At 47.8% G+C, this 138245-nt stretch overlaps 2 protein-coding genes and 1 non-coding gene across 3 annotated transcripts; 2 read left to right on the top strand and 1 right to left on the bottom strand.

Annotated features, from left to right (window-relative positions):
- Window positions 1-38312: 38312 nt before the first annotated feature.
- SRD5A1 (steroid 5 alpha-reductase 1) lies at window positions 38313-78599 on the bottom strand. Its single transcript, XM_065905755.1, has 5 exons — window positions 78218-78599; window positions 56241-56407; window positions 51607-51708; window positions 49615-49765; window positions 38313-43985 (listed from the first exon to the last, which is right to left on the bottom strand). Exons 1-5 carry the CDS (start codon window positions 78502-78504, stop codon window positions 43919-43921), a joined length of 774 nt encoding a protein of 257 aa, XP_065761827.1. The 5' UTR covers window positions 78505-78599; the 3' UTR covers window positions 38313-43918.
- Window positions 78600-79184: 585 nt separating this feature from the next.
- NSUN2 (NOP2/Sun RNA methyltransferase 2) lies at window positions 79185-111276 on the top strand. The gene is made up of 19 exons (XM_065905754.1): window positions 79185-79343; window positions 79441-79598; window positions 80908-81012; window positions 86479-86584; window positions 89763-89834; window positions 90596-90680; window positions 92418-92610; window positions 94422-94496; window positions 97383-97513; window positions 100405-100478; window positions 101127-101257; window positions 101576-101672; window positions 104679-104863; window positions 105164-105256; window positions 105988-106123; window positions 107049-107129; window positions 107369-107507; window positions 108618-108657; window positions 110334-111276. The coding sequence occupies exons 1-19, from the start codon at window positions 79254-79256 to the stop codon at window positions 110641-110643; spliced, it is 2301 nt and encodes a 766-aa protein (XP_065761826.1). The 5' UTR covers window positions 79185-79253; the 3' UTR covers window positions 110644-111276.
- LOC136146785 (small nucleolar RNA SNORA70) lies at window positions 95576-95710 on the top strand. Its single transcript, XR_010659070.1, has one exon. It is a non-coding gene; the product is annotated as a small nucleolar RNA SNORA70 (small nucleolar RNA).
- Window positions 111277-138245: the final 26969 nt, after the last annotated feature.

The raw sequence follows: 138245 nt of genomic DNA, 5'->3' as shown, positions 1-138245 counted from the left end.
TACTCTTGCCTGGAGAATCCCGTGGACAGAGGAGCCTGGTGGGCTACAGTCCATGGGGTCACAAAGAGTCGGACACGACTGAGTGCACACACACACACACACACACACACACACACACACCACAGGTCGATGGTTAGAGCCCCACCATGAGCATCAGCGACAGCAGAAAGCAGACAGTAGCTGGGAGAAACACAAGGATGTCATGATCTCCAAAGCACAGGGCAGCCCCCCCGGGAGTGACCGAGCGATCGAGAGGGAACCTGTTTCTGAAACTTCAAGCCAGTACCTGATGCCACAGGGCTTCCTTAACAGACCGCTGTTTTGTGATTAAGATGTGGGTGTTACCGCCAGCAAAGAAAAGATGAAAGCTTTCACTTTCCCTTGGCATTTGAAGGGAATGGGTTCAGTTCAGTTCAGTCGCTCAGTCGTGTCCGACTCTTTGCAACTCCATGGACTGAAGCACGCCAGGCCTCCCTGTCCATCACCAGCTCCCAGAGTTTACTCAAACTCATGTCCATTGAGTCGGTGATGCCATCCAACCATCTCATCCTCTCTCGTCCCCTTCTCCTCCCACCTTCAATCTTTCCCAGCATCAGGGTCTTTTCAAATGAATCAGCTCTTTGCATCAGGTGGCCAAAGTATTGGAGTTTCAGCTTCAGCATCAGTCCTTCCAATGAATATTCAGGACTGATTTCCTTTAGATTGGACTGGTTGGATCTCCGTGCAGTCCAAGGGACTCTCAAGAGTCTTCTGAGTAGGTGGGGTCAGCAAATCCCCCTGTAGGAAGGGGCTGGAAGGAGGGTGCTCCTGGGGGGCTCTGTATGCTGCATTTGCCTGTCCTGGCCCAGATGCCTTGCAGGAGACAGAAGTAGAGACAGGCCAGAAGCACCGAGACCACATCAGCCTTCCTGCCAGGGAAGGCGTGGGCATTGTGTTTCAAAGAACACGCTTGCCTAACACACGCTTCCTTTGGCCTACTCTGTGTAGTTTAACAGTTTAAAATACAAATTGCAAGAACTCCCTGGCAGTCCAGTGGTTAGGACTCTGAGCTCTCACTGCCTGGGCCCAGGGTTCAATCCCTGGTCAGGGAACTAAGATCCCACAAGTCGAGCAGCATGGCCAAAAACTGAACTAAATTAAAATTTAAAATTGCTTCATTAGTCAGCTTTGCTCATATATGCTGCAGTAACAACCCAGGGTCCCATTTCAACAGCTTCTAGGAATAACATGGGCAATACCTCCCCTGCACTATCTGCATCACGCTTTCGCCATTCAGGGCCCCTCACAAGAGAAGCAGCCCCTCTCAGCCCCATGGCGAGGGAAAAGGCAGACCTAGCCAAGCCACAGGTGGCCCTCAGGGTTCTGCCCGGGTGAGGCGATGCGATATACAGTCGCATTCTGCCGGCTGAAGCCATGCCTGAGGGAGAAGATGTGACAGGTGGACCTCTGATAGAAGACGGAGAGCAACCAGGAGGAATGATGCTCCAATAATCAGCTCCTGCAACACCTCTGGATGAGGGATGCTACCTTGCAGGTGCCGAGTCTCACCAGCGATCCACCCACTCACAGACGATGCCGCTGTGGTCCAAGCTGCTTCTGGGATTTGCAGGCTCTGGGCTAGTAAAGCGAAGGCTGTGTGTTGCCTCAATCTGGCTAAGTTTAAAAACAGCCATTAACAAGTCCATTTCTTTGTATCTGAAAAATATTTAAGACCCATGGATGTTCTGACCTCAGGATGTCTGGAGATAAGAAGCCACTTCAAACAGTGAAGATTTTGCTTTGTCTTCGTGGTTGTGTCTTTCTCGGTTCTTCTGTAAATAAATTCATGCCCTTGCACGTTCATGATGCAATTACTGCACAAACCTATGTGGAGTCCCTCCCACATGTCAGGTGCAGGATGGACAGCAGGGAACACTTTAGGGACCGTCTGCGTGACTGCTCCCATCAGAAAGTCAGAATGAGGGATTGGGTTCAAACGCCTACCTCAGTCCCAGGGAAGGTCCTGCCCCCATGAGCAAAAGGTCAAGGCTTGGAAGCAGGTGCTAAAAGTTCTGGGCAGAAAGTCTCCATGGGACCAACCATGGGCCATGAACAATGAGCCAGCTCAGAGTGAGGTGACCTTGGTGACGTCCCCGTCTCCTGCCCCGGGCTGGGACAGGGAGACTGCCAACCTTCCCACCCTTCAACAGAGCTCAACAGGGTGTCCCGTACAGAGTTGTTCACTGACTAAAAGAGTCGACATTCAAGATCCTCCCAAACTGGACCTCAGTCTCCAGACCAGCCTTCCCCCAAACCACTCCCCCACTTGCTGGGGCCCGGGGTCTCAGAGTTCTTTGCTCACAGCCTCTGAGCCAAGCGAGCTACCAGCTTTCTTGTCTCTCTGACCTGCGTTCAGGGTTTGTCGAGTATCTGAAAGTTTCTCTCCACCTCGTCTTTGCCTCTCCCAGTGTAACCCGAACCTCCCAGACCCGGGTGCAGCCAAAATCTTCGCAGGACTTTTCCTGGCCACAGTGTGATGGAACTGGGAAGTGGAGACTGACAGTCATTCTGAACATCACCCAAGTAACTTGAAAAGGAGCGGTGTGCTTCTCCCATTGCCTGGAATGAAGTGACTCTGGTATCACTTGAGTATGACCCTTTTACTAGGTGCTCCAGGTGGACCACAGGATTCATCACAGCAGGAATCTCAGCTCCTGAGACGCTGAGCCCCGCACCGGCCCCAGCTCCGCAGCTGGCCGGCAGGAGGCGCTCAATGCACGCGGGTGTGGCGTCTTTCCAGCGGCTCCTCCCCTTTATCCTGATTGACAGGGAGAGCACGGGGCCGTCTCACAGGGGCCAGAGATCACGCAGCATCTCAGGGGAGGAAACATCCCTAAATGCAACTGGGTCCAGATGTTTTAAAAGAACCACAGAAGTTTCAAACAAGCAGCAGACATGACATGGTTCATCTCCTGCTGCAGGCAGCAGAAAAAGGAATCTGAAGACAAGAAACACATTTGAATCTGTAAATATTTAAAAAGCAACCACCCCACGCCAGGGTGCCAGGCTCTGAACTGCCGCTATCCAGAAGAACTCAACTTAGGGGACAAGAGAGAAACTTTTCCACGCTGGTTTGAAAACATAAGTCCTCACCACGTAAAAGAGCTTCCCCAGTGGCTCAGCAGTAAAGAATCTGCCCTCAATGCAGGAGACTTATAGGAGACGCGTGTTTGACCCCTGGGTGGGGAAGATCCCCTGGAGAAGGAAATGGAAACCCACTCCAGTATTCTTGTCTGGAGAAGCCCATGGACAGAGGAGCCTGGTGGGCTGTCCATGGGGTCACAGAGAGACACGACTAAGCAAAGGAACAAAAAAAAGTAAAAACCGTAAGACTGAACTGGGTTACTTGATCCGTCAAGTGATGTTCAGTGAATTTAACACAATTGCTGACATGGATTATCTGGTGCTAAAAGTTCCCCAAAATGTCACTTAGAGGAAAAGTGAAGTGAAATTCACCCAGTCGTGTCTGACTCTTTGCAACCCCATGAACTAGCCCATGGCATTCTCCAGGCCACAATACTGGAGTGGGTAGCCTTTCTCTTCTCCAGGTGAACTTCCCAACCCAGGGATCCAACCCAGGTCTCCCTCATTGCAGGTGGATTCTTTACCAGCTGAGCCACAGAGGGAGCCCAAGAATACTAGAGTAGGTTCAGTTCATTTCAGTTCAGTCGCTCAGTCATGCCCGAATCTTTGTGACCCCATGAACCGCAGCACGCCAGGCCTCCCTGTCCATCACCAGCTCCCGGAGTCCACCCAAACCCATGTCCATCGAGTTGATGATGCCATCCAACCATCTCATCTGTCGTCCCCTTCTCCTCCTACCCTCAATCTTTCCCAGCATCAGGGTCTTTTCCAATGAGTCAGCTCTTTGCATCAGGTGGCTGAAGTACTGGAGTTTCAGCTTCAACATCAGTCCTTCCAATGAACACCCAGGACTGATCTTTAGGATGGACTGGTTGGACTAGAGTGGGTAGCCTATCCCTTCTGCAGGGGATTTTCCTGACTCAGGGATGAAACTGGGGTCTCCTGCATTGCAGGTGGATTCTTTACCAGATGAGCTATCAGGGAAGCCCAAAAGGAGATGTTCAATTTATTTTGTCTTTATCTTTGGCTCAATCAAATAATATTCCTAAAACTCACTTCCAGAAGGGAATGATATCAGTTGTATGTGGAATCCAAAGGAAAAGTCAACCCTGAATATTCATTGGAAGGACTTATGCTGACGCTGAAGCTCCAGTACTTTGGCCACCTGATGCAAAGAGCTGACTCATTGGAAAAGACCCTGATGCTGGGAAAGATTGAAGGCAGGAGGAGAAGGGGGTGACCGAGGATGAGATGGTTGGATGACATCACTGACTCAATGGACACGAATTTGAGCAGACTCTGGGAGATAGTGAAGGATGGGGAAGCCTGGTGTGCTGCAGTCCACGGGGTCACAAAGAGTGGGACACAACTGAGCGATTGAACAACAACAGCAACAACAAAAGACAAAAAGGAACTTATTTCCAAAGCAGAAGGAGACTCAGGGACACAAAAACAAATTTATGGTTCCCAAAGGGGAAACGGGGGAGGATCAGTTAGGAGATAGGGATTAACAGATACACACTATCATATATCAGACAGGTAACCAACAGGGACCTACTGTAAGGCGCAGGGGACTCTGCTCAGTATCTTGTAATAACCTATAAGGGGAAGGAATCTGAAGGTACGTATGGATAATTGAATCACTTTGCTGCGTACCCAAACCAACACCACATTGTAAATCAACTACACTTCAATAAAAACTTTAAAAAATTATTTCCCTTCCTTTTGAAATGGTGGTTTAGTCACTAAGTCATGTCCAACTCTTGCGATCCCATGGACCGCACCCGCCATGGGAACTCCTCTGTCCGTGGGATTTTCCAGGCAAGAGTACTGGAGTGGGTTGCATGTGCTTTACAATGAAATCCTGCATTTTATCCTGCAGTTCGCATGGGATCTTGGCTAAATTGTTTCCCTAAGAACTGGCTCTTTCTCAGGACAATGGGCTAGGCTTGTTTCAGAGGCACAGATCACAGCGTGTGCTCTCCCCCAGACACACAGCTGTTGGAGGGGAGTGAGAGAAACTTTCACCTTCTTTCTTAACCACTAACCTCTAAGAATGAGTTTGTAAAATTAGAAGTGCCATAGGAAATATATGCAGAAATCTCTGCAATTAGGTCATTACTTAACAAAGGCTTGTCTAGTAGCAGGTAGATGAATTCATTTCATTTCTAAACAATAAAATGACAAAACATTCCCCCGCTCCCCTGGGGAGTTAGAAAGTTTTGTTTCAAAAGCATCTTGTTTGCAAAATGTCTAAAGCAAAACAAACAGGCTGTGGAGGCAAAGGCATTTCCAGAATGCAAGCATTTAAAGTAGCTGTGAACAATTACTGCCCACACTGGCGCACCATTTATAGTTGTTAGTTAAAATTTCTGAAAGCTAGACATGTTTAAATTCAAGTCGAGACCACTCAGGACCCAGTCTCCTAGTGTCTAAAAGGTGATGTGTAATTTCATGGCATAAAAAATACTCATGGTAAACTTAGGCCCAATACTGGAAAATATCCTCCACATTATGATTTTTGTGTGTGTGAGAAAATAATTCCAGAGAAGAACATGTATACTGTTTTCAACTGGTGGATCATGAAACATGAAACAACATTTCATTGGGTTAGTATAATATTTTGAGAGTAATGATCAACCACAGTGAAGGCATGAACTATTCATAGAATACTTTTTTCTGACTGTGAGTCACACTTAGACATCCCTCAATCAGTTGAATACATGTGTTTATTTCCACCATATAGGTCTGCTTTATATTATGCATCTACAGTGGAAATAAGTATATGCGTTTATATCTCAAATTTAAAACAATGCATTTTGGGACTTCCCTGGTGGTTCAGTGGTTGAGAATCTGCCTTCCAATGCTGGGGATGCAAGTTCCCTCCCTGATCTGAAAACTAGGATCTCACATGCCAAGGGGCAACTAAATCCCTGGGTCACAACTGCTGCGCCCCCCGCGCCGAAGCTGAGACCTGATGCAGTCAAATAAAAAACAAAAAACCTTAATGCATTTGACTTGATTGTATGTAAACTGGGAGATAGGAAATCTGATTTAGTTTTTCCAAATAATTAGCCATCCAGTCCAATGTTTCTCTGACTATTGTGATGTATGTTTCTAAAGTTTCTTTCTGTTCTGTTCATTACTCTGTCCATTCTTCAACCAGAAAAATACCACTTTAATTATTAGATTGTAAATTGGCATGTTTAATGCCCTATAAGGTGGGGGGGGTGGGGCGGTGGATTCCTCTCCTAAATGTTAAGTTATTTTACAAGAAACAAATTATCTTGGATATTTCAGTAAAGTATTTATTGTTCCAGGTAAATCTTAGAATAACTTTGTCAAGGTCAAGAAAGACCCAATGGGATTCCATAAATTTAAATGTATTAAATTATATTACATTTTTAGATTTTATAAACTAATTCTATTAAATTGTATTAATATAAGAATTAATCTAAATATTTCTACCTAGGAGAATGTTATGTCTATTCACTTATTCAAGAACTTCATGGCTTGAAGTAAAGTGCTAATAGTGACTTCACAGTGACTCTGCACATTTTTATTTTTCAGCTACGTGACTTGCAAGGTCTTCGTTCTCTGGTCAGGGACTGAACCCAGGCCATGGCAGTGGAAGTGCTAGCCACTGGACCACCAGGAAACTTTCTGAGCATTTACTTATTTGTTTCTGGGGCTTTTTGCCTTTTTAATTTATTTTTTAAATTTTTTTCCCAGTTATTTTTATTAGTTGGAGGCTAATTACTTTACAATATTGTAGTGGTTTTTGCCATACATTGACATGAATCAGCCATGGATTTACATGTGTCCCCCATACTGATCCCCCCTCCCACCTCCCTCCCCATCCCATCCCTCTGGGTCCTCCCAGTGCACCAGCCCTGAGCACTTGTCTCATGCATCCAACCTGGGCTGGTGATCTGTTTCACCCTTGATAGTATACACGTTTCAGTGCTGTTCTCTCAGATCATCCCACCCTCGCCTTCTCCCATAGAGTCCAAAAGTCTGTTCTATACATCCGTGTCTCTTTTTCCGTCTTGCATATAGGGTTATTGTTACCATCTTTCTAAATTCCATATACATGCATTAGTATCCTGTATTGGTGTTTTTCTTTCTGGCTTACTTCACTCTGTATAATGGGCTCCAGTTTCATCCATCTCATTAGAACTGATTCAAATGTATTCTTTTTAATGGCTGAGCAATATTCCATTGTGTATATGTACCACAGCTTTCTTATCCATTCGTCTGCTGATGGGCATCTAGGCCTCCCAGAATATTATTTGTTTTTAAAATTTACTTACTTGACTGCACCAGGTCTTCGTTGCAGCATTTGAAGTCTAAGCTGTGATGTGGGATCTAGTTCCCTGACCAGGAATTGAACCCAGCACCTTGCGTTGGGACCACAGAGTCGTAGCCACTGGACCACTAGGGAAGTCCTTGCACTTTTGTGTTATATTTCTTGCTAGTATTTTTGTTTTTCAACTGAAATTATGTGATGGTTTTTTAAGTTTACTGCTATTGCTGCGATGTCAGAAAGATATTGATCTTTGTATTGCTAACCAACCACTCAATTTGAGTTTGTTGTTAATTAAAATATTTTTGTAAGTTGATTTCCTTGGGCTTTTCGGGCAGACAATCAAATTCCCTGTAAAAACAGAAAGTATTGTCTCCTACTTTGCAGGATGCAGCCTCATGGTTTTTTCACTTTACTTCATTGTCTAAAATTTTCAAGTCAGTGATTAACCATACCAGTGATTGTAGGCACTTTTCTGATTTTTTATTTTAATGGGAGTGCCATATTTTTCATTGCTAAATATACTTTACCTGCTTATTTCCAATAAGTTGTTAGACTTTTAAGAAAATGGCATTCTATTTCTAGTTCTAGAAGCATTTTTAAAAAAATTAGAAATGAATGTTATCAAACACCTTTTTGATGTTTATCAAAAAATCAGAAAACCTTTCTACTTTGACCTATTTATTCATTCAAGAATTATGGAACAGTTTCATTTATATTAAATCATCCTTACATTTCAGCAATAAAATATACATAGACATTGTGGATTATTACTAGAATAGACCACTAAACAATAGATGCTAATATTTTATTAAAGTTTCGGCATCTGTGAGACTTACATGATTTAAATATGGTGACATTGGCTCCTTAAAGACTTCAGGATAATGATTTGTAAAATTATCTTGCAATGTTATTGACAGATTTTTGATAACTTTTAATATTTCAAGAATTATTTCCTGGTATTCTAATTCTCATCAAATCCATTTGAGTTATTTGCATCTTTCTAGCAAAACATCAACTGCTTTCATATTTATATAGCCTAAAGTTGTGTTTCTATCAACCTATTTTTGTATTTCTAAATAGTTGTGGCCTTGTTTTTAAAGCTCTGTTGTTAATGAAAAGTCATTACAGTTACAGATTCATTCTGAACTGTATAATCTCACAATACAAAATAACTTCCCCGGCTCTGTTCAACCCTCTTCTTCTCATTGGTGAGTCAGCATTCTATCAGAAAGTCAGAGTCACTGGGAGCATTGTGATTATGGAGGTCTAATGTTAGGAATCAGGGCTGATGGGTGTGGGAGGGACTCAGGGGGACAGCTGATCCGAGAGGCGGTCCCTCACCAGGGCATGGGAGGCTGGTGGACATACGGACTCTGCAGGTCCCACCTTCAAGGCAAAACCACAAAGGGCACCCTTGGCAAGAGTCAGGGAGACTTCTGCCTCAAGAGACACACTGCCTCTGGGCGCAGCCACCATGCAGGTCCAAGCCGAGGACTTGGTGGCTGCGCACACAGCTGGGCAGCAGCACCAGCAGTCCAGAGGATGAGTTGGACCCAGAGCCAACATTTAGCAATATTTAAGCATGGTGATGTTATTGTTGTTCAGCCGCTAAGTCCTGTCCCATCATTGCGACCCCGTGGACAGCAGCACGCCTGGCTTCCCTGTCCTCCGCTATCTCCCGGAGTTTGCTCAAATTCATGTCCATGGAGTCAGTGATGCACTCTAAGTATGGTGATACATAAAGTCAAATTTGGGTTAATTACAACAGAAGGTTTAACATCTGAAATCAATCTACCTCCTTTGCTACATGAATATAAGAAGGAGAAAAGGCATATCATCCTCTAGATAGATTCAGGAAAAAAAGATGTGAGATTTAACACCCTTTCACGATGATAGCTCAGCTGGCAAAGAATCCACCTGCAATGCAGGAGACTACCCACTCCAGTGTTCTGGCCTGGAGAATTCCATGGACTGTATAGTCCATGGGGTTGCAAAAAGTTGGACACAACTGAGCAAATTTCACTTTGACTTATGATTTAGAAGTCCGAACACTTGAAAACCAGGGAGAGAATGGGCCATCCTTATTCTAATAAGAAGCATAAACAAAAACATTGAAGTAAACCTCTTGATGGTAAAATATTGAAACTTACCATGAGATCAGGAGTGAGACGAGGATATCCATTGTTATACAATTCACCACCATATGGAAGGTCTTCTGTTTGTAACAAACCATGAAAGAAAAAAGGCAAAAGAAGACTTTGGCATAGTCAATAAAGCAGAAATAGATGTTTTTCTGGAACTCTCTTGCTTTTTCGATGATCCAGTGTATGTTGGCAATTTGATCTCTGGTTCCTCTGCCTTTTCTAAAACCAGCTTGAACATCTGGAAGTTTATGGTTCACATACTGTTGAAGCCTGGCTTGGACTGTGTGGATCACAACAGATTGTAGAAAATTCTTCAAGAGATGGGAATACCAGACCACCTTACCTGCCTCCTGAGTAACCTGTATGCAGGTCAAGAAGCAACAACTGTTTCGGACATGGAACAGTGGGCTGGTTCCAAATAGGGAAAGGAGTACATCAAAGTTGTACACTGTCACCCTGCTTATTTAACCTCCATGCAGAGTACATCTTGCTAAATGTCAGGCTGGATGAAGCACAATCTGGAATCAAGATTGCCGGGAGAAATATCAATTATATCAGATATGCAGATGACACCACCCTAATGGAAGAAAACAAAGAGGAGCTAAAGAGCCTCTTGATGAAAGTGAAAGAGGAGAGTGAACAAGCTGACTTAAAACTCAACATTCAGAAACCTAAGATCATGGCATCTGGTCCCATCACTTCATGGCAAATGGATGGGAAAACAATGGAAATAGTGACAGACTTTATTTTCTTAGGCTCCAAAATCACTGCAGATGATGACTGCAGCCATGAAATAAAAAGACGCTTTCTCCTTGTAAGGAAAGCTATGACAAACCTAGACAGCATGTTAAAAAGCAGAGACATTACTTTGCCGACAAAGGTCCACCTAGTCAAAGCTATGGTTTTTCCAGTGGTCATGCATGGATGTGAGAGCTGGACCATAAAGAAGGCTGAGTCTGAAGAATTGATGCTTTTGAACTGTGCTGTTGGAGAAGACTCTTGAGAGTCCCTTGGACTGCAAGGAGATCAAACCAGTTCATCCTAAAGGAGATCAGTCCTGGGTGTTCATTGGAAGGACTAATGCTGATGCTGAAGCTGAAGCTTCAATCCTTCGGCCAACCCTGATGCTGGGAAAGATTGAGGGCAGGAGGAGAAGGGGTAGACAGAGGATGAGAGGGTTGGATGGCATCACTGACTCACCGGACATGAGTTTGAGCAAACTCCGGGAGATGGTGAAGTTCAGGGAAGCCTGGTGTGCTACAGCCCGTGGACATAAAGTCAGACAAGACTGAGCCGCAGAACAACAAAATACCCAGAAGCAGACATGTCAAAATATGTGCAAGACTTTCATATTGAAAACAATGAAGCATTTTTTAACAGATTTATTTTTAATGGGAGGACAATTACTTTACAGTATTGTGTTGGTTCCTGCCACACATCAACATGGATCGATGCTGGGTAGCCATATGTCCCCTCCCTCTCAAGCCTCCCTTCCACTTCCTGCCCCTTCCTCCCCCTCCCTTTTGGCACAGAGCCCTGGTTTGAGTTTCCTGAGTCACAGAGCAAATTCCTACTGGCTAACTATTTCACATGTGGTAGTGTATATGTCCACGTTACCCTTGCTGTTGGCTCCCCCCGCTCCTTCCTCCCCCGACCCCGTGTCTACCCCCATGTCCCTGTATTCTATGTCTGCATCTCCATCGCTGCCCAGAAAATAGGCTCATCAGTACTGTCTTCATAGATTCCATGTGCATTAATAGACAATATTTGTGTTTCTCTTCCTGGCTTATTTCACTCTGTATAACAGACATTAGGTTCATCCACCTCATTAGAACTGACTCATATATGTTCCTTTTTATGGCTGAGTAACATTCCATTGTGCATATGCACCACGGCTTCTTCATCGATTCACCTGTGGATGGGCGTCTAGGTTGCTCCCATGTCCTAGCACTGTTGTATAGAGTGCTGCAATGAGCTGTACATGGAGTACATGTGTCTTTTTCAGCTTTGGTTTCCTCAGGGTACATGCCCAGCCGTAGGATTGCTGGGGCATATGGTAGTTTTATTCCTGTTTTGGTCTTTTTTTTAAGGAATCGCTACACTGTTTTCCATAGTGGCTGTCTCAATTTACATTCTCACCAGTAGTGCAAGAGGTATCCCTTTTCTCCTCACCCTCTCCAGCATTTATTGTTCGTAGACGTTTTGATGGCCATTCTGACCGGTGTGAGTGGATATCTCCTTGTAGTTTTGGTTTGCACGTCTCTAATAATAAACCACGGGAAGCGTCTTTTCGTGTGTTTTCCAGCCATCTGTATGTCTTCTTTGGAGCAATGTCTCTTTAGGTCTTTTGCCCACTTTTTGGCTGGGTTGAAAATGATGAAAGACTTCTGAAAGAAGTTAGAGCAGAACTACGTCAGTGAAAGGGTACGTCTTTTCCATAGATGAGAAAAACCCATACAGTAAGGATGCCAGTTCTCTCTAATCAAGCTGCAGGTTGAACCCAATCCGAAGTAAAATTCCAGCAGGTTTACTTTTGTGAAACTTAGAACATTTTGTCCTTCAAGACAGCAAACAGCACTGTAAGGGTACAGTGTCCCAAAAGTCTTGTGACTAGGACATTAATAAGCCAAGTCGAGATGGCCAAAAACGGGCCCACGTAAATCCGGAATATAAGAAATGAAAAGAGGCGGTATTTCAAAAGCCCGAGGACAAGATATATTGACCTTTTCCACAGGAATAAAGATAGCAACCTGGCCCTGAGGCAGAGGGTTCTGAAACCTCAGATGCTCTGATCTCAGGCTTCCAGCCTCCAGAAGTGTGAGAACATGGGTTTCCGTTGAAGCCACCCCACGTGTGGTATTTTGTGAGGGCAGCCGGAGCTAAGACAGTGAGTCCTTGCTGTTACCTCCACCGCTGGGCCCCGGGCACTTCAGTCCCGCCTGAATTAGACATGGGTGCAAACCCCACGCCTGTTTGCGTGTGTGCTGACTCATTTAAGAGCTCCACAAGCAGGGGCCTTCACTACTGACTCAGCGAAGACGGCTCTCAACAGATGACAGTTTCCAGAGTGCTGAGTCATTCATTCTCCCTGGAATAAAAAGGCCCAGACCTTAAACATGCAAAGACATCCCTGTGAGTCCTCTGATTCCTAAAAACATCTTGATTGTCTTCTTAAAGACCCTCAGCTAATTCCAGTGGCGTTGGACCTGCTGGACGTCCATAATGGTGATTTTCATCCTTTTCGGAAATGTTAAATGCATGTTGCTTGATTTTTAATCACTTCCCCCAACTTGCTCAGTTTTAAGTGGCCTTGCAATACTACCATGAAATGAGTTCCCAGTGTTCCGAAGAGATTTCTATGACCTTCCTAAAGATGATGTCTGCTAACCACAAGTCAAAAGCACAGAAATGGGGGGATTCCCTGGAAGTTCAGTGGTTAGGACTCAGCGGTTTCACTGCTGTGGGACTGGGTTCGATTCTTGGTTGGGAAACTAAAATCCCACAAGTCAAGTGGCCAAAAAGAAGGACAGGAATGGGAAAAGGGTAAGCAACTGCGATTGGAAGTTTTGCCCCTCAGCTGGAGCTCTTTATGTGATCCATGTTACAGAAAAATTCTTTGGTCTTTCCTATAGTCATTGTGAACCTTAGCCAACAGACTTAGGTTAACTGTGGTTTGATCTTTATGAAACTGCTAGAGGATTCTCAAGTCTGTCCAGAGGTCACCTCCTGCGGGTTGGAACATCCCTGCCCCCCCAACTCTGGAGCTCCCACAGCACCCCGAGGCTCGCCTGTCCCTGCCATCAGCCCCTGGGTGGTGGTTGTGGCTTCCCTGGCAGCCTCTCCTTTCTGACTGTGGGTTCCAGCTTTCTGGTCCCTGGGGCCACTGCAGAGCCTGCCCCAGCAGGGACCCAGTGAATACGAAGGATGGACTAATCCCCTTGAAAGGAAGGATAACACAGGTGGGGGTTTGCAGAGCAGGAATCTGCCATCCTAACTTGCAGCCCCTCCGGTCTGACCCCAGGTTCAGGCCAGCAGGCAGGAACCCGGTAAGCCTGTGTGATTGATGGCAGCCCCCCTGAGGAGGGATGTGGGGTGAAGGGGGGAGACCACCCTGTACCTCCAGGTTTCCCTCCAAAGGACCCCTGCCTCTCTGGGCCGCTTCCACTGCCATTATGTCAGCCTTTGTGCAATTCCCAAAGCCTCAGATCTGCCCAGGAATGTTATCAACCCTCCTTATGAATTCCTTCGGATTAAAATTTCATAATTTTCTTTTGCATGTTTGCAAAAGAAAAGATCTTTTCAAGATCTGAATTCTTTAAGAAGGAAAGGACTCTTGCTTGTGAAGTTTGCTGGGAAGGTTAATTTTATGTGTTGACTTGGCTAGGCCATGGTGCCCACTTGTTCAGTGGTCCTGGTAGGTATTTTGTAAATGTCACCAACATTTGCAGTCAGTTAACTTGAAATAAACATTCCCCTTGAGACCGTGGGTGGGACTCATCCAATCAGCTAAAGATCTTAAGAGCAAAACCTAGTCCTCCAGAGATTAAGGAAATTTTGCCTCAAGACGCAGCCACTCCTGTCTGTGTTTCTAGTCTGACCTTCCTGCTGGCCTGCTTGATGGAAATTTCAGGCTTGTCAGCCCTACAACTTCATGAGCTCATTCATTCATTAAAATAAATCTCTTTATATCTATCTATTTGTCTGTCTGGGCTTCCCTGGTGGCTTAGATGGTAAAGAATCTGCCTGCAAAACAGAAGACCTGGGTTCAATCCCTGGGCCAGGAAGATCCCCTGGAGAAGGGAATGTCACCCCACTCCAGTATTCTCGCCTGGAGAATCCCATGGACAGAGGAGCCTGGTGGGTTATAGTCCATGGGGTCGCACAGAGTCAGACACGGCTGAAGCAACTCAGCATGCATGCATGCACACACGTAGAAGCTGTAGGCAGCAACTTTCTCAATCCTCAAAAAAAATTCCTTCAAACAATATCCAGACTTCCCTGGTGGTCTGGTGTTTAACAATCCACCTTTCAATGCAAGGGACATGGGTTTGATCCCTGGTAGGGGAACTAGGATCCCACATGCTGCAGAGCAACTAAGTCCATACGCCACAACTACTGAGCTCATGCACCACACTGAAAGATCCTGCATGATGCAGTGAAGATCCCGCATGCCATAAGTGAGACCAAATACATAAATGGATAAACTAAGAAAAATCTCCTGATGTGCTCTAGACTGCTAGATGCCTAGGAACCTTATCAAGATAATGGGCCCATGAATTTTCCTTGTCTTTATCTCTCATGCTCTGTTATTGATCTTAGTAAGACATCTTATACACTTATACATCTTATACACTGAACTATGTCCCCCATATTCACATGCTGAGGCCCTAACCCCCAATATTACTATATTTGGATATGGGGTCTTTAAAGAGGTTACTGAGGTTAAATGAGGCCATATAGATGGAGTTCTAATTATATATAACTGGTGTCCTTATAAAAGGAAGAGATATTAGTGCTCACACTCTCCGTGAGCACAAAGGGAAGACTGGGTGAGGGTACAGCAAAGTCAGCTATCTGCAAACCAGAAGAACAGATCTCACCAGAAACTAACCCTGCTGGCCCCTTGATCTTGGACTTGTAGCTTTCAGAAGTGAGACAATAAATTTCTGTTGTTTAAACTGCCCAGGTGTGGTGTTTTGTTATGGCAGACTAAGATATCATTGAAGGCACTGGTTACTTTTTGATCAGATGCAATCTGTGTAATTCCAGAAATATACAGGGTCAATGTAACATCCTGCAAGATATCCACATAACCATTCCACAGACTAGACTATGGCAGAGAAGACAAGTGAATACAACTCTGAGGCAAGATTGTGAAGGTATATTGTTGGCTCTGCCAAGTAAAAGCAAACAGCTGCTATTGGAGTCACTGTATAATTAAGTTTATAGTGACCCATAGTCTGGGACCTTCCATAAAGCCTGAAGCTTTTACTGAAAGTACTAGATGTATCAAATCGATGTGGCCAAGCTTGTGCATCTGTCATCCAGCTGAACAAGATCAGATCCTAAGTGTTCAGAATACTGAATCTTGTCCACTTCTCAGTCGTTTTCTTGGCTATTTACCTAGCCTGTTAGCTCATGTCTCAGCTTCAAGGGTAAATCATGGCTGAACACAATAAGGATTAAAGAAACACTAGTCCAATCTCTGAGATTCCATTTGAGTCTGGCTTCATGCGCCATGCATGTTCATGGCCATCTAGTTTAGGATCTGAGGTCTTGACTTAATAACCTGGTAACAGTTTTATGGCTAAGATTCTACTTACCTTTCACCCTTGCCAGGGGCTTTTGTGACAGAACTCACTAATACTGATTTAGATATTCAACCTGATATCATGTCCTGTGATGTATTTCCTAATTCTTCTATTTTGCAATAAATTTAGATGATTATAAGATAGTTGCAAAATAGAGCATTCCCGTATATCCTTTGTGCAATTATCAAACCAGGAGATAAACACTGGTTGGGCACTCTTAACTAAACCATATATAGATCTTGTTAGACTGTCACCATTTTGCCTATGGATTTTTAAAAACTGTTCCAGGATGGAAGTCAGGGTCCCACATCTTGTTTAATTGTGTTGTCTCCTTGGTCCCCTCCTCTCTAAAACAGCTCCTTGGTCTTTCTTGCCCTTCATAACCTTGACATATTTGAAGAATATGTTAAGCGTTTCAGAGAGGCTCTCAATTTATGTCCTGTGGTGTATTTTAAAAGGTGATATTACATCACATTATTTCTGCCTTAAAATTTCTGTTTCCATATCGCTTGCAGAATAATACCTTAAACTTCCCTTTTGCACATATAGACTCTGTCTTTTGATTTTGCTGTCATCCCATTGTCTTTCCTATATGACCGAGTTCTGCATCCGTCTGGACCTCTTCTAATAAACATGCGCCAGCACCTATGTCCTCACTGCGCTGGAAATACTTTTTTTCCTTCCTCTTTATTTACCATGTGAACTTCTAATCATTATTCAAGGCAATATTACTCAGGCAAGTAATTCTAGAAGCTACAACAACCCCAAGTCTTAGTGACTTAACACAATAACCAGTCATTTCTCACTCTCTCAAGTTCTCATGTGGCTGACCCTGGTTAGATGGCTCTTCTGGAAAGTTCTCCTCCAGTTGGTGGGGAATGGCCATCCTTAAAAAACAATAGCCTCAAAAAACAAAACAAAACAATAGCCTCTAAGAGCACCATGAAAGGGAAGAAAAAGTACAAGCGGTGGAAGGTTTTGATTTTGATTCTTTTAACAGCACAAGCTGCTTCATGCTCACACCATTCTGACTCATATTATATCAGTTGAAACTAATTGTATGATCATCCCCATTTGCCAAGAGAATAAGGAAATGTGTCCTGGATTCCAGGAGGAAAATAAAGCAGTGTAATACAATTTTAGCATTATTTCTGCTGAGGGCCACCCTTCTGGTTACTGAAGTGCTTTTTTTTAAATTCCACGTAATACAGCTTGCTCTCCTTCCCAAGAACTCAGACACCCACCCAGTTTCAGCATCCAACTCAGAGCCCAGCATCTCGGAATGGTCCCAGCCACTCCCGGAAGAGCAGGGGAAGCTCCTTTAGGTGTGGCCCCTGTGATCTGAGGATTGTTTATCACCCACTCCCCTGATTTGAATCGACAGTGCTGAATCAGAACAGAATTGCGTGAAACCCTCCCATTTGTGAAGAAAGGAAGAAGAAAGGAAGTGTTGTGGCCATTGCTGACGGGAAGCCGTTGCCTCAGCCCAGCAGGACAGGCGTGGTGGTGACACCTCCCTGCACTCTGGCCTCCGGGAAACTCTGGCGGGAGCCGGCTTTTGCTCTCCAGGACTCCCTGGTTACAGCCCCAGACATCACCCACTCTCTGGGAGTTCCTCTTTCCTCCTACTTCTTTGGCCACATGAGTGGATTTCAGATGTGTTCTTCTTGGGGCAGTACATCTTCAGGAACTGACTTCCTGTTTAGGAAAGATTGGGGGCTCAAAGTTTTCTAAGTCCCCCAATAATCAAAAGATTCTTTATTCCAGATTCAAGGTATTCCTGGGTTTCCCAGGTGGTGCTAGCGGTTAGGAACTCGCCTGCCAATACAGGAGGCTCAAGAGACACAGGTTCAATCCCTGGGTCAGAAAGATCCCCCGGAGGAGTATATGGCAACCCACTCCAGTATTCTTGCCTGGAGAACGCCATGGACAGAGGAGCCTAGCGGGCTGTGGTCCACAGGGTCCACAGGGACACGACTGAAGCGACTTAGCACGCGCACACACACACACACGGTATTCCTGGCAGAGCCATCAGCTCAGAAATTTAGTGACACTGTGTACCTGTGTGAGTCAGTTCCATGTCCCTGTAAATGCACCAAAAGATCTTTCTTGAATCTCCTCTGCTTCCCGGCCTCCCCCCAGCTGTGGCTTTCTCTCACGCAGCAGCCCCTTAGAGGACATTGGGTTTGAGGGGCAGTCTACACACTACACCCTGGCCTTGGGTCATGTTATTTCACTCAGAAAGTTTACCAGAACTTGGTCAGCTCAAATTATACATTGCTCCCATATTTTACTGTCTGGGGACTAGAAACAGTTACCTTTTCTGTTCTTGAATTTCTAGACTTTCTAGTGTTGTTGTTTAGTCGCTAAGTTGTGTTTGACTCTTTGCAATCCCATGGGCTTTAGCCCACCAGGCTCCTCTGTCCATGGGATTCTCCAGGCAAGAATACTAGGGCGGGTTGCTATGTCCTCCTCCAGGGCATCTTCCTGACTCGGGGATCGAACCTGGGTGTCCCACATTGGCAGGTGGATTTTTTTACCCTTGAGCCACCAGAGAAGCTCTCTATTACCTTTCATTTTCTGCTTACAAGACAGCCATCTCCTCCTGAGCTCATCTCTTTCTTGGATCACCTTCACAAACAGAGCCAATTCCAGTGAAAGCACATTTCTAACTTCTCATTTTCCAGTGATGCCCCGTAGAGCCGATCATGATGGAGTCTGCCCTCCAAGTTTCTGCGGGTGACCCTTTTGTCAAATGTTTTACCATGTCGATGTCCAGCCACCCAGCACACTGTTTCCTCACCCTCTATTGCCCAACTGCTAGACAAGCGAAAATTTCTCACGCACTTGATATCTGATGCAGGTAATCCCATCAGGGCACCTCTCTCAGGCAGTGACTCAGCAATCCAGGCTCCTTGCATCTTGAGGTGCTACCAGTTCCAACATGTGGCTCCAGATTTGGCACAGGAGAAGAGGAGAATGGATTCGGTGTACAAAGTATCTTACAGAGCAGCCTGGAGATGTCCTCCATCAGAGCTGCCTACCTTCCTCTGGCTGGAACGAGTTTCAGGGCCCGCCTAGCATAGATGATGCTGGTAAGTGTTATCCTCTTGGGTGCCCAAGAAGAGAAGTAATTGGATGATAAGAAAGAGAATGATTTCTGCTGAAGACCAATCTGAAATGTCACCTGATGTCTTTTGCAGAATCAAGCAAGTCCCCCTCCACTCAGACATGTCTTGAAAACAATTTGTACCACCTTGTGTTAGACATGGTTTTATTGACTCATCAGGTATTGAGTGTCTCGAGGTTAGGAACTGTCCCGTATTCCTCCCTGCAGCACCTGCCTGGCACTCAGAAGGGCTGAATGAATGATTGTCAAGATGTTGAGACAGGAGGAACGCTAAGCTAAGAGGGGACGTTTAGTTATCCTTGCGGCAGGGGAAGATGGGATTTCTCTACTATGTGAACTAAATATGCCATTCCTTGGTGGCTCAGATGGTAAAGAATCTGCCTGCAATGCAGGAGACCTGGGTTTGATCCCTGGGTCAGGAAGATCCCTTGGAGGAGGGCATGGCAACCCACTCCTGTATTCTTGCCTGGAGAATCCCAAGGACAGAGGAGCCTGGTGGGCTACAGTCCATGGGATCAGAAAGAGCTGGACATGACTGAGTGACTTTCGCTTTCACTAACATATCAGTAAACAAAGGATGTTGTGGACATCAATCACGGCAGCCACGCTGACAGTACCCCAAGGAGACTCAGGATGAGGAAACACGGGACACCGGCCCCAGACACTGAGGTGCCCGGACTCCCGCCTCTGCCCATACTCAGAAAACACTAAATTCCTTGAGATATCTGGTTTTCTTTAATTAACAGGAATCATTTGACGTTCCCACTCCTTGGTCTTTGTTGTAACAATTCCTGTATATCCTGGCTCCCCACCTTGCTGTTTCAGGACAGTCTTTCACGGTGATCCGAAACGCTGTGTCCTGGTCTCAAGTCCTCAGTTTTGTCCACTGAATAAAGCATAACTCTCAGGTTGTGCATTTTTTTCCATCAACAGTTTGAAAGAGAGACATTGGGAGATATTCATCAGATGGTCAACACCGAAATCAGACTGATTATATTCTTTGCAGCCAAAGATGGAGAAGCTCTATACAATCAGCAAAAATAAGACTGGGAGCTGACTGTAACTCAGATGATGAGCTCCTTATTGCCAAATTCAGACTTAAAGTGAAGAAAGTAGGGAAAGCCACTAGACCATTCAGGTATGACCTAAATCAAGTCCCTTACAATTATACAGTGGAAGTGAGAAAAAGATTCAAGGGATTAGATCTGATAGACAGGGTGTCTGATGAACCATGGACGGAGGTTCGTGATGATGTAAAGGAGACAGGGATCAAGACCATCCCCATGGAAAAGAAATGCAAAAAAGCAAAATGGCTGTCTGAGGAAGACTTACAAATAGCTGTGAAAAGAAGAGAAGCAAAAAGCAAAGGAAAAAAGGAAAGATATACCCATTTGAAAGCAGAGTTCCAAAGAATAGCCAGGAGAGATAACAAAGCCTTCCTCAGTGATCAATGCAAAGAAATAGAGGAAAACAATAGAATGGGAAAGACTAGAGATCTCTTCAAGAAAATTAGAGATACCAAGGGAATATTTCATGCAAAGGTGGGCTCAATACAAGACAGAAATTGTATGGAACACAAGATATTAAGAAGAGGTGGCAAAAATACAGAGAAAAACTGTTCAAGAAGGATCTTCACGACCCAGATAATCATGATGGTGTGATCACTCACCTAGAGCCATACATCCTGGAATATGAAGTCAAGTGGCCTTAAAAGCTAGTCGATGTGATGGAATTCCAGTTGATCTACTTCAAATCTTAAAAGATGATGCTGTGAAAATGCTGCACTCAATATGCCAGCAAATTTGGAAAGCTCAGCAGTGACCACAGAACTGGAAAAGGTCAGTTTTCATTCCAATCGCAAAGAAAGGCAATGCCAAAGAGTGCTCAAACTACTGCACAATTGCACTCATCTCACACGCTAACAAAGTAATGCTCAAAGTTCTCCAAGTCAGGCTTCAGCAATATGTGAACCGTGAACTTCCAGATGTTCAAGCTGGTTTTAGAAAAGGCAGAGGAACCAGAGATCAAATTGCCAACATCCACTGGATTATCGAAAAAGCAAGAGAGTTCCAGAAAAACATCTATTTCTGCTTTATTGACTATGCCAAAGTCTTTGACTGTGTGAATCACAACAAACTGTGGAAAATTCTTAAAGAGATGGGAATACTAGACCACCTGATCTGCCTCTTGAGAAATCTGTATGCAGGTCAGGAAGTAACAGTTAGAACTGGACATGGAAAAACAGACTGGTTCCAAATAGGAAAAGAAGTACATCAAGGCTGTATATTGTCACCCTGCTTATTTAACTTATATGCAGAGTACATCATGAGAAATGCTGGGCTGGATGAAGCATAAGCTGGAATCAAGATTGCTGGGAGAAATATCTGGGAGAAACCTCAGATATGCAGATGACACCACTCTTATGCCAGAAAGCGAAGAGGAACTAAAGAGCCTCTTGATGAAAGTGAAAGAGGAGAGTGAAAAAGTTGGCTTAAAGCTCAACATTCAGAAAACTAAGATCATGGCATCTGGTACCATCATATCATGGCAAGTAGATGGGGAAACGGTGGCAGACTTTATTTTTCTGGGCTCCAAAATCACTGCAGATGGTAATTGCAGCCATGAAATTAAAAGACACTTTCTCCTTGGAAGGAAAGTTATGACCATCCTAGACAACATATTAAAAATCAGAGACATTACTTTGCCAACAAAGGTCCATCTAGTCAAGGCTATGGTTTTTCCAGTAGTCATGTATGGATGTGAGAGTTGGACTATAAAGAAAGCTGAGCATCGAAGAATTGATACTTTGGAACTGTGGTGTTGGAAAAGACTCTTGAGAGTCCCTTGGACTGCAAGGAGATCCAACCAGTCCATCCTAAAGGAAATCAGTCCTGGGTGTTCATTGGAAGGACTGATGTTGAAGCTGAAACTTCAATACTTTGGCCACCTGATGCGAAGAGCTGACTCATTGGAAAAGATCCTGGTGCTGGGAAAGATTGAAGGCACAAAGAGAAGGGGATGACAGAGGATGAGATGGTTGGATGGCATCACCGACTAGATGGACATGAGTTTGAGTAAACTCTGGGATTTGGTGATGGACAGGGAGGCCTGGCGTGCTGCAGTCCATGGGGTCGCAAAGAGTTGGACACAACTGAGTGACTGAACTGTACTGAAAAAGCATATTTTCTTAAAAAAATGAAAGTAATAGTATGTTCCTTTTCACTCATTCAAGAGGGAAAATTGTCCCCCACCCCCACCATCCTTGGCATTCACTTAGCAAATCTTGCATCTCCCAGTGCATTATATTCAACCCAATGAAAATTCCTAGTAGAGACTATTATTTATGTCTCTTGCCCTGAATTACATTGCTACTTATAATGGGAACAAAGCCTGTAAATTATGGGCATTGGACATTCTCAGGACCCACACTGCACTGAGTACTGTGAGGGGGATGGACGGGGAGCCTGTTCCTGAAGTTTAGGACTGTGTCCCAAGGCTTCTCTTCTCCAGGAGCCCAAGATAGACAGAAAACCTTCCTATTCAGGCAGAACCGAGTCCCGTTCACTGGTGGAAATTCATAGAAATGTGGAACAATAGTCCATTTGTGTGCTATTAACCAGGAAACAAAGAGCTGCTGATGAAGTGGCTTAAAGGGATTCTGGGTGTCATCTGTGATGTCTCCTCTCCCCCAAGCAGGGACAGCTGAGTATAGAGGAGGACGCTTCCCTAGGGTCAGAGGAGGTCAGCCACCAGGAGCGGTTAGGTAGTTAGTGGGGCACCACGTCTGGGGGCATCGTCAGAGGAATGGACGGTGCAGGTTTATATTTATATCGACAGCTTTCCAGCAGATGGAAGTGTCTTCTAAGATAATCAGGGACTTCCCTAGTAGTCTAGTGGTTTAGACGCTTTGCTTTCACTGCAGCGGGTGTGAGTTCCACCCCTGGTCAGGGAACTGAGATTCTGCATGCTGCAAGCTGTGGTCAATGCACAAATAAATAGTAATAAATGTATTAGTAGATAGACTACACTTTAAAAGATAGGTGTGTGTGTGTTAGCTATCCAGTTGTGTCCAACTCTTTGTGACCCCATGGACTGTAGCCCGCCAGGCTCCTCTATCCATGGAATTCTCCAGGCAAGGATACTGGAGTGGGTACCCACTTCTTCCTCCAGGGGATCTTCCTGACCCAGGGGCTGAACCCGGATCTCCCGAATTGCAGATGGGCTCTACCGTCTGAGCGGTCAGAGCCTTGTGACAATTTCCCAACAGGCAGACCTGAAGGGTCTTGAGGAGGGGCACTTATTTATAACTTGCCCAGCCGTGACCATGTGGGGCAAGACCCACCCGCCAGCCCTTACCCTTCCCTCCCCAGGGCCCCGCATGGAGAGGCTGCGTGAACGGTGGGGCAGGGGGTGGGCACATGCGTCCAGCTCTGGGGAAGGTGGCCCCTGGCTGGAGGTAGGCACTTGGCTTTGAGAAATCCCTCTGGCGGGAAGGCTCCGTGAAGCAGCGCCTGAGTCATCCATCTGTTTTCCCTGGCACCTTCCACAGGAGGGCAGCGGAGCCCAGCCCTGGGAGAATCAGAGCTTGGGATATTCAGGTGCCAGCGCCTCTCTTACCTTCCGCAGGCTCTGCCCCTGGCAGAGTCCCATCACACCGGATAAGCAGACTGTTGAAAGAGTTTATTGCCCTCTTTCCACAGAGATATTGCTTCTTTAAGTGACTAAATTGACATCTTAGTTTTAGGCCTATGAGAAATGGAGCAGAAAATTGAGTTCCAGCGTCCCTTTCCCTCTCCGCATATTCTCCCATGTTATTAACATCTTGCATTAGTGAGATGCAGTTGTTACAGTTAATGATATTAATAATATACTAAAAACTTACACAAAGTAAAACCTAGATAGCATTTGAAAGTTAAAGTCACTCAGTCGTGTTTGACTCTTTGCGACCCCATGGACTGTAGCCCACCAGGCTCGTCTGTCCTTGAGATCCTCCAGGCAAGAACACTGGAGTGGGTTGCCATTCTCTTCTCCAGGGGATCTTTCTGACCCAGGGATCAAATCCAGGTCTCCTGCATTGCAGGAAGATTCTTTACCGTCTGAGCCATCAGGGAAGCCTCTGATAGCATTTACATTTAACACTTAAATTATTATTCACATAATAGAATAATAATACTTTGTTATTAACTAAAGTCCACACTTTACATTAGGGTTCACTTGATGTTGTACATTCCATGGGTTTGAACACGTATAATCACAAATATCCAACACCCGATTCTGTGTTCTGTGCTCTGCCTACTCAAGACTCCCCCGAATCCCAATCCTTGGCAACCACTGATCTTTTTATTGTCTCCATAGTTTGCCTTCTTCAAAATATCATCCAGTTGGAATCATACAGTATGTAGACTTTTCAGGTTGGCCTCACTTAGCAATATGCATTTATGTTTCCTCCAAGTCTTTTTATGGTTTGATAGCTTTTAATCTCTGAATAATATCCCATTGCATGGATGTACCACAATTTCTTTATTCAGTCCCCTTTTGAAAAACATCTTGGTTGCTTCCAAGTTTAGGCAATCATAAGCAAAGCTGTTATAAGCATTCATGTTCAGAATTTTGTGTGGACATAAATATTCTTTTTAAAAAATTCTGTTATTGGAGTGCAGTTGCTCTACAATGCTGCTAGTTTCTACCGTACAGCCGTGAATCCGCAATGTGTATACATATATCCCCTCATGTTTGGATTTCCTTCCCATTTAGGTTGCACTTCCCAGGTGACACTCATGATAAAGAACTCCCCTGCCAATGCAGGAGACATAAGAGATGCAGGTTCCATCCTTGCGTTGAGAAGATCCCCTGGAAGAGGGCATGGCAACCCACTCCAGGATTCTTGCCTGAAGAATCCCATGGACAGAGGAGCCTGGAGGGCTACAGTCCACGGGGTCACAAAGAATGAGACACGACTGAAGCAACTGAGCAAGCATCCACCCATTTAGGTCACCACAGGGCATTGAGCAGCGTTCCCTGTGCTATTCTGTAAGTTCTCATTAGCTCTCTATTTTATACACACTAGTATACATATATGTCAATCCCAATCTCTTACTTCATACCCGCCTTGGTAACCATACATTTGTTTTCTACATCTGTGTCTCTATTTCTGCTTTGCAGATAAGTTCATCTAAATCATTCTTCTAGATCCTAGATATAAGTGATATTATACAATGTTTGTTTTTCTCTTTCTGACTTACTTCAGTCTTACGATAGTCACTAGGTCCATTCATGTCTGTGCAAATGGCAAAATATCACTCCTCCTTTTGTCTGAGTATTCCGTTGTATAGACATACTGCATTTTCTTTATCCTTTCCTCTGTTGATGGACCTTTAGGTTGCTTCTATGTACTGGCTATTATAAATAGTGCTGCAATGAACATTGGAGGGCATGCATCTTTTGGAATTATGGGTTTCCCTGAGTATATGCCCGGGAATAAGATTGCTGGGTCTACGGTAGTTCTATTTTCAGTTTTTAAAGGAAACTTCTTACTGTTCCCAGTAGTGGTGAAATCAATTTACATTCCTACCAATAGTGCAGTAGGATTCTCTTTTCTTTACATTCTTTCCGATACTTATTGTTTGTAGGTTTTTCATGACGGCCATTGTGACTGGTGTGAGATGATACCTCATCTTACTTTTGATTTGCATTTCTCTAATAATTAGTGACACTGAGCAGTTTTTCATGTGTTTGTTGGCCATCTGTATGTCTTCTTTGTAGAAATGTTTATTTAGGTCTTCTGCCCATTTTTTGCGGGGGGGGGGTTGTTTGTTTTTTAATTTTGAACTGCACAAGCTGTTTCTTTCTCTTGGCTGTTAATCCCTTCTCAGTTGTTTTGTTTGCAAATATTTCTTCCAATCTGAGTGTTGTCTTTTCATATTGTTTATGATATCCTTTGCTGTGTCGATTGAAAAAGTAGAGGGAATCAACAGCAGAATAACCAAGGCAGAAGAACTGGACAAAAATTTTCAGTTCATTTCAGCTAGGTTAGCAAACATCTAGGAGTGTAATTGCTGGCTGGTACGTAGGTTAGCAAACATCTAGGAGTGAAAATGTTGGCTGGTTTGGTAAGAGTACATTCAGTTTTGTAAGCAACCACCAAGCTGTCCTCCAAAGCAGCTGTGTCATTTTGCATTCCCATAAGCAATGAATGAGAGCTTTTTGGGGCTACATCCTCTCCACCGTTTAGCATTGTCAGTGTTTTGGATTCTGGGCATTTGAATGGATGTACAGTGGTATGGCATTGTTGTTTTAATTTGCAATTCCCTAATGACATATGTTATCAAGCATTTTTTTCATATGCTTGTCTCTAACTTTTTCCTTATGGGCCTAAGGGAGATATTTCTTACTCAGAGCAGAAATATTCAGCTTGCCATTATGGGAGAAATATTTTTTCTAGACTGATTGGGCCAAATATTCCCTTAACACATCTTTTTAAAGTGATGGGGAATGAGACTCATGCCAAGTAACATTTTCTGTTTTAGGTGCTTTCAAGATAGATAGCACTATCAGTGTTAGATCAATAGGGAATAATCGAGGGCCTCCAGAGGATCCCAGTGGGGAATGGAGTTTTCTCAGCCACATGGAGCCTTTGAGACCAAATCTTGCTGCTTTGCCATTGTGGGAAGCAACCAATCCAGACTGTTGAAAACTCACCAAAGAGCTGGACACTAATTAATGTTAGATCTTTCTACAATACTGCTTCTCACATGTATATTTTTAGGTCAGGCAAGCCAGGTATTTTTTTTTAGAGAAAAGCACTCATCATCTGATTGAGAGAATTGACTGTTTTTTTCTTTTTTAATTATATTTATTTATCTTGCTATGCTGGGTCTTGTGGAATCCAGTTCCTTGACCGGGGATCGAAGCCAGGCCTCCTGCGTCGGGAGGGCAGAGTCTTAGCCCCTGGACCACCAGGGGAGCCTCTGGCTTGTTTTTAATTCTGTCAAACTGAAGGACTTAATTTAGTTTCTGTGCTTGCTCCAGCAGATTCTCTACAAGCCAGTGTTTATCGAGTCGTTAACATTATCTCCTAAGGACGGCACCTGTCAGCCACAGCGAGGGCTGCAAAGAGCGAAGGGCGGCGGCTCCGTCCTCACCTTGACGGGAAGGTGGGGTTACTGCACAGCTCCAGTAGAGCAGGAACGCAACCGCCAGGCGTTTCAGCCTCCAGCTTGACCACGGCTCCCGAGTTCCTTCTAGCTCTGGTTTGACGCTGACGATTCGAGTGGTCTGCTCTGAGGCTCGTCGCTCTGAAGAAGGAGCTGTCTCAGTGGGGCCGCCTAAAACCCCCCGGGGGCTGGCGGTGCAAGACCCTCGACAGGCCCTGGCAGCGGTCACCGTGCGGGCACCGTTGTCCTCAGATGACCCTCTCTCTTCTCAGCTGGTTTTTTCCCTCCTGAAGCTTTGGCGAATAACGAACCATCAGTGCTCTGCAATGGCTAGGTCAACATTTCTAGGAACCCAGGTGAGCCTCTTCCCAAAGGCACCCAAGTTTGGGGAGCTTGTCTGGGAGCTTCTTTCCTCCTCAGCCTCATCCCAGCCGAGCTCTGATGAGCATTACTCTGTGAAACAAGATACCAAGTGAGATGTCCTTAGTATCCTTGGGCTTTGTCTTTAGCCCAAGGACCCTTCAGGTTCAATCCCTGGGTCAGGAAGATCCCTTGGAGAAGAGAATGGCCACCCACTCCGGTATTCTTATCTGGAGATTCCCATGGACAGAGGAACCTGGCGGGCCACAGTCCATGGGGTCAAAAAGACTCAGACACAACTGAGCAACTAACGAACATGTTCACTTTCAGTTCTGGGTATCACATAAAATTTTTCCAAATATTCCCCCCAAAAGACAGAGTTTTGACTCTCTCATTCATTCTTCCTCAACCAGCTAATTCAAAGACATTTTTTAAAAAATCCATTCTTCCAATGTGATCTATAAAGCATCCGAGTTTCCAGCATCTTCCCAGAGGAAATGCAAAGTGAGGGAGGTACTCTGGCAAAGGGCGGGTCTCTTTGACCAGGAGGACTGCATACAGACAATCTTCAGGAGCTCCCACCTCCCCTTTCCCATCTGGACCAGAAGCAGTGGCACCAAGGGACTTGCCGCATGGGTGATTCGAACCGCTACTCCTCAGCCTAATGCTAAGACCCCCCCACCTCCACACCCCATCAGTTCTCCATTCTCCAGTCCTGTTGAATTCATCCTGTTTCATTGCTGGTGGGATAGAGCGCTCCATCATCCTTCCTGAATGCAGGTGAATAGTGTTCAGCCTTTCATACTCTTCCATGTAGACAGACACCTGTCCACTCGCCAACAGATGTCTAGATAGACCACTAAAGGCTGAGGGAATTTTACACTGCTTCATTAGACATATCTTCATTTTAGGTAAAAACTGACTGCTTTCAGAGATCCAGGAATTGAAGAAGTAGCTGTCTAATATTTCATTTGTGTTGTATTTGACAGAGATGAGGATAGGATGTCAGTCACACAGTCGCGTCTGACTCTTTGAGATCCCATGGACTGTAGACCACCAGGCTCCTCTGTCCATGGGATTCTCCAGCAAGAATACTGAAGTGGGTTGCCATTCCCTTCTCCAAGGGATCTTCCCAACCCAGGGATCAAACCTGGGTCTCTTGCATTGCAGGCAGATTCTTTACCATCTGAGCCACCAAGATGAAGCTTTTATAAATGAAGGTGAACATTCTGAAATATTTCCTTTGAATTCCATTAGTCAGTGGCAATATAAACATGACCTTCTAATCTTGTTTTCTTCAGGGAAGAGTAGAGAATCTCATCTTTAAAAATCTGGGGAAATGGCCTGCTTTCAACAGTTTTTAAACTGGCTCATATTTGATTGATAGCATTATTTACAATTACATTCCATCATTCTGTGGGCAAGGTCCTAGAGGTTCAGAAAAAATAGGATTTTACTGACTTGCCAGTTCCATGTACTTTCTTCTGACAAGTTATGTTTTGAGATGACTTAAAGCAGCAAGGACATTTTGGCCAACTTGGTGTTAGCCCTGGAATTAGAATAGCAAAAGGTAGTCTTAAAGAATGTTCTGGTTCTTTGTGAGGTTAAGAAGATGCCCTGACACATGTATATTTTTCTTAGCTGTTTTGACAAGTTCTCTGTCCCCAGTCAACTGCAGCTTTCAAAAAAAAAAAAAAAAAAAGCAAAGCATCCTACTCTGTATAATTGTTATCAGTTATCTATTGCTGCATAACAATGATACCACAAACTTAAGGTACAAAACAACACACATCTATGACCTCAGAATGTCTGAGCGTGGGGACTCTGGGCACGGCTTAGCGGGGTCCTCTCTGCAAGGTCTCATCAGGGGCAATGAAGGTGTCCTCTGGGCTGGAGTCCCATCAGAGACTCTGCTTTGAAGGCTTTTCTTCCAAACTGGTGTGCCAGCTGGCAGCGCTCAGTTCCTGTGGTTCGAGGACTGTGGGCTTCCGCTTCTTGCTGAGAGTCAGCTAGAGGCCATTTTCAGCTCCCGTCATGTGGTCCTTTCCATAAGGCAGATTCCACCATGGCAACTGGCCTCTTCAAAGCCATCGGGGGAGCATCTCACAAGGTGAGTGTTACAGTCTTATGTGCCATAATTACGAGTAAAGAAATTGAATCAGTAGCCAAAAGCTTCCCAAGAAACAAAGTCTAGAACCAGGCAGCTTGACTGAAGAATTCTACCAAACATTCAAGGAAGAATTAATACCAATCCTTCTTAAACTCTTTCAAAAAGTAGAAGAGAGAGGTACTCTTTCAAACTCATTTATGGGGCCAACATTACTCTGATACCAAAACCAGGCAAGGGTGCCACAAAAAAAGAAAATTACAAGCCAATATCACTGATGAATATAGACGGAAAAAATTCTCAGAAAGTATTAGCAAGCCAAATTCATCAAGCATTAAAAGGATCCTACACCATGAACAAGTGAGGTTTATTCTAGGAGTGCAAAGATGATTCACTATCCCCAAGTCTGTCAATGTGATATATACCACATTAAACCAAATGAGGGATAAAAAATCAGCTCAATAGATGCAGAGAAAGCATTCGATGAAATTAAACATCCATTTGTGATAAAGACTCTCAACAGAGCAAGTACAGAGGGAATATACCTCAACATAAAAAATCCACAGATGACAAGCCTATAGCTAACATCATACTCAGTGGTGAAGACCTTCTCCCCTAACATCAGGTACAAGACAAGAATGCTCACTCTCACCACTTTTATTCAACATATTATTGGAAGTCCTAGACAGACCAATCAGGCAAGGAAAAGAAATAAAATGAATCAAATTTGGAAAGGAAGAAGTAAAACTGTCATTATTTGCAGATAACATAACATTAAATATAGGACAACCCTAAGACTCCATCAAAAAACGCTTAGAATTAATAAACAAATTCAGTAACACTGCAGGATATAAAATCAACACATGAAAGTCCCTTGTGTTTCTGTACACTAATAACAGGCTATCAGAGACAGAAATTGATCCTATCTAACAATTGTATCAAAAAGAATAAAAAACCGAGCAATAAGTTTAACCAAGGAGATGAAAGACTTGTATATTGAAAGCTACAAGACATTAGTGAAAGAAATTGAGGAAGACATATTGGAAAGATATTCTGTGCTCATAGATTGGAAAAAATCAGTGTTAAAATGTTCATACTATTAAAAGCGATTTACAAATAATTGCAATCCCTGTAAAAACTCCAATGGCGTTTTCACAGAAATTGGACAGTCTTAAAATTTGCATGGCACCCCAAATAGCCAAAGAAATCTTGATAAAGAACAAGGTTAGAGGCACCATGCTTCTTGAGTTTCAACTATATTACAAAGTAACGGTAATTACGGTATTGACACAAAAACTATGGATTTGACTCTAGATTTTGTGGAAGCTTGACTCAAAGGAGTTTTTTATATTTTTGAGCTGAAAGCCTTTTCTCCTACTCGCCGCGGTAACTGCAAACCAGAGCACGAGCTGTGAGTATGTACGGGAAGTGGGCGTGGTACGCAGGCACTGTCCCTGACCGTGGGCTTACGGGGCAGGTGTGGGGGTGACTGGACAAGGCTTCCCTGCCGGGTTGACCCGCTGGGCATCCATCGCCTTTGGCATGTCTCTCCTCTCAGAGATGGAATGCCAAGAGGGTCCTACCCATAAGACACGTTTCTAGGGATGGAATGAGTGGGCAGAGTGACTCAAACTGCTGTGCCTTGGACCCTGGGGAAGACATTCTCCCCTGAGTCCCGCAGAGATGAAAGTCACAGGAGGAGTCTGAGAAGAGAGGAAGCCGGGCCCTGGAGAAGCATCCTTTGAGGTGGGCACAGCATGCTAAGCTCTCTGTCTTGCTAGATTTCAGATTTAGCCAAGACAGCCACTGGATGGCTTTTCCTTAAAAAGAATGGAGTAGATAGCGGATGACAGGCTGTGCACAGTCGCGGGACAGAGGAAATTGGAACACAGGTGGTTTGGATGCAAAGTAGGTGAAAGCTAGAGAGAGAAGTCCCTGCCAGGGAGAGTGCCAACTGCTGCCAGGTCAAGCCAGGAGAAGCCTGGCATTGCACCCTGGAGGGGGTTGCTGGAAGGACTCCGAGTCACTAAAGGAACGGGATGCTCTGTTGGGGCTAAGGGACAGTCACTTGGGGCTAAAACAAAGAAGGCAGCTGGCAATCGTGAAAGATGACAGTTTCTGAAATACCACCTGACTTCAGCCCCTTCAAGAGAAACCAGTCCCGAGTGTGGGCTGCACCTTGCACAACAGCAGGACCTAGCCACAAGGCCGGAGGGCAGAACGGAAGCAAGCGAGGGCAGCGTGGGAAGCCTGGTCCCTCCCAGCCCTGGGCACGGGGAGGGGAGGAAGGAAGGGACCTGCGACCTGCCCCTGGGGGCCGGGGAGAGCGCGGTGGGAACGGGCCTGGGCCCCCGTCCCAGCCCCGGGGGCCGCTGCGGCAGAGCGATTTTGGCAGAGGGCACCCAGGTCTGGGAGAGCGGGCAGCTCACGGGAGCCTGAGGTTTGGGCATCTGGGCCCCCCAGGGTCCCGAACCAGGAGAGAGGGCTACCGTCTTCACAGAGAAAGGCTGCCAGAGGGGAGACTGCGGTCCCAGGGCCAGCCTCCTGCCGGGGCTGGGTGGACAGCACCGGGATCACACGGTGAACCTCAGCTTAGAGCTGGTCCCGGTGGGGGTGGGGAACTCACGTTCAGCTGGGAAAAACTAAGACAGTGGATTCTCCCCAGGGGCGTCACAGAAGGCTCAAGGACCCAGGGACTCCTGAATCACACTGGAGCTATAGACTTCTTTGGCAATCTTGGCTTCATAGCCCACAGACACCCCTAACCTCATTGTTAGTGACGCTAGTTGGGGTTGAGTCAGCGCTTTGGGAATAAGGTCAAGTAACAGATCAAACAGGCAGATGTGTGAGCCCTGAGCTGGCCCAAGGAGGCGTTTCAGCTTCTGAAAACTGCTTCTGTCGAAGAGGGACCCCCAGGGGACACCCCCACAGGTCACCGTGTGCATGCATGGTGCTTCCAAGGGTGCAGGTTTCCAAGACTTGTTATGGGTCTGAAAATACTCAGGCCAGCTGTGTTTGGCAATAAACTTGAACAACCTCCAGCCAGAGGCAGCGACAGGCACAGTGTCCAGATCGTCCACCTGAAAGCCACAGACCCCCTACAGGACACACGTTTCATGTCACCCCATCCAGGCTTTCTCTTAAGCATGGAGCTTTTCCACCTTGGGTTTCTCGTTGAGGGAGAAGCAACATGGGAGTTGTTTTGTTCATCTAGCAGTGTGTTTTGAGCCCTGACTCCGTCCCAGGTTCCCTACCAGGTCTCCAGGTGGATCTCAATGGACGAGCCCCTGGGGCCACGCTATTGGGAGGTGGGGTGGATTTAATGGAAGCCACGAAGACCATGCTGTGCGCACATCTAATCCTTGGCACCCAGCTCCCAGGGCGTTGATCAGCCTGGGGTGGATGGAACACTTGAGGTTGACGTCTCTGTTGATGAGGGCTGCTAGCGTGCTTCCAGAAAACACTTGGGAACATGCCAGAGATTTCTATCCTAGGAAGGCATGAGATTTCTATCAGAGGAAGATTGGCCTGCAGAAAGGAGGGAAGAAGAGTTAACTCTCTGGACCTTGAATGAGGTGGTTGGTGAATCAGCCTTCTGTGTAAATGATGAGCAGACAATCACCCATTTGATGTCTGAATAATTTCAGCATGTTAACAATCAGACTCCTGGGGTTGTTGAATGTGTGACTGACAGCCTCATACACCATCATCCCCATAACACAATCTGCAAACGCTCTTCTGGTGCATCTGAGAGTGATTTCGTGAGAAATTCTAAGGCACATGTTAAAAAATAAAATAGAAAATTATTCCTCTCTCCCTGTGGTTCGGAAGAGGTGTGTCTCTACAAGATAAGATCATTTTTGGACTAGTTTTTTCAATAAAGAAAAAAAAAGAGGGTTTTATGCTGTTTTCTTTTTAAACACAGGACTTTAAATGCTTTTAATGAAGAGTATATTCTCAGTAAATGTTTGCTTCTCTCTGGTCAAACCAGTTTGCATTGTACTTGGAGAAGATCCACATTGAGCAGTCCCAGTTTTAAATGATTAGAAGAAAATGTAACAGTGTTTAATGGAGGGAGATAAACAAGTTACGACTTCTGAATCTCACCGAGGAAAATGTTCATTCTGATTTACTACTTGACTAGCTTCAAATCTCTAGACAGAACAGAAGGACACTGTGAATAATGATGCTTGTGTGTGCATTCTATCCTCTGTGGTGGTGCCAAGCCTTTGAAAATAGAATTATTGTTATTTATCCAAATTGAAAATTTATTTTCTTTTCAAATACAGGACCTTAAATCTAAATTATGTTTTGCCTGCCAACTTGGACTGCAGTCTCCTATGGTATTATGGTCGTAGTGTGTGATAAATGATTCCCAAGTCATTTGGTATCATGTTTTTAATTCAGCATGCCATTGGATAAAGACTTCTGAGCTTTGACAATGAAGGAAAGCTTTCACTAATTTTAAGTCTTTCAGGCAAGGTAAATATTAGGAACGTAACTCGTGAAATGTGCAAGGGTGTGTTTATTAAATTTGTGCTGTGAATGGTCTTCACAAAGAACAAGGAAAAAATTTAAGACATTCAATTACTGTTTATAGTCAACATTTCCTAAAATTTGGTAGAAATTCAGCTGAACTTTCAAACTCAGAATTGAGACTAAGGGTATGTTACAAGGTTGTTTTTTTTTGTATTTAGATAGATGGTTTGTGGTGGGCCAACAGTGATTGCTGTTCATGACCAAACAGTGATTAAAACGTAAGACTGGGCTTCTCTGGTGGTCCCCTGCAGTGCAGGGGACACGGGCGTGACCCCTGGTCTGGGAAGACCCCACATGCCAAGCAGCAGCTAAGCCCGTGGGCCACAGCTACCGAACCTGAGCTCTAGAGCTGGTGCTTCGCAACCGGAGAAGCGCCCGCAGTGCAAAGCCTGCACACCTTACCTAGAGAAAGCCCGCATGCAGCAGCAAAGACTCAGCACCGCCAAAACTAAACAAGTCTTACAAGAAAAGTGAGATGTTCGGTCTGTAGTTAACATTAAATATTTGACAATCCAAAAAGAAGAGGGGAAAAGAAAATGGAAGGGAAATAGGGAAAGAGCATAAGAACGAAAGGAAGAAATGAAGGAAGAAATGAAAAAGGGGTAGGGCGAGGAAAAGGGAGAGAGAGAAAAAGAAAAAAGAAAAGAAGGAAATTGCTTTTCCTCCAAAACAGTCTCGTCAGTTTCCATTCCCCCCGGCCACCTGCGTGTGACTCAGTTGCTTCAAGTCTTCCCCGACACTTAGCACGGTCAGGTTTTAATCTGAGCCTTTCTGTTACACGTGTGGGGGTCTGTTTGTGGTTTCCTTTAAAAATGCAGCCTTTCATGGCAATCCCCTCACCATCCAGTGGTTAGGACTCAGTGTGCAGGTACCCGGGTTCCATCCCTGGTCGGGGCACTAAGATTCCTCAAGCCGTGAGCTGTGGCCAAAGAAAAAAAAGTTTAAAAAAATCAAAACACTAGGCTTTCATCTTCCACTTCTCGATGTTCACCATACTCATCCCCGCCCCCACGTTTGTCTGGGGCAGATCCTCCTCTCCTCTCCTCCTGACTCGCCACCCGGCTCCGGTTCCTGCCGTCTCCCCTGCATCTGGCTCATCACGATGGAGCAACCACGACAGCCTCCAGGCCTGACGTGGTCCCTCTCCCACGCAGACGCCTCCGGTGGCCCTGACCGACGGGACTTTCTGTCCTGTGGCGGGTGTGTGGTGTCCTCTTCACACATCCCAGCCCCTCCCACTCCCCCTTTCTCACTTTATTTCCACCAACACTGGGCTAAATTTGGTCCCAGAAGCTTCCTTGCCCTTCACTCCTCTGGCCTCTACGGGTATGGGCTCGGCCCAGACTATTTCTCCCTGAATTATAAAAAAAAAAATGCTATATTCTCTGAGCAGATTGAGGGCTCTCTGTTCTTCTTCATTTCTCATAATGTAAACATCGCCTTGTATTTTCCTTCTGCACCAGACTTGCAGTATGCAGTTCACACTAGACCCCAGATCTGCTGGGGGCAAAACTGCATTGTGGGACTTCACTGGTGGCACAGTGGAGAGCAATCCACCTGCCAATGCAGGAGACACGGGTTCGATCCCTGGTCCGGGAAGATTCCACATGCTGCAGAACAACGAAGCCAGTGTGCCCCAGCTATTGAGCCCCTGTTCTACAGACTGAGAGCCCCAACTACTGAGCCCAAGTGCTGCAGCTCCTGAAGCCCTAGTGCCTGGAGCCCGTGCTCTGAAGCGAGAGAAACCGCCACAATGAGAAGCCTGAGCACCACAGTGATGAGTAGCCCCCACTTGCTGCAACTAGAGAATGAACGAATGAATGAAGTTGCTCAGTCGTGTCCAACTCTTTGCAACCCCATGGACTGTAGCCTACCAGGCTCCTCCATCCGTGGAATTTTCCTGGCCAGAGTACTGGAGTGGGTAAGCCCATGCAAAGCATCAAAGATCAGTGCACCCCAAAATAATAAATAATAAAATTATTTTAAAAACCGTGCTGTGCCTTTTATGTGTGTTCAGTTGCTCAGTCATGCCCGACTCTTTACAGCCCCATGGACTGCAGCCTGCCAGGCTCCTCTGTCCATGGGATTTCCCAGGCAAGGACAGAGGGGTGGGCTGCCATTTCCTCCTCTAGGGCATCTTCCCCACCCTGGGATCGAATTGCTTGTCTTGCATTTCCTGCATTGGCTGGCAGATTCTTTTACCACTGAGCCACATGGGAAGTCTGTGCCTTTTAGCCCCTTTGTCTAATTTGGTGCTTGGCCATGGTGGACCACAGGTTATTCCAGAGATGTACTGAGTCACCCCATCCTGGTTTTTCTCCCTTGGGGTCCAGCGATACAGTGCCTGCCATCCATTAAATGCCTTCATTCAATGTGCAAGAACTGTCATCAAATCTCGAAGGTGCTCTCAGCAACCTGTGCTGCCTCTGATCCCTCAACAACGATGACAATGAAGGAAAGTGGGAGCCATTCTTAAGAACGGAATGGCTGTCTGCGGGGAGCTCTCCATGGTCCTGGGAGTCTCCTTGTGCATGGGGGCTTCGACGCAAGACACGCCGCGATTACTGCCTGCCTTCTTTCCTCCTCACAGCATCTTGACTTCAGTTTCCTCACCATCCAGAATCCACTGTCCATTTATGTATTCTTTTCTTGTTTAATGAAAATATAAAAGAACACACGAAACCACAAAGTCAAACGTAGCCACCCAGCATGAGTATTACTACTTGAAAAATAGACGTGATGTATTTGCTTTAGATGTTTAAAACGAACAAGGAAAAGTACCCACTCTGGAACACTGAAGTCATCTCGATGCCCCGCTGAATTCCAGTCTCCTCTTGTCTTGGGAGATCAGAACTCTTTCCTTCACACAGTCAAGGACTTCTGGGTATCCAATCATTTTTATACTTTCATTGTCTACTATTCTCCACGGACACATTGTTTAGTGTTTCCCTCTCAACTTGAAACTCTGCATCACTCTCCCGCTATTGTTTTGCACCTTGCTTCCTCCCTTCACCAGAAAGCTAACCCCCGCTTCCTGTCTAGTCTGAGTTCCCCTAGTTTGAAATGTACAATCAGATGTGGGGCCTCCTACCTGGCGCTGTGGTGCCCTGTCTTTGGTATTCAGTTATATTTTCTAGGACAACCTTGATTTAACCTTCTACTTCTTCTATCATATTCTCATTTTCTGAGGTACTAGATTCATCGTTCTCTGATCATTTCATTTTCACATCTTATTGTCTTGTGAATGTTAATAATGTATTTTTAAAGCTTGAGATGTAAGGGACATAACAATGAACTGCATATACTTAGAGTCTATAATTTGATGCATGTAGCTGTGGACTCCTCACATAACCAAGATAATGACCATCAACCCCAAAGATTTCCTTATGCCCTTTTGTAAGACCCCACCCCCCTGCCTGCACTCCCAGGCAAATGTTTATCTGCACACAACGAAGTTGGCACTCATTAACTGGCTTCTTTCAGCCAGCAAAATGATTCTGAGATATATTCATGCTCTTGTGGAGATTCATACTTTATTCCTTTTTAGTACAGGGTAGTGTTCCACTGGATGGACACACAACAGTATGTCTAAACCATTCATCTGTTGCCGGACAACTGGATTGTTTCTAGCTTTTGGCTATTATAAGTAAAACTGCTGTGAACATTCGTGTAAACGTTTTTGTAAAGATAAATGCTTTTCTTTCTTTTTTTTTTTTTAATGCTTTTATTTCTTGAGTAAATGCCTAGTAGTGAACTGTTTGAAACATACAGGAAGCGTACGCTTAACTTTTTAATGAGCTGTCACAGTGCTTCCCAAGGTTGTTAGATCGCATCCCCCCTTTCCTACTAGCAGTTTGTGAGGGTTCCTGGGCCTCCACATCCTTGCTAAGGCTTGGTTGCTCATCCTTTTTAATTTCAGATATTCCAAGAGGTGGGTAGTGGTATCTCCTTGTGGCTTGACTGGTGTTTCCCTAGTGACGAAAGATGGTAAGCATCTTTGTGTGTTTTGCCATTTGTACATACCCTTTGGTGAAGTGGCCATTCAAACCTTCTACCCATGAAAAAATATTTAAAATATTTATTACTGAGATTTGAGAGGTCTTGACATATCCGGATATAAAACGGCCATCGGGTGTGGTATGTGAGCCTCCATCAGCCACCCAGTCTTTCACGTCACTGAGTCACATTTCAGTGCATGATAACTGTCCCACACATGTCCACTCATCTGTGCACGCTGAGTTGCCCAGATGTCACAATTAAAATAAAAAAACATTTCCCTTTTGTTCCTGCAATGAGGTTTTCTCCAGAACCATTTGCTTTTCATGCCAGCGACTTTTCTAAGTGTCTGGTGATTCTTGGTCGTCAGTTCACACCTTTCAAAAAGCACCAGAAGCAGAGCAGGAGCTGTCACTGAGGGGCAATACCACCCCAAGCAGGTTCCCACGCAGCCCAAGGCAGATGGTGACAACCACCATGCTACATGGGATGGCTCCTGCAGACTGAAACATGGAGGCCTTCTTTCCTAGGATGCCACCATCTGTTCGCTCCGGCTCTCCCTGGAGAGCCCTCCAGCCCCGCGCCCACCATGTCTCCCCTGGGGATGAGCACAGAGCTGATTTCTGGGCTCTGCGTCCTCTTTATGGGGATCTGTGCAGTTAGCCCCCCACCCTCCCATCAGCTCTGGCATTTAGGGGCGACCACCATCACAGCCCCAGGTGGTGCGAGTGGTAAAGAACCCGCCTGCCAATGCAGGAGATGTGAGAGACGTGGGTTCGATCCCTAGGTTGGGAAGATCCCCTGGAGGTGGGCATGGCCACCCACTCCAGTATTCTTGCCTGGAGAATCCCCATGGACAGAGGAGCCTGGCGGGCTGCAGTCGCAAAGAGTCGGACACGACTGCAATGACTGAGCATGCATGCATGTCACAGTACCTCTGTTCGACGCGACCCGTCTCCACTCGCACACGGGCTGTGGAGAGGCTGCAATGACTCAGCCTCATTCTCGTGACAGGGCCAACCCCAACCCTTAAACTCCTCCCCAGGGACTGTAACGGCGGTCAAGATGCAGCAGAGGGAAGTAAAGCGTATGTTCAGCTTATCATACTTCACTGGGAACTTCTAAGTGTGCTCCTAAAAACAGAGAACCATTCCGAGGAGCTCAGGGCTCAGTCGTATCCAGCTCTCTGTGACCCTTTGGACTGTACCCCACCAGGCTCCTCTGTCCATGGGATTTTCTAGGCAAGAATACCAGAGTGGCTTGCCATTTCCTCCTCCAGGGAATCTTCTTGACCCAGGGATTGAACCTGAATCTCCTGGGTCTCCTGCAATGCAGGCAGATTCTCTAACTGCTGAGCCACCAGGGAAGCCCCAAACCATCCCTAAGGATGCTTAAAAAAAAAGGAACTCTCCTTTCCAGATCACTATAGAAAGTAAACAAAAGCAGCTGCAAACAAGTAATAAAAGCATAAAATGTGATAAAAGACAGAACATTTCAGTGTAAAAGAACACTTCACTTAGTAAAAGAATTTGAGCTTTCAGTGGCAAAGTCCATTTGTTAGGTTGGTAAAGATAACTAAAACAAAAGAATTTTAAAAACTTGGAATGAGGAGACAGGCAAAGAAATGCCAGATGAACTTATCAACAAAAAGAGCTTTGTGGGCACCTTTTTATCAAAGCAGAGTTAAGGTAACAAGCATTCAGCAGGTAGATTATCTTATATTGATAACAGGTACAGATCACAGAGTGGAAAACTAGGAAGAACAACAGCAACAAAACAGAGCAAAGACCGTTTGAAGTAAAATGAAAATGTGATCTGGAAGAAAAGGCTGAGAGAATGTTAACAGTATAAATACTATATCTGAATTAACTACAGAAGAAACAGCACCAACTTTTAAAATGGTGTTGTATTTTATAAAAAAGGTTTGAGGCTACAAAGGAGAACTCAGATTCGTCAAGGGAGAAATCGCACAGATGATAATCTCCAGTACACCCACACATGGGGAAAGAACAACAAAATGTTTAAATCAAATCCCCCCAAACGGTTGAAAAGTAAAAAAAAGACTCGTTTTCCGAAAACATGTGGATCAGGGCTTCCATGAGAGCCCAGTGGTTGAGAATCTGCCTTGCAATGCGGGGCACACTGGTTCGATCCTGGCCCCGGGAAGATTCCGCATGCGTGCATCACAGCTGCTGAAGCCGGAGAGCCTGGAGCCCGTGCTCCCCAAGGAGAGAGGCCACCGTAATGAGAAGCCTGAGCACCATGCTAGGGAAAGGCCGCACGCTGCAACTAGAGACCCAGCACAACCAAGAATAAATAAGCACATAAAAATGTAAAAGTTAGAGTAAAACGGGCAGAAAAGATAAGCACTGAGAGTAACCAATGAATAACTACAAGATCAGAATGTCCAAGGGAACCCAGCCTTACTCTGTCCTCTCCTCTACACCTGCTGGGAAATCCTTGTCTTCCTTTTCCAACTGTGTGAAGTGAATTTGAAAATCTTAGTAAACAGAAAATTAACAAAAACAGCAAAGACATGATCCCAAAGGCTAAAGCAAAAAACTGAACAATAACCACACAAGAAAATGAAAGTGATCAAAATAATAATTCTGAGTTAGGCATTCCTGTTAAGATTACACAAAAATCATAGCAATCACCTCTATTATTTAATCCTGCTCTCGAATGTCTTGCTAATATAAGCAGCAGACAACAATACCAACAGCTTCAAATATTGCAAAACAAGAACTATTTAAGGCATCTGAGAATGGTACGCTGCGAAGCTGGAGAACCTGAGAGGAACAACAACAAAAAGCTGGAATTCATAAAATAATCTTGGCAGCATGGCTGGAGGAGATTGAGCAAACTCCAGGAGACAGTGAGGGACAGGGGAGTCTGCAGTGCTGCAGCCTTATGGGGTCGCCAAGGGTCCAACATGCTCAGCAACCAAACAAGAAGCACGGCTGGATGTGACAAACACAGAAGCATCAATGTGTGGGTGTGGCTCAGTCATGTTCAACTCTCTGTGACCCCACGGACTACAGCTCGCCAGGCTCCTCAGTCCATGAGGTTCTCCAGACATGAATGCTGGAGCGGGTAGCCACTCCTTTCTCCAGGGGATCTTCCCGACCCAGGGATTGAACCTGAGTCTGAGCATTAGCAGGAGAATTCTTTATCACTGTGAATAGCTTTCATTCGTCCTGGTTATAAAATGTACTTGGGGACATAGTGTCATTCACAAGAATAACATATCTAAAGAATAAAATATCTAAAAATAACACTGGCAGAAATGCATAAAATTTATATAAATGATGTTACACAGCTCTACCGCAAAACAGAAAACATTGGGCACTATGAAATGTAAGGGCTTAACTGGTGGCTCAGACTGTCAAGAACCTGCCTGCAACGCAGGAGACTCGAGTTCGATTCCTGGGTCGGGAAGATCCCCTGGAGAAGCAAATGGCAACCCGCTCCTGTATTCTTGCCTGGAGAATCCCATGGACAGAGGAGCCTGGCGGGCTACAGTCCATAGCGTCGCAGAGTCAGACAGGACCGAGTGACTCACACACACACACCGAGACACACACACACGAAATGCTAATATGAGTGGGAAGGAGACTGCAGGGCTGAAAGTCACATTACCGTCTGAACTTCTAGTGTGAAGAATCATCCACAGAGAAGAGGAACAAAATGACTGAGCCTCTAACGGTAATTTTATTAATCTCATTTATTTTTGTAATGAACACAATAACGAACTGTCATAGCTTGCTACATTACAGAGTCTAGTAAATGGAAGACAGGCAGACAGGCAGACCGAGATCTCTTCCTGTGTCAATCACAGAGCCGGTGCATGCCAGTGAAGCAGGAACCGTGCGTCAAACCACCACTGAACCCCAAATTCTGGTCACTCAAAAAAAGCAGCACCGACAGATGCAGAACTCCCAGTGGGCCTCTCTGACAAGCCTCTTTCTGGCCAGGTATGCCTTCCAGAACCCAGGGCCCAAATCAGTTAAGGCTTGCTCAGATTTCTGAGTTTTCCAGAAGACATTTTAATATTTAGTTTTATGGTTTCAAGTAGTTATTCAGTCAGAAAAAGGTCCAAAGTTTATTTGATCATAAAGTTTCCCTGCAAGAGCCTTCCAGTTTTTTAGGTAAAATGAAGCACAGAGTTTATTTGATCATTAAAGTTCCCTGCAAAAGCTTTCCAGTTTTAGTTAAAATGAAGGACAACCACATCGGGAAAAGCTTTTTGAAAACCCCGAGGGACTGCAGCAAACCGCTAACACCGAGAATACAGTTTCTACATGAAAACTCGTGGGGAGGGAGCCCCTGGTTGGGAAGGTGACCCAGGAGAAGGGGAGAGGGGGGCTGATCCGATGGGGTGCCCAGGGGTCCGGGGGGCAGGGGCCAGAGGGCGTGCTCCCTGCCTGGAGGCGCAGCTGAAGAATGCCTAAGACACAACGTGGTGAGCCCTGGAGTCCCGTCACCCAGCATGGTCAGCAACTGTAAGCGAACACGAACCCTCTCCACGCACCCGTTCCAGTTCCCAGCTCTGCAAATGCAGCAGCGACGGAGGAGAGGAGGGGGTCTTCTCTGGGTGTTCACTACATCTTCACAGCAGAGACCCAGCAGCCTTCCAAAAGGGGAGGCTCCTCTGACACATCCGGCAACACCTAGCAAATGTTATTATTATTGATCCCTGTAGAGTTAGGAGCATCGAAAAAAAGAAATTCTGCTTCAAGTTGCAGGTGTGCAATCTTGAGAAGTACTTTAAAAGGAAAAAAAAAAAAAGAGCCTGAAAAAATTCCAATTCTACCTCAAAGGAGGAAGGAAAGAAATCCCAGGCCAGCAGCTCCTGGTGAGGGACCTGATGGGAGGGCTGCCCTGGGCACCTTCATGCCCCAAGCCGAGGGCCACCAGGAAGTCCTCCTGTGGGGGATACAGCCCCGTGCTCCTGGAGAATGCCCCTGGCGCGCTGCCCCCAGTGAGGTCACCTGGTGGACCAGGCTGGAGCGGGTGCCAGAAGCCTTTGGTACCAGCCTCCACTGGGCCTTTCTCCAGGCCCAACTCCTCTGCCCGCCCAGCACCCAGTTGTGAGAGGTTGTGGGTACACCGTGGGTACCCAGAACTGTCTGACCTGGCGGGATGAGGGACATGAAGACAGAAGATGCCTCTGGCTTGAGGGGGCAGGCGGATGTCACCTTGGACCTTAAACTCATGCTGTCGAGGTGTAAGGGATACAGAAATGTTTCAGTTCATGGAAACTGAAAGTGAAAAAAGTGTTAGTCGCTCAGTCGTGTGCCACTCTCTGCGACCCCGTGGACCGCAGCCCGCCAGGCTCCTCTGTCCATGGGATTCTCCAGGCAAGAACACTGGAGCGGGTTGCCACGCCCTTGGCCAGGGGATGCTCCCAACCCAGGCACCGAACCCAGGTCTCCCGCAATGCAGGCGGATTCCTTCCCATTTGAGCCACCAAGCCCCACTCCACGGAAGCAGACCCCAAATCAGAGGCGTTCAGATTCCTGATCTGGTTAGTGGGCAGCGTCATACTTCAATCTGTGATTTCAGTTTGATTAGACTGTTATTAGGCAGCGTACACATTTGCTAAGGGAAAAAACTCCTAGAGGAAATCTTAAAAAAGATGAAGTACCAGAAAAATTTCAAAGACATCAATCAGTTCACTGACACGGTCCCGAGAGAAACTTCATCAAAAAGCTTCAAGTCAAAGATAATCCCACTGACGACAAACTTAAACCAAAAACGGAATCATGATTTTTCTGAATTTTGGATAATCTTCAAATTTCTCATGGTACCACCTGAAATAAGACAAACAAAAAAATGCATTAAAAAAGTTACTTTTCTCACTGAAACGTTTGACAGATGCTAACAAAATGGACAATAGTCTCCTCATAAAGGGATCCTGACCTTTTTTTAAAAGTAGTAATACTACAGTAGAAATGAGGAAACATACTCCAATCAAAAAAGTATAGTAATAAAAATTCTGGCATCTCAGGTACACAGCTTGACTGTGTCGGTATCATGGATCGCTAAACACATCTGATGGTACAGCCTGATTCGAGAAGATGTGACACCTATTTTCCATTGGCAAGGAAAGTTACAGGCATGTGATAAACAGGCTGATCAGGAGGCTGGGGGGCCACCTCAGCAGACCCCAGAAGCAGACAGACTCGGGGAGCGGAGGGGAACTGAGCAGGTGTGTCCTGACTATGGTTTGGTGACCCTGAGAGTGTTCTCCAGTCCTCGGAGGAGAATCAGGGCTCAGACCCGGGGTCTGTGGCAAGAGCACGCAGCTACGGGCTGGGCAGCTCTCAAAACAAATCTAGGAACATGCAACAGGGCTCGTTCACAACCTCCAACCAAACAAACAGGCATTTTCACTTTTGACTATAAATGAAGTCAACCAAGGCACACTCATTCATTGTGGAAAGGGTTGCAGCCAAGTGGATGGAGTAAAAATGAAAAAACGATTGGACAAAATGGAGAAATAGATGGAAAAAGGGAGCTTCCCCAAGCACAGTGAATGTTTTTTTTTTTTTTCAATTATTTTTATTAGTTGGAGGCTAATTACTTCGCAACATTGCAGTGGGTTTTGTCATACATTGACATGAATCAGCCATGGAGTTACATGTGTTCCCCATCCCGATTCCCCCCCCCCCCCCATTCCCCTGGGTCTTCCCAGCCCACCAGGCCCGAGCACCTGTCTCATGCATCCCACCTGGGCCGGTGATTTGTTTCACCATAGATAATATACATGCTGTTCTCTCAAAACATCCCACCCTCGCCTTCTCCCACAGAGTCCAAAAGTCTGTTCTGTAAATCTGTGTCTCTTTTTCTGTTTTGCATATAGGGTCATCGTTACCATCTTTCTAAATTCCATATATATGTGTTAGTATGCTGTAATGATCTTTATCTTTCTGAGCACAGTGAATGTTAAACAGACTGAAAACAACGATGGAAAATAATTAGCTATTATTTCCAAAGATGGCAGAAATATATGAGATATACCTGTTATAAAGAGGGCAGAAATACATGACATATACCAACAACCTGAAAGTGAGTCAGTAAAATCCTGTTGATTTTAGATAAATTCAACACTGTTATCCGCATGGAGCCGTGACGAGGAAGATCGCCATGGTACTTTCATGCGCTATTCTGCATCCCCCAAAGACACATCAAGAGAAGCACCCTAAGGAGGTGGTCACCTCCCCTGACACGTGTGTGTGGTGTGTGTGTGTGTGTGTGTGTGTGTGTGTGTGTGTGTGTGTGTGCATGCTCAGTCATGTCGGACTCTTTGTGCCTCTGGACTGTAGCCCACCAGGCTCCTCTGTCCGTGGGACTTCCCAGGCAGAAATACTGGAGTGGGTTGCCATTTCCTTCTCCAGGGGATCTTCCAGACCCAGGGATCAAATGCGCATCTCTTGCATCTCCTGCATTGGCAGGTGGACTCTTCACCACTTGAGCCACCTGGGAGACCACAGCTACCATGGACTTTCAGATCAGTGATAGTGTCTGGAGACAAGAAGGGTTAGAGGCCATGGTAACCATGGACTTTTCCAGATCAGTGATGTGCCTGGAGGCAAGAGGGGTTAGAGGCCATGGTAACCATGGACTTTTCCAGATCAGTGATGTGCCTGGAGGCAAGAGGGGTTACACACAGCAATGGAGCCGAGTACGTGCACAATCCAAGTGTTGACTCACACTGGCCTGTGCTATGGTTTGAACGTGAACCCTGCAAGTCATGTGAAAAACCTAAGGCCCAAGGGGATGATAGTATCAGGAGGTGAGGCCTTCGGGAGGTGATAAGGATGGAGCTTCAAGAATGGAGTCCGTGCCCTGATTAAAGGGGCCCCTCCCTCTTCCTGCCTTATGAGTTTACAGTGAGTAGGTGCCATCTGCGACCCAGCCGAGGGCCTCCCCCAGAACTGGCCCTGCTGGTGGCATCTGGATCTCAGATTTGCTGCCTTCAGAACTGGGAGAAACAGATGTCTCTTGTTTACAAGGCCCTGGATTATGGCATGTTTGTTACAGCAGCCTGAATGGACTAAGACATCCTGCTCGGGACCCAGGACATGAACCAGCTGGCTCCTAAGGGCCTCCCGTGGGTCAGCAGGGCAGGAGGGCAGGAGGTGAGTCCCTCTCCTGACCCTGCCCGGGGACTGGGGACAGTGGCCTCGGAAGGGCAAGCGTGAAGGCCAGCAGCAGTCCAAAGTCAACAAGGACAGCCTCACCCGCGCAGCCCTCGGGTCAGCTCCGAGCGCTGTGCAGCCCGGGAAGCTGTTCTACTTTGTTTAACCACTGAGACCTCAAATCCACCTCAAGAGAAGACTTCAAAGCAGAGGCTGCCAACCTCTGTGGCACTAGGGACTGGCTTTGAGGATGGTTTGCCCACAGACCAGGTCGGGGGAGCGGTTTCAGGATGCTTCAAGCACACTATATGCACGGTGTGCTTTACTTCTTTTATTTTTACATCAGCGCCATCTCAGATCACCAGGCATCAGATCCCGGGAGTTGGGGCCCTGCTCTAAGGAGTCTTCCAGCGGTCCAACGGCTAACATTCTGTGCTTCCGCTGCAGGGGGCACGGGTTTGACTCCTGGTCAGAGAACTGAGATCCCCTACGATTGCTCATGCCGCACAGCATATGTGTATATATATATACACTTCACACGTGTGTTTTCTTGTTCAGTCGCTCAGTTGTGTCTGACTCTTGGTGACTCCATGCAGGGAAGCACGCCAGGCTTCCCTGGCCTTCACTGTCTCCTAGAGTTTGCTCAACTCATGTCCACTGAGTAGGTGATGCCATCCAACCATCTCATCCTCAGTCACCCCCTTCTCCTCTTGCCCTTAATCCTTCCTAGCATCAGGGTCTTTTCCAAAGAGTTGGTTCTTTACATCATGGGGCCAAAGTACTGGCGCTCCAGCTTCAGCATCAGTCCTTCCAATGAATATTCAGGACTGTTTTCCTTTAGGATGGGCTGGTTGGATCTCCTTGCAGTCCAAGGGACACTCAAGAGTCTTCTCCAACACCACAGTTCAAAAGCATCAATTCTTCGGTGCTCAGCTTTCTTTATAGTTCAACTCTCACATTCATACATGACCACTGGAAAAACCATAGCTTTGACTATACAGACCTCTGTCGGCAAAGTGATTTATTTCTGCTTTTAGTACACTGTCCAGGTTTGTCATAGCTTTCCTTCCAAGGTGTAAGGGTCTTTGAATTTCATAGCTGCAGTCACTGTCCGCAGTGATTTTGGAGCCCAAGAAAATCAAGTCTGTCACTGCTTCCACTTTTCCCCCTTCTATTTGCCATGAACTGATGGGACAGGCTGCCACAGTCTTAGTTTTCTGAATGTTGAGTTTTAAGCCAGCTTTTTCACTCTCCTCTTTCACCCTCATCAAGAGGCTCATTAGTTCCTCTTCACTTTCTTCCACAAGAATGGTAACATCTGCATATCTGAGGCTGTTGATATTTCTCCCGGCAATTTTGATTCCAGCTTGTGATTCATCCAGCCATAGACACTTCTAAAAGGACAAGCAGCATATTTCTATTACTTTTCTCGTTCATTTTTCTACCCTTAGAATCAAAGCTTATGTGACCTGGCCAGGTCTGGATATCACTGCTTTGTCTTGAATTTATTACTGTCGAGGCTGAACTGACATCTCATTGCCTTTCTGCTGAATGAGGAATAACCCTGTAACCGTTTGCGTGTCTGTGTGTTTCTAGCTCATGAAAAGCTTCCTGTTCCCAATCTCTCTTCCAGAAGCCTTCCTCTGCCAGGGACAGGTCACTGACGCGTGAGTGAAGACTTTCCAAGCGTAAACAAATCACAGATCTTTATCGAAGTCTTACGAAATATACTGTTGTTCCATGAATCTATTTTTTTTTTAAATTTTCCAAGACATTAGATATTTTTAGTCTAAAGAGATGATAATATATGGTTTCAGCCAGTCCTGTGAAGAGCGTGGATCTTTCTGGTTCTGGGCAAAATGTTTTGCAGGCCTGAGATGGCAGGGATCAACCAGCAGAGGAGAAAACCGAGCGTCTCAGACTCCCCGCCTGTGCTCATGGCCACAGGGACGCTGCACCCCAGAAGGGCTGGCATCACCAGTTTCCCAGGGCTGCGGCAACACAGAGCCACAACACTGGGGCCTGCAATGACGGCGCGTCTGCTCTCGCCGCCTGGCAGCCAGAAGCCCACCACCCAGGTGTGGGCAGGAGCACGCTCCCTCCCAGGCTCCAGGGGACGGTCCGTCCCTGCCTCTCCCAGCTTCTGGCAGCCTCTGGGTGCCTCGGTCCGTGACGGCACCGCTGCATTCTGTCTTCTGGCTTCCCTCTGTGTCTGTCTGCTGGTGGCCGTCTCTTCTCTGCATCTCCATCTGTGTCCAGATTCCCCTTCTTCACAAGGACACCAGTCCTCGGGCCCGACTTCCAGTGCCACCTCATCCGAACCAGCCCCATCTGCACAGACTTCACTCCTAGGGTCAGGTCACAATCCGACACACGTCAAACTCCCAGCACCGCTGTGGCATCAGGGAGACCGTCCCGATGCTGAGCCAGTTTGGGAGCACCCCTGTCCCAGGACGCGTGACTCCCAACCTGCCTGAGGCTTTGTTCCCCGAGCCTCGGTTTCCTACCTGTTAGGCTGGGCAGATGCCCTTCAAGATCACTTCATCTTTAACACCTTTGGTTTTTCATGTTGATGGTCCAACACATCACAGGCCTTTTCGGGGATCTGATAAGGGTCGAGGTCCCACACTCTGGAAAATGATGTGATTTCGGGGTACAGAGCCCATTGGGGACCCCCGGCCTGGGCGGTGGGGCACACCTACGGGACAGGACTTCGCCAGGGCACGATGCCGACTCTTCCAACTCCTGCTGTCTGGTCGGCGTTCCCCTTTGTCATGGGCGAGTCCACAGCAGACCCACAATCCCCTGCCAGACATTTAACTTGACCATGGAGCCCAGCCAAGGAATATCCAAGATGCTCAGAACAGGGTGAAGCAGACAAGGATGCTGACACATGCCTGATGATTACAGCTAGGCATTTCTTTGGACATTTGTGTTTTTCTGCTTTCACGTAGCTAAAAGTGTCAGTCACTCAGTTGTGTCCGACTCTTTGTAACCCCATGGACTGTAGCCGGCCACGCTTCTCTGTTCATGGAATTCTCTAGGTGAGAATACTGGAGCGGGTTGCCACTTCCTCCTCCAGGGGATCTTCCTGACCCAGGGATCAAAGCCGGCTCTGTTGAATTGCAGGCAAATTCTCTCATGTATGAGCCACTGGGGAAGCCCTTTTGTTTAACTAAAGCCTGGTATAAACTGGGATCTGACAAATTAATACGAACGTTTCTAAAATCTAACCTGAGGATTGTGCTACGGAGATCAGAGAAGAAATTAAAAATGTCGAACGTGTTTTCAAACATACTTGTGATGTTGCTGAGCCCTGGTGAACAGGACACAGAAGGTGAACACAGCGAAAGCCCAGCCCTGAATGGACCAGCTGGCGAGGGCGTAGCCACACCACTCCACGACTTCTCCGAAGTAGTTGGCCGCAGATATGTATTCAAACAAGCCCCCTAGGAGAAAACAGAGCCGGCAGCACGTTCACTAAAAAACAAATGCCTAATGACACCTTGACTGGAGAGAGACCTGTGCATAGCTGCGGGGACAACATAAAAACCAGCTCTGGAAAAACGCGACCTTTACAGAACTTGCATCGTTGAGACACATCCATTAAGACCAGCTTTACTATTTCTATTACAACTTCTGGTCATACCTGCATGCCTATATCAATATTCACCTGTTTATCTGACTACGTAAGAATGCTTAGGCTTTAACATACTTCAATAAGTTGCTTTACTAGCTAACGAGTCAAGCTAACAAAGCTTAAACCAGGCTGGGGAGCACGGACCAACAGTGTTAGTCTTGATAAGATGGACTTCGAGGAACTCCTAGACAAAAAAGGGAAGAAAACATGAATTTTCAAGGATAGATTCACTTGTGCGTTCACTCATTAAGTTTTCCTGGACTCAGTAAGTCTACACAACAGGCCAGACCTTCTTCTAAGGATGGGGGGTGCTCCATGGACGAGATGGCTCCTTATACACCTGGGTTATTACACCCCAGGGAGGGTGCGGGGGACTCAAGGGGCAGAGCAGGGTGAGGCGCCTGGGAGTGGGGCTGGGAGTGGGCTGGGTGGAAGGAGCTTGGGCCAGAGATCAGAGCCGCACACTCCAAGGATAACCCCAGGGCCACAGCTCAAGTAATTTGAGGTTCACGGGGTTTTTCGGTCATTTGTTCCGCTGTTATTTCTGTATGGTTTCCAGGAAGATAAACACAAGGATTCCAAACTGAGTGCTGCTATTTGAGCTGTTCACCTTCACTCTTTTAGCTTTTAGCTTTACCAACTGATTAAAAAATTTTCTTTTTCAGAAGCTCTATTGTTTTTATAACTTATATATCTATATAGTTCTTTTTATAGTATGCTACTCCTTTACTCAGACTTTCAATCCCTTTATGGTTTAAATATGTAAGTTTTAAATATGAAAGTTTATAACCTGCATCTGGATTCTAAGCTCTGAGATCATGCACATCAATGAAGTCCTTGCTCATGAGGCTCTGTTCCTCATGGGCTCTGCAACTTTTGACTATGGCCCTTCTTCCACGGTGGAGGGTCTGCTGGGCTCTCGAGACCTGAGTTGAAGACAGGTTCCCTGGGGATCTGGGTTTGCCTCGACCGTGGTGTGAGACCACCACCCCCAGGACCCCAAAGATCCTAATTCGCGGCTGGAAGGTATTTTTCAGACCAGGCAAGTGGCACGAATTTGGGCTGTGAGCCACCCTGAGGGTCAGCAGGTAGTCACCAATTCAACCAAGATGCACTCAGGACTTTAGCCCTCACTTAGATTTTGCCCTCTGAGGATCACTTCTGCTGTTGATACCATACTGATGAATCTAAAAATTTTACTCAACATTTAAAGTGTTTTGGAGAGAGGGTCAGTCAAGGTATCAATTCTATTCTATGGCAAGAAAGGAAGTGCTGGACACCCCTTGTAGACCATTAATTCCTACTCATATGCTCTTTCCAAACACAGATATAACTAGAATTTCCTTTTTGCTTCCATTAGTCAGAACTGGTTCTCCTATCATTTTAATAAAACAATGATGAGTCACTGCTACTACTAGTAACAGTGACAGACTGAAACCCTGCAGCTAATGAACACTATACTTCACTTACAAGCTCTGGCAAAACCCAAACAGCAAGGCATCAGGCCACACAACCTTAGAATGCACGCTAAGTCACTTCAGTTGCGCCCGACTCTGCAGCCTGATGGACCGTGGCCCACCAGGCTTCTCTGTCCATGGAATTCTCCAGGCAGTCAATTTTAGAATAAATACCCCATTTTTTGGTACATACCTCTTGGTATTTTATAGCCAGTCTCCCCTGGTTTCCTGAGGTTCCTCAGGACATGATCTGAATGGATATTAACCAGCATGCCTATCAACCATAAGGCGGAACCTAAACAAGATAAAACATTCGAGGGTGTTACGGTAACTAAGCCACAGAGTTCACAAGCCCAAGTGTGAATGAACAGTATTATTGTAATCCTTCACAATATCATCAGAGGCATAACATAGGAGCCATGACTGATGGTAAAAATCATGGAAATAAATATTATGCTTTATTTAGAAAGACGATTTAGCTGACTTAGGTGTTGCGAGATAGGGCTTTGCTTTTCTAAAAATACTAGTATTACCCAATTCATTTAAAATCACTTGATCTGAGGGTCACAATCTGTTTTTAGGGTGACTGGGCTGACTAGAAATCTGAGTCACAAGGCTCTTTCCTAGGAAAAGGCGTTGTCCTCATCCGTGGGTCGGCCCACAGAGTTTCTGTGACCTCGCAGACACTGAAGCACAGCGTCCCCCCACCCCCTCCCACGGGCAGACGTGGGGCAGGGGGTCCCCAGAGTGTGCTTTACCAGGGTGGGCTGCGCTCGGGCCCCTGAGGGGTGGTCCCCAGGAGCTCCTCTCTGGTCCTCGTTTCCCTATAATTTTATGTAACGATTTTATGTGGATCCACACCCCTCCCCCACCCATTTTCTGTTCGCCCATCATTCGAGGAACTGTTCATGTCCTCAACTCTCAACAGAAGTGTCAACTGCCAGCTTCCCGGCTCTGGCTAGATCTTCCACAGCGTCTGAATGCTTTCTCTCCCATTCTTAAATGACTGCAGAGGGTTTCCATCAGTTAACGGAGACTTAGCATCCCACCAATGAATGTCAACAAGAAAAGAGAAAATGTCAAAGCAGCGTTTGATGAAAGGAATGACTTGACTTCATTAAGATGTTAACTTGATTGTTCTGAGATATGAAATGAAAAGTGAAAGCCACATGGTGCTCAACTGTGGCACTTGATTCAAAGTCAAACGATTGGAACTATTCATCAGTTAGCCCAGGGGCATTAAACAGTTCTCCCGGGTGAGAACAGCGATGTAAATCTCACTCAGGTCTACAGTAAGGCTTTCAGGATTTCTTTCCTGTGAAAGAAATGCTGTGATTTCTTTCCTAGGCAGCTTTCTTTCTAAACAGCTTGCACCAAATTTTGTTAAAAGCTTTTGTAAGTCACTTATTTTGTATGGTGTTTAGCCACTCAGTCATGTTCAACTCTTTGCAACCCCGTGGGCTGCAGCCTGCCAGGCTCCTCTGTCCATGGGATTTCCCAGGCAAGAATACTGGAGTGGGTTGCTATTTCTTTCTCCAGGGAATCTTTCTGACTCAGAGATTGAACCCATGTCTCCTGCATTGGCAGGCAGGTTCTTTACCACTGGGCCACCCGGGAAGCGAAAGCACTTACTAGATCTATCGATTTATAGTTGACTTGCTACTCTTTGTATATTTCACTATATTACTTGGAAGCTCCAGAAAGCATCATGTTCTCAAAATTCCATGAGACGAATTTCCTTTATCACCTAGGTCAGTAATAAAACTAATACCTGTGTTCATCTGAACTAAACATTTAATTTCATGGCTAGGGATCTTAATATCTATACAAAGTCTTTTGGATGAACTACTTTTACTTCTCTGGAAAACTTTCTGTTGGGATTTTATTATTATTCACTTATCTTTTCATGGTACTTATTGTAAATATAATTATTCATTTATGTGATTTCAAAACTTGATATAATTACAAAAGCTATGTGTACGTGTACTTTATGAACAGTATACCAAAAAAGTAACCCAGCCTGTTTCTCAATGACATATGCTCTCATGTTCAATTCTTCCTGTTCAATTGTGGAGAAGTTAAGAAGTCTATACACAACTGACTGAATGTCTTAAACTTTAGACCAGCTTCACAGGGTTTTCACGGGACAAGCGCGACCTGCAGAACTACTTTAAACGACATTTAAATGCACAGGCCAAAGAATTCTTTCCTTTTATTGATGTTCATCAACAATTTTCAAACAACCCATCCCAGAAGCAATTCCCGAGAGAACCTCAAGTAGCCATAGTGTCAGTTGCTCAGCTGTCTGTGACTCTTTGCTGACCCGTGGACTGAGCCCAGCAGGCCCCTCTGTCCCTGGGACTGAAACCACTACTCTGCCATGACTCGGGCTAGGTCCGGGGCCAGCTGATTCCCTCTGACCTTTCCTTCCTCAGGTGACGAGGACCTAACTTCGGCCCTTCTCTGAACCTCAGAAGGCAGAGCGTGGGTGCAGTTCCTGGCAGTGGGCTCAGCCCGTTCTGCTTCCTTCCTCCTTCTGATAACTGGGGCAGAAGAAAATCAGATAGTCAGAGAGCAGGTAAATCAAGATCGTGTTTGGGGGCAGTGCGCAAACACAACAGCTCAGTCTGGTGTTTCCTGGAGGCAGAGATTGTGGAGCCAGCATGGGCGTGTGCTAGGTCGCTCGGTCCTGTCTGACCGCGACCCCATGGGTTGTAGCCCACCAGGCTGCCCTGTCCATCCGGTTTCCCAGGCAAGAATACTGGAGTGGGTTGCCAGGCCCTCCTCCAGGGGGCATCTCCCCTTCTCTGGGATTGAGCCAGCATCTCTTCCATCTCCTGCTGGCAGGTGGGGTTCTTCACCACTGGTGCCACCTGGGAGCTTAAATGTTAATTTTCTCTATTATGACCAATTCATAGATGTGGAGGAAAAAAACCCGAAAGAAACGGAGGGCCACTTTATTTTTCACTTTGCTTCCGGCTGTGCTCGGCCTCACTCCTGCACATGGCTTCCCCCAGTCTCGAGGAGTGGGGGCTGCTCTCTAGGCGCAGAGCCCTGGCTTCTCCTGGTGCAGATCACGGGCTCTAGGGCACACCGGCTTAGCTGGTCTCGGGCAAGTGAAATCCTCCCAGATCAGGGATCAAACTTGTATCCCCTGCGTTGCCAGGCAGATTCTTAACCACTGGACCACCAGGGGAGTCCTAAGGTCACTTTATACAGTTTAAAGGGCTTTGGGGCAATTTGAAGATTTGACGGACTCTTAGTAGCTACCTGTGAGCATGTGTGCATGCTCAGTGGCTCAGGCGTGTCCAACTGTTTGCAACCCCCTGAATGGGACTCTCCCTCCTCACCGCCTCCCCCAACCCTCACCAGGCTCCTCTGTCCATGGAATTTTCCAGGCAAGAATACTGCAGCAGATTGCCATTTCCTGCTCCAGGGGATCTTCCTGACCCAGGGATTGAACCCACGTCTCTTGCATTGGTAGGCAGATTCTTTACCACTGTACCACCTGGGAAGCCTGGTGGACTAGCTACCATGGGAGTAAGCTATAACTGAATGTGCTAGAATTTCTAAACACGAGGAGGGTAAACATATAGAAACTTCCTTATAAACAAGAGCCCCCAAATTACACATTTTTTACATCCTTGCAAATATTTTTAATGATTTTTTTTTTTTTTTTTTTTTTTTTACCATTTTTGTTTAGAAATTGTAAGGTTTAATTAGAACTGGAAAATGTACTAGGAAAGTGAAATTGCTTCTCTGTGTCAGCAGAGGTAGCCAGGTGTTTGTCAGTGACCCAAAGGCTACCGTCCATGGGGTCGCAAAGGGGTGGCCCAGCGGAGCATGCACCCTCAGTGACCCAAGCTAGCTGCTGGAATTAAACTTGGAGCTCATCTCGCCAAATTGGGCATCGTAGGACCAATGTGCATCTCAACTTTCACAAGAAATATCACCATATCGCCAGCATGAGAAATTTAATGGCCCTGAGTAAGCCAGGATACACCAGCCTTATCTGATGGCAGAAGACCTTGTTCTCACCATACCACCCCCTGCCTGCTCTCGTCCTAAGGACTAGCGCTCCTGCTGGAGGGGTCATCTGCACGGTGTCACAGACGGCAGTGCGGACGGGCCCAGCCAGACACCGTGTGCACAGGCCGGCATCCTTTCAGCCCTGCAGTGGAATGCTGGTCGCTCAGTCGTGTCTGACTCTTTGCGACCCCATGGATTTTAGCCCACCAGGCTCCTCTGTCCATTGGATTCTCTGGGCAAGAATACTGGAACAGATTGTCATTCCCCCCTCCAGGGAATCTTCCTGACCCTGGGATGGAACCCGGGTCTCCTGCATTGTGGGCAGATTCTTTACCATCTGAGCCACCACCAGGGAAGCCTAGAAAATGTGCTACTTTATATTAATTGATAAAAATTTTTAAAAAATTTCAAAAGCCTCATAAAGCTCAGAGTTTAAAGTCTCACTGCCTTGTTGAAGATGACTGACTTCCTCTCGATTTCCAGAAGGAACTGTAGGAGGTCTGATGACGGTCTTAGATTACACGGCCAGTTAGCGCCCGAGTGGCCTCAGTCCTGGTCCGATGCTCAGCCTGCTGTGGTTCGTTGCTATTTTTAGGTCACCTTAAGAACAGGTATTTGCGCTTTCGGCGCTTGAGTGGGCAAGGGAGCTGGGCGCCTTGCGTCACGGGGACAGCCTGCCCCAGGTCAGGGACCTTGGCAGACTCTGTTCTCTCAAGATGCTTTCTAACTGGACCCTGCTGGAAGGTGAACACCGAGCTGAAGGTTACAAGGACGGGGTGCGTCGCTGAGGACACTCACCTGTTAGAAACCGGGGGTCTCTGAGCCAGTCGTCCTCATACACTGCGTACTGACTCAGATACCTGCTCTGCAGGTAGCCGTTATAGGTGCAGAAGATGAACGCCAACAGGAAGGCATACAGCGGCGTGGGCTTCCCTCCTCGGATCAGAAAGGGGAAAACCAAGGTCCTTCAGAGACAAGAAGTGTTTTGTTTTTTTAAAGCAACAATGATAAAGAATATTACTCAGCCGTTAAAAAGAATTCATTTGAATCAGTTCTAATGAGATGGATGAAACTGGAGCCCATTATACAGAGTGAAGTAAGCCAGAAAGATAAAGAACATTACAGTATACTAACACATATATACGGAATTTAGATAGATGGTGGCGATAACCCTATATGCAAAACAGAAAAAGAGACACAGAAATACAGAACAGACTTTTGAACTCTGGGGGAGAACGTGAGGGTGGGATGTTTTGAAAGAACAGCATGTATATTATCTATGGTGAAACGGACCACCAGCCCAGGTGGGATGCATGAGTCAGGTGCTCGGGCCTGGTGCACTGGGAGGACCCTGAGGAGTCGGGTGGGGAGGGAGGTGGGAGGGGGGATCGGGATGGGGAATACATGTAACTATATGGCTGATTCATGTCAATGTATGACAAAACCCACTGAAATGTTGTAAAGTGATTGGCCTCCAACTAATAAAATAAAAAAAAAAAAAAAAGAATCTAATGTCTGCAATTCTACTTTAAGTGCCTTAGATTTTTTCTTTCTTAAGTGTGAAGATTTTCTTCATTTTCTTCTTGCAGCAATGATTAGATGTTTTCTTAACTGGTTCTGGGCTTCCCTGGTGGTTCAGATGGTAAAGAATCTGCGTGCAGTGCAGGAGACTAGGGTTCAATCCCTGGGTCAGGAAGATCCCCTGGAGGAGGGCATGGCACCCCACTCCAGTGTTCTTGCCTGGAGAATCCCATGGACAGAGGAGCCCGGTGGGCTACAGCCCATGGGGTCCCAAATAGTGGGACACGACTGAGCGCCTTTCACTTCACTACTGGCTATTCTATTACTGCTATCTCTCATTGCCCCAGACGTCTTACAGAGCTTTCCAACTGGGGGAGCTCAGCGCTGAATCACAGGTGTGCCGGAGCAGGGCTGCCCTTAGCCCCGCAGCTGATCGGGGCAGATCTGGGGGCCAGAGCTCTGGAACGGCTCTGTCTTCCCAGTGAGTCTTCTCGTCCGATTACCCCACTATATGCTAAAGACGTGTCACATGCCTTGTGTGCTATAATGAGAAACAGATTGAGAAGCTCTGCTCTGAGTGTCTTGGATTTTTAATCTTGACTTTTATATAAAAGTCATTCTTAGGAATACTTGCACCGATGTACTATATCTGTTGAAAGCAGAATTTCTAGTTGAAGACTTAACGATGTTTCAATAATGTACAGCACGGGGCAAAAATTCAGGGTTCTAGTTATGCAGAGTGTGAAACAGACACACGGGAGGAGAGAACACGGAAGGCTCCACCCTCCTAAAACCAGTGACGCGGTCTGGGCCGAGCTGTACGAGTCTGGGGACCGCTGTCACGTTATCTGTCACCATGGCGATGGCTGGCATCCCCCTAGGGCCCAGCATGGGCAAGGCCTCCCAGCCACCTGCACAGAGACACTGTCAGCACACTCGGCAGAGGACAAGGTTGAGACTCAGAGCGCTCCAGGGACCTGCCTAAGGTCATGGGCTACTGAGCGGCTGGATTTAAGTACACTTTGGCCACCCGATGCGAAGAGCTGACCCACTGGAAAAGACCCTGATGCTATGGAAGATCGAGAGTGGGAGGAGAAGGGGACGACAGGGGATGAGATGGTTGGATGGCATCACTGGCTCAGGGGACAGGAGTCTGAGCAAAGTCAGGGAGATAGTGAAGGACAGGGAAGCCTGGCGTGCCGCAGTCCATGGAGTCGCAGAGAGTCGGACACAACTTAATGACTGAACAACAACAGCAACGTCCGTGTCAGTCGCTCAGTCGTGTCCGACTCTTTGCCACCCCGAGGGCTGCAGCCCACCAGGCTCCTCTGTCCATGGGATTCTCCAGGCAAGAGTACTGGAGTGGGTTGCCGGTTCCTTCTCCAGAGGATCTTCCCGTCCCAGGGATTGAACCCGGGTCTCCTGCACTGCAGGTGGATTCAGCGTTCCTTGGCTGTACCGCACTGGTTTAGGTGCACATTGTTGTTTAGTTGCTCAGTTGTGTCTGACTTTGCAACCCCATGGACTGCAGCCCACCAGCCTCTTCTGTCCATAGGATTTCCCAGATGGGAATACTGGAGTGGGTTGCCAGGCCCTCCTCCAGGGGATCTTCCCTTCCGGGGATCGAACCCTTGTCTCCTGTGTCTCCTGTGTTGGCAAGAGGATTCTTTACCACTGAGCCATCTGGGAAGTCCTTAGTGCACACCAGTAGAAGTTTAAAGAGGGGAAAATAAAAGGACAAGAAGTTAGAAATGTAGGAAGAAAACAGGATGCAAAACTTTACATTGTGTTTAAATTTTCTCTTTAAAATCAATACATCATATATTTAAAAGGGGGTCATCGATACATACCCTAAAGGGGATAGTAAGAAACGATTTCAACAACTTTATGCCAACAGATTTGACAACATGGATGAAACAGACAAAATTCTTAAAAGACAGAGGTGACCAAAACTGACCAAAGAAGAAAGCGACAACTTTAATCCCTCTATCAATGAAAAAGAATTCAGATGTGAGGAATTGTGGAAAAGCCAAAACTAGAGTCAGGGGAAGGGAACAGCTGCAAAGAAGCACAAAGGACATACATGGGGCCACAACGTCCTGTATCTGGATTGTGGTGATGACCACACACCTGATCCAATCACCAAAGCTGATCAAGTGAAAATTTATTTACGTAAATGATAGCTTGACACGGGAAAGTGTGCACACTTATTGTTTCCATCTTGGCCATCTACTCCCGGGTAAAAACATAGACGGCTGTTAACAGTAACAGCACAATAGTGGTACTATAGTGTCACTCTCCCCGACAGTCTCACTCAACACCTCGGGAGGACTTTCCCATGAATCACAAGCAGGTTCTCATCTTGTGCAGCCACTTCCCCCAAAGACCCTGTGTAAGTTTAGGGCAAAGTCCGAGCTGGACAGGAATCGTCCACTAGGCGATGACATAATTGGTTGGGGCAGCGATTTGCCTGGAAACTACAGTGCTGACAGTTCAGTTCAGTTCAGTCGGTCAGTTGTGTCCGACTCTTTGTGACCCCATGAACCGCAGCACGCCAGGCCTCCCTGTCCATCACCAACTCCCGGAGTTTACTCAGACTCATGCCCAGTGAGTCGGTGATGCCATCCAGCCATCTCACCCTCTGTCGCCCCCGTCACAAGCCCCTCAGAAAGAACAGGGAGGGACCACCAGTGGCCCAGCGGTAATGACTCCATGCTTCCAGTGCAGGGGATGCAGGTTCGATCCCTGGGTGGGGAATTAAGAATCCACATGCTGGGTCCCCAGGTACGTGTATGCTCAACTGCGTCCAGCTCTTTCTGACCCTCTCTGCAGGCCCCTTTCTCCAGGGAAGAACACTGGAGCGGGTTGCCATTCCCTCCTCAGGGAATCTTCCCATCCCAGGGCTCAAACCCGCATCTCCTGCATTTGCAGGCGGATCCTTTACCGCTGAGGCACCGGGGAAGCCCACGGGCTGTGTGGCCCACAAAAAAGAACAGGCACTCTCTCTGCATCGGGGAACCATGGCTCCTACCTGGGCAGGCAGCTGGTAAAGCTGACTGGCACTGGGATGCAGGCTGACTGCAAACACTGACGCTGCAACACCAGGGCTTGGTCTTGATTGGGGGTGCCGGCACAGGCGCCCTTAGAAACAGGCAGGGGCTCTGAGCGGTTGCGATCAGGCACTGTTGCCATGGTGCCTTGCTGCTCCTCCTAGCTTCTAGCCAGGCAGAGGGCCCTGTGCTAGAGCCAGAGGAAGCGGCTGATGACAGAAGACAGACCGGTTCTCGGCCTGTCCCCGAGTGCCCAGACCTGAGAAGCACCGGGAACTAACTGATCTCATTTCCCAAGTCAGCTCAGGGGATTCCTCTATAGCCCGCCAGGCTCCTCTGTCCATGGGATTCTCCAGGCAAGAATGCTAGAGTAGGTGGCTCTTTCCTTCTCCAGGGGATGTCCCCGACCCAGGGATCGCATCCCGGTCTCCTGCATGGCAGGCAGACGCTTTACCGTCTGAGCCCCTGGCTGGAACCCGGTAAAGGTGGAACCCAAAGCTGCCTCTTGTTCGGCCTTCCTGCCTGTTCCTCCTGCGTCACTAATGTTCTGTGACATCAGTGTGAGTATGGACCAGGTGTCGGCAAACACAGCCGCCGGGCCAAGTCCAATCCACCGCCAGCTTTCTACTGCCTGGGAGCTACGAATGTTTTTTACATTTTTAAATAGTGTGTGTGTTAGGCAGGGGAGTGGGTCAAAAGACTATTCCGTGACACATGAAAATTGTATGAAATTCAGATTTCAGTGTCCGTAAATAAAGCTGTACTGGAATACGGCCATGGGCCTTTGTTTACACCTAGTCTGGAGGGAGTTCGGTGGGTGTGACAGAACCTGCGTGTGGCGATATTATCTCTTTGCACAGGGCTCGGTTGCTTGGCATTCTGTGACATGATGCAGGAATCCGCATGCACACCCGTTGCGTCAGAACAAGGAAAGCTGCTGGACTCTTCGTGCTTTGAAGTGGAGTGTGAGCTGTTTGGTTACCATACACACTCTGTCCGACTCTGTGAGACCCCACGGACTGCGTGGTCCTGCCAGGCTCCTCTGGCCATGGGATTCTCCAGGCCAGAATACTGGAGTGGGTTGCCATTACCGCTCCAGGGGACCTTCCTGACCCGGGGAGTGAGCCCCGACTCCTGCATCTTCTGCGTTGGAAGGTGGACGCCTTACCACTGAGCCAGCTGGGAGGCCCCTTTGAGGACTCCAGCAGCTGGCGAAGCATCCCTGGGGCTCACTGCCAGCACAGCGGTGGCAGACTAAGAGAGGCCCCCACTGCCAGGCCTGCTGGTCATCGCAACGTCCCCAACTCATGGGAAAGCGGCGCTCAGAAAAATCAGTTTAAAACAGCACCCCAGGGCAGAACTTCTTTTAAGAAAAGGAAGGAAACGAGGCTACGGCCTCAGGAAGCTACCAAGCAGTTGTTTTGTTAGCCTAGCAAAGAAAACCACTTAGACCGATGGTGAGTCAATTACTTGTAGGGGCCAAAGAAACACACCCAGGGAATATAATCTTGTGTAACATGATTATTAGCCTTTCGGGAAGAAGAGTGGCTTGCGGAGTGAGGACACCAGGAGTGTCAACACACCAGAACTATCAACACACTTGATAGTTCAAAACGGAGGCAGAAGATGGTGCAGGCGGGCAGCCTTGGCGCCTGGTGAGTCCATGGATGTCACTGCGATGGCTCAGCTGTTTATTCCAGGGGTTGGTGCTGAGGCTGGAGTGGCCGAGGGCTCAGGCTCTCTAAACCAGGGGTCCTCAACCCCCGGGAATGGACCAATGCTGGGCCACGGCCTGTTAGGAGCCGGGCTGCAGAGCAGGAGGAGAGCGAGTGACGCGTCATCTGTATTTACAGCTGCTGCCCCGTTAACTCACTTTACAGCCTGAGCTCTACCTCTGATTAGATCACTGGTGCCTTCAGATTCTCATAACAGCTTGACCCCTACTGTGCTTCAATCATCCCCAAACTGTTCCCACGCTATCATCTCGGTCCGCCGAGAAACCGTCCTTCATGAAACTGGTCCGTGATGCCGAAAAGGCTGGGGTAGGCTGCTGTATACAGCCTGTGGGGAACAACTAAAGGTGAGGCTACTTTCAAAGAAGTTGAGCAAGCGACTAGCTCAGTACAGTGGAATCTACGGTGGAATCTGCTGAGATGTTGTAACTCATGGTGGTAAAAATGTGTGCGATGAGATAAAATATAAATTTACTAAGCTCGTGAAAATTTAAGGCCTTTAAAGCTATCTCTTACACCAGCTTCCCTGGTGGCTCAGACAATAAAGAATCTGCCTGCAATGCAGGAGACCCGGATTTAATCCATGGCTTGGGAAGATCCCCTGAAGAAGGGAATGACGACCCACTCCAGTATTCCTGCCTGGAGAATTCCATGGACAGAGGAGCCTGGTAGGCTACAGTCCATGGGTTCATAAAGAGTTGGACACAGCAACTAAAACTTTCACTTCCTTATACCAGCAATTTGTTGTTGCTATTGTTGTTTAGTCACTAAGTCATGTCTGATTCTTCATGGCCCCATGGACTGCAGCCTTCCAGGCTCCTCTGTTCGTGAGATTTCCCAGGCAAGAATACTGGAGTGGGTGGTCATTTCCTTCTCCAGGGTATCTTCCCCACCCAGGGATCAATCCCTCACCTGCACTGCAGGTGGATTCTTTACCACTGAGCCTCCAGGGAAGCCTCAAGTTAAATTTTATTCCCCAACAACAACAACAACAAAAGAATCCCATTCTTCTTGTTACACCTCTATTACCGAAACTGCATTGAGGTATTATATTTTGAATTCTCTCGACACAATTTCTGTGAACATTTGGTTCCTCTTAAGTTATAAATTCCTACACCAAGGATCTTCCTATGCCCTTTGGGTCAGAAAGCTGGGCAGACACACCTGGCCCTTTCCAGGGAAGTTCACAGACCTTAGTCCAGATCACAACAGCAGATCTAATCTGGACATGTCACCTGGGTTTTCTTAGAAAGCACTCTTGCCTGTGGCCCCAGCACTTGGGTTTTGGGCAGCCGCTGTGGTCTGGGGCTGGCTGGTGGCCGGTGGGGACCGCACACACCTGTCCTGTTCCCTGGATGCCAGGAGGGGTGCCCTGACCTCTGTGCCTGTGGAAGCCGGTCACAAATGACCTGGGGAGAGGATTTCTCTCTCTTTGGTCTCACATGAAACATCAGGAAAGGGGCCAGGACTGGATACAGGGCCTTAGGCTGACACCGGTCTCTTCTGTTGCTCTCTGTCCTTGGAGGGCTCAGCAGCGACCCTGATGTCCACAAAACCAGGAGGCTGGAACAAACTGTCCCGAGCAATGCCACCCAGGCCCACAGACCTCAGGAGGGAGCTGCGATTGTCCTCCCCACCCTCTCCTTCCCCAGAGGCCGAGCACGTCCCCGGGGACCGGCCGCCCTGGCTCAGAGTTCCTGGGGCCGGGGTCTTCAGCGACACTCAGACGCGACACGCTTTCCAGAGGGGAGCACCGTGCCCCCTTCCTGGCATCTTCCAGGTGGTCTTTCTCCTTCTGGGTTATTTCCCTTTCCTTGGAAATCCATGCAGCAGCTGTCAGCAGTGTTTTCCTTTGACTTGGGCCAAGAGGAACCAGAATGGGTGGGGAGGGGCAGCTTCTGGACATGGCTTTTCCTGAACCTTCCTCTAGACTTTGGAGGGACAAAAGCAGCTCAAGGTTGGCGGTGACTCCGGCCATTTATCCGGGGGAAGGTCCAGGCTCAGACAGCAGGGGAGGCGGGTGCCTCTGCTGGGCGGACACAGCGCCTGCCAGGAGCCAGTTCTGGGACCCAGGTCATCTCGTTATGGAGCGTGTTTGTGTTCAAATGATCTCACACACCGCCTCGCCCTTACCATTGCCTTTGGGACATGAAGAGCACCCCTCGTGGAAAACAGGCGCTAAGTCAGAGACTGAAAATGCCTTAGCACAGACATCATCTCTTGAGAAACCATGAAGCGCATCTTTGGAGAAATCAGGTTATAAAGCCATTTTCTCTTCTGCATACACAATTGCCAGGTCCCCAGGAGCTAGGAAGAAGAAATCCTGTTTCCTGCATCATCAGGAGGGGTGTGGGATTAAACCTGACACTTTGCTCCTCACTGTGTTACAGCTTGCTCATTTTCTTTCTGTTCCTTGTCAAGAAAGAATATGGCCTTTCCATAAAGTTCACATTTGTAAGGCAATCAGGAACATGGGCGTGTTTCATGACTGGGTGAACCTCAATCTCTGAGATGCTGGAAGCCCTGGGGTTCTTTGATGGCTCAGGGCAGTTTGCGGTCCACCTCCTTTTGGGGGTGAGTTTACACGCTTAGACAGCAGAAGAGGACTTCTCATAGTTTCTGACAGAATGTTCTCAATAATCCCTAATCCTACACATGCCTTTTTTAATTAAAAAAAAAAAAAAAAAAAAAACATGTCAGAACCATTACTATGAACCTAATGAAAAGATCAGGACCAGAGGCTCAGAGGAACATGGGGAAACTCTCTCCTGGGTGATGGAGAGAGACACCAGGAGCTGGCCACCTCCATGGCAACATCCTGGGTGTGTCATCCGCCGCATCCCAGGGGTCAGCCAGAAGCAGGACCAGGCAGGGCTGTCTTTGTCTACTCATGTTGCAGCACATTAGTCTGTAGAAGTCATCTTTGCTTCTTTATTTCGTATTTCTACTAAGCTAGTACAGTACTTACGTTAAGTGACAGAAGTGGGATATAAGATTTTGTGTGCTTATATATCCGTGTTGTTATCTTGACTACTTAAGAAAAAATGATCCAAAGCTTATAAAAAAACAATGAAGGAGGGACTTCCCTGGTGACCCAGTGATTAAGACTTCACTTTCTAATGCAAAGGGTGCAGGTTCGATCCCTGGTTGGGGAACTAAGATCCCACATGCCTTGGGGCTAAAAAAACCAAAGCATAAAACAGAAGTGATATTGTAACAAATTCAATAAAGACTTAAAAAAAATTGGTCCACATTAAAAAAAAAAAAAAACAAAACCAGTGACAGAGACGGGAAAGAGATATCCCAAAATACCATCTATGTTATCTCTGAGGGGTGGAATTCTAGGTGGGTTTCTTTTTGTTTCCTTGAATTGCTCTGCACTTTATAAGTTTTCTACAAGGGGCACCTATCGCAATTGCAGGTTCTTTTGCACACAATACGCAAATGAGTATTTTAAGTCCTGATCCCTAATACATTCAGAACAGATCTGATGAGAAATATGATTTCTGGGAACCTGACAAACTCAGGCAAAATCAAAGGTGGGAATGGAGACACAGATAAAGAGAAGAGAGTTATGGACAGGGTGGGGGTGGGGGTGGGAGAGGGAGGGATGCGTGGTGGGAGGGACCCGGATCCATGCACACCGCCATATGTAAAATACACAGCCCACGGGAATCTGCTGACTCAGGGAACTCAAACTGGGGCTTTGTGACAACCAAGACGGGTGGGATGGGGAGAGGTGGGAGGGAGGTTCCAGGAGGAGGGGACACATGTCACCTATGGCTGATTCATGTTGATGTTTGGTAGAAACCAACACAGTATTGTTGAAACCAACAGCTCACTATAAAGAAAGCTGAGCACTGAAGGACTGATGCTTTTGAACTGTGGGGTTGGAGAAGACTCTTGAGAGTCCCTTGGACAGAAAGGAGATCCATCCAGTCCATCCTAAAGGAAATCAGTTCTGAATGTTTGATGCTGAAGCTGAAACTCCAATACTTCTGCCACCTGATGCGGAAGAGCTGACTCATTTGAAAAGACCCTGAGCTGGGAAAGACTGAAGGCGGGAGGAGAAGGGGATGACAGAGGATGAGATGGTTGGATGGCATCAGCGACTCAATGGACATGAGTTTGGGTAAACTCTGGGAGTTGGTGATGGACATGGAAGCGTGGCATGCTGCAGTCCACAGGGTTGCAAGGAGTTCGGAAATGACTGAGCAACTGAACTGAACTGAACTGTGGCTTAGCTGGTAAAGAGTTCACCTGCAATGTGGGAGACCTGGGTTTCATCCCTGGGTTGGGAAGATCCCCTGGAGAAGGGAAAGGCTCCAGTATTCTGGCCTGGAGAATTCCATGGACTACATAGTCCATGGGGTTGCAAAGAGTGGGACAGGACTGAGTGACTTAAATAAAAAGAGATCCCATGGACAGAGGAGCCTGTGGGCTACAGTCCATAGGGTCACAAAGGCTCAGACATGACTGAGCAACTAAGCATGTATGCAAGCACAAGGCAGGCATAACATGAAGACACAGCAGAAAACTGAAGAAAGAGAAGGGCATACCAATCCCTCAGCCTTTGCCTTCTTTTGTGCCAAAGTACAGAGTGACAGAGTATTCTTTGTGTTTGCAGCCTCACCTCAAAAGGGCAAAATCTTTCTTTAAATACATCTCTTTATTGCAGTTTTATCACTACAATCACTAAATTCCTTTCTTTTTACAGAAGGAAGGATAAGCAAAAGGAACTGATCCAAATCTAGAAGTGCTGTAGATTACAGTGATGTCAAATTGTTGAGAAAGAAGTGAAACAATTATTAAAATTAACAACCATTCTCATTTAAACATTTGAAAATGGTTAGCTCTACCATTTCCTAGTAAGTAGATAAGTAGATGCATGCTCAGTCATGTCTGACTTTGTGGCACCATGGACCGTAGTCTAGCAGGCTCCTCTGCTTGTGGAATTCTCCAGGCAAGAATACTGGAGTGGGTTGCCATCTACTTCTCCAGGGGATCTTCTTGACCCAGGAATTGAACCTGCATCTCCAGTATTGCAGGTGGATTCCCCGCCACTGAGCCACCGAGGAAGCCCACCATTACCTAAGTTACTGCCAGATCACCCAAGTTGGCTACTTGGTGTTCCAAACTTGGGTTGGTGACCTTATAGGCTGCCCTGGGAGATGATGTCCAATCGCTTCTCTTTCGAGGGTCAAATCATTTGCTGAATGATTGTGTTATTTCCTATAGCAAGAAAACTGAACAAGAGTCTTCTCCAATGCCACAGTTCAAAAGCATCAATTCTTCGGTGCTCAGCTTCCTTTATAGTCCAACTCTCACATCCATACATGACCACTGGAAAGACTATAGATTTGACTAGACGGACCTTTGTTGGCAAAGCAATGTCTCTGCTTTTTGATATGCTGTTTAGATTGATCATAACTTTTCTTTCAAGGAGCAAGCGTCTTTTAATTTCATGCCTGCAGTCACCATCTGCAGTGATTTTGGAGCACCCCCCCCCCAAATAAAGTCTCTCACTGTTTCCCCATCTATTTGCCATGAAGTGATGGAACCAGATGCCATAATCTTAGTTTCTGAATGTTGAGTTTTAAGCCAGCTTTTTCACTCTCCTCTTTCACTTTCACCAAGAGGCTCTTCTGTTCTTCTTCACTTTCTGCCATAACGGTGGTGTCATCTGCATATCTGAGGTTATTGATATTTCTCCCGGCAATCTTGATTCCAGCTTGTACTTCATCCAGTCCAGCATTTCTCATATAAGTAAGCAGGGTAACAATATACAGCCTTGATGTATTCCTTTCCCTATTTGGAACCAGTCTGTTGTTCCATATCCAGTTCTAACTGTTGCTTCCTGACCTGTAAACAGATTTCTCAAGAGGCAGGTCCGGTGGTCTGGTATTCCCATCTCCTTCAGAATTTTCCACAGTGTGTCGTGATCCACACAGTCAAAGGCTTTGGCACAGTCAATAGGGCAGTAGATGTTCTTCTGGTATTCTCTTGCTTTTCTGATGATCCAACGGATATTGGCAATTTGATCTCTGGTTCCTCTGCTTTTTTTAATCCAGCTTGAACATCTGGAAGTTCACAGTTCATGTACTGTTTGAAGCCTTGCTTGGACAATTTTGAGCATTACTTTGCAAGCGTGTGAGATGAATACAGTTGTGCGGTAGTTTGAACATTCTTTGGCATTGCCTTTCTTTGGGACTGGAATGAAAACTGACCTTTTCCAGTCCTGTGGCCACTGCTGAGTTGTCCAAATTTGCTGCCATATTGAGTACAGCACTTTCACAGCCTCATCTTTTAGGATTTGAAATAACTCAGCTGTAATTCCATCACCTCCACTAGCTTTGCTCGTAGTGATGCCTTCTAAGGCCCATTTGACTTTGCATTCCAGGATGTCTGACTCTAGGTGAGTGATCATACCATCATGGTTATCTGGGTCATGAAGATCTTTTTGTACAGTTCTTCTGTGTATTCTTGCCACCTCTTCTTAATATCTTCTGCTTCTGTTAGGTCTGTACCATTTCTGTCGTATATTGTGCCCATCTTTGCATGAAATGTTCCCTTAGTATATCTAATTTTCTTGAAGAGATCCCTTGTCTTTCCCAATCTATTGTTTTCCTGTATTTCTTTGCACTGATCACTGAGGAGGGCTTTCTTATCTCTCCTTGCTATTCTTTGGAACTCTGCATTCAAATGGGAATATCTTTCCTTTTCTCCGTTGCCTATCCCTTCTCTTCTTTTCACAGCTATTTATAAGGCCTCCTCAGACAACCATTTTGCCTTTTTGCATTTCTTTTTCTTGGGAATGGTCTTGATCACTTCCTCCTGTACAATGTCAAGAACCTCTGTCCACAGTTCCTCAGGCACTCTATCAGATCTAATCCCTAGAATCTATTTGTCACTTCCGCTGCATAATCTAAGGGAAAAGCTTGTGCACCAGGACCTAAGAGAAACGAACAGTGACCCCACAAGAGACTGACCCAGACTTGCCCGTGACGGTCCAGGAGTCTCCAGCGGAGGCGGTGGCCTGCTGCAGGGTCGGGGGCACTGAGTGTGGCAGTGTGGGCGTGGGACCTTCTGAAGGAGGTCACCATTATCTTTACTGCCTCCACCATAGTTTGGCTTCAGGTCAAATAACAGGGAGGGAACACAGCCCCTCCCATCAACAGAAAATTGGATTAAAGATTTATTGAGCATGGCCCCGCCCATCAGAACAAGACCCAGTTTTCCCCTCAGTCAGTCTCTCTCTCATCAGGAAGCTTCTGTCAGCCTCTTATCCTTCTCCATCGTTCTGACAAAATGTAGATTTTGTTGTCATTTCCTTCTCCGAGGGATGTCCCAGACCCAGGGATCAAACCCTCGTCTCCTGCGTTGGCAGGCGAGTCCTCTACCAGTGGTGCCATCTGGGAAGCCCCTCGTGTGCTGAGTGTTAGCTGCTCAGTGTCTGATGCTTTGCGACCCCGTGGACTGCAGCCCACCAGGCCCCCCGTCCACAGGACTTCCCAGGCCAGAAAACCTGAGTGGGTTACCACTGCCTTCTCCAGCGGATCTTCCCGACCCGGGGATTGAATCCAGGTCGCAGGGGATTCTTTTTTTCAGTATATGTGCTGCCGAAGCGAGCACTGCAGGGGATTCTTAGCCATCTCAGCCACCAGGGAGTCCCTGAAGTCCCTCACGACACCTTTAAGAGAGGCTGACCGAGGCTCTCCCCAGGTCATCAGCGGAGTCCAGCAGGAGGGAAGCTGGACCCCAAGCAGGTGACGTGCTTTGAGGGGCTGCCATGAGGGATGACAACAGAACCCAGACCCCACAGGGTCCCAGACCTGGCTGAGCACATGCCCTGGGGTGGGCGTTTGAGAGTCTGCACTCTGGGACGTGGGGGTGGGGCGGGGCGCGTTTGGCCCCCTTCCTCTGTGGCTTCAGGGCAAAGGCGGTAACTGGGGGCCCCAGTGGCAAATACACAGCCCTGCGCTCCAGTGGGACTTGGGTTTGTGACTACCGTTACACAGAGGAGCTGATGAAGAAATGACGCAGTGGGACCGCCCAGTGGGAATCAGTGACAGGCGCCCTGGGTTCGGGTCACACCGAGTCCCTGCTTGGCTCAACAGAAAGCAGAACAGGAGCTGAGACAGGGTTGAGGGCGCCACCCCAGGACCCTGGCGCAGAGAGGCTCTGAGCAGACCTGATAACAGAAAGCTGCTCATTTCCAGCACGCACATGCCTGGGGTGAGCAGGAGAAAGGTCGAACTCTGCATACAGACAAAACCCAGGGCGGTGTGAGAAGGTGTGGCCAGGGCTCTCTGGACTCAGACGCCTGAGATCAACAGCTGACCCCATGCAAGGGCCGCTGGCACAACGACATGGTTTGCCATGGATAAAAAAAGTGCCCACAAACATCCTTGTCCGTCCCCGGGGGTCAGGGCCTTGATGTGCTCTGTCTGACAGCTGTCCCCTGCCCTGCTCCTCGGCAGGCCTGCCCCGCCGTCCCCGGCTCTCCTCCACAAAGGTCCTGTTGATTCTACCCTTGTACGTAGCAAAAGTACAAAAGTCTCTCTCATCCTCACCGATGTCTTAAGAGAACATCTTGCCTCCATCTACAAGTCCACCAATGAGCAGGGAGTGAGTGGATCCTCTGTGCTAAAGGAAGACTATAAAAACACGCGAGCAGACACCCCTTCCCACAGACCACGGGAAGCCCCTCCATCTGGCTCTGCTTCTTCACGATGCTAATGCTCCCCTAGGGCAGGGCCCTGCCCCCCTCCATGGTCAGCCCACAACCCAGCCCAGGGCCTCGGCAGACGGCCACCAAGTTCTGGAAGATGCTGCCCACTCGGGCTTGCATCTCCCAAGCACGTGTCCCAATTCCTGTGGTTTTCATTTCTTCTGTCACCAGTCTGACTCAGGTTGGGATTCACACAGCCTCCCTTGTTACTGAGTCTGGGCTGGCCGGCAGAGCCCCGACAAAGGAGGGGAAAGAGACGTCTCCCGACTGGCTGGATGCTTTGGGACCAGCTCTCAGTCCCTTCTGCACTCCCGCTCTTGTCCACTTCCTCCGGTAATCAACAGCCTGGGGCTGATCAAACGGAGGCCCCTACTTCCTCAGAGGCACAATCCCTGCTGGGACCAATAGGCCCTTGTTATCAGGGCCAAGCTGAGCATATCTGGTCTAAAATTTGGCTATAAAACTATGATCACAGAAAAATACAATTTTTGACAATGTGGTCACAATATTTTTTAGACTCCAGAAAAAGCTTGATGAAAAAAGTTCTATCTTTAAGAATTCTTGCCCTGTGGAAATAATTCCTCCTATACCTTTAGACCAGAGCTCTCTGGATCACTTATTTAGACCATCTCTAATTCCTGAAACCAAAAGGAAAAAAAGGGGAACAACCTTTTAAAATATTACTCCAACTATTTTTACAATTAGTGTGCTTTGTATTGTGCTATCTGATTCACAACTAAGTTTGGAAAACATAACTTTGTTATCCATTTGGATAAATGTATGTCTCAGGGTGTGTCTTTCTTTGTTTTTTAGAAAATATTGCTGATTGCCAAGATCAGTGTGTAAATGAGGTTTAATCTAATTGGCTTTAAAGAAAAAAGTGGGCGCTTACAATTCAAATAGTTCTAAATACAAGAGAAATTAACCTAAATGAATTTCAGGTTCATGTGAACTGGGAAATATTCAGTATTAAACACCTGATATTAATGCTTGTTTGTTGATCTAAATAATGTACAAGTGTCTAAGAGTAATTAACAATAAGCAGAATATTTTCACTGTACCTAGTTTTAATACAAGTTAAATATTATTATATGTGTTACAAGTTTATCAGCAAGGAAATTCCCTCAAGTGAAAAAACTTCTTAAAAATGCAAATGAGATATGAGGCTTTAGATAGACTCTATTAAGGATAATTATGCTTTAGGAATGTCTGTCTAAAATAGTCTCTGCAGACTGGGGTAACTTGAACTTCTAAGGGTTGTGCTTAACTAAGTGTTGGAAGTCTGTTGAATAGCTAAGTCATTTTCCAAATAAAATAATATTTTGAAACATTTACTACTGAACACTAATCTCCTCTTAAAGAGAAACTAAAGTGATTTGGGATTAAAAATGAATGATGTTTGGTGTCATCCTACAATGTTCTAAGAAAGCAAAGGTTTTAGAAATTATTAGTGGTATCTATGCTCACCGATCTATAAAATGCTCATATAAAAGTCAATTCTTAGTTGCTTAAGGGAAGTAGGAAGTGTGTTTTCAGTAAAGAAGGTATGAGGAATGGAATGGCATTTTGTGGAAAAGGAAGTAAGCCTGACTCACAGGTGGCTTTTTAGGATGGAAGAACACAGTGATGGGTACAGAAAGTGATAAGGTTTGTGACAAGTGAACCATGAGCAAAGAATCTTGTTCATGGTTAAGACTAAGTTTAAAATAAAGTTAATTTTATCTTTAAATAAAGTAAGCTGGTGCAAAAACTAGAATTTAGCTTTTCTCTCTGTTTAGAGGACACCTTTTCTTCAGATGTTGAACTGCCTCTGCTAGTAGTTTTAAATTTTAGTTTCTTTATCTCTTAAATGATTCTGAAATCCCTTATTGCTACTTTGGCTAAGTGAATAGTATTGTTTCACAGTGAATTATAATCCCATTTGACTCAGTCTTCTAAACCTTTTTGATATTTGTTGACAAAGCTTCCTAAATCATTCTAATGAAGAAGATTTCTAGCTAATCTTAGGATGCTTCAGAGGGCCTCTGAAACATCCCAAAGAGAGATATTACACTAATTAGATTCATTTTGTTACAGAATTACATGGGGGAGTATTGTCAAGTGAATAAGTCTCAGGTTATATTGTACAGTAAGTGTTACTAATAAAGATGTCCTAGAAACCGTGTGGAGTTCCTAAAATTCTGATATGTTTGGGTGTAATGTTATCAGGCATAATTCTAGTTACTATCTCAAAATATTGTCATAGCACTAACAAAGTTTTGGAAAAATGCTTCCTCTTCAAGAAGATTTATAGAAAGGACTTTTGGATAAATACCAGTTTCTGAACTGGGTAAGGATTCTAGTGGAAAACCTGATGACTTCACAAAGGTTAACTAAAGGACTGAATGGTGAATATGCCTTACGGTTTCTATCTGAAAAATTACTGATTTGAATCTGTGTTTTCCAGCTGTAAGAAAAAAAAGAAAAACCTTCTTCTCAAAGTAATTATGACAGTAATTTGGTAAAATTATATTTTATAAACAAATTGAAACATTTATCTTTTCTATCTGAACCCTCCATATGCTAGAAGCTCTTAGTTTCTGGTAACTTTATCAGATTAGTTAGGAAGGTTATCTCAGTAACAGGTATGGAAATCTCAAAAGGCATTCTGGAGACCTTGAGAAGGGAGGATCTGTTACTTAGATCTGTTAGGCAAAATCTGTGATAAGCCTTTGGCAAAGCATCTACCTACAATGTCGGAGACCCGGGTTCAATCCCTGGGTTGAGGAGATCTCCTGGAGAAGAAAATGGCACCCCACTCCAGTATTCTGGCCTGGAAAATCCCATGGATGGACGAACCTCAGAGGCTACAGTCCATGGGGTCACAGAGAGTAGGACACGACTGAGCAACTTCTTTTTTCTTCTTCCTAACCCTGAAAGGTTTTATTTTAAAAGTTCAGTCTGAGACTCTATTAAAGTCTCAGCAAAGCAAAAAAGTCTATGATCAATTATGGTTATATAAGTCATCAGGCCAAGTTTATTGAGACCAGACCTATATTACAAACAGGTCTTAATTTGGTTATATTTGGTAAAAATGATGGTGATTTTAGGGAGAAGGGGATGTTACAATGAATGCTAAATCCCAGCTTGTTAATGGAGGTCTGTATCTGCTAAGACTCACTTCCCGGATGGTTCTTTGCTGTTAGGGTATATTAATGTAAAATTTAATTGAATTATTAAAGGACACTCTAGGGTAGTTTCTGAAGCTTATCTCAGTAATCGGCCTTTGGATGAAGATCAGATGCCTCACGCATGACCTGCAACCAAGACTGGAAGAAGACATAGTTTAAGGAACTCTCTCCAACCTGGATGAAAGGACCTTTCTATCAGGTACTCTAAACTAACTCATGCCCAGTGAAACCGAAGGGAAATTGACTCTTGGGTTAACTCCCACTTCCAAAGGCCCCTAAGCTGAACTGGTCTGCTGACCAGAGATGCCTGCTGACCTCAAACTCACCTTAAAACAATGCTCAAACAGAGGAAATTACACTCCACTAGGACGAGAAGAAGAGGATATCAGAAGTAGACAGCTTGCCCAAGATGCTCATCTGACTTGTATGATCATTTATAACGTCTTTTTGATTCCTTGGACCTATGCCTGTCAATCAAACGCTTTCTATCATGGACATGAGTCAATGCTAGTTTAAAACTCAATCCAATTGTTGGGTTGTGGCCAATTACCTGTGTCTAGTACTTTTGGGTTACCTTGATGGATTTCTGCTCTCTAGGGCTCTGACTGGATACCCACTAGGAAATTTATTTTAGATGAATATTTAGTCCTGTTTTGTCTATCATGATATTACTAGATGGGATCCTCTCACCTGGTCAGTTAATAATATCTGCTCTGATGCTGGCCATACACTTAACTTTTCTCTAGTGGCCATTCAAACTCAGTTGGAGCGACAAGCTAAGTCTCCATAAAAAATTAACCTCTCATCTATTAAAAGGAAAACTCTCACAGTTATGGGGTCGATCTACATGGTTAATACCAGGCTATGATCATTTTAGTTTAAAAGCTCCTCTATGTTGGGAAGGCTTAAATCATACTAAAAATGACCAACCTGGTAGAGACAAGACTGGGTGTTTCACGAACTGTGTCTATTATTACCCTTAGAGAGAGTGATTGGTATGGAACTCAGAGGGTTTGTGGCACTAATTCAAGGCTGTCACAGCTACAGGGATCAAGCTACAATACGAAGGTGTAGCCTGGGATTCCCATGAATTTAAGGTCATACACGTTAACAAATTAGAGGTAACCCCAACCAATCTACCATTGGTATGATCCCAGTGGCTCAAGGATCTGTATTCTACTGGTATGACCACTTAGCAGCTTGTGTGTGTGTGTGTGTGTGTGCACGCACGCACACGCGCTCGTGCACACATGCCTTCAATGGGGTTAAAAGGATGTAATTTGCCATATCTAAGCCTTAACATGGAGAAGGCAATGGCAGCCCACTCCAGTACTCTTTCCTGGAAAATCCCATGGACAGAGGAGCCTGGTAGGCTGCAGTCCATGGGGTCTCGAAGAGTCAGACATGACTGAGCGACTTCACTTTCACTTTTCACCTTTATGCATGGGAGAAGGAAACGGCAACCCACTCCAGTGTTCTTGCCTGGAGAATCCCAGGGATGGGGTAGCACAGAGTCGGAGACGACTGAAGTGACTTAGCAGTAGCAAGCCTTAACAACTTTCATAAGCTTTAAATGATAGTAATCGGGCTATTAGCCTACTGAATTCTGAGATCTCTATGATGAAAAAGGCAGTGCTACACAAACGCATGGCCCTTGACATCCTTACAGCATTTCAGGGAGGCACCTGCGCCATAATTCAAACTGAATGCTACGTTTTTATACCTGATGAATTCTCTAATATAAAACATTTGGTGAACCATATGAAAAATCAGATTTCTGCTTTAAGTGACCCATTCCCTAGTCTTGACGATCTTTTAAAAAAAAAACTGGTTTGCTGTGGGAGGCTCATGGCTAAACTATTTACTTTTAATTCCACTAACGTTATTAACTATGCCATTTGCATTTTGCTTGTTTCACAAGATTATTATTTCTTGTATTACCAGGTATATGACTGAGCCTCCAATGAAACTGATGACTAGACTTGAAGCAGTTGATCAAACGTATAGCTTGATGTACGATCAATGATTGTAATAGTGTAACTCTAGGTATTTTCATGCAAAGAGAGGGAATACTTTCCTGGACCATAACTAGAAGACAGGTGTCCCGACATCTTTGTCTATTAAGACGTGGTCCAGTAATAGCACCCTGGTTTTGGCTTATCAGCAGAACCTTCTTCAGAACTGGGAACGAGCCTTCCACCAAGGTGGGACAAAATGGCCCAATGTACAGCCAGATTTATGATCACAAGCGGAACGTGTCAACTACAAATTGGCACTTACCAAGATCACTGCCATCTGTCTGCAGGGAAACTGAACTCCAGGCTGCTATAGCTGTTGACCTTCAACAACCCCTGAGGGAGCAGAGTGGAGTGAGGCACTCTGTGCTCCAGGGAATCTGGCGGGACAGGTCTTTAGCTAGTTGGATGTTTTTAGAAACAGATTTTATGATCTCAATCTTTGCATCTCCTCATATCTGGAGAAAGCACTAAATCCCTTCACGGTGACATCAGATCCTCATGACTAACAAAAACCTTTTTGTAAAATGAGGGCTTCAAGGCATTGAACGCCCCCTTCACCAAAACCTTATATACTGACTTCCCCCCACTGCCGCTTTGGAGCCGTCTCTCAGAGCTATCTGAGATGCTGCCTCCCGGGCTACTTTCTTCATTTTGCCCCCAATAAAACTTCACTCGCAACTCTCAAGTTGTACATCTTTTTTTAGTCGACAGTGCTCACTGACTTAGGTCAAATGACCGTTGAATAAATTAGCTGCTTGGGTAGAATGGAAGATGTTTATCTCTTCTATTTGGAAAACTTGTCGTCATTCAGTTGCTCAGTCAAGTCTGACTCTTTGCAACCCATGGACTGCCGAACACCAGGCACCCCTGTCACTCATCGTCTCCTGGAGTTTGCGCAAGTTGGAAAGTTTGGAAAACGTAAATGTCCCCAAACCACCAAGCTACGTGTACAGTAACATGAACAACTGTGGGCGGCAGCCTCGCTGTAGAGGTTTCCTCTCTTCATGAACGAAATTACTGTCCAGGTTTAAATGCTGCAAGTCATTGATTGGCTCCCTGTTTTGGTTTGGACTTAAAGGCAAACTTGGGCTTTCCTGGTGGCTCAGATGGTAAAGAATCTGCCCGCATTGCAGGAGACCTGGGTTCAGCCCCTGGGTCGGGAAGATCCCTGGAGATGGGAATGGCTACCCACTGCAGTATTCTTGCCTGGAGAATTTCATGGACAGAGGAGCCTGGCGGGCTACAGTCCATGGGGTCGCCAAGAGTCGGATGTGACTGGGAACACACTGATGAGTCTGTTAGCGAGCTTGCTTACTGGGATTCTCTAGGACTGTCAGGTACAGAGCACTCATAAAGACTTCGTGGAGCATGGACTGCCCATTTCCAGTGTCTGCTTAAAACTTAAAAGCAGACTGGGATGCAGCTGCCCAGAGGCTCAAGAGAGGCTCAGAGACATCCGCACTGACGTCTTCTACTGCTCTGTGAAGTGGGCGTCCTAAGGTGGGCCCCACAACCAGAGAGGTCAATAACCTGCCCACGTTCCCAAAGCAGTTGAGCTCAGGTCCCTGACGTGCAGAGCACACCCCTTTTAACTGGGCAGACTTTCGAAGTCTGAATACAAATGTTCAAATTTTGATTTTAAGCTTTCGAGCAGTCATTTGGTTTAGCTAGACAAAAGTGTGAAAGTGTTAGTCGCTTAGTTGTGTCTGACCCTTTGCGACCCTATGGACTGTAGCCCACCAGGCTCCTCTGTCCATGTGGAGTAGGTTGCCATTCCCTTCTCCAGGGGATCTTCCCCATTCAAGAATCGAACCCAGGCCTCCTGCAATGCAGGCAGATTCTTTACTAGATGAACCACCAGGGAAGCCCTTAAGCTGTGCAAAAGCCAAAACCTAAGACCTGGAGAGAGTCCCAGCTTGTTACAGACCTGAAGAGTACAGACACAGCCATTGAGCCTTCTTCACAAAAACCAAACATCTGGAAGTCAGCTTAAAGACCTTAGGTGTGTTTACCGCTTATTTCTTGGAAGGCTGCTTCCACAGTGCTGGGGGCACCTGCCTATACTGTAGTGGAGAAAGTGCCTGAACGTGACCCGACATTCAGTGGTTGTAGGAAACCAGTCCCCCAAGGTGCAAGTGACCATCTGATTGGGAGAGACAATCCTCCACCCTCAACAAAGAGTCCACGACGAACTGGAAAAGTAGGAAAAGGGCGCTGGGGGAGAGAGAGCAGGGCGCAAGGAGAGGCGCCAGGCCCTGGTGCACAGGTGCGGGGAGCCGGCCCGGGGCGGCGCGGAGAAGGGGGCGCAGCGGGGGCGGCGCGGAGAAGGGGGCGCACCAGGGGCGGCGCGGAGAAGGGGGCGCAGCGGGGGCGGCGGGGAGAAGGGGGCGCAACGGGGGCGGCGGGGAGAAGGGGGCGCACCAACCCGGGGCGGCGGGGAGAAGCGGGCGCACCAACCCGGGGCGGCGGGGAGAAGCGGGCGCAGCGGGGGCGGCGGGGAGAAGGGGGCGCACCGGGGCGGCGGGGGGAAGCGCGGGGCCGCCCGCTCTTACCGTTGCGCATAGTGGACCAGGAACATGGCCAGGAGGATGCAGTTGGGCCAGCGGTTGAGGCGCTCGGCCGGCGCGCCCGCGCCCGCGCACGCGAGGAGCGGCAGGGCCAGCGAGGGCAGCTCCTGCACCGCCCAGGCGGCCCGCGCCGGCAGCCCGAAGCCGGAGCCGGGCGACGCGTAGCGCCCATAGGGCGAGCCCCGCAGCTTCAGCAGCACAAAGCACACGACGCCCAGGGCGCATTCCAGGTAGGCGAGCGCGTCCAGCAGGAACCGCTCGGCCAGCTCCATGCTGGGGGACGGCAGGCGTGCTCCATGGCCCGGCGGCTGCGTCGGGCCACATATAGGGCGGCGGCGGCTGCGGGCGGGGTGTTGTGGGGGGCGGGAGGCGCGGTTACCTGAGGCCGGCGCCCGCTGTCAGAGCCCTGAGCCCGGATCCGCCCAGTTGCGGGCGGCCCCGGAGCCAAGCGCCACCCGTCTCTTTAGTCCTGGGGGGCGCGCCGAGGACGGGGTGGGGCGCGCCGAGGACGGGGTGGGGCGCCCGCTTGCCACGCCCACACGGCCAGAGCCCCGCCCACTCCAGGCCCTCCCCGACCGTCTCACCAGTCCTGAGTGAGCGCCGGAGACCCGCCCTGCCCACGCGCCTAGAGCCCCGCCCACCAGGCCCCCGCCCTCTAGGCCCCGCCCATTCCGGGCACTCCCCGGCAGTCTACCTAGTCGTGTGTGCGCGCCGAGGACGGGGCGGGACGCCCGCCCGCCCCGCCCACGCGGCTAGAGCCCCGCCCACCAGGCCCCCCCCTACCCCGGGCCCTCCTCGACCGAGCGTCGTCGCCGTGGTGCGCACGCGCGACCTCGGGCTGCCCGCATCGCTGCCTGAGCCGGCGCAGAAATCCTTGCGCTCCTGCAGGTCTCTCCCTCCCTGCAGGTGCCGGGGAGGCGCATGCGTGGACGCGCGGGGTCCTCGAGCTGCAGCCCGGAAGTGCTAGCTGCCGACGGTGGCGGGTCGCGCTGTGCGGACGGCGTGCGCGGCCGCGTGGGCCATGGGGCGGCGGTCGCGGGGCCGGCGGCTTCAGCAGCAGCAGCAGCAGCGGCCCGGGAGCGCGGAGGACGGCGGAAAGCGCAATGGGGCGGTAGGAGCCGGGGGAGGGCGGGCCGGGGCCCCGAGGCCTGCGGGGCGGCGAGGGGCGACTTCGCGGCCCCGAGTGCCAAGTTTCTCATGCTCCTCAGGGCTGGGAAGGCGGCTACCCCGAGATCATTAAGGAGAACAAGCTATTCGAGCACTACTACCAGGAGCTCAAGATCGTGCCCGAGGGCGAGTGGGACCAGTTTATGGGAGCGCTCAGGGAGCCTCTCCCGGCCACTTTAAGAATTACCGGTTACAAGAGGTAAGGGGGTCTTGCCTTTCACGTTTCTCGGAAAGTTGGGGTTTAGAATGCCCCGGGTTTAAAACGCAGGTGTATTTCTCCCAAGAGGCACACGTCAGCGGTGTGGATGCTAGAGTCTGGAGGCCTTGAGAGGAGGGAACACGGGTGTCCCAACGGAGTACGGGGAGGAGGACTTGGCAAGTTGGGAGGTTAGAATCAGAAACGAGCGTGCAAGCTGAGAAGCAGTTGACTCTTTGGGGGCCCGTTGACGATGCTTCATCCTTTGGAACACATGAGAACCTGTGACATTAGTGAGTTTTAAGTGAAACTTATGGTGTTTTCTCTCTTAGTTTTTTTTTTTTTTTTTTGGAGTTGTGTAACTGAGCACGTGGGCTTATTGCTAGTTGCAATGGAAAGACCAAATACCGAGGCAGCAGTCTTGCAGAAAGCGAAAAGGCTTTACTGCAGGATAGTCAAGCATGGAGACCGGAGGCAGTGCTCAGCTCTTCCCCATCAGCTGTTGAGCAGGATATTTTTTCTTGGAAGTAGGGAATAAGTGGAGGAGGGGGCACTGGAATGATGGGTGAAAATTAAAGGTAAATTTCAAGCATCCCCTGCAGGTGCAGCTGTGCTTCATACCTTTTTATGTGCAGTTTTGGGGTGGGGAGTCTGTTACATGTGGATTTTCCACTTTGTGATGTCTAAAGTTTACTGTGGGTTATTTAACTTATTGAAAATGTCTCTTACGAATATTTTGCCCTCGGCCTGTGGCATGTGGGATTTTAGTTCCCAGATCAGGGATCAAACCTGCACTCCCTGCATTGGAAAAAATGAGTCTTAACCACTGGACTGCTAGGGAACGTCCCTACTGTGGGTTGTATTAGTCCTTTAATGTGCCTCTGCTGGGCAAAATGGCTTTTAGGACTGAACCGTGTTTATATCCTGTTTCCCTGGTCTTCTTCGAAACAAGCTTAGAGATGTCATTTAATCACGTTGTTTCTTCCTTATGAACCTTTAGTGTGTAAGTTTAAGAATATGGTTGCAGTTGTACCTTTTGAAGATGATCTGCAAGTGAAAACGGAACTTGAGGAATGTTTAGGAGAGGAGTAGAATAGTATTGTGTTTAGTTTTTCACCTTTTAGAGATTAAAGGACAAGGATTGTTCATACTTCAAAAGAATGCAGTAAAATGGTAGTAATTAAAGAATGTCTTCACTGCACACAAGGATGGCTTTTGTTAACAAAACTCAATCTTAGGTTTATAAAGAGATAAAATGTATTGAATTAGCTTTCCAGATTGATTTGAAACTTCTAAAAAATTTTTTTGATAGCCATGCAAAAGAGATTCTCCATTGCTTAAAGAACAAGTATTTCAAGGAACTGGAGGACCTGGAGGTGGATGGGCAGAAGGTTGAAGTTCCACAGCCCCTGAGTTGGTAGGTATAACAAGGCATCATCCTCTTGGATATTTCTCTGGGCTTTTAATCTTTGTCACTTGAATTTATTTCTTGGTAACCTGTTTGATGTTGGCATGAAAGAACCTAAATACACTCTCGAGACATTTTCCTATTCTTATTCCCAGTGCTTTTTTCGCTGTTACGTCACACTCGTGTACAAGTTTTCCTTTGTGATTTGCACTGCTGTATATTGAAGTCTTGATTTCCGTCAATTTTTTCAAGTCAGTCCAGCTTCTTTTCTTCCTTGATGTTACGATTTCCACCATTTCTACTTAAACCCCTTTTCTTCATGTCAGAACTGTTGCAGACTTAATGTTTTGTTGCAGGGCCCGGCATAAGACCAGGTGAGAGTCAGAGCCTGGGAGACATGTGGAGTGGAGCCAACATTTCATTTTGCTGATTGCTTGGTTCACTGCATATGAACACACTACACAACAGAAGTCAGTCACGCAGAGAAGGAAAGGAAAGGGGGTGATGGAGGAGGCGTCTCGGCATGTGTGGGTCCCCTGCCTGCAGTTGGGCCTTGGGACAGGTGTGAGCTGGAAGTCCCCGCCTGCTCTGACAGCGGCTCCAGTGACGTCTGTCTATCTGAAACAGTTCCTTCATCTTGGAGCATCAGGTCCTTTGACAAAGAACCTTCAAGCCCCTGTCTTGGTGTTTTAAAGCGTCCGTCAATGGGTGTCTTAACAGTGATAATCTGAGACTGCCTCTTTATCAGTCACCCTTTCTGCTCCCACGGTGTCTTTCTAGATGTTACCAAACAGTGGATGTTTCCGAACAGTCCTCATGCAGATTCACATTGGCCACTGTGACTCCATTTCGAACTCCTTGACATCACCCAAAGTCACACAAGATGAGTGGAATTCCCGTGACTATAAATCACATCATAGCTCCTCTCCTGGCAAAGGCTCAGCAGGGGCTGCATCAGCTGTCCTGTCTGTCTCTGTCTCCAGGGCCCACGCTCACCCTCCTTTTATCCTCGCTGTCCTGTTGGTGTCTCGTGGCTCATTTGTGTGTCTTGATCCAGTTCAGGAGTGTGAAAGTGGTCCCGTCCATCTCGTGAATGGCCCAGAGAGTCAGGCACAAACCATGGTGGTGCCAAGGGCGGGGCCATTAGTTCAGCTCAGCTCAGTTGCTCAGTCATGTCTGGCTCTGTGCGACCCCATGGACTGCAGCACGCCAGGCTTCCCTGTCCATCACCATCTCCTGGAGTTTACTGAAACTCATGTCCATCGAGTCAGTGATGCCATCCAACCATTTCATCCTCTGTCACCCCCTTCTCCTCCTGCCTTCAATCTTTCCCAGCATCAGGGGCTTTTCCAATGAGTCAGCTCTTTGCATCAGGTGGCCAAAGGATTGGCGTTTCAGCTTCAACATCAGTTCTTCCCAATGAACATTCAGGACTGATTTCTTTTAAGATGGACTGGTTGGATCTGCTTGCAGTCCAAGGGACTCCAAAGAGTCTCAAGGCTTGGGCTATGGAAGTCATGAAGTGGTTAACAGTTACGTATTGCAGAGTATCAACTTTAAGGTACTGAGAATTCTCACAAAAGGACACCACCACATTTTAAATTACTATACATTTTAGATTACTATGAAAATGTGAATTGAACCAGCATTGCCTGGCAGTTTGTTGTTCAGTCGCATCTGACTCTTTGTGACCCCATGAACTACGTCACACCAGGCTTCCCTGTTCTTCGCGGTCTCCTGGAATTTGCTCAGATTCTTGTCCCTTGAGTTAGTGATGCTATTTGAAAGCATTGGTTCTTTGGACCCCAACCTTCTTTATGGTCCAACTCTCAGATCCATACTGACTAATGGAAAAACCATGCGTTTGATTAGATGGACCTTTGTTGGCAAAGTGATGTCTCTGTTTTTTAATACACTGTCTAGGTTGGTGATAGCTTTTCTTCCGAGGAGCAAGCGTCTTTGAATTTTATGGTTGCAGTCACTGTCTGCACTGATTTTGGAGCCCAGGAAAATAAAATCTGTCACTGTTTCCAATTTCCCCTTCTGTTTGCCGTGGAGTGATGGGACTGGATGTCATGATCTTTGTTTTGAATGTTGAGTTTTAAGGCAGCTTTTTCACTCTCCTTTCACCCTCATCAAGGTGCTCTAGTTCCTCTTCACTTTCTGCTTGAAAAAATGAATTTAACCACCGTTTCTGACAGCTTTTGAAGTTTTGACTGTTCAAGTGTTTGATGTATCTTTTGTTTTTGGCTAACCTTTGTTCATCACAAGCCAAAATGAGGTTCTCATTGTTCCTGGTCTGTGTGTTTGCTTGCTTTTCATCCTTTTATTGGCTGTTTGGATGTTCAGTGTCCGTATCACAGATGTGCACAGTGTCCACGGTGGAATGAGTACTGAGTGGCAAGATGCTTAAATCAGATCAAAACCAAATGTCACCATTGTAGAGCGTGTTTCTGGGATACAGGAATAAGTCTGCAGTATTATACCAAAAAATTCCATGATGGCTCTTTTGTTAAACAGTTTTAATCAGAGTTTAGAAGCTTGACTGTTAGAGAACAGGGAAAGGACTCTGAAGCCAGGTGCTGAGGACAGCGGATAAGGAAGGTGTCCCCCCCGCTGTGTCTGCAGTATCGCCAAGCGTGGCGACTGTCCCGTGACGAGCGGGTCCCCCTCTTAGTCACTGGGGTGTACACTGAGCTCTTGGCCTGCGCCATGGTTTGGAGGTTTGATGGATGGCCCTGGTGCTTGAAGTTGGGGTCGTCTGATGTTTTCGGAAGTAGGTTGAAGGTTGTCTTTGTGCATTTCTATGCATAATAATCTTCCCTGCGTTTGCTGCCTCACCCAGACACCTGGAAACATTTATTCCTTCCACCTTGTGTCCAGATGCAGCTTCTCAGATGCCGCTGCCTCTGCCTGTTCTCAGCCTCTGGGCAGAAAGAGGAGCTGGAGAGCCGGCCCTCTGGGGAAAGGGTGTCTCTCTGGGCTGTCCTGCTGTTTTTTCCCACAGTCCCAACCCATACGGAATTAGTCTCGCTGTTTTCATTGTTCTCTGCAGACTACAGTTGGACTTTGGTTTAACTGGCCCATTAAATGTTTAATGGCTGTTTTTCATTCTTGATTGTTGAACTTCGGATCTGGGGGCAGGACCAGTCAGTTCCAGACCTCTTGGAAAGGCCCTGCAGGTAAGGCCCTGTGGGTGAAGAATGCAAGGAGTCACCCCACTAACAGCCAGGCCTTCTCTTCACGATACTGTTTGATCCAGTTTTCTGAACACAACTGAAGGGTCTGAGCAACGTGTTATAAGATACAAGTTCCTAATACTCGCCCTTTTTTCATTATCAGTGACAACTGTGAGACAGTTTTATTCTATAAACGTTAAATCAAATTCACTGGTCAGGTGTGGGATACCCATAAATCAGTAGATAAAGCAGAAACTTAATCTGGTGGTTCTTTATATTGTGGAAATTGCAGAAATAGATCTTAATATTGTTTTAACCTTTTGAGACATAGTGGGATGTAATATAGGAGAAATATTTTGGGGGACCAGGTTTTCTAGAAGGAATGTTACGTATAGGACTTGGGCAGATTTCATTTTTTTTTCTTACCTTTCATAAATTTGAAATTGTGAGGGGTTAAAACATTTTTTAGAAAGCATTGTTTTGACAATCATTTGTTGCAAATGCACCTTGTTATTATTCTGTTTATGTTCTTTTTAATTGTCTGAGTTGATGGTTTATCCTAGATGTTGTACACAGAGAGTTTTCAACTCAGTCTTTGTATTTGAAAGTATTGAAAGTTCTTAAGTAATTTTCTCATAAGATGAAGAGCTTTCATAATTATAACTTAGAGTCAAATTTTATTCTTGTAATAGTAAATTTACATTTTTAACTGCTAGAAACTTAACCAATAAAGTGCATAAAGAAATATTCCCTCAAGTTATACCTAGAGTCTGCTGTCTATTAGAAAATGGAAATTCAACCTTGTACAATAAATAATGGCAGGCAGCATTCAAATTAGTGATGTTTGGTGGTTTGATAAGGTAGTTACTGGCATGTGTGCTGTCGTTGATCACAGACAACTCCGTTTGCCAGGAATCTTAAGAAAGCAGATGCTTGGCTATCACCAAGGGCCCATATTCTTGCCTGGGAAGTCCTGTGGACAGAGGAACCCAGCGGGCTGCAGTCCATGAGGCCACAGAGAGTTGGACCTGATTGAGCGCAGGCACATAAACACACACAAGGGCTGCTGAGGGGCAGCAGGTTCCGTCAGTTCAGCTGGAGCCAACCCAGATGAATCCCTGCCATTCACCTCTAGTGAGGCCACAGGGAGTAGTTAAGGCTAAATGCTTTTTAAAATTGCCTAATGAGTATGGTTGCATTTGGTTTTGTATTTTTGAAACAGGTTACATATTCAAGAGGGAAGCAAGCATAAGAAATAGAAACAAAGTTCCAGGACACTTGGAAGGTGGCCATGAACAGGTTCAGCCAGTTTAGTCTTCGTAATTTGGTGGAAAGCACTCATCAGACATAGCTCGTGATAAAATGACCGTTGAGCAGTTTCTTCAAATCTTAAGCCTCAGTTTGTCTCTGTCAGTCACTCAGATTTTCAAAGCAAACGTGGTGTTTTTCAAACATGCCATTCCATTTTCACAGCTGTCACCTTTGCTGCACTTGGATGCATGGCAGCTTTGTGATTCTGCGTTGTTAGATTGAGCTCATCCTTATACCTCAGACTGAACGCTGCGCGCAGTGCGGCTGGGCACCAAGCGCCACGTGACGCCAGGCGTGGCCCCACGTGTCCTGTCCTTGTCCTGACCCGTGCTGCCGGAGGTCAGCGGGTGGACAGGCGCACGGGCCGGTGACGGAGCCGCCCACCTCCTCGTCTGTGATGGCCTCGCTGCACACCGTTCACGTGTGTTTACAGAGACGCTTGTTACAGAGATGCTTTGTTCCTCAGTCTGTGTAAACGTCAGCCTGGGACCTCAGATTAATACGTTTTTTATTTCCAAGGTTTGGGGGTATATAGAATATTTCACAATATTATTGGACTGGTTGGTTTTGAGAAGTAGTGAAAAATACAGCAAAAAAACCCCTGTAATCAAATGTTGGACTTCTGATAGCTGCCCTCTGGCATTGTTTTCATGCTGTGTGATCCGCACTGGAGTTTGTCTCCCTAAGTCACGACGGTGGAGAGTGGGGGCATCGGGGTCTCCCCTCTTCCCCTGCTCTCGGCCGTTCGTTGGCACAGCTCCTCAGTCACGTTCAGCGCTGTGTCCCTCAGCGCCCGGGGCTGTTTGGGTCCAGTCTCAGCGAGCTTCTGTGTCCTGCGCGCGTCCTTGGAGGACGGGGCAGCGGTGTGAGCAGCCACAGCACGGCTGGGCATCTCATTTGGCACATGACCTGTATAATCAAGGCTCTGTGAAGAGCCCACTTTGATAAGTGTAACCCATACATGTTTTACTTTCCTTTCGGGCAGGTATCCTGAAGAACTTGCCTGGCACACAAATTTAAGTCGAAAAATCTTGAGAAAGTCTCCACAGCTGGAAAAGTTTCACCAGTTTCTGGTCAGCGAGACTGAATCTGTGAGTAGATGACTTCAGGTTTGCTGGTCTCCTTAATGCTTGAGTATCGCAGTTTTATCTCAGCCATGCCTGCCGCTGGCAGTGATTGGGTAGATAAGGCACGCAGAAAAGCACCCTGAACTCTCTGTGCGCGCCCCGTAACATCTGGTAATGTAGGTTAAATTAGTAGCTCCTCTGATCATGCAGAGGCCCGGGGCGCCGGCACGGTTGTCAGCGTGGCTTCGGTGTCGGGTGGCTGCAGCCACGGCTGGGCGCAGCGCTCTGCCCCCCGCACCCCGCTTTGGAGCACGTTCCGTTTGCTGTTGTGTCCTTTTGGGGTGCACATGCCGGGTGCCTTTCTTGCAGAGAAGGTGATGGGTTTTTATGGCCATCTTAATTTTATTAAAAGTGCTATACTCCACCTTTGCCAGACAGAAGGACAGCCTCTAAATGTGACAGGTTTGGTTCTCGTAAAACGACATGGTCTTTGCCCCCCGGCTCCTCAGCCGCCCCTGACTGCCGTTCAGTCACTAAGCTTCTTACCTTTAGCACCACATTTTCCCCAGCAAGACAGCCGCCCCCGCACGCAGCGCATGACTGGGTGAGTGCCCGGGAACCGAGGGCCTCGTCGGCTTTGCGGTTTCCTTTCAGTTCTGGATTCTTCGGTCTCACATTTAAAATTGGAAGCTCCCCCTTCCTATTTTCTCATCTCCTTTTGCTAGCCCAGGAAACCTGCGTGTCACCAGATGGTTTTTATTACCTTGTTGCTCTGAGCTTCTCTGTCCACCTGACAGTTTCATTTGCTCCCCACGATTCTTGCCTTGAAGCCATGGCCAGTTTAGAAGCCCTTCACCTCACTCCGTTCCAGTCTCTCCTCCGTCCATGTGCCCTCAGGCTTCCTGTCCCTTGGGGTGCCTGGCAGGCAGGCTCCTGTTGGCCTGGGTTCCCACTCCCGCCACGTTGAGGAGTGCATGGTGCTAGGCACCGCATGTGCCCCCTTCTTCGCTCAGACTTGAGCAAAAAGGGCTTCTCTGGCTTGGCATTTAATCTCCAGGGGTTATCTGAACTGGCGGCGAAAGTGTAGGTATGATCTCCGTGGGGTGTGTGAACCGTCGGCGAAAGTAGGTGTAGTCTCCGTGGGATGTGTGAACTGTCGGAGAAAGTGCAGGTTTGCACTTGGGCCGAGCGTCGTCCTGCATCTGTGTGAGTTGAATGACAGCGCGGGGTGGCTGTTCACACAGGAAGCCCGGGTCCTGAAGGAGCAGAAGCCTCCTGGTAGCTGACAGTTCTTGGCTTTTTGTTGGGCGTTCAGTCCTAAGCTGTTAAAATAAGAGTTGTGCGTGTCACAAGTGCTGGATTTTTCAAAGAATCTTTGAACAGTCGGACATTCGAATAGATGTCCTGACCCGCGGGTGAAGGTGGTGAGGATGGCTGGTTAGTGTGGAGGTGTAGTTGGTGTCTGCCTTCTGCTGAGGCAGGGAGGCAGTGGTTGTTGGGGCTGTGTCCAGGAGTACAGGGCAGGTGTGGGCTGCTCCTGGAGACAGGAGCACCAGAAATAGAAGTTGCAGTTTCACCTGTGAGGGGGCACTTCTAGGGGGCTTTCTGTCCTGTGTGCATGTTGTATTTGAGTTTCTAACGATCTAATGTCATTCTGACATTGATGCCAAAGACAAGCCAAAGAATGCTCCTACTACCTGACAACTGCACTCATTTCATGCTAGTAAAGTAATGCTCAAAATTCTCCAAGCCAGGCTTCAGCAATACGTGAACCGAGAACTTCCAGATGTTCAAGCTGGTTTTAGAAAAGGCAGAGGAACCAGAGATTAGAGTGCCAACATCTGTTGGATCATCATAAAAGCAAGAGTTCAAGAAAAACATCTGTTTCTGCTTTATTGACTATGCCAAAGCCCTTTACTGTGTGGATCACAGCAAACTGTGGAGAATTCTTCAAGAGATGGGAATACCAGACCACCTGACCCGCCTCTTAAGAAATCTGTATGCAGGTCAGGAAGCAACAGTTAGAACTAGACATGGAACAACAGATGGGTTTCAAATAGGAAAAGGAGTACGTCAAGGCTGTATATTATCACCCTGCTTATTTAACTTATATGCGGTGTACAACATGAGAAACGCTGGGCTGGAGGAAGCACAAGCTAGAATCAAGATTGCTGGGAGATATCAATAACCTCAGATATATCAGTAAGCTCAGATATGCAGATGACACCACCCTTACGGCAGAAACTGAAGAAGAACTAAAGAGCCTCTTGATGAAACTGAAAGAGTGAAAAAGTTGCCTTAAATCTCAACGTTCAGAAAACTAAGATTATGGCATCACTTCATGGCAAATAGTTGTGGAAACAGTGGCAGATTTTATTTTTGGAGGCTCAAAAGTCACTGTAGATGGTGACTGCACCCATGAAATTAAAAGACGCTTACTCCTTGGAAGAAAAGTTATAACCAACCTAGATAACGTGTTAAAAAGCAGAGAAATTACTTTGCCAACAAAGGTCCATCTAGTCAAGGCTATGGTTTTTCCAGTAGTCATGTATGGATGTGAGAGTTGGACTATAAAGAAAGCTGAGTGCTGAAGATTTGATGCTTTTGAAGTGTGAGAAGACTCTTTTTGAAGTTGGAGAAGACTTTTGAGAGTCCCTTGGACTGTAAGGAGATCCAACCAGTCCACCCTAAAGGAAATCAGTCCTGAATACTCATTGGAAGGACTGATGCTGAAGTCGAAACTCCAATACTTTGGCTACCTGATGCAAAGAGCTGACTCACTGTAAAAGACCCTGATGTTGGGAAAGATTGAAGGCAGGAGGAGAAGGGGACGACAGAGGGTGAGATGGTTGGATGGCATCATGACTCAATGAACATGAGTTTGGGTAAACTCCGGGAGTTGGTGTGGATAGGGAGGCCTGGTGTGCTGCAGTCCATGGGGTTGCAAAGAGTTGACACGACTGAGCAACTGAACTGAACTGAATATCATTCTGATGGACAGGGATTACTGTCTTTTGATAGTGGCCATTTATCTACTAGTAGAAAAATGGGTCTTCCTTGCTGTATGTGCGATAGTACTAACTTTGGTGTTCTGTGTGTGGTTATACAGTGTTTTCTTAATGCATTGGAAATAATGCCCAATATTAATTTTTTCTGCTGTTTTTAATGCCGTTGCTGATTTTTAAAAATTTTATTTTCCAAGGGAAACATCAGCCGTCAAGAAGCCGTCAGCATGATTCCACCGCTGTTGCTGAATGCCCACCCACACCATAAGGTACTCTGAGCCTTACATAGAAAATGCTGGTGTTCATCTCTCTGTTTTGTTGAGACCTTTTATCTTAATGTGGTTCATCATTTATTGTTCCTTTTCACTTTGGGTGAAGTGGAAAATGATATGTATTTTATTTTAGGTTCTTTTTGCAATTTTTATAGCTCAGTTTTTTTTACTTACTGCTGAGATTATCTTCATTGTTTCTGATTGACTCAATCAGGTTGAAATCCCAGTGAACACATACCGAGGGCTTGTTGAATGCCGACCATGGTTCTGTGTTCTTTTTGTGAACTAATTCTTTATTGCACACACATCCCTGTGAGGGTAGATGTCCCTGTTTTTCCAGATGAGGAAAAGGAAGCAAAGAAATGTGGGGGTAACTGACTTAAAGTTAGAAGCTAGTCGTCAGGGGCCAAACTGAGTTTGGAACCCAGTGAACCCTGCCCCATAGCGTTCTGTTACAATGCTTTTTGCATTTAGTATCTTTACTCAGCATCCCTGAATGTATTTTTATGCTGGTTTCTAGTGCCATTTTTGTTCCTGTTTCCTGTGGCATGAGTATCTTTCTCCTTTTGTGATTTGGGGGCGATATATATTAGGGCATCCCAGTAATTAAATAGAACATATGCTGTAGGTTTATTGTATAACTAAGTGCTTAGGTCCTGAAGTAGAAATGAAAAATAATTTTAAATTGTTCTAAGTTAGATGTAGGATGGTTGATTTATGTAAAGAAAAACATCCAGCGTTTTCTTGCTTTTCACTAGATCTTAGATATGTGTGCAGCTCCTGGGTCAAAGACCACACAGTTGATTGAAATGCTGCACGCGGACATGAACGTCCCCTTCCCAGGTATGTGTGGGGCTGGGGTTGAGGGGTGGGGCTGCTGCGCTGGTGGGTGGTGGATGAAGAAAAGAGCAAACACAGTGATAGCTTATGGTGAACCGTGTGATCTCCGAAGAAGAAGATTTAGCTTCAGCACCAGGGCCCACGCGTGATCACTCAAGTGCTTTTTTGTAGCAGAGTTTTATTAAAGTATGAAACGGACAGGGAAAGCTTCTGACACTTCCCCCCACACGGAGGGAGGAGAGTGCCCCCCTCGCTAGTGTTAGCAAGGGAGTTATATCGTTTTTCAATTGGTTATTAAAATAAATCAAAAGAGTGTCTCAAGGTTGTAAAAATCTTACTAGACCCACTCGCACAATTTACATTTTAGGATTAAAGGATTAGAACTTAACAATAGAAAAGTCCTACCAGACCCACTCCCATAATGTACATTCTAAGATATCAGGATTAGTCAGAAGGTTTTCAGGAAGGAGAAACTGTCCTCAAGCAGGATTGTTCTTCTATAATCCCTAGTACAGAGTTTAAACCGAGTTGTTTGCTGTGTAATCATCAGTTCTGGGCTTAAGAAAAAAACAACTTAGTTTTATATGACTAAGACTAAGGAATGCAGAGGGGAAAAAGATGCTTGTCCTTTTCCTGCTCAGGTACCAGGGACTTCTTCTCAACTTGCCTGGGAATTGACTGTCTGGACAGGGGGCGTCAGGCGCCTGGGTTTCCTGTCTGTGAAGGTGGAGCCGGGCGCTGTGCACGCCCGTCACGTGTGCCCTGTGTGCCCCCTGGAGGGGCCTTCAGTTTAGCATCACGTGTGGCTTCTGTGAGAGCACGTGGTGGTTCTTTCTGAAGCCAGAGTAGGTGGATTTTTGTTTTGTTTTTAATCTGCCTGATGGAACTCTGGCTGCCTCGCGCTGGTTGCGTCCTGCGGGATCTCTCGTCGCGGCGCGCCTGCCCTTGCCCTGGCGCTCGGGCCCAGGAGTTGACGCCCAGCGTGTGGGATCTCAGGTCTCCCACCAGGGCTCGGACGCACGTTCCCTGCATTGCGAGGCAGGGTCTTAACCCCCAGACCCCAGCGGGGGCCCCAGTAGGCTGACTTCAGTTTGAATTTCCGGGAGTCACCGTCTCACTTTGGAGTTTTGGTTCTCTTCTGACTGTTGCTACCTGTGTGAGAGGCAGGAGGATGCAGTTTAGAGCCTCTGTCAGACTCCCCAGGTTCAGATCCCACCAGCGTCTGTAGGTGAGTTATGTGACATTTCCAGACTCCACATAGGAAATGAGGCTTCAGTCTTGAACTTGGAGAACATTACGTCGATGGCAAAGATCAGAGCCTCCCTGGGCGCAAGTGGACCCTCAGAGACCTCAGTCCCTGCCACCCGGGAACTGACTCTCAGGATCTACAGTGGAGACCTAGCACGTCTGCCCTATTTTAAATACTTGTCGGGAGATTCTCTTAGTTTCCACATCTTTCTCCCCTCACGCTCTGTTTTTTTGTTAATAGTCAGTGGTAGAAAAGATAGTTTGGGCAGAATAAGCCCTCCAAAGAGAGGAACTGTTGGAGAGATGAATTTTGAAGTTTTGACATTTTAAGAGACTTTAAATCCCTGCCAAGCCGCTCGCTTCCTTCTCCTGGGCTGCGACCCCAGTTCCCGCAAGTCTGAGGCTGGGTTGCCAGTCTCCCCTGCCAGCCTGGGGATGAGCACTGCCCCATGGCTGCTCATTTGATCCGACGCCGTGCCTTTGCATTCCCAGAGGGCTTTGTCATTGCTAACGACGTGGACAACAAGCGCTGCTACCTGCTGGTGCACCAGGCCAAGCGGCTGGGCAGCCCCTGCATCATGGTGGTCAACCACGACGCGTCCTGCATCCCGCGCCTGCAGATGGATGTCAACGGCAGGAAGGAGGTCCTCTTCTACGACCGCATCCTCTGTGACGTCCCTTGCAGGTACCGTCAGGAGGCCAGGAAGCTCAGAGTCCCCTCGAAAAATAAGTCAGAGAGAGTCTAAAGTGAAGCTGCACATGGACGCGTGTGTAGTGAATCTGCTCACAGCTGGTTTGAAGAGAGGGGCAGTGTGAGCCTAAATCAGAAAACAGAAACTCAATGTTAGTGATAAACAAGGAGATCAGAGAGGGGCGGTTTTAATGGTTGAGAGGGAATGTGAAGACGATAGCGGAGAGCAGTGACGTCACATAGAGCCTTGTTGCAGGCATTGTGCCGGGAGTGCAGGGTGAGTGTAGATAATCGCTGTTAACACTGGGTGAGTCCTGTGTAGGGCATCTAGGGCTTCCATGAAGGTTGGGGAACTCATGCATTTGTACACATACCTTCCTTTGAATTTTATTATGTTAGATTTTTATAGAGTTTACTAATAAAGTAATTGCAAGGCATAGCTGAATTACCGAGTTTTTCCAAAAAGGAAAGAGTAAAAACTAAGGTGGCTAAGTTCCCGGAGGCAGTGACGTCAAGCGTGCTGATGTCAGCCGTGTCTCTCCGAGCACATGACTTAGCCAGACTCGCACAGGACCTGCCGTCATACTTTGTTAGCTCTAAACGCACGTGTAAGCGGGCTGCATTGTTACCAAGTCCCATCTTGTTTAAGCAAATGTAGATTTACTGCTAGTGGAAGAGTTCGGTGGCGGTATGACTGTGTGTCAAACACCCGGAAGAATTCTTCAGAAAAGTTAAAATAGGTCATGAGCTGCATTTGTTTTTTATATCAGATTGCAAGTTTTTAGTTTTCTTTTGGATTAGATGTTTTCCCACCCCTGTGGGTTTTTTAATCCTCTTTTTTAAAATTGGAGGATAATTGCTTTATGATGTAGCGCTGGCCTCTGCCATGCATTCGCGTGACTCAGCCGGGGTGTACATCCGTCCCCTCCCTCCGTCTCCCGCCCCACCGCACCCCTCTAGGTGGTCACAGAGCACTGGGTTGAGCTCCCAGTGTTCTTGTGATCAGAGATACCACACTGTGACCATGATGTGAGCTCGTGGGCTCTGAGTTGTAAGTTGAGGAAATCAGAATTTTAGTTCCCACAGTGCAAGCAGGGGATGTCATTTGAAAGCCATTATATCTTATAGGACATTTCCAGCCTTTAGAGCCTTCACATGAAGGACATGTGACCAGACCCACAGTGAAAATTACATTTTACAGGGAAAGCCATCGGACCGGAATTCCTCAAAAAGTCTGGGATTCAAAATTAGACCCGGACAGAAAGACTAATTGATGAACTGTATTATAAAATTTACATGGAAATGATTTCTGTTAAATAAAAGTAGAAATTTAAAAAATGTTTAACTGATAGAGAAAACATGTGGTAAAGAAATTAAAATGGCTTACTGAATTTGCTGAGGAAGTCCTTTATAAGTTTATCATTATTCATGTAATTCTGATTAAAATGCTACTGTTGAGCAGCAAGTTTCTAAGTAGCAGGATCAGATTGTTATCTGCGTTCCGAGTTCTGTTCTAGGTCTGGAGATGGTGTTTTGCTGGTATTTCTCTTAAACGGAAGCAAATGCTGTCTCTTTGTTGAGTGAGGTTTCCTACTCAGATCTTTAATTTCCTTATTGAATTGAAATTGAAATATAATTAGAAAGTTTAATGCATTAGAGTGTCCTCCAAACAGAAATAGGATGGGGCTTACGAGAATTTAGATTGTGTTCTAAGTGGGTACTCATAATACCCTTTAGCTTGGATTGTTAAGCTCCAGTCATCCTACTGATACAGAGGTTTCAGTCTTAAACTCATTTCTTTGCAGTGGAGATGGCACGATGAGAAAAAACATTGACGTCTGGAAGAAGTGGAGCACCTTGAACAGCCTGCAGCTGCACGGGTAAGCCAGCTATACCTGGCGGCCTGGGTGACCAGGAGGTGAGTGAAGGTTTAAGCTCGAATCCCTGAGCGTGCAGAGCTTCAGCTGGCTGACTGCAAGCCTCAGAGCGGTAACCGCCGCCTTCCTGAGTCTGCCTATTCGTCAGGAGTTGTTTCAAGAGTAGGACACTGAAGTTGTATATGTTTTCAGGTTTCAATACCTGAAACGTGTTGAAATGTATTGAAAATGCCTTTTATAAAAATTTCCTGTGATAGTTCTAACATGTTGTCTGTGAAAAGACCGTTTCTTACTAATATTTCTCATCTCTGTTTTCAGTTCTTCATCTTGAGTTATTTTACCTTTTAACATCTGATCTCAGAAATATTTATGGCTATCTTTAAAAACATTTTTGAAAAGTTCTTAAAACTGAGAAGAAAAAGGAAATCTTATAACTCAGATATATTTTTGTAATTCCTCATGTATTGAAGTGTTTTCCTATGCATACAGATTTTTTAAAATTGTACTGTCTACAGAGCTTTGGGTTCTTTATTTCAGTTAGCATCAGAATTGCAGATGCAGAACTGCGGTGATCTAGAGTATGCGTGCGTGTGTGCTCAGTCGCTCAGTCGTGTCCAGCTCTTTGCGACCCCATGGGCTGTAAGCCACCAGGCTCCTCTGTCCATGGGATTTTTCCAGGCAAGAATACTGGAGTGGGTTGCCATTTCCTTCTCCAGGAATCTTCCCCCACCCAGGGATCAAACCTGAGTCTCCTTCATTGACAGGTGGATCTGTACCACTGTACCACCACCTGGGAAGCCCTGATCTAGAGTATCCTAATGAATATTTTTGTAATCCTGATATTAATCTGTATTATCTAAATTTATTGCTTAACTATCTGATAATTGGGGGGAAAAAAGCAAAATTCACTGGTACAGAAAAAAGATGAAAGTTTAAAAAAATATCTGTAAACACTGTTGATACTAATCTACATTATCCAAATTTTTTACTTAACTCTTCTGATAATTGAGGGAAAAACCAAAATCCACTGGTGCAGAATAAACAATGAAAGTAAAGAAAAGTATCTGCAAGCAGCGTTGTTTTTGCAGCCAGTTAAGCCGACTGTGCTCTCCTCCCCGTGGGGGCGCAGTGTGCAGTGGCCGCGGACAGCAGCCTCCTCGCTGGTGTATGCAGCCTGTGGCCTGTACAGGTTGCACTAAGGGGCCTTGGAGACAACTCTTCCTAGAGGGCATCCATGACTGGCCTGCTGCCCCCAGTCTGTCCCTGGGTTGGGAGGATCCCCTGGAGAAGGCAGTGGCAACCCACTCCAGTACCCTTGCCTGGAGAATCCCATGGACAGAGGAGCCTGGAAGGCTCCAATCCATGGGGTCGCAAAGAGTCGGACATGACTGAGAAACTTCACTTTCACTTTCATAAGCAATGTTGTTACTGTTCTGTTAACCTTTCCCAGCATGTGAACAAGCAAAGCATAAAGCTAACAACTGAATTCAACATATTAGGAAAATTTCACTATTAAAAAGACCATACAGATACATGATTTTTCTATTAGCAGTTGGTATAGTCTAAATTCCTGTTTCATGTGAAGCATTGAATTGATATAGTTAAGTAATAAATTTAGATAGTATAGGTTAGTATCAACACTGTTTACAGATACTTTGTTTTCAGTCATCAGAATAGTTAAGTAATAGATTTAAATAATATAGATTAGTATCAGAATTACAGAGGTCATCTAAAATAATCATAGTCAACACTTAGAGTATACCATCTGCATACACATATACACACCGAATGTACGTTAAGTGTGTTAATTGCGTCGCATTGGGCTTCCCTGGTGGCCCAGTGATTGAGGATCTGCCTGCCCATGCAGGGGACGTGGGTTTGATTGCTGGTCCGGGAAGACTCCACGTGCCTTGGGGCAGCCGAGCCTGTGTGCTGCAGCTCCTGGAGGCCTCACGTGTAAAGCCTGTGCTCTGCAACGGAGACCCAGTGCAGCCAAAATAAAATGAAAATAAATGAGTGAATGCTTAGAATTTACTTTTAAATGAGGCGTGTCGTATATACTTAGAAGATGTGATTTACTTTCACAGAGGAACATAAAATGGAGTTATGTTGAAAAAAAATTTTTTTTAATGGAGTTACATTAGAAATCCTGATATTCAAAAAGGTATTTCTCCTGTGAAGAGCCCTGTGAAGAAAAGGAAAGTCTTTTAAAAGATTGGAGACACTATTTTTGTGAATGGCACATTCTGGTTTTCTGGGTATCGGTTGCTTCCCCCCATGGGAGATGAATGATTTCTATAGGTGCTTCCTGGTAGCTTCTGTCACCTCAGCTTCCCAGTTTATTAATTTCATTGTCATTTTGAAAAGGACAAGTTTTGTAATAATTCAGTTGGTTTATCAAATTCTCTCCATAATTGGACCTCGGATATTGGGATGCCTTAAAAATAACGAAATTGTGCCATTTGCAGCAACATGGATGGACTTGGCGATGATCACACTAGGTGAGGTCAGCCAGGCAGGTAATATGCCCCATGATGCCGCTCACATGTGGGATCTAAACAGTACAGCGAACTCGTGATGTCACACACAGGCACAAATCAGGCTCGCAGATACAGGAGCAAACTGGCCGGTTCCCAGTGGCAAGGGGAGGAGGGACAGTGCAGGGCTTGGGGATTCTTGTTTTTTATCAGCAGGGAGCACCTTAAATAGGTTTACACTAGCTTCGCTTAGAACCTTAAAGGTGTATATACGAGCGTTGTTCACTTTACAAAGAGTGTCTCGTTGTGCCTCTGTCATCAGCTGCACTAAACACCTGCTCCAGTAGGTGCCGTGACGTGTGGGCCACATGGTGGTGCTTGGTCTCAGGGTGACCCCATGTCCGGCCCTTAGTTTACAGCTGCGGATTGCAACGCGGGGAGCTGAGCAGCTGGTGGAGGGGGGCAGGATGGTGTACTCTACGTGTTCGCTGAACCCCATCGAGGATGAAGCGGTCATCGCGTCTCTACTGGAAAAGAGTGAAGGTAAGTGCGTGACGAACCTTTTAATAAGAAAATGTGTTTCAGAACCTTTATTGCTGTAGTGCGTTTTCCTTAGACTTTTTCTCATTTTGTTCATGGACATTAGCTTGTATGATTAGTTCATGAACCTTACAGTGAGGAGTGTGCATGCTTGCCAAGTTCTTCAGTCGTGTCTGACTCTTCTCAACCCCGTGGACTGCAGCCCCCCAGGCTCCTCTGTCCGTGGGATTGTGCAGGCACGAATACTGGTGTGGGTTGCAGTGCCCTCCTCCAGGGGATCTTCCCAAACGAGCCCACCTCTCTTAGGTCTCCTGCATTGACAGGCAGGTTCTTTGCCACTAGCGCCACTTGGGAATCCCCCAAATGAGGTAGCCCTGATTAAAGACATGCTTGTATGATGAATTTGTCATTTTTCATGAGAAGTGAGTTTTGCCTGTTTTCTTTCTATAAGTTTGAAAGGTGGTATCAGATCCTTTACCACACCGTTACATTTTTTAAAAGTTTTAATTGTAAAACACACATAATTTGAAATAATGCAGCTCATTTAAAACGTGCAGTTCACTAGTGTAACTGCATTCACTCTGTTGTGTAGCCAGTCTCCTGAGCTCTTGATCTTGCGCATGAACTTCTAGGCCCACTGAGCGGCTCCCCCGTGTCTCCCCGCCCCCGCCTTCCCCGCTGTATTTTCTGTCTCTGTGTGTGACCGCTCCAGGTATCTCCTGAATGGAGTCATGCAGCACTTCTGTGTGTGTGACTGACTGGCTTATTTAGGATCATGTCCCCAAGGCTTATTCATGTTATATCATAGGCTCTCAGAATTTCCTTTGTTTTTAAGGCTGAAAATATTCATTGTCTGTTTAGACTGTGCTTTGTTCATCCATTGATCTGTCAGTGGACGCCTGAGTTGCTTCTGCATTTTAGTTGCTGTGAATAATGCTGCCTTGAACATGGCTATAGCAACGACTCTGGGAAAACCCTGCTCTCAGTTCTCTTGGGTGTACACAGAAGTGACATTGCTGCAGCCTGTGGTAATTCTGTTTATTTGTTGAGGGCCCACCATACTTGTTTCCATAGCAGCCGCACCATTTTACGTTTCTACCAAGAGTGTGCAGGTTTTCCAGTTCCTCTGCATCTTCACCAGCACTTGGTATTTTCTGCTTTTTTGATTATTAACCATCCTGATGGGAGTGAGGTCTTACCACACTGTTTTACACTGAGGAACCAGACAGGTTGTCAGAACGTTTCATGTTTTCATGTCAAATATTTCTCCTTTTATGTTTTTGCTGAAATGTTAACCTTTTCCATCAAATTCTCCTTAAACCAAATAGTGGGAAATTTAAAACTAATTACATCTCCTGAATAGAACGCTACTTGCATATGAAGCAGGATGAAATGCAGATCCTGAAACTGGTGTGCGTTTCCTGAGACAGTGTCCACAACTGTCTCAGCTTCTGTTACATCTTCTCAGTGGCTGAAAGGCCTGGGCTGTGAGGTGAGCCCCCCTGTTCTCACCTTTGTGGTCCCTTCAGTTTGAATTTACTATGTCGTATTTTGTTTTGCTATACTTATCTGAAGACTTGCTGTCTGTATCATGTTTTCCGTATGGAAAAGCTCCACATTTTGGTGGCGCTCTATTTCAGAAAGCCTGTGAAGAGAAGGGCCATGGGTGATGTAATCTGATAGTAACCGAGAGTCCTGTTCGCTAAGTGATTTTTCACTGGGCAGGTGGGTTTTCTGTCTGCGTTTTGCTCTCACGGCTGTCTCTCGGCACGTGGTTGCTCCAGACCACATCGTGAGTGTCTCATTTCCGTGCTCCGTCGGAGGCACGTGTGTAGACGTGGCTTCATCAGACAGTGACTCTTGCCGGGTCTTGTGTCCGCGTTTGCTGGGGATTTTAACTGCAGGGGTGGGGTCTCTACCTGAATGTCCTCAGACCCAGCAGGGGGAAAGGTAAGCATTCAGTCTGCTCGCTGGGCCCCCGCCAGCAGCTTCTGACCCAGATGCTAGCAGAGAGTCACCGCTGAGCCCAGGCAGTGCTGGATTGAGAAAACCAGCTTCCATGTTTGTGCTGTTAGCCGGTGTTCGCTTTTAGAAGCCGGAATATTCAGATGGACCGTGGAGGCCGGCGTGATCCTCTTGTCGAAGGTTTCTCACTGTTGGACCTCCACCTCGGGGATTCCTCTGCTTTGTTTTCACGAGTCCTGCATTTTGCTTAGCTTCCATGGAGCTCTGTTGGATTTTCCTTTTCGTGAGGCTGTCCATGGATCTGTCCGTGGTTTGTGTTAGGTAGTTCATCTGAGAGGTTTCCTGTAATGGCCCCAGAGTACAGCTTCTTGTAACGGTGCTCTTGTGAACAGTGCTTCAGAAGGGGGCTGTCGTCCTGATGGCCTTTTTAGAAAACTAACTTGGGCCTGAAGCTGAATGTTTAAAAATGTCCAGTTTTTCGTGTTGCTTTTTGAATCTGGTATGTTTGTTAGAGATAAAGGCATGCAGACGCAGATCATCTCCTTGGTGTGACTGGAGACCAGGAGCCGGCCGAGCACGGGGTCCAGCCCTGCGTGTTCTAGGCCGCCTGCCGCGCCGTGTCTCGGGCACAGCGTGGCCTCTGCGGCTGCTTCCTGCAGCTCTCCTGTGCTGTCCTTTGCCCACGTGGCGGCACTTGCTCTTTAAGTGTGCAGTTCCGTGGTTTTGAGTGACTCTTGATATTACGCTGTGGAGAAGAGCTCATTTACGGTCAGTCCCTGACCTACCCCAGGAGTCTCTGATCTGCTCTGTCTGGGTGGGTCTGCCCTCCCGGGACAGTCTCTGTAAACAGGATCTCACAGTGTGCGATCTTTTACAGTTGTTTCCTTTCCCTGGGGTAACGGGGTTTTTGTTTTGCTCCTGACCCGCAGGTGCGTTGGAGCTCGCCGACGTGTCCTCAGAGCTGCCGGGACTGAAGTGGGTGCCTGGGCTCTCGCAGTGGAAGGTTCGTCTCCTGCCAGGACTCTGGCTCCAAAGGGCAGGTCCACTCACTAGGCCTCTTAGAGTCATGAGAATTTTAAAGCATCCACGCTAGGGTAACTTGAATAAATGGTTCATTTGATTATGCAACTTAGAATCAGTTTCAGAATTATGTTTAATGACAAATCGTATGATTATACAAATATTTCTGACAGTGGAAGTTTTCCTGCCTTTATTTTGCAATTACAAGTCAGCTTTGTTTATTCTCATCCCTGTAAGTATAGCTTTGCTTTTTTCCCTTTTAATTGGCTGGGATTCCAAGCTTTGTTTCCAGTATGAAGCAATTCACTCCTCAGTTTTAGCCCAGGAACATTCTGAGGCTTGTTTTATAAAAGAAAGAAAGAGAGAGAGAGAAAGAGGGGAGAGAGAAAGAGGAGAAAGAAAGAAAAGAAAAAAAAAAACCCGCTTGGAAAGTGAAAATGCTGCCTGATAGAATGATTGTCCTGGTTCATGGAATAAAAGAGATGGTCTCATTTCTTTCCTTGCACACCGTCCTCCTCTCTTTGGGGAGAATGAGAAGCACCATCTCTTGAGAGCTTCCTCACCCCCTTCTCTGACTTTTCCCTGCTCTCAGATGGGCTGGTCATTGAGTCCCAACCCTCTGGCCCTGTAGGTGATGACGAAAGATGGGCAGTGGTTTGCATCCTGGGACGATGTCCCGCACAACAGACACACCCAGATCCGGCCGACCATGTTCCCCCCGAAGGACCCCGAGAAGCTGCAGGCCATGCACCTGGAGCGGTGGTGAGTTTCCGAGATGCGTCTCGGGCATTTCCTGTATGGGCCATGCTGTGCCCTTGGCTGAACTCTTGGACATGAACTTTTCAGCAAGTAAGGTTTTCAGTGCCTCTTAGCTGCTGGCAGCAAGCGTTTGTATTGTAAACCAAAAAAGCAAACTGGTTTAAAAATGGTGATATTTTGGACATTGTTATTAAGTCTGTGCAGATTACACATTGACCATTCTCTCAGTGAGGGTTGTGTGAGTATTTACAGCAACAGATTATATATTTTGGATCAGTTAAAAAGGGTAAATTGTGTATGTGTGTGTGTGTGTTTTTTCAGTCTTAGAATATTACCACATCATCAGAACACTGGAGGGTTCTTTGTGGCGGTGTTGGTGAAGAAGTCTTCAATGCCGTGGAATAAACGTCCCCCAAAGGTAAACGTCTTCCAGGACAGCAGAACGTGCTGTGTGGTCTTTCTGTGCAACTGAGGCAGAAGCTGACCACAGAGCGTGTTTGAAGGGTGAAGGGCAGTGGGGTGTTCTTGTGTGTGTGGTGGTGATGGTGTCCTTAAATTTTTGAGTTTTCCAAAAAGCAGTAATTTCTTAAAACGTTAACTAAGGTCGCTCAGTTGTGTCTGATTCTTTGTGACCCCATGGACTGTACCATCCATGAAATTCTCCAGGCCAAAATACTGGAGTGGGTGACCTTTCCCTTCTCCAGGGGATCTTCCCAACTCAGGGATGGAACCCAGGTCTCTCCCACATTGCAGGCCAATTCTTTACCAGCTGAGCCACCTTATAAGGGAAGTGGAAAAGGTGGAGTTTGGGAATTGCATGGGGCTACGGTCCTTAGGGTAGACACGGACTGCAGAGTCGGACGCTACTGAGAAACTTAACATATACATTCTTTCTGCATCTTCAACCCACTTCTTTAATAAGACTTGAAAAGGTGTGAAGACCACTCTGTGCCTCAGTCAGAACCCCTCTGGTGGCGTCTGTGCTCTGTGTTCCGGTGGGTGGTTTTCAGCTGGGACAACTCTGCCAGTTGCAGGCCAGCAGCCTTCCCCTTGACCGTGGAGGGCAATGCCAGGCTGTCCAGGCCTGGCTCAGGTGGATGTGGACAGGGCTGACCTATCATAACAAACATCAGCCGACCCCGGGGTTGTGTAAGGGAGGCCGTGAGGCAGAGCGGTGGGGAGACAGCGGCTGCTGCTTTTTTTGTTGTTTTTTAATAATTTTATTTATTTATTTATTTTTGGCTTTGCTGAGCGTCATCTTCTCTGCGAGAGCTTTTCTCTAGTCACGGTGTGGGGGCTTCTCGTTGCTGTGGGTTCTCTTGTCGAGGAGCACAGGCTCCAGGAAGTGCACGTGGGCTCGTGAGCTGTGGCTCCCGGGCTCCGGAGCACAGGCTCGGCAATCGTGGCCCGCGGGCTTCGTTGCTCAGAGACCTGTGGGATCTCCCCGAAGCAGGGATCAGACCCATGTCCCCGGCACTGACAGATGGATTCTTTACCCCCCAAGCCACCAGGGAAGCCCGAGGCCAGCCTCTGAGTCTTGACTCAGGGTTGGGGTGTGAAGCACGGTCCTCCCCTTTGTCAGTGTGTGGTGGGACTTGATAGCTTGTCCATCAGCCTGCCTCCCGTTGCCGTGGACCGGGGCCTGGAGTCACTGTCTGCGGGGCTCTAATTCCTTCTGGTCCATGCGGGAAAATGAGGACTGATGGTGCTTTTAGCCTTTGGAGAGGCCGAAGCCAACCATTCTCTAGGGTACGGCTCATCCAGGCCGATGCCTGCAGGTACAGCCTCACGGGGAGGCGACGCGGCGCTTCGAGCGGTCGTCCTGGGGCTCGTGAGGCTGAAGAGGTTCCCCTGGAGATGGGGCTTCTGCCTCTCGCAGCCCCTCGCCCCCATCAGGAGAGGAGGGACGGAGCTCAGAGCTGTGCTCTCAACATGTGAACGCCGACCTCATCTGCAACTGAAATCGTCTTGCAGCCATTGCCATACATTACATGTGATTTTCATGCAGTCACAATGTTATTAATGAAGTAGTTTTTAAATCTCAGAATGAAAGCATACACACTCTGAATTTTGCACCATGAGATCCATCTTACTTTGCACTGGTCACGTTTGATGTGGTCAGAGCACACGTGAGCCCACCTAGCGTGGCGCTGCTGGGGCCACGCGGTGAGACTCGGCCTTGGTCTTCAGGGCGCCGTTGTCCCGTTGAAGCGATGCCGAGTGTGAACACTGCTGGGGCTGGGGCTGGGGCCGGGGAGAGGCGTGCGGGCAGAGTGCTGCTGCTGTCATTGTGAGAGGCGGGACCAGACCTCAGCATCGCGCGGGACAGAGCGGGTGCAGGGCCCTGAAACAGGCCGTTTCCCGAAGCGCAGATGTGGGGGGCGGGGGTAGAAAGGAGACACAGCCTTGCTAACCTTCGCAGAGGATTTGGGGGTTTGTTCTTTGTTTGCCTTTTTCTTTTAGAATTAAACCACGTTTTCTGGGAGGCAGTGTTGCACAGCGTTACAGAACCTTACCAGCCTGTCCACTTAATAGCTTTGTGAACTCGACGGACGTGTTGAACTTTCCTGTGTACATAACCTAATTTGTAAACTCACTTCACAAGGGTTGGGAAATACTACTTTTACCGGTCTGGTGACTTGTTAGCAAGGACATGTGGTTGTAAAGACCTTCACTAAGTGGAGGTGTAATGGACACAGATCGGCCTGTTGGCTCAGGGGTGCGCCATGGCGATTCTGTGTATAAATGCCTGGTTGTGGTGTGTCTTTTTCCCAAGGTGAGAACTTTCAAGGTCCCTCATAGCAGGTTTGAAATACACAAGCAGTGTCGTTACCTGTACTCCCTGTGATGTGTCACGCCATAGTTTATTGTCTAAGACCTTATATGAGGTATATGTAAAAAGTTAACGGCAGTAAGACACTTTGCTCATTCTTAAAGCCAAATTTATCTACAGCTGTCCCAGATCAGAAGTCAGCTAGTTTTTCGACAAGTAGTCCCTCTGTCACGGGAGGTACGCTTCATCTTTCTTCAGTTGATCCCCGGGCCCTGGAGCATTTCCACTCTCCTCTCTTTGTGTCCTTGTCTGTCTTCGAGGCCCCATGTAGCGTGTCTGGAAGTGTGTGACCCACCGCACAGAGCAGATGCCTGGCAGAATTTCTGGGTGAAGACAGGCCGGTGCTGCTAGCCTCCGCTAAGAAACAGGAAGTTAAAACTAGAATCTGTGCCCTTGAATTCTGCTTATAATAGCAGATAGATTTAAAATGCTTACTTTTTTAAAGATTCCTGTTGTCTGTCTTTTGCATGTGAGCTGCTGTATTCATTTGGGCAGGTTGTGTGTCCCTGGAATCGTCCCTTCCTGTATCAGGACAGAGGCGGTTGCTGTCTGGGTGTTAACAAGCGTGTTAATGAGTGTGTTCCTGTCCAGCTGCAGGGTGAGCCGGCAGTGCCGCAGGCCTCCGTCCTCCCGAACCCCGTGGAGCCTACGGCGGGCAGCATCTCTGACCCTTCCGAGCTGGAGAGCAAGCTGGCGCCTGGGATCAGCAACACAGAAGCAATGGAGAGAGCTGAGAACATGGAGAACAGTGGGAGTAAGAAGGATGGCGTGTGCGGGTGAGGACCACTGTGTCTTGGCCCTCACACTCCAGCATCTGCCCGGCCCTTGGAGGTTCAGCAGGCCCCAGCCCGTCCAGGTGGTGGCTTTGCAGGGGCAAGCAGGTCCTGGCTGTGTGGGCCCTGGGGCTGATGACCCCGCAGGATGGATGCCTTGGACCATCCTCCACAAGGAAGAGACATGTGTCCCTGCATAGCCAGGCTGCCTAGGGTGGAGCGGGGCTGTGGGGAGGAGGAGTGGGCTGGTGGGACTACTGCGACCCCTCGCTGACGGATCCCCTCATCCCCTCCTCTCCTCAGCCCTCCTCCATCTAAGAAAATGAAGCTGTTTGGATTTAAGGAAGATCCGTTTGTGTTTATTCCTGAAGATGACCCGCTGTTTCCACCTATCCAGTAAGGATTCATTTGGCCTGTTAAATTCCTCATTTATGTTTACCATGGGGTTAAAATGCACACGTGGTCATGTGTAACTGTAATTGTTTGTTTAGCTCCTTTTTAACTGCCTGTTAGAGCTGGGTGAAGCTTTAGAGGGTCTTTCCCAAACCCTTCAGTTTAAGGTGAGCAGTAATCAGAGCATGTCGGAGCCCGGAAGGCAGAGATAATGGAGATGGAGACTTTGGACTGCGGGCCCGGGTGGGAAACCCTCGGTGGGGGTCCGTGGGTGGGACGCCGCCCCACCTTGCTGCTGGTTAGGGAGGGTGAGTCTGGTGGGGTTTCCAGCTCGATCACAGGGGAAATGTGCTTGGGATACCAGTCGGGTTCCCCTCTGCCTTGTCGGTTAAGTTTAGTGTCTGTGAACCAGAGTGCTCACATATGCTGTCCTGTAGATGACTGGTGTTTTGCCTGTGTTTGTGAAAATCTCTCCTAAAACGTCTGTGAAGAGAGGGGTGTTCTCAGGTGTGGTGTTGGAATTCAGGGGAGATGTTGTGCCTCTGAACGCAGGTCCTGGATCCAGGTGGTGCAGGCCAAGCAGGGGACGTTAGGATTAGATGGTGGGTATCCAGGGCGGAGCCCCTGTCCCTGAACCATGGAGTGTGAGAACTTAGACCATGGAGGGGGGCGGGACCACACGACAGGCGTCACGTTTGAGCTGAACCCTCATAACCAGTTGTGTCCCTTCACAGGAAGTTTTATGCTTTGGATCCCTCGTTCCCAAAGACAAATCTGTTAACTCGCACCACAGAAGGGAAGAAGAGGCAGCTCTACATGGTGTCCAAGGAGCTGAGGAACGTGCTGTTGAACAACAGCGAGAGGATGAAGGTGGGGTCCCGGCCCCGGAGGGCTGTCCTTTCTCACTGCTCGCGTTCCGTCGGAGGGGCCGGGGCCCAGCCGCCCGCCCGGGGGTGTCAGAGCTGCTAGTGGGCGCAGGCCGCCCCGCCGCGTCCTCCCCGCCATCTGTCGTGGGGTGTGGGGGCCTGCCTGCTGCTCTGTGGGCGCTTGGTTTTGTCTGTCCTTAACGTTAGCCTGCAGGTTTTTCCACTTTAGGGCCCGTGTTTTGCTTGCTTTCCTGTGTTCCCAGCTCATTTCCCTCTCGCCTGTTTGTTTCACACGGCCTGCCTCCATGTGGTCTGGAGGTCCTGGGGGTCACGAGTTCTCAGGACAGGACTCGGACACTGTTCTCTCCCGTGTGCCCACCGTGGTTTCCAGGGTGATGGCAGCCTTGCTCCTGATGGCTCATGGACCGCACGCTGGTATCTCTTGTGTTCCCAGAGTTTCCTGGTTTTATTGTCTATTGTGCTAATTATTGGGCTTCCCTGGTGGCTCAGTGGTAAAGACCCCACCTGCCAATGCAGGAGACATGGGTTCGATCCCTGGGTCAGAAAGATGCCCTAGAGAAGAAGGGAATGGCAACCCACTCCAGTATTCTTGACTGGGAAATCCATGGACAGAGGAGCCTGATGGGCTACAGTCCATGGGGTAAGAGTCAGACACGACTCAGCAGCTGAGCGCACACACGCGTGTGCTGAGTGTTAGTGTAAGCCACGTGAAGCAAGACCACTCGAGGGTTTCAGTGAGGCTGAGAGAGTGTTTCGGTCCGAGGAGCGTCTCGGCCTCTTCTTTTTCCTTCTTTGAGCAGCTGCTGACAGCTTTGTCTCCTTGTGGTGCTGACGGAAGGGAGTATTTTCATTGATTTTCCTGACTTCAGCTTTCGTGTGTTTGTTTCATCTGGTATTTTCCATCACAGGTCATTAACACCGGGATTAAAGTCTGGTGTCGAAATAACAGCGGTGAAGAGTTCGATTGCGCTTTCCGGTTGGCACAGGAGGTGAGGGCGCGGACGGGTGTTTCTGAGCCGGCCTGGTGGGCGGGTGAGGACCCCTTTGAGCAGGGCTGCCCCCGCCTCCAGCGGGAGGTCTCTGAGCCCTCCCGGGCTGGGGGTATGACCGCCTGTGTGACCCCGGTGTCACCGGGTCCCCCCACCCCCGGGTAGGGGCCGCGGTGAGGGCCGGACCGGGCGCCGCCTCACACTGGTCGTCACCGTGACCTCTCTCTGTATCCCCACAGGGAATATACACGTTGTATCCGTTTATTAACTCAAGAATTATCACCGTATCGCTAGAAGACGTCCAAGTTCTGCTAACGCAGGAAAACCCGTTCTTCAGGAAGCTCAGCAGCGAGGCCTACAGCCAGGTCAAGGACATGGGTAAGCGGCCTGACGCGGAGACGCAGCTCGTCCTCAGCCGGGGGCGGCCCGGTGCTCCCGCTGCCGGGTTCGCGCCTTCGTGCCCGCGCGCTGGGGCTCGGTCCTGGGGTCTGCGTCCGCCTGCGGAGGGATCTGAGGGCCGGGCGCCGACGGGCCGGGCGGGGGCGTGCCCGGCCCGCTCCCCTCCCCGGGCCGCCCCCCGCGCGCCTGTGCGGGTGTGGGGCTCGGCCGCCGGGGCGGGGGTCTGTCCGCGGGGAAGCGGAGGGCAGCGCCCGCGCCCAGAGGCCCAGGAGGGTGGCCAGCGCCGACGCTCTCTGCTTGGCCTCCTGGCCAGCCCCCCGCGCTGCAGGGCGCGTCCTTGCCTGAGGCTCCCGCCGCTCCACGGACGGGCTCAGCCGGGCTTTCCTGTCTCTCAACCTCCCACCCCACGTCCCTCTAGTGAGGTTTCCGCCTCAGAATGAAAATAGGGCCGCCGGGGGTTCTCATTGTGGTTGCTTCCCGTGCTCGGTTCCTCCTTTATCACAGTGCCGCCTTTCTGGCTCGGTTTGAGGAAACGGTACCGATGAGGTACCAAGGCAGGCAGGCGCGAGGCTGGGGCCTGGAGCCGCGGCCTGAGGCCCAGGCGCCGCCGGCGGGGCCGGTCCCCTCACCACCGCCTCAGGCAGAACCGCGTTCACACGGGGGTTACCGTCACGGGTAAGGGACTGCTTGGACTCGGTTTTGCTTTGTCTTTTTCTTTTAATCATGCCTTTAGATGACTGCAGTATGATTTTGACAATTTTTATGTTGTTTCACGCAGTTTCGGAGTTGGACCAATTATCTCTTTAATCTTGTTTTGAGAATTAAGCAGTGGTTAATCCCACCCCCTGCGCCCGAGAGCGCCTTGCGGAGCAGCTGAATCGCTGAGCGCGCTGACTCACCCGCCTCCACGGCCCCACTTGGTGCCTGGCGTGGGGCGGCCTGGTGGGCTTAGAAGGAAAGGCCTCTGGCCCCCTCCGAGACCCGAGACCCCTGAGACCTGGAGTCTAGGTTCTCCTCCGGGCCGTAAACGAGGGCAGAAGAGGCGTCCGGGCCGGAGTGCTCAGCCAGCGGTGTCTGTTTCTCTTCCAGCCAAGGGCAGCGTGGTCCTGAAGTACGAGCCGGACCCCACGTAAGTGAGACGCTCCAGCCTCCGGGCCTCCGCGTTCTCGGGGGGCGGGGGGTCGTGCCTTAGAAGCCTTTCAGGATGCTCCCCTCAGGCAGTACCGCGGAGCTCTCGGAACTGCAGTGTCCCCGCGTGTCACCGTGAAGATCCTCTTTATGAAACATGTATGTGTGTATTCAGAGGGTAAAGCGCAGGGTCAGTGTGAAGACAGGGCCGTTAAGAGAGGCTGCGTTCTCGCGCGCCTGCCGGCCGTGTCCGGTGGCCTTGTCCTGCCGTGGGGGCGGCCCTGACAGCCGCCGTGGCCCCCGGGACCCCTGCTCCGTGACGCCCCTCACAGGAGGGGCTGGTTCAGGGTGGGCCGCAGTTGCCGGAAACGGGACAGAGCCCTTGAGTGCCGCCCCGGGGCCCTCAGGGGAGGGCGGGGTGTGTCAGCATCTGCACCCCAGATGGTCCCCACTCAACAGCTGCCTCTGACAAACAAAATGCCGCCTCCCGAGGAGGAGAGAGAACAGGGCCTGGGGCTGGAGGGCGGTTTGGGCAGCTTCTCCCGAGGTGGGCCTTGGCCTGAGTCGGTGGTAGGAAGGAAGCTGGGAGCTCAGACCCTCAGGCGGGGTCTGCACCGCAAGGGATTGGGGAGGGATAGGTCAGTTTTAAGATATTGGTACTTAGACGGCTCACAGAGAGTTTAAAACAGGCAGTTTTTAGATGTGGGTTCAGTGTTCCACATACGCTGGTTTCTACCAGTTGAAGTACACAGGTGACAAAAGCTTTAGGAATTAGTTTTTTTTTTTAAGGAAGAAAATGGGAGTATGGGAACTGTCTTAGGTTTTTCTCTCATTGTTTTTTTAATCAACTAATTGTCCTAGAAAAATGGGAAGGTCCGATAGAATTCTTTCTCAGTGGGTTTTCTTGCTGGTTCAGACTTTTCTCATTTTTTTTTTTTTTTTAAATTACTTAAACCCTTGTTTGGTCCTTGTTCAGCCTGCATCACTGATGCCTGGCGCCAGTGGGCCTGGGACACGTGTTTACTTAAGGAGGTCTTTAGGAGCTCAGAACTAGACTAGAGTCTCCTGCGAAAGGAGCTAAACAGCCGTGCGTGTGGCCCAGTGACACGCACGGCGCTGGGTAAGGGGAACACGAGTGGCACCGACCGTCAGCGCCCTCCTCGTTAGGACGGGGCCGCGTGGGGCTGTGTTGTCAGGGATGGGGACCCAGACCGGGTCGTCGGGAGCCTCGAGTGTGGGGAGGGCGGGCGGCCCTGGCCCCCGACCCTCTGTCCCTGCCGCCCCATCTCCGGGCCGCCTCACCCGGCCTCTGAGGCCTCTGTTTGCTCAAGTGTCCGGATGGGCCGTGAGGAGGGCGCCCCGAGGGACAGGGCCGCGTGCCTGTCCATCAGTGGGGAGGGAGGCGTAGGATAGGCCTTCAGACTTGAGAGTGCGCAAGTGTCTGCAGATGCTCACACTTAGAGTGCTGGACGTGTGCAGACCTGGGGGCTCACCCGCGTGAGTCTGTAGGGGAGACACTGGCCGGCCTGAGGGCCTTGGCGGTAGTCGAGGCGGGAGGAGGGACGCCCGTAGGGCGGCAGACCGGCTTGGGGGTGGCCGTGCGTGCGGCCGTCTGCGCTGGCCGCTGAGGCTGCCGGGAGCAGACGCGGACCGCTAACCCGGAGCCGCTCTGCGCAGGAAGCCAGACGCGCTGCAGTGCCCCATCGTGCTGTGCGGCTGGCGCGGCAAGGCCTCCGTGCGAACTTTCGTGCCCAGGAACGAGAGGCTGCACTACCTGCGCATGATGGGGCTGGAAGTGCCGGCGGGAAAGAAGCGAGCGGGTGCCGCTGGGGCGCCTGGGGCCGGCACGGCCAGCCCCGCCGAGCCGGATGACGGGGTGGATGCGGCCAGCCCCGCGGAGCCGGAAGACGGGGCCGGTGCTGAGCAAGAGGCCGGCCTGGACGCCGCCTCAGGTGGGGACCCAGCGGGCGCTGGCCTGCCCCGGTGAGCCGCGGGGGCCCCGCCAGGGTTGCCCCGAGGACCAGCTCTGGGACGTGCCTATGAAGACGCAGCTGACAGGAGGCCTGGTCTCCGGATGATCCCAGGACTCCCTTCACGTGGAGCTGACAAAGTATCGTTTTAGCTTGTTAGTAACTGCTCACTTACTTTGTTTCTTCAGCAAAGTTGATCCGCTGTGCCTGTTGCCGCTAACAGACTTGGATCATTAGAAGTCTTACTCTGCCAGAAATGACTGCCTTGGCAGGAAGCTTCAGGTCCCCTTTGTTATGCCTGTATTGGTCTTAAGGCCCAGAACCTCTTTTTAAGTGTTATTTATAGAGAGAATCTGTCACTACTTCCAGATCATTGGAAGACTGTACTGTCAGCTTTAATAATTGTATTGAGTTGCACATGAGTGTAACGTTAGTATGTGGTGGGGTTAACATCTGAGGTGTCAGATGACTTCTGTGCCTTTGTAATAAAGGGTAAAACAAACTTTATCTCACAGTAAGAGTTTATTGTGAGTTTGTGATACTAGTTATGAAGGTTTCGTGTGCTTTTATTGGAATGCTCTGCAATTAAATACTTTTTAAATGGGGTTTGGGATCCTTAGAAAGTTTAAATAAAGAATTATTAATGAAAACAGGTATGTGTGTGACTCAAGTTGTACTGCACTTCATGAGGTAGAAGGAACAGACTTATTTTGGGGTAAATGGAAGTATTGGAATTAAAAGCTTTTTAGCTGGTGAAGGGAATGTTACTGTGAAGACGTGAGGTCAGTCACTCGGTTGTGACTGCAGCCAGCCAGGCTCCCCTGTCCATGGGGTTCTCCAGGCAAGAACACTGGAGTGGGTGGCCATTCCGTTCTGCAGTGGATCTTCCTGACCCAGGGATCAAACCCCTGTCTCTTGCATTGCAGGCAGATTCTTTACCATCTGAGCCGCTGGGGAAGTCCAGCTGTTTCATGAAGTCTAAGGTTGGGCCTGAGAGCACTTGAGAGGACTTGCCTTTGGGTTCACCTTTTATCCTCTAGAGGGTGGTGTTGATGCTGCAGCCGCAGTGAGTCCGGCTTGGCTGAAAAGGGCCCCTTAGCAACCTGGGGACTGACCGCCCTGCTGGCCTGCTCCCTGGGGCACTGCGCTCACCCGGCAGGTGCTGCATGGCCTTTTCAATTAATCCGATAACTGAGTCCCTGCCGGGTGCCAGGTGGGGCTCTGGGTACTGGCGGTGCCACTTTTCAAGGCAATCAATTTTAAAAAGATTATGATACGGTGAACTTTCATGTCCCCTGACGGCTTTCACAGATAAGGACTGTTTTTCTCTTTAAAAAAATAACCTCAATAACTTGACTCCCAAAACAGTAACAATTCCTTAATGTGAGATACCTTACATGAAAATTCTATGCACTGAAAACTGTTAAGATGTGGATGAGAGAAATTGAAGACACAAATAAATGGAAAGATAATCCATGCTCATGGGTTGGAATGATTAATGTTAAAAATGTCCATACTGCCCAAAGTGATATTACTTTCCTAGTTAAGTTTTACTGAGGTTAAAGCTGCCTGCACATTTCTTCCCTTAACTTGATAGACATTTTGCAGGGCAACACTTGAAGACTATGTACCTCTTTGTTATCAAACTTTAACTACTCTTGGTAGTTTTTCCTGAACCAATTTTTTACCATCAGTTCGGTTCAGTTGCTCAGTCGTGTCTGACTCTTTGCAACCCCATGGACTGCAGCACACCAGGCCTCCCTGTCCATAACCAACTCCCAGAGTTTACTCAAACTCATGTCCATTGAGTCGGCGATGCCATCCAACCATCTCATCCCCTGTTGTCCCCTTCTCCTCCCGCTTTCAATCTTTCCTGGCATCAGGGTCTTTTCCAATGAGTCAGTTCTTTACATCAGGTAGCCAAAGTGTTGGAGCTTCAGCTTCAGCATCAGTCCTTCCAATGAATATTCAGGACTGATTTCCTTTAGGATGGACTGGTTGGATCTCCTTGCAATCCAAGGGACTCTCAAGAGTCTTCTCCAACACCACAGTTCAAAAGCATCAATTCTTTAGCAGTCAGCTTTCTATATAGTCCAACTCACATCTATACATGACTACTGAAAAAACCATAGCTTGGACTAGAGCTGCAAAATGATAGTTTTCCAATTTTATCACTCGTCTACACTTGGTTTGCCTTCTACATTAAACATTTTTTCTTGTCCCCTATTAGCTTCTTTATTCATTTATTTATATCATGAACTGAAGGATTCCTATTTTATTCAGTAAGGGATGTTGCTGTCATTGTCCCAGTATTGGCTGATAGTACCCGCTTCTAGTTGGTTCTGATGTCCTTCATGTGTCTGTGTCATGTGGAGTTTCCCCCGGCTCCCTGGATCCTTGCAGTGGAATCTGGTCGTTAGAAACCAAGGTCTGGTATTAGAAGTGCTCACTGCTGCTGGGGTGCTGTTTCTTATAAACCCTCTCGGCAGAGAGAACTAGGAAATCAATGTGAATGTGCGTGCACACACTGTGTTATGTGTTACCTGTACATTGTTTAAAACCTTGTCGCACCAATACCTCTAATTTCAGCTGACCCTGGGTTCTCCTGTAGTCGTCCTTCCATGTGTATCCTCTCTCCTCTTCCATGTAGGCCCCAGAGCCCTGAATTTTCTCACTGTTGGTGTTTGTTCAACATTTGACGGTACTGATCCCCTCTTAGGGGCTGAAAGCCTCCCACGCTGGCCCTTCCGGTTCCCACTGACTGTGAGGGCCACTGTCACCACCCTCTGACCCTCTTCCTTGAAGGTCCCTGCCAGCCAGAGCCAGCATGAGCGTCAGCACCAGCCACGGGGAGCAGCGAGCTCCCAGTTTCAAAAGTTTCTCCTCCAGAGCTTCTTTTAAAAATGGGTAGGGGGTGGGAGAGAGGCTTAAGACGGGGGTCACAGGGCAGAAACCGATGCAACATTGTAAAGCGATTATCCTCCAAATAAAAATAAGTTAAAAAAATGCAAAACTCTGGCCCTACTTATCAGAGGCTATTTCTCATGGCTGGGCTAGAATCTACACCCACTATGGTGACAGGTTGAGGACCAGTGGTTTATATAACCTTAGCTCGTACAAGACTTACCCTGTAAAGACAAGTTAGAACTCACTGTTTTCTTTGCAGTAAAGAATCCCAGCATTTGTTCAGTTGAGGTACTTTACATTTTGTGTAGTTATGATCTATAGAGGCCTGGATTCGAGGTTCAAACCCAGGTGTGTCCACACTGCATCATAGTTAACCGTGGGCTCATGCGGTCAACAAAGCATCCTTGAGTATTTAGATCTTTTCCCAACTTGACACATAAGCAAACCAGTTCAGTTCAGTTCAGCTGCTTGGTCATGTCCGACTTGCGACCCCATGGACTGCAGCATGCCAGGCCTCCCTGTCCATCACCAACTCCCAGAGTTTACTTGTGTCCATCGAGTCGGTGATGCCATCCAGCCATCTCATCCTCTGTCGTCCCCTTCTCCTGCCTTCAATCTTTCCTGGCATCAGGGTCTTTTCAAGTGAGTCAGTTCTTCACACCAGGTGGCCAAAGGATTGGCAAACCAGGCCTAGGTGATTGCAGTTACTTAGTGCAGTGACCAGCCTCTGCCAGGGATATTTAAGTGGCTCACTCATGCTGACCCATGTCAGTCAGATGTGACCAGGAGAATCCACATAGTACTGTGAGCAGGGGAAGCGGAAGAACTGCCGACTGTAGCGGGGTGGGAGTAATGAGGGGCTGGCTGGTCAAACGAGAGAAGGCTGCAGGGTGTGGGCAGCACAGAAGGAGCAGCCCGCTGGGAGCCAGAGCACCTCAGGAGGAATTTGCCGTTCCTCACCCGGGGGTTTGCTGGGGAGGGGGCGACCACAGCTCACTGAGCGGCAGGAATGTAGCTGTGTCTTCGCACTTGTGGAACTTGCTGGAAGTCTGCCCCCGGGCTGTTGCACATTGTAGGAGCCGGGCGCCGTGGGGTTTCCCTGACTCCAGAATCTTGGAAGCAAAACCCCTCCTTCCCGCAGTGCCTCTCTGGTGCCTTCTACTGGCAGAACTGTCTCAAGTGCCCAGGTGAGGACGATGATTGTATGGCTTTGGAGCCCTGAGATGAGGAATCGGTAACTGAGTGTGCGTAGCACACGGCCTGTGGGGTCTTATTTCCTGGACCAGGGACTGAACCCGTGTCCCCTGCATTGAAAGGCAGATCCTTAACCCCCGGACCACCAGGGGGTCAGTTCCCAGGGTTCCAATTGTCAAAGACGCATGGGACCCACAGGAGCAGCACTGCAGGACACCGCCGCTTTCAAGAGATGGGTGCATTTCCGTGGCCATGTTTTCATGGTTGCAGCTGCTTTTCAAAACTGCCAGAGAAGAGGACTCTCCAGAGATACAAATGTGAGACCTGAGTGTGTTTTCCGGCTTCTCTTAAAATGAAGGCTAAACCTCTGAGCTGCTTTTGTTGGATGTACACGTGAGCACTTTTCTCAAAGCACAGGGTATTAGGAGAGTTTGCCTAGTTTGAGACAGGGGTTGAATCCAGGCATCTAATTTCCGTGCCCCCCGCCCGCCCCCCCACCAAACCCTAGTAAAAACTACAGTAACTGTATTTTAACAAACAAAAGCAGAGAGCGACATGGTTTGAGAAGCTGGAAAGCAAGCAGACAGGTAGTAATAAGAGAACCCCGGAGAGGGAAGCGCTAAGCCCCCAGCGAGAATAGCTGAGAAGCCATCCGCACACGGCCCTTCCTCCCGAATGTTCGGGGCAGCCAGTCTCCCTGTGGAAGACTCTTCTCTGGAACCTGTGCAGCTCCAGAGGAAAAATCTAGGGTTCCTGGCCTCGGGGTTCCCCAGAGCAGGCCCCCGCAGAGTCACCCTCAGAACTGGCACAGCTCCCCAGCCGTGTAGCTGATACGCCTTGGAGCCCTCGAGTAGCCCCGACGAGGCAACCTGGGAGTCCCAGGCCTCGGAAACCGCCTTCGGCATTGAACACGGGGATCAAAGCAAGCAGGAAAAGGAAAAAAAAAACAGGAAGAAGCACAGACTTTCCAAGGAGGACAAAGCTGCTTTAAAAGAATCCCTTTTATTAAAAAAGTTGGGGACCCCCTGTTGGTCCAGTGGGTTAAGACTTCGCCTTCCAATCAGCGCAGGGCCTGCGGATTCGATCCCTGCTCGGGGAGCAAAGATCCCACAAGCCTCGCAGCCAAGAAACAGAAAACAGAAGCAGTATTGTAACAAAGTCAATAAAAACTTAAAAAAAGGTTCGATGATGACAGTGTATGACTAAGCCTGATGAGACCCCTTAAAGCCAAAAATAAAAGTTAACGAGGGTGTTTTTCACATGAACGCTTCACTGAAGGTTTCTTTCCAATTCTAATCAACATTTTGGTGAGGAGTTTCTGCTCTGAAAGAAGAGTGTTGCAAGAGAAAAGACAGCTGGCCTAAGACAGGTTTCTCTTCCAGACACAAACACGCCCATGAGAGCCTAGCTCGCCTGGCTGAATGAGACCCACACATCCAGAAATAGTGGCTGCTTGGCTGTCGCTGAGACAACAAGGTTTAAAAGCTTAAAAGCATCTGTTTCCTTTGAACTTTGGAATCCGTCTTTGAGAAGATGGATAAAACAAATTTCCTAAGAAGAAAATGACAACATACATAACTTTGACCCAGCAAGTCCACTTCCTGCACTTGCAAATGAGCAAAATGATGTGTCTACGTCATTTGATGCCACATTGTTTGTAACAGAAAACCAGAAAGACCGTGACATCCGTGGCCGCGGCACCAGTGAAATGAATGATACCTAACCACTGAGCAAACTCTGGGAGACGTTGAAGGATGGGCAAGGTTGGCGTGCTGCAGTTCATGGAGTGGCAAAGAGTTGGACACGGCTGAGTGACTGAACAACAACAAAAGAGGAATAGTTGATGCCATCAAAACGGCAGGAGGAAATCAAGAGTCCTCTCCTGGTGGAGGAGCGCAGGGGGGCCCCGAGTCATCCAGCCAGCTGTGACACATGTGTCACCAGGAAGCTCATCAGATACCCGTGCCCGGGGTTTGTACCAGGGCACCTCCGCTGACTCGTTCAAAATCCCAATCTTCCACAAGGAAAGCTGGTGAACAAGACAACGTCTGCATACACAGTTGAGACGCAGAGACCCTCCCCGTCAGCTCGAGCAGGGCAGGAGCAAACACTCCTGAAGTCCCAGTTCCCGGAGGCCAGCCCAGAGTCCAGGCCTTGCCGAGGTCAGCGGTCTTGGCCCCGCCGGGTCAGCTCTGCCCTGCACACCTCCATCCTGGCAGCCACTTCCCTGGCCCCGGATGCTGCCAGCAGCTGTGCGGGGTGGGGGTGGGGGGCTGGCACGGGTCCTTCCAGAGTCGAGTCTTGAGATGACTGCAACCTCTTGGCACGCTTTGCAGCTGGAGACCCAGCCCAGATCTGGCATCCTGACCCATAGGAGCCATGAGACGGTAAATGTAAATAAATTCTGGGGTGATTTGTTACCCAGCTGTAGATAACCGATACAGTCACTTAGAGGCAGATGACTGTGTGACCTTGGGCCAGCTTCTTAACATCTCTCAGCCTCTATTTCCTCATCTGTGAAATGGACAGAGTGACGGCACCCACCTACCTGATGAGACTGACGCTGGGACAGTGAGGGATAGTGAGGAACAGCATCGGACAGCAAGTGCTTCGAGGTGGAGGCTGATTTTTTTATTTAACTTTTTAGGACAAGGCATTCACTGCTAAGTCAGTGTTTCTTTTCATTCTTGGATAAAACCTTCAATCAAGGCAGACAGGGGCCTTCCAGGTGACTCAGTGGTGCAAAATCTGCCTGCAGTGCAGGAAACGGTTTGATCTCCGCATCAGGAAGCTCCCCTTGGAGAAGGAAATGGCAACCCACTCCAGTGTTCTTGCCTGGAAAATCCCACAGACAGAGGAGCCTGGCGGGCTATAGTCCCTGGGGTCGCAGAAGAGTTGGATGTGATTGAGTAACTCAGTACGCATGCACAGGGCAGGCAGATCGCCCGGGAGACCTGCAGGCAGCTTAAACTGTGACCTTGCTTACAGGCTCTGTCCTCGGCCTCAGGGGTGACTAATGCTGTCAGACGTGGAGGCAAACACTACTGACCACCCAGCACCCATCGCCGGGCTCCAGGGCACCTGCTCTCACCTCTTTTTGCAGGGTCGGGGAGGGGGTGTTTCATGTCAAGGGGAGCAGCTCAAGAACTGGTTTTGGCAGGAAATAGGGATGGCGTAATGGACCCCATGTTTAAAATTTTTTATTTACTTGGCTACACAGGGTCTTAGGTGCAGCATGTGGGATCCTGTTCCCTGACCAGGGGTCGAACCTGGGTCCTCCACACTGGGGGCGTGGAGGCTTAACCACTGGACCACCAGGGAAGCCTCACTGACCCCACTCTGGTTTCAAACTGGTTTCCATTACCAGCTTCTTCCACCCTCAGAGTCAAACTTCATTTACTATCGAAGACTGTTTGAAGGTCGTGAATGAAAGACTCCTAAAACCTGGAAAATATCAGCCTTGCATTAGAAGTATCCGAGCACCTGTGAAATTATGCAAATTTGTGTTCTGATTAGATTATTGTAAGATTGTTGTTGATGTCAGGAGGATGACTATACTTTTTAAATAAAATTAAATATCTGCGGTTTGTTTCTCCAGGTGGATTTTTGTTGCAATAAATAGCATTTTCCAATAACAAAGTGTCTAAATATTTCAGCCAGTTTTAAACAGTGACAAGTGCAAACAGTATAAAATTTTCGGAGCCTGCTAATGGGACACAATCAGCACCAATGTTCAGATGTGCCTTTAAAAAAAAAAAAAAGTTAAACTGGTTTTATGATAGTATGATGGCATCTATTTTTTTAAGAAGTAAAAAGTTATTTTATTTGCAAAAGCATACTTAATCACATACATAGAAAACGTTAAGTAATCTTCAAAAAGCCAAAGTAACAACCGTAGAGCTAAGTCAATTCAATAAAGTAGCAATACTATGGCCAATGTCGAAAACTTTATCATATTTCTGTAAATAAGCAACAGTTTTTTGAAATCTCAAGCTGTAGTATAATTTGCAATTTTGTTTATTTATTTACAAAAGCATCCAAAGAAGGAAGTGAATGGGGATAAGTTTAACAAAAGAAATTCAGGTCCAGTCTGATATGCCTTTTAATAACCAAACATCTTTCATTATCAGCATTGAACCGTTTGCATGACCCAGTCTTTGGCGAGGCAAAGCCATAAAGTACGTATCAATACAGAAGCACACAGGACTCTGCTTCTGAATGATTTCAGCAAATCAAGTCCTGTGGGGGAGGCATGTCGGGGTGTCCTGAGGACCTGTCCTGCTTGGGAGGGAGGTGACAGTTTCTATCAACTCTAAGGCCGATTCGGCAAATGCGTGGTTTAGTAAGGTCCCCTGGGAAACAGTGCCCGGGGGGAGATTTTCGTGCAGGGAAGTTTGGATCGGCATCCAAGGCCCAGGGAAGGATGCAGCGCTGGACTGTCTGCCTGAGGAGAGCAGGGTGCATCCCCGACACCACTGAACCATCTGTCAACACGCCAGAGAAGCACAAATGGGATCTGACTTCCCATCCACCAGAGGGAAAAGGCAACACAATTTTATCAGCCCAATGAAGAGAGGGGAAAGGGAGAAAAGAAAGCAATAACAAGAAAACACAAGAAACAGGAAACACAGAACAGCTCCCAAACTGAAACGAGAGGACACAGGAAAGTGTTTGTGAAAGGTGGAGGTGTGGGCGCTTTATTTTATTGTTGTTTGAAAGAGCCCAACACTCACAGAATTTGATATTTGGGAGGTTCAGATCCACAAGATACCTTTCCCCATCCTCATCTGGCCCCGTTCTCCTCTGTAGCAGCCATGAGCATCGGTAATTTTCTGTATATCCTTCCAGAGAGATTCCAGGAGGGTATTGGGTTGGGCAAAAGGTTCATTCGAGTTTTTCTTCACGATGTTATGGAAAAACCTGAATGTTTTGGCCAACCCAGTGTTTTTTTCCTTCTATACAAATAAGGTTTTCTTGGTGGCTCAATGGTAAAGAGTCTGCCTGCCAGCAGGAGATGTGGGACTTTGATTCCCAGGTTGGGAAGATCCCGTGCAGGAGGTTATGGCTACCCACTTCAGTATTCTTGCCTGGAGAATCCCATGGGCAGAGTAGCCTGGTGAACTATAGTCCATGGGTTTGCAAAGAGTCAGACATAGCTTAGGTTTCAGAGGAAGTTTACACAAGTATTGATATGACTTCTATACAGAATATTCTGCTTCTAATATTTGTTTTTATTTAATAGCACAGCTTGGAAATTATTTCCTATCAGTACATCAGGAGCTTCGTTCTTTCTTAAAGGGCAGAGGATCCCCTATTTAGCCAAACCCTTATGAATAGACTCTTGGGTTGTTTCTGGTCCTTCGTTACCACCCCAGTTCCTGCAAAAATAACCTTGTGCATTTCATTTCAAACACTACACATGGCATGTGGATTAGAATAAATTCCTAGCAGTGACATTTATTAGCCAGGGAATGTATACATTTTAAATCGGGGCAGAAATCAGGTTGTAGTTGTTCGTCACTAAGTCATGTCGGACTCTTTTGTGACCCCACGTATCTTGGTATTAATATCAAAACAATTCATTGCAAGACACATTAAATGGGAAAAACAGGAATACTTTATAAATTTTATATTTGTAAAAGGCATAATGTACCAAGGACTTATAGCAGCCTTTAACCTGAAATCACCTTACAACAAAATACTGAAAATGCAAAAAATATTACAAATAGGAGAAGAAACTGACAAATCCACAGTTATATTAAAACATTTTAATAACAGCATCTACCAGAAATTGACAACAGCGTCTATTGGAAGTAGAACACAGGGATGTGAGTATCAGTTAACACGCCTGAGCAAACACAAAGTAATGAAACAGAGCACATACTCATTAGTGGTGACCGGCCATTCAAAAGCCTTTGGAAAGACCAGTGAAACAGGCACCTCTTTAGTCAGTACTCATGGAAAACAGAGACAGTGAACGAAGCCAGTTGCACGATGGGGCAGACTCGTAAGTGTACAAGGACACACCCAGCTCCTTTTGTGCCTGAGATTTGAAGACGTGGGTGAATGGAAGCATGCAGGAACAAAAACACCAGCATTGTTCCATGAAAAGGAGAGAAACAGAAGTAGGAATAATAACCACAAACAAAGGGGAAGCGCAATGGAGGTGCACCTACCTACTCGCCACAAGGAGAGGCCCAGGGAGACTGCCAGGTGAGCTGTGCAAGTTTTCAGCAATCACCTCTGTTCTATGTTAAATTCATTTCATAGAAAAAGCCAGAACGTTTCCCCAGTCAGATGGCCAAGTAGAAAACAGAATAGAAAACCCAACTGCTGTATATAGCTGCAGTGAATGGGGAAAGACAAGACAAGCAGGGAATTAAATAAGGGACCTGCTGTGATATAGTCACGGGGGACAAGGAAGTATATTCTCTATATGATTACATATGTATTATATACACTGCAGATGTTATAAATTCACATATTATGTATTTATATACAAATATGCATGTGTATGCAATTATAATTATATATATGATATATATAAATATAATTATAATAATGTGTATATAATACACATAATATGCATATTATATACATATATATTGTACATATTATATACACACATATATAATATACATATATATACACGTGTACATATGGTGTGTATATATGTATGTTTATATATACATATTTACATTAATTATACATGAATGTATACATAGTTACATAAGGAATCAAAAGGAATATTCAGTGGTTAAAGGAGAAGAATTAAAAATTAAAATAAGTCTTAATGAAATTCAAGACTGATTTCTTCAAAAATAATAATAAGCTAAGAATAGAAGGGAACTTATTTACCTTGATAAAGGATATTTATCAGAAATCATAAATCAAACATTATACTTAATGGTAAAAATATTAGAAACCAGAATCAATGAATATATTGCTCACTATTGTCTCAGTTAATTCATATCAACTGTCCTAGTCAGTACAGTGAGACCAAGAGAAGAACTGACCTGCCTTTGTTTGCAGTTCAGATAATTTTCCACGTATGAAAATTCAAAAGGATGAACTAGAAAGATATTAAAAACTCATTTAAGTAGCTTACTGATTTAATAAAGATGAAAGACATCATAAAGATTTTTACAAAATGACACATTGGGAGCAAATATTTGCCATATATATAATGGCCAGCACATCACATCCATGCTATGCAAATAGCATCTTCAAATCAGTAAGAAAAAGAGAACAGTTTGAGAGAAAAGTAGAGAAAGGAGAGACACAGGTCATTTGCAGAAAAAGATGTACAAGTGACCCCTGGACAGCCCCATTCAGACTTAAAAAATGAGAGGTGATAGTAACAATGAGGGTTTCCTAGGTGGCTCAGATGGTAATGAATCTGCTTGAAATGCAGGAGACCCAGATCCCTGGGTGGGGAAGATCCCCTGGAGAAGGGAATGGCAATCCACCCCAGTATTCTTGCCTGGTGAAGCCTGTGGACAGAGGAGCCTGGTGAGGAGTCCATGGCGTCACAGAGTCAGACACAGCTGTGCAACTGAGCACAAACTCAAGCATGCGGTGTCCAGGAATTCCAATCTTTCACTCACTGCAGGGACCACAGCTGGAGTAGTCATTACGTCTGGGGGTGATGGCGGTGGGAAACGGGTGCATGCAGGTGGGCGCCGTCCTCAAGGGAGGCGGGCGTCCCCCGGGCTCCGCTCCGACTCTGGGGAGGCCGTGTTGCGGGCACTGCACTGTGACTTGGGCTAAGTGAGGCCTGAGTCAGGTGCATGGATCTTGGGGGATTCGATGGCTCCAGGACTTGGGCCCAGGAGTCAGATGGACAAGGGTCTTCCGCATCCTCTCACGGGGCTGGATGGTAGCCAGGTGTGTTTGTGGGGGCAGGAGGAGTTCAGCCTCTCCCTGGCTGGCTGTGACACCCCCTCCGGGAGGTGACCATCCCAGTAGAGATCTTCACTAGCATCATGTACGTGCGTGCTACGTTGCTTCAGTCGTGTCTGACCCTCTGTGACCTGTAGACGGTAGCCTGCCAGGCTCCTCTGTCCATGGGATTCTCCGGGGCACAGTAACACACGAGGAATCAAAGCAAAAACCACAGCGATGCCGGCAGCTGTCAGCCAGCGTCCGAGCCCTCTGCCGAGCTCTCCCACCTGCTGAAACCTCAAGGTCCCGCCCACACGCTTACCTGGTGTGTCAGCCCCCTCCCCCCACCCAGGCACTCGGACACCTGTCCTGCCATCTGCCCTGCCATCTGCCCTCTGGCAGCTCACTTGCTCGGCTCCCTGTCTGCCTCCCTCCGTCCGGACATCTGGACAGAGGCTTCACCAGGACGGGGAACCCCCTCCCTCCCCAGAGCCTGGTGGACGTACGGGGAGAGAAAGTGAGGCTGGCCCTCTGCTCATCTATGTGTGCTGCGGGGGGCGGGGGCGGGCTCTGCCCAGTTCATCACAGGACTCAGGGAACAGGCTAGACAAGCCGCCACCCCCCTGCCGGGGACACCAGCCTATCGTGAGATTCAAGGAGCCTGAAGCAGGTGGTGCTTGGGAAGCATCTCCCGGGTGGGTAACCCCCACGCCGTCCCCCATCCATCTGAGCTGACACCGGCTGAGGGTCTGTAGCTGTTTCACACGGAGACAGGTTGTGCTGAGTCGCTCAGTCGTGTCTGACTCTTTGTGACCCCATGGACCGTGGCCCGCCAGGCTTCCCTGCGCATAGGATTCTCCAGGCAAGGATACTGGAGAGGGTCGCCATGCCCTCCTCCAGGGGATCCTCCCGACCCAGAGGTGAAACCCATGTCTCTTATGTCTCCTGCGCCGGCAGGCGGGTTCTTTAGCGCTAGTGGCACCTGGGAAGTCCTAGACAGACATCAGCGCCTGGCACGGTTCAGGATGAGGTTACAGAGGGAGACCTCAGGGCTCTGTCCAGAGTCAGAGCTGGGCTTTCTCTCCCGACTCACCAGGGCGAGACGTGGAGGGGAGAGACTCCCTGTGGAATCTCGTGGGGATGTAGTTTACAAAGCAGATCTAGTCAGCCTATGAGAGCTGGACCCTAAAGAAGGCTGAGCGCTGAAGAACCGATGCTTTTGATCTGTGCTGTTGGAGAAGACTCCTGAGAGTTCCTTGGACTGCAAGGAGATCCAACCAGTCCATCCTAAAGGAAATCAACCCTGAATATTCATTGGAGGGACTGATTCTGAAGTTGAAGCTCCAATACTTTGGCCACCTGATGTGAAGAGCCGACTCATTTGAAAAGACTCTGATGCTGGGAAAGAGTGAGGGTGGGAGGAGACGGGGATGACAGAGGATGAGATGGTTGGATGGCATCGCTGACTCAGTGGACATGAGTTGGAGTAAACTCCGGGAGTTGGTGATGGACAGGGAGTCCTAGCGTGCTGCAGTCCATGGGGTCCCGGACAGTCAGACACGACTGAGCGACTGAACTGAACTGAAGAAGATTCATCTTCAGGACCAGGGACCAGGCTTGATCACTGCAGAGCTTTTGGGTAGCAGAGTTTTATTAATTAATGTATGAAAGGGGCAGAGAAAGCTTCTGACACAGACAGCAGAAGGGGGAGAGTGCCCCCCTCGCTAGTGTTAGCAAGGGAGCTATATGCTTTTTAAACTAGTTATTCCAGTAGGTCAAAAGGAGGTCCCAAGGCTGTAAAGATCTTACTAGACCCACTCCCGTAATATCCGTTTTAAGATAGCAGGATTTGCCAGGTTTTCAGGAAGGAGAAACATGTCCTCAAGCAGGCTACATGATTGTTATATAATCCTTACTAAGGAATGCGGAAAAGAAACCTCTGTCCTTTCCTCCTCCTTGAGAATTCCAGACCCCTATCTCCTCTTGAGAGCCTCAGACCCCTCTCTCCTCCTCAGGGACCCCAGACTTCTTATCAACCTGCCTAGGATTCCTAGGAATCTGGGAGTTGGTGATGGACAGGGAGGCCTGGCGGGCTGCAGTCCATGGGGTCACAGTCAGACATGACTGAGCGACTGAACTGAGGAATTGACTCTCTCACCATCTGGAAGCGGCAGCAGGAGGCGCCTACAGGAGGGGCATAGGCTTCTCTGAAACGTGCTGCCTGGGGGTTCCTGCCCGTGACTGACGTGCAGAGACCCCTCCTGTCAGCCTGTCGGTGCTTCTTCCATGCACTGAGTCTCGGGAACAAGTGACGCTCTGGCCCGGGGGCTGCCCGGATGCCCACCCTGCAATGGCGAGTGTGCCCTGTGGCCCGTGGTGGCTTGCCGGCTCGCACAGCTCCCAGGCTCTCAGCCAGGGGACAGCAGGGGGCACCTCTGAGTCACCACAGACGGGCTGGATCAGAGGCGGGCCCCCTGGGCCTGGATGTTGCGTTCCAGGAGTGAATGAATGACCTTTGCACTGGGGAGGGTTGGGCGGGGGCATCCCGAGGCTCCTTCCATGATGGACCAGCATTTGCTGTCTGTGACTGGCCTAGCCCTGATCTAGAAGGGCACCAGTTCTTGTATGGCCTAACTCCTGAAGAACAGGGCCAGCCTACGGGCTACAGGGCACCCGATACCATGACTAATAAAGATCGGGCCCGTCGTTGATGCTGGCCTCTGAACAAGCCTTCCCTCCCCTGCTTCCAGTCTCCCATCCGAGTTTCCTCTTTGCCTGGTGGAAGCAGGGCCATGGAGGGTCACTAGAGGCCTGAGCTCCCTGTGGGGGTGGCTCTGCCCTCCCTTCACGGAGCTGGGGTGCTGGGCCCACCTCTGAGTCCTGGGCCCCCTGGAGTCGCAGTGGAGCTGAAGGGCACAGGGACCTATTTGAGATCATGTTTCCCAGGTGGTAAAGAATCTGCCTGCCAATGCTGGAGACACAAGACACGGGTTCCATCCCTGAGTCATGGGGAAGATCCCCTGGAGGGGGAAATGGCACCCCACTCCAGTATTCTTGCCTGGAGAATCCCCCTGGACAGAGGAGCTGGCGGCTACAGTCCATGGGGCTGCAGAGAATCGGACACAATTGAGCACACCCACATTTAACGGTTAGACAGCCCCGCTCTTTGATTTAGAGGCATTAGGATGTGATCGACCCTGGGGATGGGTAATGAATAACTCTATTTTATAGACAAGGCTGGGGGCTTCACTTAGCTGAGAAGACTTACTGGGTTACTTTGCCAACGAAGGTCTGTCTACTCAAGGCTATGGTTTTTCCAGTGGTCTTGTATGGATGTGACAGTTGGACTATAAAGAAAGCTGAGTGCTGAAGAATTTATGCTTTTGAACTGTGGTGTTGGAGAAGACTCTTGAGAGCCCCTTGGACTGCAAGGAGATCCAACCAGTCCATCCTAAAAGAGATCAGTCCTGGGTGTTCATTGGAAGGACTGATGATGAAGCTGAAACTCCAATACTTTGGCCACCTGCTGCAAAGAGCTGACTCATTAGAAAAGACCCTGATGCTGGGAAAGACTGAAGGCAGGAGGAGAAGGGGATGACAAAGGGTGAGGTGGTTGTATGACGTCACTGACGTGATGGACATGAGTTTGGGTGGACTCCAGGAGTTGGTGATGGACAGGGAGGCCTGGCGTGCTGCAGTCCATGGGGTCGCAAAGAGGCGGACACGACTGAGCGACTGAACTGAACTGAGCTGGGCTGGGCTGGGTCCCAGCATCCAGAAGAGCTTCCAGGGCCGCCCTCCCCCGACCCTCAGCCTCGGGTTGGGCCCCGGGTGGGCGCCTCCCGCTGGCCCCTCTCCCAGCTCCGCCTGCAGATGAGCAGACTGGTCCTCTTCCGAGCTCCTCACCATGTCCTGGCCTGTGCGTCTTTCTTCCAGGGAAAAACGCGGCAGGATGGGCTTTTCAAGAACGCGTGTTTCTATCCTCCAGAAGAAGGGTTGGCAGGAAAAGCATTTCTCCTCTTTGTTTCCTGGGATTTTATCTGTATCTTGAAACTCCTGCCAGAGTCCCCAGTCCAGGCACTGCATGATTTAAGTGTCAATTGAATTTTACCCAGAAACTGAATGTGAAGTGTATAAATGGAAGCTACACCCCAGGTCTTCTCCTGGTTCCCCAGAGAGATGGGCCTGGTGGTCTGGGTAGGATCCTGGGGAGACTGAGGGTGGTTCCCTGTGGCCTCTGCTCACCCAGCCACGTGGCCAGCTGCCCACGGGATGCAGATGGTGACCGTCACCCCACGGGTCTCAGTTCCCTCCCTGTGGAAAGAGGGGGCCAGACCTGTTGACCTTGGATCTCCCTTCAGTCTAACAATCGGTGATCCCATTGTTGGATATTAAGCAATGTGACTGCAGTAGACCTACATTTAATACAGTATGAACGTGTGTCTGTGAGTGTGTGTGTGTATGCAAGGGGCATTTAAAGCTCAGTTGATTTTTACAGACTTGGGGGTTTTAACAAATACAGCCCCATACTCATAAACATGAAAGCAAAGATTCAGAAATTCAGCTACATAAAGATCCCGTCTACGGCCATACCACCCTGAACACATCCGATCTCGTCTGTATGGGAAAAAAACCCCAAAAAACCTGTAAAATAGTCAAGACAAAAGATAAATTGGCATACCCAATCAAAGGGCTAGTTTCGTTAATAAATTGCCTCCAAATCAAAAGGAAAAGATCAGCAAGCAGAGAAATAAGCAGAAATCTATAGATACTAGTAGCCAGCAAACATGTGGAATACGCCGTTTGGAATGTGAACTTCGCAGTGGGGTAGCCTGTCTTTCCCCTTAACACTGTTGGCAAGGCACCCTGGCGTCCTGCTGCAGGGGTGCACATTGAGTCCTCCGGATGGCCGCTGGACCGCGCATGTCATATTTAAAATCCCTGTGCCCTTTTTATTTTATGATTTATTTACTTACTTTCGGCTCTGCTGGGTCTCCGTGGCTGCCCAGGCTTCCTCTAGTTGCCGCGAGTCGGGGGCTACTCTTGGTTGCAGCGTGAGGCTTCTCTTTGTGGTGGCCTCTCCTCTTGCTGTGGAGCCTGGACTCTAGAGTCCTGGCTCAGTGATTGTGATGTATGAGCTGAGTTGCTCTGTGGCGTGTGGGATCTTCCCAGACCAGGGATCAAACCTCTGTCCCCTGTACGGGTAGGCAAATTCTTAACCACTAGACCACTAGGGAGGCCAAAATCCCTATACCCTTTGACTTGGGAATTATCCTCCCAGGAACTTATCCAATAAAGTATTTTGGTAAGTGGGAAAAAGGTGTGTATTCAGATTAATTACCATGGTATTAATTACCATTAATTACCATACCATTCATTACCATGGTCAGAGCAAAGGACTGGAAACCAGCTGCTAAGTGGGGGATCAGTTAAATAGATTGTTGTGTGTCCACCATGGAATAAGACTTGTTCAAGGAGCAAGGCAGCTCTGTATTTACTGTTGTGTATCTAACGTGAGGCTTCCCTGATGGCTCAGTAGGTAAAGAATCTGCCTACAATGCGGGAGACAGAGATGTGGGTTCGATTCCTGGGTCGAGATCCCCTGGAGGAGGGCATGGCGACCCAGTCCAGTCTTCTTGCCTGGAGAATCCCAGGGATAGAGGAGCCTGGTGGGCCGCAGTTCCTGGGGCCGCAAAGAGTCAGACATGACTGAGCAACTGAACACACACACGCGTGTCTCTAACATACCTCACCAAGTGCAGAAAAGCAAGGTGCACAAAGGCCCATAGGACCTGCCAGCTCCTGCCTGTTTTACAGGGATCTCTCTGGAGGATGACCGTGGGACTTGCCACTGTGCTGTGTCCCGAATGGACTGAGTGTGTGGGGGGGTGGGAATCAGAGGGGGATGGTTTAAATCCTTTGAAATTTTGTCCTGTGTAAGTGTATTACTTGCTAAAAATGAATAGAACCCCAAAATAATACAGTTGCTTTGGGCTGAATGTTTGTGTACTCCCAGAACTTATGTGTTGAAACCCTCATCCCTAAAATGATGGTATTTGGAGGTGGGGCCTTTGGGAGGTGATCAGGTCATGAGAGTAGTGCTCCCAGCATGGGATTAGGGTCCTGCCTAAGGGGACAGAGGATGAGATGGTTGGATGGCATCACCAACACAATGGACAGGAGTTTGAGCAAGCTCCAGGAGTTGGTGATGGACAGGGAGGCCTGGTGTGCTGCAATCCATGGGGTTGCAAAGAGTCGGACAGGACTGAGCGACTGAGCTGACTGATAGACTAATTTAGCTTAGACCTTGACTGTATACGGGTTGTTTTTTTTTTTGAAACATGGCTTGATTTGCTGCATATAAAAAACCTGGTGGACACAAGCATGCCATCACACAGTCCATCCAAGCGTAATTTCAAAAACTTTAAAGCGTGATTCTGAGACAAGTGTGGAGTGACCGTGGATAACCACTGCTGATCACATCATCCACTGATTCTTAGGACTTGGCAGCGAGGAGAGCGACCGGGAGGTGAAGCTGGTTTAATGGGCATTTGAGGATCAGAGATAGACAGTCAGCTGGGGAGCAGGTGATGGGGGAAGCCTGAGATGAGACGCAAAACTGGGCAACAGCCCTGGCCTAAGCTCTGGGATAGCCCTCCCACCCGACAGGTGTCACTTGGGGGTCCTAAGTTACTCGCCTGCATCTCTGAGAGTGGTTCTAATCAAAGCACCTGCGTTTCGGGCGCAGAGGTAACTGTTGGCAGGTGGGCTGAAGGATGCGCCTGCATTTTGGAGCATCTCTTCTCGGGAGACTCTCTTCTCTGCAGGGTCCTCCCTCCTCCCCTTTCCCCAGCTCACAGCTGCGATGTCAGGGGCCAGAGGGGAGCTGTGTCTGCTGCCTGTCATCACCTGGAGGAGCTGGGCACCCAGTCATGTGATGAGGCCAGGGCAGGGGTCCAGCCCTGCCGTGAGATTGGTGTCCCTATCTGAAACGTGTGGAAACATGACCACACGGTGTCGACCAGAGGATCACTCATGACACGTGTGTGAGTGTGTGACTCCAGCAGCCGGCAGGGCCCGCTCCCGGCTTGGGGGTGGGGGTGGGTGGGTGCAGAGATGGGGCGATTCCTGCGGCTTCTGGCAGGCTTCTGGGAGGCTCGCCTCCCCGCCTCCCTCTGTGTAGTCAGAGCACAAAGTCTCCACTTCCTTGTTTGAAACACTGGGGCGCAGAGTCCCTGCTGCTGGAGGCCTTTTCATTCTTGACCCAAGTCATCGCCGGGCTGGGGGAGGGATGCGTAAATGGCCAGCGGGGAAGCACAAGGCGGGCTCACCAGCCTCGGGAAATAAGAATACAGGACACGTGGTCAAATCTGACCATCAGACAAACCACACGCACACAGGCAGACCTCAGAGACATCGGGGTTCAGTTCCAGACCCCCGCAATACAGCAAGTGTGTCAATAATGTGAGTCACACACATTTTTTGGTTTTCCAGTGCATGTATGTTTATATTTACATTATACTGTGGTCTAAGTGTGCAATCGCAGTTATGCCTAAAAAATGCACATCACTTAATTTAAAATTAATGTGGTGGGGAAAACGGTGCCGATAGACTTGCTCAACTCAGGGTTACAAGCCTTCAATTTGTTAAAAATGCAACATCTGAGGAGTGCAATAAAATGGGACATGACTGTCTATTTTTAAGCATAAGTTTGTCCCATGCAATATTTGGGGTATACTTATATTAAAAAATTATTTGTTGTTTCTCTGAAATCCAAAGTCAACTCCCATCTGTATTTTATACGGTAGCTTCGGTCCAGGCAGCAGCAAGGGCAGAAAGAGGAACTGGACTGGGGAGGCAGGGAAGGGGGGGAGACAGAGGGGCTTTGAGGGTCAGACAGTGTGACCTGCATAGCAGCAACAAAGGAGGAAGGGGGCATGGGGCCAGCGGGGCAGGGCCGGGAGCAGGGGTCTGGGTGCGGGCTGCAGAAGTGCGTGCGCAAAGCACAGGCTGCTTGCTCAGAGCCGGAGGCGGGTGACCAGTGTGACTGGTCAGGGGAGCATGGCTGGCTTTCTCTGGCTGGGCTTAAGTAGGAAAAGGTGAAAGAAAAAGTTAGGGCGGCCGCCAGTTACTCGGCAGCTGCTGTCCACGTGGGGCTGAGGGCCACAGGGATTGTTTGCTTCCTGGAGGGTTGGTGTGGATCCTGCAGGCGGCTTCTGGGACAGCTCACTGCAGATGAGGGCTTGGTTCCGGGGCTGGTTGAGGTGGGCTGTGGGCCAGAGTTCTATTTTTATTATAAGTTCTGAGTGTTTCTTCCACCCCCTTCAAGGTTCAGTTCTTCTGGACGGGCTTGAGTCCTGCATTTTCAATACCGCAATTCAGCTGTCCAAATCCTGAATGGTGTCTGTCTTCTATAAAAGGTCTCCAGTGTGGAATATGCTGTGACTTCCTCTAAGGAGCCCTGCTCCCCTCCTCTCTTCTGCCCCCTCCTCCCTTCTGCCCCCTCCTCCCTTCTTCCCCTCCTCCCTTCTCCCCCTTCTCCTCTTCTCTCTTCTCCCTCCTCCTCCATTCCCTCCTCCTCCCCCTCCTTCCACTTCCTCCTCCCCCCTCCTTTCCTCCCTCCTCCCTTCCCCCTCCTCCTTCTTCTACCTTCTCCCTCCTCCTCCTCCCCTCCCCCCCTTCCTTCCATCCATCCTCCCTCCCTCCTTTCTTTCCTTCCACCACGTACGTGCCTGGCACCACGCGGTGTGCTCAGAATGGCTGGCAAGGGCACAGCCCTGACCTCCGTCCCGGGGGATGACTGCCCAGAGACCCCTTCAGCACCCCCAACGTGACTCACCCCTGGCCCACAAGGCGCCTCCTGGAGAGAGAGCGGCGCCCTGGCGCAGTCCTCGCTGACCCGAGCAGGTCTGCTGGTGGCCGCAGCTCCCCTGCAGGGGTCCTGCTGTCTCAGTGTCTCCACATGTTCAGAGTTTCCATCCTCAGGAAGCGGGGGTCCCCAGGGGGACGTGTCTTCTGCGAGGGCCTGACCAGGCCTGGAAGCAGAGGAAGAAATCGGCGGGCTGGCTTTTGGTTCTGTGAAGGCCCAGCGCTTCTCCGGGAACGTCTCTGCCGCTCACTGTTCGGCGCCGGGGCGGAAGCACCGCAGGCCCGGCCCTGCCGTCGGAGCTCTGGGCCGGCGGCCCTCCCCAGGGTGCAGTCTCCCAGCCGGAGCCGAGGCGGCAGCGCCCAGCCCCGCGCGGGCTCCCACGTGGTGACAGGTCACCAGGCGCGGGTCTCCAAGGTCGGGTCTCCAAGGCCAGGGCTCCGGGGCCTCTCACTCAGCCGCAGGGCTCCGGGCCTCTGTGAACTCAGCTGCTTCTTCCTAACATACTTTCAAAGTTTTAATTGGGATGTTATTCTTCTGTCTTTTGGTTCATCAGTTAAGCTTAATTTTGTTAACTTTTTATCCTGGAAAATTTCAAATGTACAGAAGTGGGGGGAATGGGACAATGAACCTTCTGCATGCAACCATCACTCAACTCCAAGGTCACTTTGGGGCTTATCTTGTTTTGTCTACAGATCACACACGCACACCCACATACCCCTACTCCTGCCCAGACACACACACACACCCCCCCACACACACCCCTACACCTGCCCCCCCACACACTCCCACACACCTACACTTGCCCCAGACACACAAACACACACACACACGCACCCCATACCTGCCCCAGATGATTTTAAAGCAACCCCGAGACAGTCTATGATTTCATTCATAAATTTCCAGGAGAAAGAGATGCGTCTTCTCTAACGCACCACGATACAATTTTCTCACCTGAAAAGCACACGACCACAGTGTTGAATCCTGTTCCAGTTTTTTTTTAAAAAACAACGAAAACCCAGCCCGGATCCGAGCCCTTTCCGGACCCGTCCTGTGGCCGCCAGACGTGCCCAGGAGCCCGTGGCTCCCGGGGGCTCTGCCACTGGTCTCTGGGCCTGTGAACCCTCCTCTGACCCTGGACATCTGGAAAGAGCCACCCCTCTCCCAGGGCACAAAGCCAGGTTCTCTCTAAGCTGCTTCCCCATCCTCTGCGTGGTGCTGGTTCTGCTCTAACAGGCCGAATCCCCTTCCAACGAAAGCAGTTTGAATGCTAATTGTTGTCTTATTAGGACTTGTTCCCCAAATGACTCCCCAGTCTGGTGGTTCTCCCCACAGGCCGCCCATTAGCACCCCGCGAGCAGCGCTGAGGTCACACAGGAGAACGTGCTATGATCCATCTGGGTGGAGGGGGCCCAGGCCCCAGGTTTTTAACTGTCCTCTGTGGCTCTCACGGACAGCCTGGGTAAAGACCACTGTCCACCCCACTCCTAGCTCTGACAGCGTCCAGAGCACAGACAGGCTGGCCCACAGAGGTAACTGTTCTGCGGGCCCGAGATCATTTCCTGTGACCCAGTTTTATACCTTCCAGTCTAGGCAGCAGCCTGTGAAGCCAGAAAGCACAGCTAATTGAAAACCACAAGGGGCTCCCTTTCGCAGAGAGATGGGGCAGCTTCCACGTTCCAGCTGCCTGTGTCTTGCAGATGACGCCCCTGAGGTCTTCAAAGCTGGCGGGCCCTGTGGAAGGGTAAAGACCCACTTCTTCATTCCTCCTACGTCTCACAGTAGAACCTTCTTCCCCAGGAGGCTCCACACGCAGCCCCCAGCGCACCACCTGGGTATCGTAGGCTAAATCCGATTTTAGTGGGCCTTATGACATACGTGGGCATGTGCTGCCGCAGAACTCTAAAATGACCCTAAGATTCCCATCCCTTGGTGGGCTTGCACTTTATAATCCACCCCTGGATTGCAGGCAGAAACTGTGACTGTGATGGAGTATTGTGCCTATGAAAAGTTTACTGAGCACTTGACTTTGAGTTAGTCAAAAGGCAGGGGAGTCTGGTGGGCCTGGCCTAATCAGGTGAGCACTCCAAGGACCTGAGCCCTTCCTGGAGTGAGAGGTTGGAAGTCTGATGGGCAATGGAGGGGGCATGTGGCAAGGACCTGATGCTGTGAGCAGAGATGGCCCTGGCCACATCAGCCCACCCATCTGCCTTCCCGGGAGCCCATCCTTCCAGCCACCCCCTCCCCTCTGCGCAGCAGCCTCCCTCCCCGGCCCTCCTGGGTGCTGAGGCTGGTCCATGCTGTTGTCCTCCAGAATGGCCTTATTGTCCTCTGCCTCCTGGGAAATGCTGAGGTTTAATCTTGCATCATCAGCAAATATTGTAATAAGGTACTTAGTCACTCAGTCATGTCCAACTGATTGTTACACAGGCTCCTCTGTCCATGGGATTCTCCAGGCAAGAATACTGGAGTTGGGTGCCATTTCCTACTCCAGGGGATCTTCTCAACCCAGGGATCAAACCAGTGTCTCTTGCATCTCCTATGTCTCCTGCAGTGGCAGGCAGATTCTTTACCACTAGCGCCACCTGGGAAGCCCCACTGCAATAACACTTGACATTTTCTAGTGAAATTCAGTTCAGTTCAGTCTCCCAGTCGTGTCTGACTCTTTGGGACCCCATGGACTGCAGCACGCCAGGGCTTCCTGTCCATCACCAACTCCCAGAGTTTACTTAAACTCACGTTCATTGAGTTGGTGATGGCATCCAACCGTCTCATCCTCTGTTGTCCCCTCCTCCCGCCTTCAATCTTTCTCAGCATCAGGGTCTTTTCAAATTGGCTGAATGTTTTTGATCCAACAGGGACTTTGCTGGAAACATTTGAGTTTGTCCCATTGTGTGTCTGTGCACAAATGACAAAGTAAGGCTTGAGAAGACTTAGCAGTTTGCTGAAGGGGCTGGCCCTGGATTCAAAGATTGTGTGGCTGTGACAAAGTCTGGATCCCCCCATGGCTACTTGGCAAGGACTTGGGCCAACAGGACATCCGGGGATTCTGAAGCAGGAGCAGGTCCTCAGAAAGGGAGACAGGAGCCCAGGGAAGGGGCTGCACCTGAACTCGGGGCCCGTGGCTTTATGCCAGCTTGACATCATTCACTTCCTGAGTGAGTGTGCACTGCACACAGAAGCTGGAGTCAGTAATAACAGGAGTGGATTTGTCCCTGCAAACAAAGTGTCTTCAATAAAATAAGCTACTATGTAACTGTCTCATCTTATTTCTGCATTTATTGTTTTTTTTTTTTTTCCTTTTGCCTAAGAACTTCTGATGCATTTTAGACTGGCTCAGGTGAAAAAAAAAAAAAACAAACCCATAAAAGCAAGCTGAAACAATTCCTACGGTCAACACATTAGCAATTAATGAGGTTATTTGTTGCTTAACCACACAACCTTTTCTTATCTCTAAATAAGTTATGCAATGCCATGGTCAGTACCTCCTATTTTATAATCAGCGTGAACTCTAGATCACTAGCATCTCTGTAGAACTTTCTTTGGATCGCCATGCTGAATAAAAGAACCGTAGTTTATTCAATCACGAGTTGGTGAGTGTCTGTGTTGTTTATGCTGTGATCAGTGCCGATGTTTCCGCTCGGAAAATGCCAGCAAACACTCACTGGTTGGTAAATTAACGGACTTCTCTCTTGATAACATGAAGGTCTAAGAGGCTGCCTCATGGAAAGGAAAATCCAGTTTCTTATGTGTCAGTATTTCCAATCCTGGCCAGGGTTAGACTCACTTGAAAGGGCTTTTAGTGAATACAATGGGCTCAACCCCAGAGATTCTAGTCTAATTGGCGGGGGTGTGCCTGTCATAGGCATTGTTTTAAAGCTCTCCAGGTGATCCTAATTTACAGCCAAGGTTGAGAAACTCTGAAATAGGCTGTCTTGATAAAATATGTGTTTGTTTATGTTTCAGTAACTTGTTAAAATGCTCCTCTCACCTCTTTTTGAATTCCTTCCCATCTTGCTTACTGAGCTGGCCACGTTAGCTTGAGAATGCCAACCAGGGGAGACAGAAAATGAATTTATTTGAGAGAACTGGCCACTGTTCATTTTATAAGCCAGGTGCGACCTTGAAACCAAGGATAGTAACGAAAGCCAAGTTGCTGGGCCATGGCACTTATGAAGATGGATCCCTGAAAGAGTATTAGCAAATTGAATCCCTAAATGTATAGAAATGATAATAACCAATACCTGGGAATTGCCTACAAATATAAGGAAGATTTAATGTTAGAAAATCTGAAAATGTCATTGTTTTGAGAGAGAAAATTATCTCATTAGAAGTTAAAAAAAGTATCTTATAAAATTAATCATTCATGATGAAAACTAAAAATTTCTTATTGAGGTAGGAATTAGGGTCCGTGTTAGTGTTCTTCACTTGATGAAGGGTACCTAAACATACATACTGAATCATTCTAGTGATGAAACATGGAAGCATGTACTTTAGAAGCAACAAGGCAAGGTTGACACATATGTTTTGCTTCTTTTTGACATTACATATAAAAGGAATTCATGGGATAGGATAGAAGAAGAGATAAATTTGTCATTATTTACAAATGCAAATATTTATATTTATATCATTGCTCATAAATATGATTATCTACAGTAATAAAAATCTATAAATTACTAGAAAAATGAGGTGTTCAGCAAGGTGGCTAGATATAAAATTGATTATCAAAAGTGAATAGCAAAAAATTTATAGTAAAAAAAAAGTCTGATGTTTCTTTAGAACAAATCTAAAAAATGATTTTTAAAATCCATTTGCTGAAAATCTGTACAGAAGATCCTTAAAGAAAGACCAAAGGCACGGCTGAATACTTTCTATTCATGAACAGGAAAACATAACAGCTCAAAAATATGAATTCTCTCCAAATAGATCTCTAGATTTAAGGCAACTCCATTCAGAATTACAACAGGGTTTTCATGAACTCAACACCGAGTTTCTAATATGTGCAGTGATGATCAAAGGACTAAGAAAGAGCCATGTGTATTCTAAATAGAAGTAAGGAGCGGGGACGGTTTGCCTAGCAGGCATGTGTAATCAAGAAACTACGACATTAAACTGACTCATTGGAAAAGACCCTGATGCTGGGAAAGATTGAGGGCAGGAGGAGAAGGGGACGACAGAGGATGAGATGGCTGGACGGCATCACCGACTCAATGGACATGAGTTTGAGTAAACTCCGGGAGATGGTGATGGACAGGGAGGCCTGGCGTGCTGCAGTCCATGGGGTTGCAAAGAGTCGGACACGACTGAGTGACTGAAAAACTGACTGGCTGACGGCATTAAAGAGCGTGAGGTGCTAGCTGAGGACAACGACTCAGCCAGTGGAGCGCAACGGAGACCAGGACGCCTCGATGCGGGACTGGGACGAGGTGGGGCACCGCTGGTTGAAGGGAGGCTGTGCAGTAAATGGAACAGGGAAGCTGGTCTCCTTGTCCACAGGGAAGAGCCCTACCTCACATCGTACACAAAAGCCAACTTTACCATGATCAAAAGTAGCAACATCAAAGGGCTTCCCAGGTGACATGGTGGTAAAGAATCCTGTCATGCAGGAGACACAGGAGATGTGGGTTCAATCCCTGGCTCTTGAAGATCCCCTGGAGAAGGGCATGGCAACCCATTCCAGTATTCTTGCCTGGAGAATCCCAGGGACAGAGGAGCCTGCTGGGCTACAGTCCATGGGGTCGCAAAGAATCATACATGAATGAGCATGTACACATCACATCACAGAAACAACAAAACTTTAAAATTCTGAATGAGAACATATAGGTGTTTATTTTTTCTTAACCTGGGATAGAAAAGGTTTTCTTAATGTACCAAAAGCCAGTCAACCAATATGAAATATTGGTGAATTTGGCAAGCCAGATTAAAGATGGTGTTGGTAGCACATGTAACTGACAAAGACTATAAAACAAGCTTCCAGAAATTAATAAGAGGAACTTTCCTGATGGTCCAGTGATTAAGACTCCTTGTTTCCACTGCAGGGGCCACAGTTTCCATCCCTGGTTGGGGAACTAAGATCTCAAACACCTTGGCCAAAAGAAAAAAACAAAAGGAAAAAAAATTATTTTAAAGAAATGAATAAGAAAAAGACAACCGATTTAAAAAAGTGAGTGAAAGATATGAACAGGCCTTTCAGAGAAGAGGAAATATAGGGAGCCAATAAAAACTGTAAGGAGATGACAGCCTTCTTAAGAAATCAGGGAACTGCCTGTCATGTCGTGAGATACCATTGCACACCCATGTTTGGCAAAATTATGAAATCTAATAGTGCCAAGTATTAGAGAGGAAGCAGATTGAGAATATACATGTTGTTGGTGGGAGTGTAAATTGTTACCATCGTTTGGGAAATCAATTTGAACATTAGTCTACTCTACAATCTGGCAGTTCCAGTCCTAGGAAGCATCAAGAGATTCGCTTGCACAAAACAAGCAAACAAAAAAAGAAAAAAGAAAAGAGAAACAATACAGTAAGAAAGAAAGAAAAAAAAGAGATGCTCGCAAGTGTGTTTAACAAGTCATGAACAAGAATGCACAGTGCTGTTTCCAGCAGCAGCAACCTGGAAGCGTCCCAACTGCCTATGTAAACCGGAGTTTTACGAGAACTCCGTGTTTTTCGTAAACTTTCGTGTGCAACTCCTGTGCACACGAAACCACTACACAGGAGTACAAGGGAATGAACAGCAGCCACAGTGAAACCGTGATGACTTAGGGA

The sequence above is a fragment of the Muntiacus reevesi genome, chromosome 14 (assembly GCF_963930625.1).
Source record: "Muntiacus reevesi chromosome 14, mMunRee1.1, whole genome shotgun sequence".
Classification (NCBI taxonomy): Eukaryota; Metazoa; Chordata; class Mammalia; order Artiodactyla; family Cervidae; genus Muntiacus; species Muntiacus reevesi.
The sequence above is the reverse complement of the archived record's forward strand: the minus strand, read 5'-3'. Positions and strand labels throughout refer to the sequence as shown.

What these genes read in the sequence shown, in the direction of transcription:
- SRD5A1 (XM_065905755.1), bottom strand. Translation starts at nt 78,504, where the DNA reads ATGGAGCTGGCCGAGCGGTTCCTGCTGGACGCGCTCGCCTACCTGGAA. An exon ending in CTGGTCCACTATGCGCAACG is followed by an intron (nt 56,408 to 78,217) that starts GTAAGAGCGGGC and finishes TTGTCTCTGAAG; the next exon opens with GACCTTGGTTTTCCCCTTTC. An exon ending in TGGCTATAAAATACCAAGAG is followed by an intron (nt 49,766 to 51,606) that starts GTATGTACCAAA and finishes GTTTTCTCCTAG; the next exon opens with GGGGCTTGTTTGAATACATA.
- NSUN2 (XM_065905754.1), top strand. Translation starts at nt 79,254, where the DNA reads ATGGGGCGGCGGTCGCGGGGCCGGCGGCTTCAGCAGCAGCAGCAGCAG. An exon ending in AACAGCCTGCAGCTGCACGG is followed by an intron (nt 94,497 to 97,382) that starts GTAAGCCAGCTA and finishes TCCGGCCCTTAG; the next exon opens with TTTACAGCTGCGGATTGCAA. An exon ending in GGAATAAACGTCCCCCAAAG is followed by an intron (nt 101,673 to 104,678) that starts GTAAACGTCTTC and finishes GTTCCTGTCCAG; the next exon opens with CTGCAGGGTGAGCCGGCAGT.